This window comes from Mobula birostris, chromosome 8 (assembly GCF_030028105.1).
Source record: "Mobula birostris isolate sMobBir1 chromosome 8, sMobBir1.hap1, whole genome shotgun sequence".
In the NCBI taxonomy this organism is placed as follows: Eukaryota; Metazoa; Chordata; class Chondrichthyes; order Myliobatiformes; family Myliobatidae; genus Mobula; species Mobula birostris.
The window spans coordinates 143,650,784-143,794,962 of record NC_092377.1 but is presented as its reverse complement, the minus strand read 5'-3'; the positions used below and the strand labels follow the sequence as shown (position 1 = coordinate 143,794,962).

General features: G+C 42.5%; 1 protein-coding gene across 1 annotated transcript; it reads right to left on the bottom strand.

The window, feature by feature from the left end:
* Positions 1 to 71,679: 71,679 nt before the first annotated feature.
* LOC140202086 (scavenger receptor cysteine-rich type 1 protein M130-like) lies at positions 71,680 to 133,123 on the bottom strand. Its single transcript, XM_072266948.1, has 4 exons — positions 132,967 to 133,123; positions 83,081 to 83,112; positions 82,136 to 82,450; positions 71,680 to 72,008 (listed from the first exon to the last, which is right to left on the bottom strand). Exons 3-4 carry the CDS (start codon positions 82,428 to 82,430, stop codon positions 71,680 to 71,682), a joined length of 624 nt encoding a protein of 207 aa, XP_072123049.1. The 5' UTR covers positions 82,431 to 82,450; positions 83,081 to 83,112; positions 132,967 to 133,123.
* Between the last annotated feature and the right edge of the window lie 11,056 nt (positions 133,124 to 144,179).

The window sequence follows — 144,179 nt, the reverse complement described above, 5'->3', positions numbered from 1 at the left end:
CCAGAATCTAACGAGTTTTGAAAAATTATCACTAATGCATCCACTATTTTTTGGGCTACTTTCTTAAGCACTCTGGAATGCAGACCATCTGGCCCTGGGGATTTATCTGCCTACAATCCCTTCAATTTACCTAACACCACTTCCCTACTAACATGTATTTCCCTCAGTTCCTCCATCTCACTGGACCCTCTGTCCCCTACTATTTCTGGAAGATTATTTATGTCCTCCTTAGTGAAGACAGAACCAAAGTAATTATTCAATTGATCTGCCAAGTCCTTGCTCCCGATAATCAATCCACCCGTTTCTGTCTGCAGGGGACCTACATTTGTCTTTACCAGTCTTTTCCTTTTTACATATCTATAAAAGCTTTTACAGTCCGTTTTTATGTTCCCTGCCAGTTTTCTCTCATAATCTTTTTTCCCCTTCCTAATTAAGCCCTTTGTCCTCCTCTGCTGAACTCTGAGTTTCTCCAGGTCCTCAGGTGAGCCACTTTCTCCGGCTAATTTGTATGCTTCTTCTTTGGAATTGATACTATCCCTAATTTCTCTTGTCAGCCACGGGTGCACTACCTTCCTTGATTTATTCTTTTGCCAAAGTGGGATGAACAATTGTTGTAGTTCATCCATGCAACCTTTAAATGCTTGCCATTGCATATCCATCGTCAATCCTTTAAGTGTCATTTGCCAGTCTATCTTAGCTATTTAACGTCTCATACTTTCAAAGTTACCCCTCTTTAAGTTCAGAACCTTTGTTTCTGAATTAACTATGTCACTCTCCAACTTAATGAAGAATTCCACCATTATGGTCACTCTTACCCAAGGGGCCTCTCATGACAAGATTGCTAATTAACCCTTCCTCATTGCTCAAAACCCAGTCCAGAATAGCCTGCTCTCTAGTTGGTTCCTCGACATGTTGGTTCAAAAAACCATCCCGCATACATTCCAAGAAATCCTCTTCCTCAGCACCTTTACCAATTTGGTTCACCCAATCTACATGTAGATTGAAGTCACTCATTATAACTGCTGTTCCTTTATTGCACACATTTCTAATTTCCTGTTTAATACCATCTCCGACCTCACTACTACTGTTAGGTGGCCTGTACACAACACCCACCAGCGTCTTCTGCCCTTTAGTGTTACGCAGCTCTACCCATATCGATTCCACATCTTCCCGGCTTATGTCCTTCCTTTCTATTGCGTTAATCTCTTCTTTAACCAGCAACGCCACCCCACCTCCCCTTCCTTCATGTCTATCCATCCTGAATATTGAATATTCCTGAACGTTGAGCTCCCATCCCTGGTCGCCCTGGAGCCATGTCTCTCTGATCCCAACTGTATCATAATCATTAATAACAATCTGCACTTTCAATTCATCCACCTTATTACGAATGCTCCTTGCATTGACACACAAAGCCTTCAGGCGCTCTTTTACAACTCTCTTAGCCCTTATACAATTATGCTGAAAAGTGGCCCTTTTTAATGCTTGCCCTGGATTTGTCGGCCTGCCACTTTTACTTTTCTCCTTAGTACTTTTTGCTTCTACCCTCACTTTACACCCCTCTGTCTCTCTGCACTGGTTCCCATGCCCCTGTTGTGAACTAACCTCCTCACGCCTAGCCTCTTTAATTTGATTCCCATCCCCCAACCATTCTAGTTTAAAGTCACATCAGTAGCCCCTGCTAATCTCCCTGCCAGGATAATGGTCCCCCTAGGATTCAAGTGTAACCCGTCCTTTTTGTACAGGTCACGCCTGCGCCAAAAGAGGTCCCAATGATCCAAAAACTTGAATCCCTGCCCCCTGCTCCAATCCCTCAGCCTCGCATTTATCCTCCACCTCATCTCATTTCTACTCTCACTGTCGCGTGGCACAGGTAGTAATCCCGAGATTACTACCATTGCGGTCCTTTTTTCTCAACTCCCTTCCTAGCTCCCTATATTCTCCTTTCAGGACCTCATCCCTTTTCCTACCTATGTCATTGGTACCTACGTGTACCACGACCTCTTGTTCCTCACCCTCCCACTTCAGGATATCTTGGACACGATCAGAAATATCCCGGACCCTGGCACCAGGGAGGCAAACTACCATCCGGATCTCTGGACTGCGTCCACAGAATCGCCTATCTGACCCCCTTACTATCGAGTCCCCTATCACAACTGCCCTCCTCTTCCTTGCCCTACCCTTCTGAGCTACAGGGCCAGACTCTGTGCCGGAGGCACGGCCACTATCGCTTCCCCCGGGTAAGCTGTCCCCCCCAACATTACTCAAACAGGAGTACCTGTTGTTAAGGGGCACAGCCACCGGGGTACTCCCTATTACCTGACTTTTCCCCTTCCCCCTCCTAACCGTGACCCACTTGTCTGCCTCCCGTGGCCCGGGCGTGACCACCTGCCTGCAACTCCTCTCTATCACCTCCTCACTCTCCCTGACCAGACGAAGGTCATCGAGCTGCAGCTTCAGTTCTGTAACGTGGTCCCTTAGGAGCTGCATCTCGATGCACTTGGCCCAGATGTAGACGTCCGGGAGGCTTGGAGACTCCAGGACCTCCCGCATCCGACACCGAGAACAGCAAACTGCCCTCACACTCATACTGCCCCTCTCCTCAAATAACAACAGAAAATGAATGCCAAACCTTCCTCGCCTGTTTCCGCCTAAGCCTGTTGAGCCGAAGCCCTTAAGTCTTCACTCTGCTCCCGGCTCACTCCGCCGCCCGCAAACTACGCTGCCCGCTCTATGAGGCTCTGTTCCTTTTAAATCTGCCGCACTGACAGCTTTGTGAAAGCTTTTTCGATTGAAGGGAATGCGATAAAAGAAAATGATCCTCCTTGGAGGCCTAGTGAGTGGGAGAGTCTGGAAAAATTTGTGGGGGAAATAAAGTAGTACGCGCATAAGTAAGTACGTGTTTTCTGCATGGAGCTTCTGACAGAAGGAATCGGGTTTTGAATTATTTGACACCACGACTCTATTTTCTTTGACACGTCCATTAGTCTATCTGGACAGTCCCAAGCCCGGCTGTGAATGCAGGATGCTAGCAATCCCATCCCATCAGAAACACAGTACTGCATAAACGTGAAAAGAAAATTCAAAAACTTCATCCCTGGGAGAAGAAGGGTCTTCGAGTTTGGTTAGACCTCGGGACAACTGGAAAGATTGGCCCATGCTGGAGGAATAGTGCATGTTACTACCGGTGGTCTCTGCCCAGTAGGGGTCATGGGCTTAAAATGATGAATTATTCTGACCAGCATCTTAGAAATTCAAAAATGATTTGGTGGATATTGAAAATATTTCATCATCTGATCACAGAACTCCAACACTAGTGCTCTCGGTGAAAAAAAAAAAACACGATTTATCGGGAATCCCCCGCAGTTTCAGAGTTGCATCTCGTTTGCTTCACACTGAACATCATTCAAACGAATGGTGTGTCATACCGGGGACGTTGGAGTCGAACCCAAATGCAAGACACAGACCCTAACGTACTACGCACAGGAGAGGACAAGAAACTAGAGTTAGGGACGTGACTGAATGCAGACTAGGAGCTGGGACAAGAACACAGAATTGGGCTAGGACATTGGCTAGGCAAGCGGGACCAAGACTAGGAAATAGGAACTGGGATCCTGGGCTTGGACTCCGAGCCAGAGACTGGACAAGGACCCAGAACCAAGGTCTTGACTCGGGCTCTTTCCTGGAACTAGCCGAGGACATGACGTGGCTACAGGACTGGACATGGCATGGGTTCCTCGAGGCGTGGACATGACGAAGCATGAGTTCTTCGAGGCGAGGACATGACGAGGCTTGGGTTCCGCAGATTCGGGAAAGGCAAAGGGAGCAGCTGCATATTTTCTGATTACCTCCCATTGGTGCTCCTATGTGGTAGTTCAGTCCAACTTGAGTTCCCCGACTTGGAACACCTGACGGTCAAAACCCATCCATTCAATTTTCCTGAGGAATTCACCAGTGGCCGACGATAAGCAACTACTCACGACGCTGCATAATAGTGACTCCCGACAATAAAACTCCTGATACACTTGGTTGAAGCAAACCCCACCTAATTATTAAGAACATATCACCTGCAGCACCAGAGGTCCCAATACTAAACAACTGCTGCACTAAGATAAGGAATGCCTATCGTTCTTTGCACAGATCACATTTTGGTAAATCATTTCACTTGGCTGTCCTCTTCTCACCTACATAGAGTCAGAGCCTAACCGCAAGGTTCCAGAGATCAGGACCAGTAAGAGGTTGTCGTGGGAGGGTTTGAGTCAGTGAACTGGGTCATGTTGAAGCACTCTTCTAAAGATAGGAATAAATATAGCATTGTTGCAATAGACTTTATAATAAAAAACTGCTGTAAATGAGTGTGTCCATAAGACAGGAGCACAAATAGGCCATTTGGCCCATCGAGTTTGCTCCGCCGTTCAATCATGCCGGATTCAACTCTTCCAACCATCCCCACTCCCCTGCCTTCTCCCGATACCCTTTGATGCCCTGGCCTATCTATCTCTGCCTTAAATGCCTCCAGTGACTTGGCCTCCACAGGAACTCATTGCAACAAATTCCAGGTACTTATCACCCTCTGACCGAAGAAATTTCTGCGCATCTCTGTTCTAAATAGGATGTCCTTCAATCCTGAAGTCATGCTCTCTTGTCCTAGACTCCCTTACCAAGGGAGTCCCCACAAACTCACTCAGAGTGTTCCCCAATCAGGTGCCCTGGATAAAACATTAGACCAGAATTTGCTAAGGGGCAGATCAAAAGCATTCAATTCTACAGACCATGGAAGTGACAAGAGTGCAGGTATGATCTCCAGAATGCCATCTCACGGGCGAAGTGGAGATTCCAGACAAAGTTCAGTCAATGAGGGATGTTCGGCAGCTGTGGCAGGGATTGAATGATATCACCTCCTACGTAGTTAAATCAAGGATCATGGTAGAGAGAATGGCTCCGCTTGCAGATAAACTCAAAGTTTTGAGCATAAGAACATGGAAGAACAATCACGTAACTCCACATCTCCCAATGATCCCTGGATTCCAGTATCTGAAGCTGACGTGTCGGCTACTTTCAGGTTGGTGAATACATGGAAACCATCCATACCAGACGAGGCAGCTGGCGATGTACTCAGTACCCATGCTGACCCACTGGCTGCTGTATTCATGGAGATCCTTAACCTCTTGCTTCAGCAGTGTGTTCCCCATCTGCTTCAAGTGGCTTCAATAATAATCATGCTCAACAAGGGCATGGTGACCTGCCTCAATAACTATCGCCCTGTAGCAATTACATCCAAAGTGATGAAGTGTTTTGTGAGGCTGGTGAAAAAAACATATCAACTTCTGCCTGAGAGGTGACTTGGTTCTGCTCCACTTTGCCTACCGGAGCAACAGGATCACAACAGATGTCATCTCATTGGCTTTTCACTCAGAGCTGGAACATCTTGACAGCTGCAAAGATACATACATCAGGATGCTCTTTATCGATTACAGCTCAGCATTTAGCACCATCATCCCCTCAAAACTAATCAATAAGCTCCAAGATCTGCCTCAACCCCATCTTGTGCATTTGTGTCCTGGATTTCCTCTCTTGTCGACCCCAGTCAGTTATGATTGGTAACAACATCTCCTCCATGATCTGCATCAGCACAGGTGCACAAAAGGGCTGTGTGCTGACCCCTCCGCTCTACTATCTTTATATCCGTGCTTGTGTGGCTAAGTACAGCCCCAATACCATATTCAAGTTTGCTGATTACACTTCTGTTTTGGGCCAGATCAAGAGTGATGATGAATCAGCACACAGGACGGATATTAAAAATTACTCTGTGTGATGTCACAACAACAACCTTTCACTCAATGTCAGCAAGACCAAGGAACTGATTGCAGACTTGAAAGATGGAAGCCAGAGGTCCATGAGCCTGTCCTTACTGGTGCTTCAGAGGTGGAGAGGGTTAGGAACTTTTCAGATCCTGGGTGTTACTATTTCAGAGGATCTTTCCTAGACCCAGCACATAAGTACAATTGCAAAGAAAGCACAGGAGCACTTCTACCTCGGGTGTCTCTGGAGATTTGGCATGACATCTAAAACCTTGATAAACTTCTATAGATGTGTAGTAGATGGAATATTGTCTGAATGGTATCTTTGCCTTGTATGGAAACACCAATGCCTTTGAATGCAAAACCCCACAAAAGGTAATGGATTAAGCCCAGTACATCATGGGTAAAAATCATCCATCCATTTGCACATGCACATGAAATGCTCTCAGAAGAAAGCAGCATCTATCATGCGAGATCCCCAGAACTCATAACATGGTCTGTTGTCACTGCTGCAATCAGGTAGAAGGGGTAGTTACCTCAGGTTCAACAACAGTTTCTACTCCTCAACCCTCAGGCTTCTAAACTAAAGGGATAACTACACTCACATGCTCTATCACTGCAATGTCCCTACAACCAAAGATCTCACTTTAAGCTGTTTATCTCATTATATCATGTTCTTTTTTCCTCCAGTACATGGACGACTGCATTCGCACAGCCTCATGCACCCATGATGAGCTTGTCAACTTTGATCAACTTTGCCTCCAACTTCAATCCTGTCCTTAAATTCAATTGGTGGAACTCCTACAGACCCCACCTCTTTCTTGACCCTTCAGTCTCCATCTCTGGAGACAGATTGTGAACAGATATATTTTATAAAGCTTCTGCTTCCCATGGTTATCTTGACTATATGTTTTCCTGCGCTATCTACGATAAAAATAATATACCTTTTTGTCAGTTTCTTCACCAAATCTGTTCCTAGAAAGCAGATTTATCTTCCAGAGATGTCCTTCTTCTTTAAAGAATTGTTTTCCCTCCCTCCACTATTGATGCTGCCCCCACCCACATCCCCTCTATTTCCCGTGTGTCTGTGCTTACCTATCTTTCTACCGCCTTAATACTGAAAGAGGCCCTCTTTTCGTTCCCTATCACTCCATCAGCCCCAGCATCCTCTGCAATTTCCACCATCGACAAAGGGATCTTTCCACTAAACACACCTTTACCTTTCCCCCACCCCTCCAATTTCCACAGGGTTCATTGCCTCCATGATTCCCTTGTCAATTTGTCCCTCCGAACACTTATCTCTACAAGGCACTTAAGTGCTACACCTGCCCATACACCTCTTCCCGCACTTCCATTCAGTTCCCAAACTTCTCCTTTTCGGTGAGGCAAAACTTCGCCTGCGCGTCTACTGAAGTTGGCTGTTGGATCCAATGCTCCCTTTGGGGCCTACTATATACTGTTCGGATCCACTGTAAATTATGGGACCGCTTCGCCGAGCTCCTCCACTTCATCTGTCAGAAGCGGTATTACCAGTGACCCAATATGTTCATGTCAATATCCATTCCCATTATGACATCTCAATCCACGACCTCTTGTGCCAAGATCAGGGTATTATTCCCCGTGGGTACCCACCAACCTGATGTCATGAATATTAATTTCTCCTTCTGTAAACAAATTCATCCATCCCTTCCTCTATTCCATACTCTGACCTTTTTAATTATTCGCACTTGCCGATTATTTCCCGCTGGGTCCCCCCCGCCCCCCGCCTTCCGTTTCTCCAATAGTCCACTCTCTTCTCCTTTCAGAATCCTTCTTCTTTAGTCCTTTACTTGCCTACCCACTTGGGTTTCCCAATCACCTTCCAGCTAGCCTCTTTACCCTACCCCAACATTTTTATTCTGGAATCTGCCCACTTACTTCTCCTTCCTGAAGATAGGTCTGTTCCCAAAATTTCCACTATCTAGTAATTTCCATTGATGCTGCCTGACCTGCTGAGGTCCTTCGATATTTTGTGTATGATGCTTTGGATTTCCAACTACAATCAGTCTTCTGTTTACAAAGTTGGAGGTCCCTGAATTTGGCATTCTAGTTGGAAGAGGCTGGAGATTTGGAATGTCGCATTAAAGATGACTTGACATGTTTGTGCTTATGGTTGGTACTGACTGAGGACACGATATTCCAGTGGCAGAGGGAGTGGATGGATTCAATACCAATCAAGTGGGCTGTTGTGCGAGCTGCATTTGTCCAAGTATGCTGTTTTTTTCTGCTCAGCTCTCTGGAGTGAAGACTGGACCACAATTCTCTCAGATGGAAAATTTGGAACAAGTGAGCCACAGCAAAAGGAAAAAAAGTAAAAATCTCTAATTTTAAATAGACAATCAATGTGATTCCAAATAAATTACAACGGCCTGAATTTACAGAGGTAATCAAAAACTTTAATTTCATTCCTCTTTTGTGCACCTTCTGGAGGTAGTGCAATCACTAAAGAGGCACAAGATACAAAGTTCTCCTGCATGTCTGCACTCATGCAAATACTACTGTCTGCAGACTGATGCACAGCAACATTGCCAGTTCTATTCGCACACCCACCTTTACCAGCGATGTTCTTCCCCAAAACTTCAATTGGCTGCTAGTATAGAGATATGCAGTACATCATGCACTTTTCGTTGGGTCCTCCACTCTTCAGATACATGTTCACCAGGCATACACAGGCTACAACTATTCCCTCACTTGACATTATTCTACTCTACCTCACCACAGTGAGATCAAAAGTGAGGATACGAACAAACAGTCAGCAATTCAATCCAAAACTCTTCATCAGGGCTAAAAAGGGAAAGAGAAGAAGAAACCAGAATAAGAAGGTAATGGCGAGGGAGAGGGGGTTGACGAATTGTGCAGAGGAGTACAATCTGGTAAATAATAGGTGAAGAGTCAAGACTGAAGTTTATTTATCACGTGTACATCAGCGCATAGAGTGAAATATATTGCTTGTGTTAACAAACACCATAGCCACGGGTATCTGCGAGGAACCAACATGTTCGTCATACCAGGATACTTGGATGAAACGAGGAGGCAGTGAAGCTGATTGGCTGGGGAATGGTCTGAAGTGAGAGGTGTGAGGACATATGTGGAAGAGCGAAAGGATTTCAGAAGAAGGTATCTGGCGATCAGAACAGGGACATGACCATGGGAGAAAGTGAAGGACGAGGGGCTCCAGAGGGATGTGGTGAGCAGATGAAGAAGAAGAGATTAGAGGTGAGATGGTATGGAGAACGGAAAAAGAAAGAAGAGAAAACTGGAAGATATAATGCCTTCGAAAAAATGAAGTTTATGCTGTCAGGTTGGATGCCCCCAGATTGTGAGATTTTGCTCCTCCAACCTGAGAGTGACCTCATCATGCCAAAAGAAGATGGCATGCACCAAGATGTCAGAATGGGCGGCCAAATAGAAAGCTCGCTTTTTAAAGAGCTTGACTAGGTTGACGACAATCCTTATTGGGTCTCACCAATGAGAGATTTCACCTTCAAGGAGTGTTTGTGACCAGGGGTTGTCATGAGGGTGGAGGCATAGCGGCAGGTGTCACACTAGTCCCGCCTGTAAGACTCAGTTCAGGAGAGAGATCAAAGGGAAGGGAAAAGTGGAAAATGGAGTCATGCAGAGATCTATCCATGCGTAAAGTGAGGGGAGCTGGAGGGGAGGAAGAGATGTGTTCATGTGGTAGAATCCTGTTGCAGATGGTGGAAATAAGACCATAAGACCATAAGACAAAGGAGCAGAAGTCGGTCATTCGGCCCATCGAGTCTGCTCCACCATTTGATCATCAGCTGATCCATTCTCCCATTTACTCCCACTCGCCCGCCTTCTCACCATAACCTTTGATGCGCTGGCTACTCAGATACCTATCAATCTCTGCCTTAAATACACCCAATGACTTGGCCTCCACTGCTGCCCATGGCAACAAATTCCATAGATTCACAACCCTCTGACTAAAAAGAATTCTTCGCATTTCTGTTCTGAATGGGCGCCCTTCAATCCTTAAGTCATGCCCTCTCGTACGAGGCTCCGCCATCATGGGAAACCATTTTGCCACATCCACTCTGACCATGCCTTTCAACATTCGAAATGTTTCTATGAGGTCTCCCCTCATTCTTCTAAACTCCAAGGAATACAGCCCAAGAGCATCAAACGTTCCACATGTGTTAACCCTCTCGTTCCCGGAATCATTCTAGTGAAAATTCTCTGTACCCTCTCGGACGTCAGCACATCCTTTCTTAAATAACGAGACCAAAACTGCCCACAGTACTCCAAGTGAGGTCTCACCTGCGCCTTATAGAGCCTCAACATCACATCCCTGCTCCTTTGCTCTATTCCTCTAGAAATGAATGCCAACATTGCATTCGCCTTCTTCACTACCGACTCAACCTGGAGGTTAACCTTAAGGGTATCCTGTACGAGGACTCCCAAGTTCCGTTGCATCTCAGAACTTTGAATTCTTTCCCCATTTAAATAATAGTCTCCCCGTTTATTTTTTTTCTGCCAAAGTGCATAAGCATACACTTTCCAACATTGTATTTCATTTGCCACTTCTCTGCCCATTCTTCCAAACTATCCAAGTCTCTCTGCAGACTCTCTGTTTCCTCAGCACTACCGGCTGCTCCACCTATCTCCGTATCGTCAGCAAACTTAGCCACAAAGCCATCTATTCTATAATCCTAATCGTTGATGTACAATGTAAAAAGAAGCGGCCCCAACACGGACCCTTGTGGAACACCACTAGTAACCGGCAGCCAACCAGAATAGGATCCATTTATTCCCACTCTGTGTTTCCTGCCAATCAGCCAACGCTCTATCCACGTATGTAACTTTCCCATAATTCCATGGGTTCTTATCTTGTTAGAAATTGTCCCTCTTAATGACCTCCTTGGTTTCCTTTTGCAAAGTTTTAAAAACATCCTAGTCCTCTGTCTTCCAACTAGTTTTTGCTTCCTTGTATGCCCTCTCCTTTGCTTTAACTTTGGCTTTGACTTCTCTTGTCAACCACGGTTGCATCCTTTTTCCACTCGAAAATTTCTTCTTTTTTGCATCATGTGTGGAACCTTGTCAAAGGCCTTCTGAAAATCCAAATATATAACGTCCACTACATCTCCCTTGTCTAGCCTACCGGTGATTTCCTCAAAAAATTGTAATAGGTTTGTCAGGCAGGATTTTCCTTTAAGGAATCCATGCTGAGTTCTGCCTATCTTGTCATATGCCTCCAGGTACTCTGTAACATCATCCTTGACAATCGACTCCAACAACTTCCCAACCGCCGATGTCAAGCTAACAGGTCTATAATTTCCGTTTTGCTTCCTTGCCCCCTTCTTAAATAGCGGAGTGACATTTGCAATCTTCCAGTCTTCCGGAACCATGCCAGAATCTATCGACTTTTGAAAGATCATCGCTAATGCCTCTGCAATCTCCACAGCTACTTCCTTCAGAACACGGGGGTACATTCCATGTGATCCAGGAGATTTATCTACCTTTAGACTATTCAGCTTCCTGAGTACTTTCTCTGTCGTAATTGTGACTGCGCACACTTCTCTTCCTTGCCACCCTTGAGTGTCTGTTATACTGCTGATGTCTTCCTCAGTGAAGACTGATGGATAATACTCATTCAGTTCATCTACCATCTCCTTATCTCCCATTACAATTTCTCCAGCATCATTTTCTGTCGCTCCTATATCTACTCTCACCTGTCTTTTACTCTTTATATACTTGAAAAAGCTTTTAGTATCCTTTTTGATATTATTTGCTAGCTTCCTTTCATAGTTAATCTTTTCCCCCTTAATGACCTTCTTGGTTTCCTTTTATAAATTTTTAATAACATCCCAGTCCTCTGTCTTCCCACTAATTTTTGCTTCCTTGTATGCCCTCTCCTCTGCTTTAACTTTGGCTTTGACTTCTCTTGTCAACCACGGTTGCATCCTTTTTCCACTCGAAAATTTCTTCTTTTTTGGAATATACCTGTCTTGCACCTTCCTCACTTCTCGCATAATCTCCAGCCACTGCTGCTGTGATGTCTTTCCCGCCAGTGTGCCTTTCCAGTCAACTTTGGCCAGTTCCTCTGTCATGCCACTGTAATTTCCTTTACTCCACTGAAATACCGACACATCAGATTTCGGCTTCTCTTTTTCAAATTTTACAGTGAACTCAATCATGTCATGATCACTGCCTCCTAAGGGTTCCTTCACCTCAATCTCTCTAATCACCTCCTGTTCATTACACAATACCCAATCCAGTACAGCCGATCCCCTAACAACAACAAGCCGTTCTAAAAAGCCATCTCGCAGACATTCTACAAATTTTCTCTCTTGAGATCCAGTGCCGACCTAATTTTCCCAATCCACTCGCATGTTAAAATCCCCCACAATTATCATAACACTGCCCTTCTGACAAGTCTTTTCTATTTCCAGTTGTAATTTGTAGTCCGCATCCCTGCAGCTGTTTGGAGGCCTATAAATAACTGCCATCAGGGTCCTTTGACCCCTGCTTTTTTTTTTAGCTCAACCCATAAAGATTCTGCACCTTCCGATCCTATATCAGCTCTATCTAATGATTTAATATCATTTCTTACCAATAAAGCCACGCCTCTCCTTCTGCCTACCTTCCTATCCTTCCGATACACCGTGTATCCTTGGACGTTCTGCTCCCAGAGACATGTATCCTTTAGCCAGGTCTCAGTGATGGCCACAGCATCATACCTGCCAATCAGTAGCTGTACGACAAGATCATCCACCTCATTCCTAATGCTGCGTGCATTTAAGTACAACACCTTAAGACCAGTATTTGATACTTTTCGCTTTGATTTCACGGCAACTTTATTGCACTGCAACTCATCCCAATGGCTACAAAATTTGCCCCATCACCTGCCTGTCTTTCCTGACATCTTTGCTGCTCACTATCTTAGATTTATTTCTGTTTTCCCCTTCCTCTGCTCTGTCATTCCGGCTCCCATCCCCCTGCCAAATTAGTTTAAACCCTCCCTAACAGCTTTATTATATTTTCCCGCCAGCATATTGGTCCTCTTCGGGTTCAGGTGTAACCTGTCCTTTTTGAACAGGTCATACATCCCCCAGAAGAGATCTCAATTATCCAAGAATCTGAAGCCCTGCCCCCTACAACAGTCTCTCAGCCACGCATTCATCTGCCTGATCCTACTATTCTTGCACTCACTGGCACGTGGCACAGGTAGCAATCCCGAGATTACTACCCTGGAGGTCCTGTTTCTCAGCTTCCTTCCTAACTCCTGGAAATATCTCTTCAGGACCTCCTGCTTTCTCCTATCTATGGCATTGGTACCAACATGTACCAAGACAACTGGCTGCTCACACTCTCCCTTTAGAATATTCAGGACCCGTTCCGAGACATCCTGTACCCTGGTACCTGGGAGGCAACACACCATGCGGGTATCTCTATCAGGCTCACAGAATCTCCTGTCCGTTACCCTGACTATGGAATCCCCCACGACTACCGCATTTCTCTTCTCCCTCCTTCTCTCCTGCACAACAGCGCCAGGCTCAGTGCCAGAGACCCGGTCACCGTGGGCGGCCCCTGTCCGGTCATCTCCCTCAACAGCATCCAGAACAAGATATTTGTTGCTGAGGGGGACAGCCACAGCTGTGCTCTCCACTACTCGGACAATTACAGAGATTTATGTGCAAGATGTAGAGTACAGTGGGGTGGTAGGGAAGGACAAAGGCAATTCTATAACTACTAGGGTAGCAGAGAGATGGGGGGACAGCAACGTGCAGGATATGAAAGAGATGCTGGTGAAAGCAGGAACGATAGTCGAGGAAGGGAAACCCCATTCTTTGCAGGATGACATCCTTTAGAAGCGTTTTTCATTGAGCCAACTAGGGAATCAGCTTACCGGAATTGATGTCATGTAATGATCCGGAGGTGATTCGGGAACTTAAGTTAAAGGACCCTTCAGGAGGAGCTGATCACAATATGATTGAGATCACCTTAAATGCTGATAGGCAGAAAGTAAAGTCTAACAACAATATTTCAGTGGATTAAAGGAAATTAGAGTGTTATGAGAGAGGATTTGGCCAAAGTAAATTGAAAGGAGATGCTGGCAGGGATGATAACAGAGCAGCAATGGGTTGAGTTTCTGGGAAAAATGAGGAAGGTGCAGGATAGATGTTATCCACAAACAAAGAAATGCACTATGGCAAAATAGTACAACCGCGGTGGACAAGGGTAATCAAAGCTAATGTAAAAGCAAAAGAGACAGCATACAACTAAACAAAAATAGTGGGAAGATAGTGGATCAGGAAGAATTTTAAAACGTACAGAAAGCAACTGATAGAACTATTAGGAGGGAAAAGAGGAAATATGAAAGCAAGCTAGCAAATAACATCAAGGTGGAGAGAAAAAGCTTTTTATCCCCAAGTATTAAAACAAATATGAGAGATGAGATTAAATATAGGCTGCTAGAAATGAAGCTGGTGAAATAAAAACAGCGGACATAGAGATGGCAGATGAACTAAATCTGTACTTTGCATCAGTCTTCACTATGGAAGACACTAGCAATGCCTGGTGTTGAAGAGTGGGAGAGAAGAGAAATGAGTGCAGTTTCTATCACAAGGGAGAAAGTGCTAGAAAAGCTGAAAGTCCTAAAGGTATATAAGTCACCCGGACCAGATGAATTGCTCCCTAGGATTCTGAAAGAGACCGCTGCTGAGATTGAAGAGACATTAGTGATTCTGAGAAACACCATGCAGATGCGCTGTGACACATCAATAGTGATGTAACCTGGGGTGGTCGGGTGTTTCGTCTCTTTCAACAACATACACCCTCGCCCAGGCAACCCAGCCGGGGTTGATCAGACCCGCAGCTTATGTCCCAGGAACATTGGCCACGGATCACCCCTTCTGATCCATACCCATCTAGAGGCTCTCTCAGCGGCCGCTATGATGGTCTCTCTATCTCACATAGCAGGATTTCAGGTGTGGGCAAAGGTTTAACATCCACAACACTCTATAGCATCACAACAGTGTATCATATCTGATAATCCTGTCACTGAGATGATAAAGTGTGTATAAATTCTGTTCTAAAGGTAAAATTAATCTTTCTATCAGCTATATTTTTCATTGATTTCTAGACTCTGGTTCCATTGATTCCATGAATCAAATCGACTATTACACCAGCGACCCATTTACCGGCACCGTTCATGGACCAGAATGTACTGAAGGAAACCCCTGTGTTTGTGGTTGGTGCATGTATTGTGTTATGATTCTGTTTATATTTTTGACTTATAACTCATGCTGACCGTGAATATTAACTGTCCAAGGATGGTGTGCACACGCGTACGACGTGCACTGATCGGAGATATCATAATTTTTTGTCAGTGATTTATGTTATTTCAGGAATGCGCCAATATATTAAAAATCTGCATTCAGGCCTGTAATTTAACGAAATGCCATTTCTTTGTTCGTTGTGTTTTGCTCATTTCCATGTGGGTGCTTTGAAAGATAATTAGTGCGCAGTGTTCGCGCTCAATAAGCTGCTGATAGCCAGGGCACAGATCAACATTCATCTTTCATCGAAATGACCATCACACAAAGATCAAAGAGAATATCTCTCATGCAGCAGGGTGCGCTGTAGAATATATGTTTTTCAGGATATCGATTTCATTTATACTTTCTCCTAGATGTGGTTTCCAGCAAAAATGTCGGCGCCGAAAGAAAAACCATTCATTCCCCTGATGCTCCAGTCCCGATGACCGATGGTGCCGACAATCTTAGGATGCTTACAGTAGCCCAAGATGACAACTAAAATGAAGGTGAGTTCAAACAACAGGAATTCTGCAGATGCTGGAAATTCAAGCAACACACATCAAAGTTGCTGGTGAACGCAGCAGGCCAGGCAGCATCCCTAGGAAGAGGTGCAGTCGACGTTTCAGGCCGAGACCCTTCGTCAGGACTAACTGAAGGAAGAGTGAGTAAGAGATTTCAAAGTTGGAGGGGGAGGTGGAGATCCAAAATGATAGGAGAAGACAGGAGGGGGAGGGATGGAGCCAAAAGCTGGACAGGTGATTTGCAAAAGGGATACAAGAGGATCATGGGACAGGAGGTCCGGGAAGAAAGACATGATCCTCTCGTATCCCTTTTGCCTATCACCTGTCCAGCTCTTGGCTCCATCCCTCCCCCTCCTGTCTTCTCCTGTCATTTTGGATCTCCCCCTCCCCCTTCAACTTTCAAATTTCTTACTCACTCTTCCTTCAGTTAGTCCTGACGAAGGGTCTCGACCTGAAACGTCGACTGCACCTCTTCCTAGAGCTGCTGCCTGGCCTTCTGCATTCACCAGCAACTTTGATGCCTGTTGCTTGAAGGTGAGTTCAGTCTCCTTCATATGCGTAGTAACCGAAACTCTGGGTAACAAATCTTTAAGTAGTTTATGATTTCAACGAACGCAATCTTTAATTTGTATTTCTTAAACAAACGTGTACCGGGAAAGTGATTCACAACAGTTCTCCTTCACGCACACAAAGTTGTCATCCCGAATTCCTATCCCAACCATTTGACTGTACCACATTTCTCCTCACTTTCGTTTTATATACTTCATTTCCAGTGATTAAAACTACTTCCGACCGTCTGTCCCTAACAACCGGCCCTTCAACACAGATGAGATGCTATAAATCTGCACTGCTAATTAAATCGGCATTGTCCTCGCTGTTCGATTCTCTCACTCGCATATTAAATTTGATGTGTTTCATATTCAATGTCGTAAATCATGTTTTTAGTTTGAGGACACTAATACTTCCAATGAAAATACGTAATGCCCTACAATGTCATCAATGATATTAAAAAAAAAGCAGAGTAATATATAATTCCATGTCACACTTATCGGGAATAATATGTCTACTTCTTTCTATTTCTCGTGCAGATGACTTAAAGTCTACGGTCCCATCTTGCAGTGAGAGTCTTGAGGAGAATGGAGATGTTGTGATTTAGACGGAGAGGCTATCCTTTCATTTGTCAAGAAAGATGAACATGCAGATCTTTAGGCTGTTGTCTTTTCTCGCGAAATTACCCATAGAAAATATGTTGACTTATTCTGAGTCCATTTGGTGTGACCCTTGTCCGATGACTTGCAAGAAAACAGCTTTATTTTGTTGCATGTAAAGTGCTATGGAAAAATTAAAAAAAAAAACAAAAGCAGAATATCATGCAAGAAAAAAAAATCATGGCCATTTCTATGGAGTAACTATTTGTAGGAATTTGCATGCATTAGATTTTCCATTATCCCGTACAGTTGGTAACGATATCTTCGGGTGTTCGGATGCAGGATTTACGGCTTTATCGCGCTTTATTTTGTTATGTTTGTTGGTAGTCATTGATTTAATTTTCATTCTTCCGCGAAGTTTCATGCAAATTCAATAAATATATTATTTTATTAATGCGTTCCCATTTTGTCTGAAACGCAAGACAAACCAGGGACACTGAAGAAGGAAGAGGAGCTGGAGGGACGGAGGGGAGGAGTGGGGAGAAAGAGAAGGAGAAGGGGAGCTGTAGGAGAGGGAGAGGGGAAGAGAGGGAGACGGAGAAAGAATAAATGAATTCAAAATCACTAATAAGTGTATGAATTGACAATTATGTCAAAATCTGTTGAAGCGATGAATGAAAGAAAAATGGAAGAAAATAAATATCAGTTTCACTCACGTTAGCTGAATAAAAATGATATGGTGCAGCTGAAATAAATTTTCTGTGGTTCCGTTTTGTGCGGAAAGACATCCGGATCATTGAATATCTCAACAGGTGCTTTTTTTTTTTTTGATCTTTTAGCGGTTGATTGATTTGACAGGCAATTCACCTTACTGATGCTCTATATTCGAAAGCCGTTCATATCCCTTCATACACAGCCATTTAGTTTATCCAATGTAGGTTCAGATAATAAAGTGCAGGTCGTAAGATTAGGTGCATGTGCAAACAAAAATGCACTTCCATTCCTGGATATTTAACCATAAGACCAAAATATTTGGCACAATTAGGCCACTTGATCCGTCGAATCTGCTCTTCCATTTCTTCATGGATGATCTATTTTCCTCTATTTGTCTGCTTTCTCCGCATATCCCTTTATGTCCTGTCTAATCAAGTTCTATAACCTCTGCCTTAGTTCTCCTCAATAACTTGGACTCCAAGGCCGGCAGTGTTAAGAAATCACACAGATTCACTATCCTCCAGCTGATGAAATTCCTCCTCATCTACATAACAAATGGACACCCCTTATTTTTGAGATTGTGTTCTCTAGTCCTCGACTATCCCAGCATATGAAACATCCTCTAAACATCGACTCTGTCGAGCCTTTTCAACATTCAATGGGTTTCAAAGCACTCCCCTTCATTCTTCTGTATCTCATTGAGCACAGGCCCATATCCATCAAAAGCTTTTCATCTGATAAGCCGTTTAATCCTAGAATCAATTTTGTGAATCTCCTTTGAAACCTCTCCAAAATCGGCACATTCTTTCTCTGATAGGATCTCCAAAACGGCTTCATAATATTCTAAGTGAGGCTTCAGCAGTGCCTTCTCAAGTCTTAATATTACATCCTTGTTTTTCTATTCCAATCCTCTGTAAATGAGTGCCTTGATCATTACAAACTCACCCTGTAAAATGACCTTTCAGGAACCTTGCACGGTAACTCCAGAGTCCCTTTGTACCTCAGAATTTTGAGTTTACGTTTAGCAAATAGTCAAAACTTTTATTTCCTCCACCAAGTGGCGCGAACATACATTTCCTGACACTGACTCCCATCGGCCACTGTTTTGCCTGTTCTCCTTATCTGTAGACTCTCTATGTTCTCATCTCTACCTCGCGAAATGTTGATAACTAATCCATCAATACTTTCATGCAAATAATTGACTATAATATAGAAAATAACGATGCCAAACAGCCCCCCGGGGACCAACAGTAATCAATGGCAGCCAACTAGAAAAGCCTCCTTTTTTAACCACTTACCTACTGCCATTCAACCAATGCTCTGTCCATGCTAAGATCTGTCCTTAAAAACCATGGACACTTAACTTTGACAAGATGCCTCATGTCAAACATGTTCTGAAAACCCCTGTATACAGCATTCACGTCCTCTCCATTGTCAATCCTCAAGGATTTGAAGAGATTTATGAAGCATGGTTCTCCCTCAAGGGAAAAATGTTAACTTTGCCCTATTTTACCACGTGACTCCAAGTACATGAAATCACTTTGTTAACAGTGGGCTCCAACATTTTCCCAAACACTGAGATCTGACTAATTGGTCTATATTTTCCTTTCTTCTGCCTCTCTTCCTTCCTGAGGGGTGCCGGGACATCTGTAATTTTCATGTCCTCAGAACTGATGTTAGTATCTATTGATTCTTGAAAAATATTAAGAATGCTTTCGCAATCTCTTGACCCACCACTTTTAACACCATGGTGTTTAGACCAGCATTTACAGGTTGCTTATCTACCTTCAGAACTTTCAGCTTCTCAAGGACCTTCTTCCACGTAACGGCAACATCACTCACTTCTGCTGCCTCAAACTTTCCATCCTCTGTAATGCTGCTAGCACCTTCCACAGTAAGGACTGTTGGAAAATACGTACCCAGTTCATCCATCGTTTTCCTATTCCCCATTACAACCTCTCTAACATTATTTCTATCTAACCTCGCTTCTCTGTTACACTTTATATGCATGAACAAACGCTTGGTATCCTGTTTTAGATTATGGGCTGGTTTACCTTCGCATTGCGCCGTTTCCCTCTTTATGAACTTTTAGCTGCTTTCTGATGGTTTTACAAACCTTTCGAACCAGTCAACGTCCAATAAATTTTTGCTCCATTATATTCCCAATCTTTGGCTTTTATGTTGGTGTATTCTCTATTTTTAAACACGGTTGCATCATCGTGCCTTCCGTATACCCAGCTTTCTTTGGGATGTGTCCACCTTGCACCTTCCGAATTCCTCCCAGAAACTCCAGCAATTGCTGCTCTACTGTCACCCCAGCTATTGTTCCCTTCAAAATCAATTTTGGCCAGCTCCTAACTCATGACTCTGTCATCCCATTTACTCTACTGTGATACTGATTCAGCTGAAGTTAACATCTCCTTCTCCAATTTCAGTGTGAATTCTGTCACATACGATTACTGGCTCCTTTTGCTCAAACTCTCTAATCTTTACCGGTTCGTTGCACATCACCCAATCCAAAAAGCTAACCACTATTGTGCTTATCCGCAGACTGCTCCTCAAAGCCATCTCAGAGGCATTCTCCAAATTACCCCTCTTGGGAAACAATATCAACCGGATTTTCCCAAACTACCTGCGTATTAAAATCCCCCATGACTGTCGGGATATTGCCTTCCCGATACACTCTCTATCTCACGTTTCCTGCACTCCTTCAAACTGTTGGACATTCTTCTCGAAGGTAGGTGACGAAAACTGCACATAATACTCAAGTTAGGTCTCTACAACTTCTTGCACAGTTTAAATACAACATTCCAATTCCTGTGCTTGAGTACATTGATTTAAGAAGTCCAATTTGTCAGAAACTTTCTTAACGACCCGATCTACCTTTGACGCATCTATCAGGCAATAATGTATCTGATTTCCCATATCCCTCTGCTCTACTGCACGGTTCGGTGACCCTCTGCTCATGGTGTTAGTCAGACCATGAACAACACCTCACACGTGTCTGTATAGATTTCTATAACCCATTTACAGAGAATTTGTTCATCTGCTTCAGGAACTGCGACAAACTTTGACAGTGATCTTCGCTCTCGACTACATCAACAATCTTGGTGTAATACCAAAATCCAGTTGAGGACACGATTATTGAGATCGTTAATATCGATGACAAACAACGAAGGATCCAGCAACGACCCTTGCAGCACACCAATGGCCATTAGCATCCAGTCAAAGAAATAATCATCTGCTACCACTCGATGGCTTCTCCCATGAAGTCAATGTCTACTCAAATTTACCACCTCGTCTTGAATGCCGATGTATCTTTTGGAAGACCTCGTCAGTTCCTCGGAATTTATTGACTCTAATTTACCTGAAGGCAACAAGCATGTGCTCCTATGTAATGTATGACCACAAGTCTGATTTGTTGAAATTCTGCAGAATCTTTCCAGCTCTCCAGTAAACACTGATCCAAAGCAAAATCCATTGAAGGCCTCTGTCATGTCTTTCCGATCCATGCGACCACGCTTATCAACTAGAGCAGCGGTCGCCAACCACCGGGCTGCGGACCGGTACCGGGCCGCAATGCATGCGCTACCGGGCTGTGAGGAAACGATATGATTTGGCGATATGAGTCAGCTGCACCTTTCCTCATTCCCTGTCACGCACTGTTCAGCTTGAACGCACGCGAGGTCATTACCCGTACGTCATCCATGTCAGCGCAGGAAGGAGATCAGCTCCTCAAGCTTGCAAATGATGGCGGGCTTAAAAGAATGTTTGACATAATATTTCTGCCGGAATTCCGGATCAAAGTCAAGGCTTAATATCCTGAGATAGCCACAAAAACACTGAAAACGTTGCTTCCATTTCCAACGTATCTCTGCAATGAATGCAACGAAAACTAAATTGCGGAATAGACTGGACATACTCCCTTCACGCTTCCACAGGACTGTCTTGTTGCAGGAAAACAAGCCCTGGGCTCCCACTGATTCAATGATATTGGTGTGTTGCAATGATTTTATATGTTCATACGGGGGAAATATGTGCTGTGTGTTTAATTTCCAAACGTTACTTAAAATTTTATGATGCTATTGACTTACTTATATAACCATAGAACAATTACAGCATGGAAAGAGGCCATCTCTTCCCTTCTAGTCCGTGCCAAACGCTACTCTCACCTAGTCCCACCAAGCTGCACTCAGCCCATAACTCTCCATTCCTTTCCTGTCCATACACCGATCCAATTTTTCGTTAAATGATAATATCGAACCTGCCTCTACAACTTCTAATGGAAGTTCGTTGAACACTTACTTCAACCTCCCCTGTCCTCCCCTGATAATTGACTTATCACTATATTCATGCCAGGAAAATATGCGCTGTGTGTTTAATATTAAATTCGTTAGACAAACCCTTTTAGAAACGAAATTGAGTGTATTAGCAATTTATCACCTATATTCTGGTCGTGATTAACACCCCGCCTCCACGACAGAATCGCCAAAAACAATTTGTGGATTAAAGTCAGTATGTTACATGTACGCGCATGCGCACTGGTGCCCGTGCATGGCCTCATGGTCATTGTAGTCTTTCTTGGAGTGAACCCAACGTATTTGACTGCTACTGTTGCCCGTCGGCAACCCTACCACCCCCCCCCCCCCCGCGCCCCCCCCCCGGTCGGCCGTTCCACCAGTCCGCAAGAATATTGTGAATATTAAACCAGTCCGCAGTGCCAAAAAGGTTGGGGACCCGTGATCTATGTCAATGATCCGGAAGAAAATGTGTTTAAGTGGATCAACAAAATTGTGAATGACACCAAGTTTGGGGATGTAGTGAAGAGCAGGAAAGACTATCAGAAATTGTACAGAGACCTGGACCAACTGGAAAACTGTGCTAGAAAATGGCAGATTGAAATTAGAACTATATTTCTAAGTACTGAACTTCATTAGAAACAACCTGAACATGCATTACACAGTGAACTGTTGGGCACTGTGGACTGTGTTAGAAGAAAGATCAGAGAATGCAAATCTATAATTCACCTAAAGTGGTTTCACTGATAGATACAGTCGTAAAGATAACATTTGGCATATTGACCGTCATAAAACAAACTATTAAGTACTGTTGAAGTTTCACAGGATATTGGTTAGGCATAAATTGGAGTACATAGAAACATACATAGAAAATAGGTGCAGGAGTAGGCCATTCGGCCCTTCGAGCCTGCACCGCCATTTATTATGATCATGGTTGATCATCCAACTCTGAACCCCGCCCCAGCCTTCCCTCCATACCCCCTGACCCCCGTAGCCACAAGGGCCATATCTAACTCCCTCTTAAATATAGCCAATGAACTGGCCTCAACTGTTTCCCGTGGCAGAGAATTCCACAGATTCACCACTCTCTGTGTGAAGAAGTTTTTCCTAATCTCGGTCCTAAAAGGCTTCCCCTCTATCCTCAAACTGTGGTCCCTCGTTCTGGACTTCCCCAACATCGGGAACAATCTTCCTGCATCTAGCCTGTCCAATCCCTTTAGGATCTTATACGTTTCAATCAGATACCCCCTCAATCTTCTAAATTGCAACGAGTACAAGCCCAGTTCATCCAGTCTTTCTTCATATGAAAGTCCTGCCTTCTCAGGAATCAATCTGGTGAACCTTCTTTGTACTCCCTCTATGGCAAGGATGTCTTTCCTCAGATTAGGGGACCAAAACTGCACACAATACTCCAGGTGTGGTCTCACCAAGGCCTTGTACAACTGCAGTAGTACCTCCCTGCTCCTGTACTCGAATCCTCTCACTATAAATGCCAGCATACCATTCGCAGTGCAGTGCAGTACGGTGCAGTTGTGGTCACCTACGTACAGGAAAGAGGGACATAAGATTGAAAGGGGGTCGAGAAAATTTACAAGGATATTGCAGAGACTGGAGGTCCTGAATTATAAGGAAAGATTGAATAGGTTTGGACGTTTTACTTTGAAACGTAGAACACTGATGGGGTTATTAGATAGGCCAATAAAATATTATGAAGGGTATATAGAGGGTAAACGCAAGCTGGATTTTCCACGTAGGTTGGATGGGCCTACAACGAGAGGTCATGGGTTAACGGTGAAAGGGGAAATGTGTAAGAGATATATGAGGCGAAACGTATTCATTTAGAAGATCGTGAGAGCATGGGATGAGCTCAAGGCACGTGGTTCCTGTGTGGTCCAGTTCAATGTTTAAGAGGTTTGGATTTGAACATGGACATTATGGGTATGGAGAGTTATAGTCCGGTGCAGATCGACAGGAATAGACAGGGTAAATGGTTTGGTATGAACTAGATGGGCCGAATTGACAGACTGTAATTTTCTTTTCTTTGACGATGTCTCCTGTAACCACGTCTCACTAACCGATATAATGGCATAATCCCACGTGCTCACCAATGACCAAAGTTCATATGTGTTTCCGACACGATACTTGTTTTTAGGTATATACAACTGAGAATATTATTCACACCATGCCCGTACTTTCGATTCCTGACCTTTTATGTTGGCTTAACAAAACTGTTGCCACAAGTACTCCACGATCTGCTCTTGAGCCCTTTTTCACATTCCCCTGCAACAACAGTTTAAACCACAACTACCACCGGCTGCCCTCCCCAGCGTGCAGCACCAGTAAACCATCCAAGAAATATATTAGTCACCCTCTAGTTCAGTTTCAGACCGACTCTTCTGTGGAGGTCCCAGCTTACCGGAAAGAGAGTCTAATAATCCAAAAATCTGAGGTCCTCACTCCTGTACCTAGTCCTTTACCACATGTTCACCTGATTAACATTCCTGCTTCGGACCACAGTAGGACATGCCACGGGCAGTAATCATGCGATCAATGAGGCCGTGTTCTTCAACTTAGCTGGTAACATCCTAAACTGAATTTTTTGGACCTTATCACCCTTCCCGACAATATCATTGGTATTGACGTGAATCATGATGCTTGGCTGCTCAACCTCACACTTAAAAATGCTTTGGCTACGATCCGAGATATCCGTGATTCTGGTACCTGGGACATATCATACTATCCGGGAATTCCATTCTTGGAGACACGCCCTCTTGTCATTTCCACGAACCAATGAATCGCCTATCGTTACACCTCTTCCCTTCTCCTCCTGTCCATTCTGATTCAGCCAGTGAAGCAGACCTGATCAGTATGGCTGTCCTCTGCAAGGATATCCCCCAACCGTATCCAAAGCGTTAAAGCTGCTGCTAATGGAACAGCCACAGTGGTACTCTGTACTGTCTCCTCCTGATAGTCAGACTGTTAATTGTGTCCTGCACATTGGTGTAACAAACTCTTTGTAAGTACTGTCAATCAACCACTAAACCTTCCAAATAATCATCCATTTCCATCTGTAAGGTCTGAAGGAAGCTGAAGCTCTTACAGATGTAGTAATCGGGGACACTGAATGTCTGTCCGCCTTCTTACACCCCGCAACAGGAGCCGTGTGCTAGTTTTGCCGAGCCTCCCCACTACTCTAACTGTGCAGTAAGAAATAAAGGCTATTGTTTTAATGAAAAAACAAGATCTACGTGCACTATCCATCTCTCTTTGCAGCAAAATCTATGAGCTAAAGTTGATTTACTCGCACTAACACTGGCCCACTCACACATGTTCGCATGGGACTTCAATAACTATCTTTCTCTGAATTTTAATTTCAGCCTTGAAGTACGTTTTGTTATCCTTTCATGGTGTTTGTTAATCTTTAATACCTTACGCATGGAAGAAATGTTTATCGCCTGAAAAGTAAATGATAATTTGCAAACACACCTGAATCTCCTGTATAATCCAACTTCTTGATGCGGGGAGTATTTTCAATCTCTTCATATATTGCTTGGTAAAATATATCAGGTGAATATCCCGCTCTTAATAAGGCGCCTGTTGAAGTCAGAGTTGGGAATATCATGTTCACTGATGTTCCTAATAGAAGAGTTAACCCTTTGCTATTAAAACTAAGAATGGGAAATACATAAATAGGCTATTGTTGGTTAAAAAAAAAAGTAAGATTCTCTCAGTACTCTTCATATCTGCAAATATTGGATAATTACGGTGAAGTCAGAAAAAAAAACTGAATGTAGGTCATATCTGGATATACAAAAATAATTGTTCATTATCATTCCACTACATTGAGGCATTACATTGCAAACAATGACGAATTTATCATAACTAGATAGTGTGGACACCGTCCGTATGGCAATCGACAATAACTTAGACTCCTGGAAAAAAGAGCAGTCATTGTTCTGACCAATATATGAAATATTATTCTAAGCTATAATAAAGCATAATGTTTGAATCTTACCTTTTCTTGACGACTGCCTTCTTATTATCATCTTCAGTGTGAATAACTCAGCCACGAGGACGATTCCAAGAGTAATGCAGACAGTTACGAATACTTAAATGTAAATTTATTAGATAAATTTAAACGTGTGTACATTTTTAAGGTTCAGAGATTTACAACAATTAATAGTTAAATTTAAGTACTAAATATGCATAATCCCGAATTACCCATAAAATAGGATTTGTAGAATGATAACTACTATTTCATGAAAAAGCAGCAGCAGTGAATACAATGGGTTATTATGACGTTAGAAAGAATGTAAGTAGCTGCAAATTTTCACTGTAGTAAGAAATAATACGCACACAGAACGTCCTGAGAACAGCTTGAGAGAACAAACACATTATTTTAGCAAAAGAGGATATTATCCTGAAAAGAATGACGCTTGATTCAAGTTTGCTCGTGATATTCTAATATTCATAACTATTATAATCCCCCTCCACCCACCGCATCCGCCCTTTGTCGCAACTAGACATGTACTGAAAATATAGATATCAAAGTAATGGAATTGCAATATTAAACTACAAAGTATACCATTAGGACCAGAAGAGCTTCAGCTTTTTCCTCATCTGATTGACTGTCATCTACCCCCTTTTCAGATAATGGGATAGTTAATTTGCCGTTTTAAAAATGGGGTTATGGCAGCTTGAGCTGGCAAAGTGTATTGAACGTTTGTCTAAAATCGCTCCAGCATTCCCTGTCTGCGTTACCACGCCACACCTTGTTTGTCTCCTAATTATATTAAACAGTAAAAAGATGGAGGAGGAAAAGATGGCGGCGTGACGGTGTTGTGCGCGGCCTCTTCAGTGGTGATGTCTGCTATTTGTCAAGTAGGGGACTGTGCACAATCCTGATTCGATGGAGACAGGCGTGAGAGTACGGAGGAACATTTGGAAAACTTCTGAAATGCCCACTTCGCTGCCGCTGCTACTGTGTGGTAACCAGAATCTCCGGAGAAGAAGGCCCCGAAATCCTCGGTTTTGCATGTTTCAACGGCCGGGGCGAAGTCGACGGCGCTCGGCAGAGGATGGCGCTCGGTAGGCTGTATCGGATAGGCTGGTCGGAAGCACGGAAGTTTCGGATGGATGGACTCAAGTGTCGGCTGTGGTCGGCTGTTTACAAGGCATCGGCAAGTTGACGGTGCCTGGAGATTTATGGCAGGGAGTTTCTCCCATTTGCCGCCGCTATCGGGGACTCGGGACTCGATCAACTTCGGGACTTTTGAGACTTTATTTACCGTGCCCATGGTATGTACTCCATCATATTATGGTATTGTTTTGCACTGCTGTAACTATATGTCACAATTATGTGGTTCTGTCAGTGTTAGTCTTTGGTTTGTCCTGTTTTCTGTGATATCACTCCGGAGAAACATTGTATCACTTCTTAATGCATGTATGCATTTCTAAATGACAATAAAAGAGGACCAAGTGTTCTCATAATCTAAAAAAAAAGGCTTTCTCCATCAGATGTCCAATTTCATAATTATCTCTCAAAGCAGTCTGCATTCTTTCCTGGTCAAATGGCACCACAGTCGATCAGGATAAACAAACTTAAAATAAACTCATGGTGAATTCCACAGAACAATCTTGCGCAATTCTGGATTTGGAACGCTTCCTTCATCACAAATTTTTGGAAACATCCCGAGACCAGAAAGCTTTGCAAAAAGGCTCGGTGACTTCAATGATCACCAGCAACCCATTTGTCAATGCGACACCAGGTGTGAAGCACAGATAGATAGGAGGGCTCCTGTTATCAGGAGGAAAAGGATACACGGAACAGCACTAAACTTAATTTCTAACTGGTGCTATTTTCTTTGTTTCCCCATAGCTACTGCACAGCAGTTATGTGCGAAAAGATACTTTATTAAAACAGTGACTTCCTGGACCATGCTGCGTGAAATGGAGTCAAAAACAAGATACCTGTAAGCTCCAGATTCACTACCAATTACACCCGACAAGAAGCAGCACAAAACTGCACTTGTGGGTAATATGGGTACAACACTGACAGACACACACCATACTTGCCATGAATATTAAATTAGAGTAACTCATAGAGTGGAAGGACTTACATCAAAAATTCAATTCTTTCTGCAGCAGCGCACACTGGTGAAAAAATGAAAATTTTGGAATTCGAATGGGATTTGGTTTATTGTTGTCACATTTACCAAGATACAGTGCATTGAAATGTGTGTCTTACATATTGCCCATACAGCTCAAATCATTGGATGGTGTGGAGAAACAAGATACCACAATAACGGAATGCAGGATAAAGTGCAACAACTGCAGATAAAATGCAGTATAATAAACTACAGAGAGCAAGATCATAACCAATTAAAATGTTGTGTCAAAAGTCCACAGTGTTGTATTGGGGATCTTTTTAATAGTTTTATACAAGTGAAATAGAGGTTGTTTGTACGTGTTTTCAGTCTTTGGTATCTTCTGGCTGATGGGAGATGAATGATAAAATAATGTCTGGTTTGGTGGGGTCTTTCATTGTGCTGGCTACTATATGCAGCAGTGAGAAGGTACGGCAGAGACCACATAGATGAGTCTGGTTTCACTAACTTGATGAGCTGCGAACACATGTCTTCAGTTGCATGCAGTCCACAGAAGAGCACCTGTCACAGCAAGAACTTATACATCGAGATACGATACTTCCTGTAGTGCTTCGATGAAAATTGGTAAGGCTCGCACGGGCATGCAAATATAATTAGCTTTCTCAGGAAATAAAGGCATTGGTGATCTTTCTTGGCCGTGGGGTCCACATGGTAGGACCAGGATAACCGACTGGCGATGTTCACTCTTAGGAACCTGAAGCTCTCACACACTCATTCTCAATAATGTTGATGTAAACAGGTAGATGCGCACCGATGGAACGGACGTTTTAAAACACACCATGTTACTAAGCTTCTTTTATCCATCATGTCGTTCAACTTCTCAATATTCTGATATGGCCTGCTAAGCTGATATCATTTACAGACGTGTGGATGAATTGGAGAAGAATCTAGTTATGCAGACCTTGAATGTACAGGTGGCAGGATAGGGTCAGAAAACAGTACGTTGTGGAACATCGGAGGTTAGGTTGCAGTCTGTTGATCGGTAAGTCACGGATCTAGTCGCAGAGGGAGGTATTATCGCACAGGGTCTGGAATACGGTAATGGCTTTGCTTGGACTTAGCATACTGATGTACAAGATACATGATATGTGACAGATTAGTTACTAAAACAGCAATTGCCTACACATTGAAATACCAATGAACTAAAAGCCTGCACTTTTTTCTCCAAGTCAGAAATATTACTGGTTCCAGCGCAAGATATGAATAAGTTATTAGTACTCCGTCAAAGATCACAATCTGTCATCAAATATATATGGAAATTCTCCAAGGTTTCAATAAGAACACCTTGGCAAGGCCCTTTCTGGATGGTTATAATGAGACAACGACAACAGTGACCAAATCTGGTCATCTCATTAAATTGGACTGGATTTGGAAATACTATTGAAAAAAAAAATGCCACATCCTGGGTTAAATACTTGATTAACCAATAAAGATTACACTAAATATTTTAAACACTCGGGGTGACTTTTGTAATTGACAACAAGTAACAAATTGATATCAGTGTTATCAGCCTAGATAAGAACTCGAATAATTAACAATGTTTTAATCTCATATACCTGAATGGGTGGAAACAGCTGGACGTCTGGACATTTCTGTAAAGAAAATTATTGGACAAATTTCAGCAGCTGTTTTTTAGGATTTTATTTTTCAGTGGTTTATAATATCACATTCAACAAATCAGTTGAACAGAATAAAATTTGCACGAAGATACCTACCGGAACAAACGACAAAGACATCTTCCTTGTCATCGCAGTCATGTTGACCGAGTGGAGAGGAAGGACAGCTGGACAGAAGTGATTCACTTCCTTTGCATTTCACTTCATCCAGCCAGATATCATCGACGCCCTGATTAATTTTATCGCCCACTACTGTCCAAAGAGCAAAGCCTTAGCCCAATTGCCTGCAGACTACATTGGCATTGGCTAGGTTCCAGGGCTCATCACATACGGTGCCCCAGCTATTATTCAACAGAATCTCCAACCTTCCTGAACAATTGTGGTTGCAGCCAAAAAGTCGCAAACTTAATTCTGAAAGCAATCAGAAAACATTTACATAGTATTAATCATTCTTCAAATTTTAATTCATATTGATATTGAAAGTTGTGGAATAGTTCACCTGCTAACCGGGGAGCATCAGGTACATTTCGTGAATCGCAGATCGTTCTGCAGTAACCCTCCGGTAATTTGGTTTCTAGTCAGAAGAGATAAATTCTGCCGGTTTATATTGAACATGTATGTGTAAAATACACTTCGTCGCGTAATGGATATCTTTTGTTACCTTCACAAACAACTCCTGCATCCTCCTTGTTGTCACAGTTATGTTTCCCCCAACGTTCGGCATGACACTGCCAAAGGGTCGACTCGTACGAAAAACATTTTATCTCATCCAGCCATATTGGACCAGATCTCTTTCCATATGCATTGAAGTCATATTTAATGGATACCAGGGGTCCGCATTTCATTTGTTTACAGATCACGTTCGCAGACTTTTCATCCAGTGACTCGGAACAAATTGTTCCCCACATCCCATTGTACAGCACTTCCACTCTGCCTTCACATCGCCGATCTCCGTTCATCAGGCACATTTCTTTGTGTTCTGCAAACAAAGCAATGCAAAAGTCGTCGCAATCTTTCAATACATCAACAAAATTAAGTTGGTTTTGTAAAACTGAAAAATGCACGTGATAGATGTCTGCAATACATACGAAATATAAATCACCCGAAATACATAATGGGAGGTAACGTCTGGAAGGATAATCAAATCATTAATGAGATAGAGAGGTATTGTACCGAAATGCAGAATGTAGGGGAGGAGAAATTTCATTCTGTTGGTGAAATTGTGTTGGATTTCTTGAGAATTGTGAAGGATCATGCACTGAATCTGGGTATTGTTTTGCTGGAAGATGAAGGACAAGATTTTGTTCTAATTTAGTCTGAGCATGATCAGGAGAGTGTGGTGAGTTGATGGAAGTAAATGGATGGAAATAAACGATAAAGTTCCCATGGATGTTTCAGCTTTTCTTAGGAATGGCTCCCTTCCTGTATCAACTGTCCATTATTCAGAATCTGCCTGTTAAATCACAGGTTGCTTTCTGATGCAAGTTCCTTAGATGTGACTATTTTGTTCCCTCTATACCGGACTAAAACAGTCTTCAAAGTTTAGGGAAAGATTCTCTTGCACTTCCTCGATTCTCTACATCTTGCAGATATTATTGTCCGTGTTTACAATTTAGTCCACTTAGTGGCTTGATAGCTCTGATCAGCATCTGCATTCCATTGGCAAAACTGTTGCTCAGATGGGCTTCTGGTTCCTTACTAATTAATATTGCCGATCTGCTCCTAATCATTTCTTCTACCTCATCCCATCCTTTAGTTGAAAAAAAAAATCAAATGCAACAGAAGCTTGAGAAACAATGCTTTAATCTTCTTCGAAATTTAATTTATTCTTCAAGAATCGATATCGTATTATCCAGAGTTGGTATTTATCTGCAAAAGACTTATCTGTTTGTCATGTTTTTCTTCATGTTTCTTTCGGTTGCGCAGCCGTAAACAGCCAGACACCCAGATCAATATCGTCTTTGTCAGTAAGGCGTTCGATGCTCTGCTCGTAAACACTTTGTTTCTTCCGGCTGCGCCAGTTTGCTTCCACATTCCAGGACGTACTTTGGTGGCTAAGCACTTGCTTATTTTGTTGGGGCTGAAAGGTATAATACATCACTCAACCTCTAAATAAAAAAAAGAAAATACACTACCTGACTGCTCATAGCCCACAATCTCACTATAAACAGCATATCAGCAATGGAACATGGCATAATCCGATCTGGTTAATCCAACTATCATATTAATTAATACATTTTCATGCTATCAGTGGGGCTGTCATTATTCTACACATTCACCCCTCTATCTTCTTTTCTCTCAAAGCTGTATGTATTCCATCTTTTGGAGTCCTGACAAAGGTGCTCACTCCCAAAATGTTCAACGTTTTAGTTCAAACATTAAATAAACAATCCATTGCTAATGGTCCTACTGGGTGCCATAAATTGTTTCCCACATCTCGAAACTGAACACTCATATAAAGCACTGCAGAAGATCGTTAAAAAAAGAGGTACCCTCAGCAGAACACTTTACTTTCACATCTTCTTTATGGCTGCAGTCATGTTGGCCCCACGGAGCTGCAGGACATTTCCAGAGATGTGATTCAGTACCCGAACATCTCACTTCATCCAATCAAACTTCTCCAGTGCTTTTTCCACGGTAATGAAGATATTTTTCTTCCAAAGCATATCCACGGCCCACTTGCCTGCAGACAACATTAGCGTCATTTAGATCCCAGGAGTCATCACAGACTGTTCCCCAGGATCCGTTGTAATACAATTCCAGTCTTCCAGCACATGCATCATCGCTTCCGGACAGCCTTAACTGCAAGTGATCTGTTCAGCAGAAATATATGCGATTATTCATTCCATTACAAATTGAACTAGTCGCCTCGTTCGCATTTCAGCAAGTTTTAACACAATTGTACAATGAAACCACCCAATATTTGAATGAAGCTGAAGATACTTAAGTATAAAATCAAAAGAAAAAAAACAAAACAAAAAAGCCCGAGGAGTTCAGTATCTCACACAGCGCGGTTTTGAGTTTTTACCGCGAAAGTGGAAGCACTGTCACTGGTTTACATCTGAACAGCCATGGGTTCTCGGACGCCATATTCTAACCTAACAGAAAAACCCGGGAATTGGATTTGCCAGGTGCGATTTTCTTTGACCAAGGCACTGTATTCAGAACCAGACATCAATCACGCTGTCAAACATTGGCCACGCTGGTCTGCGGGAACTGCAGATCGTTTACCCGAATTTATTCACTGTCTGTAGCCCAGTTGTCTCTTCGATGCGATTCCCTGCAGTTTGCAGGGTGTTATCCCCTTCTCCGGCACTGGGTAGAAAAGTGGATCAGATCGCAGTGAAGTGAGTATCTAACCACTATCGCTTGAGTCGATAGCCTCCGGCTGTCCAATTACAATAACTTTCGGGACAACTTGTGACTATGGGACGATGCATTTGACCCTATTGCCAGCAATTACTAAGGAACGGATGTGAATGCACTTACACCACAGTGTACAGGTTAAATTCAGAGTCACACGAGTTTGAACTAAATCAGCTTGAAATTGCAACGATATTCTTTCGGAAATCGTGATGCGCCATGCATTTCTGTATTTTTATACCGATGAAGATAAGTGAGTTTTCCGATGATCGTACATATCGGATATTGGTTTAAAATCTACTAATATATGAAAACAAATTGGTGATATTTCCAATAAACGGAAATCACATCGAACAGCAGAGCAACAGCAACATGTGGATATTGGATGTTCCAAAATGCATGTAAGATTGTTATAAGCCACGCTGTTGTTCACACTTTTGGAGAAAAGGATTGGGAAATAATTGTCGCCCTTTGATGAATAGTTAAAGCGCTAACCACTTCGTCTGTCCTTTCTTCTGATTCAATATTTATTTGCAATGGGAACTGCGTTTAACCATAATTTTCTTTCCCAACTACTAGTGTTCATCTTCTATGGACATCTCGATCATCCAGGCAGTTACATTGAGATTTAACCAAGCTAGAGTTGAACACATCGTGCAGAATTAATCTTTATGGAATAGAAACATAGAAACATAGAAAAATATAGAAAATAGGTGCAGGAGTAGGCAATTCGGCCCTTCGATCCCGCCATTCAGTATGATCATAATTGATCATCCAACTCAGAACCCTGTACCTGCCTTCTCTCCATACCCTCTATCCCTTTAGCCACAAGGGTCATACCTAACTCCCTCTAAAATATAGCCAATGAATTAGCCTCAACTGTTTCCTGTGAAAGAGAATTCCGCAGATTCACCACTCTCTGTGTGAAGAAGCTTTTGCTCACCTTGGTCCTAAAAGGCTTCCCCTTTATCCTTAAACTGTGACCCCTCGTTCTGGACTTCCCCAACATCGGGAACAATCTTCCTGCATCTAGCCTGTCCAATCCCTTTAGGAGTTTATACGTTTCAATAAGATCCCCCCTTAATCTAAATTTCAGCGAGTATAAGCCTGGTCGATCCAGTCGTTCATCATATGAAAGTCCTGCCATCCCAGGAATCAATCTGGTGAACCTTCTTTGAACTCCCTCTATGGCAAGAATCCCTTTCCTCAGATTACGGGACCAAAACTGCACACAATACTCCAGGTGTGGTCTCACCAAGGCCTTGTACAACTGCAGCAGTACCTCCCTGCTGCTGTACTCAAATCCACTTGCTATGAGTGCGAGCATACCATTCACCTTTTTCACCGCCTGCTGTACCTGCATGCCCACATTCAATGACTGGTGTATAATGACACCAGGTCTCGTTGCACCTCCCCTTTTCCTAATCGGCTAGCATTCAGATAATAATCTGTTTTCCTTTTTTTTTTTTTTTGCCACCAAAGTGGATAACCACACATTTATCCACATTAAATTGCAGCTACCATGAATTTGCCCACTCACCTAACCTATACAAGTTACCCTGCATCCTCTAGCATCCTCCTCACGGCTAACACTGCCGCCCAACTTCGTGTCATCCGCAAACTTGGAGATGCTGCATTTAATTCCCTCATTAAGTGATTAATATATATTGTAAGCAACTGGAGTCCCAGCACTGCACCTTGCGGTACCTCGCTAGTCACTGCCTGCCATTCTGAAAAGGTCCCGTTTATTCCCACTCTTTGCTTCCTGTCTGCCAACCAATTCTCTATCCACGTCAATACCATACCCGCAATACCGCGTGATTTAAGTTTGCACACTGATCACCTGTGTGGGACCTTGTTAAAAGCCTTTTGAAAATCCAAATATACCACATCCACTGGTTCTCCCCTATCGACTCTACTAGTTACATCCTCAAAAAATTCTGTGAGATTCGACAGACATGATTTTCTTTCACAAATCCATGCTGACTTTGTCCGATGTCTTCACCGCTTTCCAAATGTGCTGTTATTACATCTTTGATAATTGCCTCTAGCATTTCCCCCACCACCGACGGTAGGCTAACCGGTCTATAATTCCCCGGTTTCTCTCTCCGTCCTTTTTTTTAAAAAAGCGAGGTTACATTAGCCACCCTCCATTCCTCAGGAACTAGTCCAGAATCTCTTTTAAAGAGTTTTGGAAAAATGATCACTAATGAATCCACTATTTCTTTGGCTACTTCCTTAAGCACTCTGGGATGCAGACCATCTGGCCCTGGGCATTTATTTGCCTTTAATCCCTTCAATTTACCTAACACCACTTCCCTACTAACATGTATTTTCTTCAGTTCCTCCATATCACCAAATTGAGGAACTGTTGAGAATGTGCTGGGAATACCTGTTTTAAATGTAAAGCTTACCCTCTGTTTTGTCGTCAGTTCAGTTCATATTTCGAATTCAAAATGTCATATTTTCATAAACTATTTGATGATCTTATTGTTGTTGCTTTGATGGTGTTGTTTTGATGTACCTAAATAACAATAACGTCTGAGTTCCCATAGATTCTTTCACCATGCACATAGTCTGCCCGTTGGCTCGTTTCCAAACACATTATCTGATTAATCGGAATGAACATCTGTAAAGGTATCAACTTCAGTACTTAATTAGCAGCTTGCCGACTGGGCTTGCACTAGGGAGCATTTATTCTCTCTGGTCTAACCTATGTTACTCAGCCATGGACGGTTCGAATTTTGCGAATGTAGGATTGTTCGCCACACCATGCCGTTAAAGTAAAACATCCTTACAGGTACGCCAATAGAAGCTCCATAGCATTCATGCATGGAGAGGAATGATGTTCGCTTAGAAGATACAGAGGCATGCAAAAGCTTGGGCACCCCGGTCAAAATTTCTGTTATTGTGAATAGTTAAGTGAGTAGAGGATGAACTGATCTCCGATAGTCATAAAGTTAAAGATGAAACGTATTTTTTTAACATTTTAAGCAAGATTAGTGTTTTATTTTTGTTTTGTACAATTACAGAGCGAGAAAAGGAAAGGAGAACCATGCAAAAGTTTGGGCACCCCAAGAGATTTGAGCTCTCAGATAACGTTTACCAAGGTTTCAGACCTTAATTAGCTTGTTAGGGCTATGGATTCTTCACAGTCATCGTTAGGAAAGACCAGGTGATGTAAATTTCAAAGCGTTATAAATACCCTGACTCCGCAAACCATGTCCCAACAATCAGCCGCCATGGTCTCCTCTAAGCAGCTGCCTAGCACTTTGAAAATTAAAATAAGTGATGCCTACAATGCACGCGAAGGCCATAGCAAGATAGCAAAGCGTTTTCAGGTAGCCGTTTCCTCAGTTCGTAATGTAATTTAGAAATGGTAGTTAACAGGAACGGTGGAGGTCAGGTTGAGGTCTGGAAGAGCAAGAAAACTTTCTGAGGGAACTGCTCTTAGGATTGCTAGAAAGTCAAATCAAAACCCCCGTTTGACTGCAAAATAACTTTGGGAACATTTAGCAGACTCTGGAGTAGTGGTGAACTGTTGTACCTGCAGAAATATGAGCTTCATGGAAGAGTCATCAGAAGAAAACCCTCCTGCTTCCTTACTACAAAATTCAGCGTAAGAAGTTTGCAAAGGATCAATTAAGCAAGCCTAATGCATTTTGAAACAAGTCCTCTGGACTGATAAAGTTAAAATAGAACTTTTTGGCCGCAATGAGCAAAGGTATGTTTGGAGAAAAAAAGGTGCAGATTTTATAAAAGGAACACCTCTCCAACTGTTAAGCACCGGGGTGGATCGATAATTCTATGGGCTTGTGTTGCAGCCAGTGGCACGGGGAACATTTCTCTGGTAGAGGGAAGAATGAATTGAATTAAGTACCAACAAATTCTGGAAGCAAACATCACACCGTCTGTAAAAAAGAAAAAGGCTGAAGATGAAAAGAGGATCACTTTAACAACAGAATCATGATCCGAAGCACACCTTAAAATCCACAATGGACTACCTCAAGAGGCGCAAGCTGAAGGTTTTGCCATGGCCCTCACAATCCCCCGACCTAAGCGTAATCAAAAATCTGTGGATAGACCTCAAAAGCGCAGAGCATGAAAAACGGCCCAGGAATCTCACAGAACGAGAAGCCTTTTGCAAGGAAGAATGTGCGGAAATCCTCCATACAAGAATTGAAAGACTCTTAGCTGCTAAAGAGAATGCTCACAAGCTGTGATACTTGCCAAAGGGGGTGTTTCTAAGTACTGACCATGCAGGGTGCCCAAACATTTGGTTCAAGCACTTTTCCTTTTTTTGTTATTTTGAAACAGTAAAGGATGGATATAAAAAATAATCTTGCTTAAAATATTAAAGAAATATATCATCTTTAATTTTATGTCTTTTGGAAATCAGGTCATCTTTTCTCGCTTAGCTGTTCACAGTAACAGAAATTTTGACTGGGGTGCCCAAACTTTTGCGTGCCACTGCATAAGAGCATCAGAACATATGAACATATGAAGTCATTTGGTGACAGACACAGGGAAGATGAATTGCTGATCATGCAGAACCACCAGTAGATTGGCCCAGTACCGAGGACACTAGCGAGATTCTATAAGCGGGGTATGCTCCATTAGGGATGAAAAGGCCCATTAGTTAAAGGGAAGAAGTCGAGCATGTAAAAATAAGATGGTCACATTCATCTCGCAAGGTTTACCAACATATCAAGCTGGACGCTGAATTATGAACACATTCAGTATTTGTCATGGTCTGGTCCATAAAGTCCGCATTCCAGTTCACAGTCCGGTTCGTGGACTCAGGACTCAGGGTCTTCCAGCTGTCCCTTGTTTGAGTTAATCATAAGCACCTGATTCCCATCTTCGGGCTTTGAATATAAGTAGCCTCGGGATTGAGTGGGGGCTGCTGGTTTGTCTCGTCAGTTTCCCTTGGAGCAACCTGCTGATGGAAGGCTAGAGAAACCATTTGTGATCTCATGGTCTGGTTGGAGGACCACTGGTTCATGAAGACTTGTTGCCACTCATTAGAATAGCCCTTGCGGTATGGATTCAGCTGTTTCCCGGGCCAGCTGAGTGGCTGCCAGCCACTCCGAGCTAGGGAGGGATCCGGCTGTTTCTGTAGCCAGCTGAGGTTGCTGGCCACACTGAGAGTTAGAGCTAGCCCGGAGCAGAGATGGAACTGTCTGTTGTTCTTTGGTGTTTGTCTCTTCTTGTCCTCGTCTCTGTGGGGTAAGCCAGGCCGCTTTGCCATTGTCCTGCGGGGCTGGAGGGGGGGGTCCTGTCTTATCTTGTCTTGTCCTCGCCTCCGTGAGGTAAGCCAGGCTGTTTTGCCGTTGGCCAGCGGGGGGTATGCCTTGTCTTGTCCTTGCCTCTGTTGGGTAAGTCCAGCCGTATTGCCGTTACCTGACGGAGAGACCTGTCCCACCTTGGTGTGGAGATGAAGTTGAGTCCAGGCTTGTCTTAGGATAAGTTCCAGCTCTATGTTTATGTTCTGTCCTGTCTCATGTTCGTGTCCTGTTAAAGATGAGTCCAGGCTTGTCGAAGGATAAGTCCTGGCTCTATGTTGATGTTCGGTTCCCAGTCTGTCTCCAAGCTCCAAGAACTCTAGCGTCGACGATCCCACAGCCAAGCTCCAAGAGCCCTAGCCTCGTGGATCCCGCAGCCAAGCACAAGACTCACGAACCCAAGCCTCGGGTATCCCGCAGCCAAGCACAAGACTCACAAACCCAAGCCTTGGGTATCCCGCAGCCAAACTCAAGACTCAAGAACCCAAGCCTCGAGGATCCCGCTGCCAATCTCAAGACCCAAGAACCCAAGCTTCGAGGATCCCAAGCCAAGCTCAAGATCCAAGACCCCAAGCCTCGAGGATCTCAAGCCAAGCTCAAGACCCAAGACCACAGCCTCAAACCTCAAGAGCTAAGACCCCAGCCTGTCCCCAAGCTCAGGCCTCTAGACCCCAGACACGTCCTGTCCTGAAGCCATGTCACCTCCTTGCCTGGATCCAGGGCCCGTGCCCGGGGCAAGACCCAGGTTCTGGGTCGTTGTCCAGTCTCGGGCTCGGAGTCCAAGCCTCGTCTCCTAGTCCATGGTTTCTAGTCCTGGTCCCGCTTTCCCTAACCTAAGTCAGCATTCTTGTCCCCGCTCCTTGACTGTATCCTGTCACGTCCCTACTCTAGTCAAGTCCTGTTCCTTGTACTTCAATGTCTGTGTCTCGCTTGTGGGTCCGTTCCCAGCACCCCATTGTGACAGTATTATGGTTTTCGGTTGTTTTTTTTTTTTTTCTCCACATCCTATCCCAATCTTCTTTCGCACAGAGATGAAACTGTGCTTGTGGGAAAGTGTGAAAACGGAAGTTGCACTTAGAATTCTATTTTGCCTTGATTTATTATTTTACTGCAAAGTATCATTCATTCAAAGTTCAGATTATCTTAATAGGATCTGCACATTATATACAGTATACGAATACGACATACTTCATTTGGTCTATAAGATTAACACTGTGTTTACCAGCAGGCAAACCTACTAACTCCCCATATTAACATTGCATAACTGGAAAATCACGTTGTTTTAAAAAATTGTAATACAAATTTATGATTGTGCAGCATAAATACGGCAAGTGTGAACTCGTTCCACCTTTGTAAATGAGAATACATCTCTATGAGCAAATTGTATTACAAATTATTTCATGTTAAAATATCAGTTCAGGAAAACAGAAACAATAAAAAAAAACGTCCCAGACCATTTCGCTAGTATATTCAATAGCATTTGTTGGTTAAACATTTAGCGTCACATTTGATCTATCTTTTGAGCCTCAAGGCACAAATCATTTGGGGTGAACGTACACCAAACTTCAATATCGCTGCTCATTTATGCTCTTTGACTTCCCTTTCCTTGGCCAAATTCGCATTTACTGCATCAGACTTTTATAGCCTAAAATTTGCATGTTTGCTTCCTGAACTGCATTCTTCTGCAACTTTACCGCCATCAGAATTTCGTATGCCACAATCTGGAATAATTACTTCTCAGTTGCGGTAATATTTACACCATGTCCATCCCATCCTCTCTTTCTCCATTCACCGTTCATCCCGATTCTCCTCCTCTGCCAATCATCATCATCATCATCAACAGGGTCACCTTCTCCTTCCACTTCTTCCATGGTGTATTGTCAGTAACTAGATTCGTATCAGATACATTTATCTTAAACTCTTTCTCGCTTTCAGCGACCATTTCCGAGAACTTACATCAGTTTCCACCCACCAACCCCCCCACAACTTCGAATAAAATAAGGTGATGGTTCTTTGCCCCCAAAATTCTGATGTTCTATTGCATGACTTTATACGATCATGTAGAACGCTGTGGCCCAAACAAAGGAGACTTCAGTTGAAGAAAAAAAAGTCATGTGATTCTGTGAAAGAAGTAAACTCGGAAACGCAGTATAAATGAGAATTGGACAGCGAATGTTAAAAGTTGCAGCTGGCAAAATAAACCACCACGAATTGTCTTCACTATTCGAGAAGTACTTTGGTATTGAATGCCATAGAAGGGGGGCATGGGAGCAGACCCAAATGCAAGACACAGACACTGAAGTACTCAGAACAGGACAGGACGTTTTAGGGACGTGACTGCATGCTGACTAGGAGCTGAGACAAGAACACAGACTTGGCCTAGGACATTGGTTAGGCAAGCCGGACCAGGACAAGGAACTGGGAACTAGGAACCTGGGCTTGGACTCCGAGCCAGAGCCTGGACAAGGACCCAGGACCTGGGTCTTGACTCCGGCTCAGACCCTGGAACCAGGCGAGGACATGACGTCGCTTCAGGACTGGACATGGGTTGGGTTCCTCGAGGCTTGGGTTCCTCGTGGCCTGGGTTCCTCGAGGCCTAGGTTCCTCGAGCGAGGACGTGACGAGCCTTGGGTTCCTCGAGCTGAGTACCTGCCGAGTCTTGAGTTCGGAATCCGAGCCAGAGACTGGACAAGGACCCAGAAACTGGGTCATGACTCGGGCTCGGACGCCGGAACTAGACGAAGACGTGACGTGGTCTTGGGAGACACGAACCTCGCAAGACAAAGCCGGAAGCCTTGACTTGGTCTTGGGAGAGGACAGGAACAGAGAGCCTTGGTTTAGAGCACAGAGACACGGAGCCTTGCACTTGAAAGTCAGGAATAGGGACAGGAACACAAAGCCGGGACCCCTCCTTGGGAACAGGACTTAGGGCTGGAACTCGTATACGGAACACAGAGCCTGGACCCCTCCTTGGGAAGAGGACTTGGGGCCGGGGCTCTACACAGAATGCTGAACACGACTAGACGGTTCCCAACGCTAGGTAGCGGCAAACGACCGGAACTGCCGAGCGAAGGAGTGGACATAGAGACAGTTTGAACTCAACGATAGGCAGTTCCTTTTCTTGACACAGGAAGGCTCCGGTCTCGCTCCAGTGGCAGAACTTGATAAGGTTGCATGCAAGGCTCTAGACTCTGGTTGCAGTCAAAGGTCCAGAAGGAAGGGCAAGGGAAGGGAACAGTCCAGCTTCAGGGTAACGGCAAACACGGCCTGGCTTACCCAATGGAAGCAAGGACAGGAAGGGACAGATCCAACCACAGTTTAACGGCAAAGACGGCCTGACTTATCCCACAGAGGCAAGGACGGGATACTTACGAGACGAACCAGCCCCTACACTAGAAATAAGGACCACTTATATTCCCAGCCTCAAGACAGGCATCAGGTACCTATGATTAAGCCCAACTGAAAAAAAAGGGACAGCTGGAAGACAAGGAGTCTGGAGTCCACGGGCCGGACCATGATCCGGAATGCAGACGTCATGGATCGGAACATGACATTGAATGATTCTCTTTAATGAATAGAGGAATCGGTGTATTTTCCTCTCATTCATTTCAGCTACATGCAAGCACATATCTGCTTATTGGGTTGATAAGCACTCAACTACTTCCGGTGGTGAGATGGACATACTTGTAGTTTCAAAGCCAAAGTAGTACAATTTCTGGACACTGTTGTACCATTACTGCGCTCCCACGTATTGATATATTTTCATATATTTTGGTTTGAATGTTGTAACGAGAATCCATTCAAAAACAAACTACAGATCCACAGTCAGTGAATGTTTTGTAAGCACAGAAAACGTGGTACGTCATTCTCATTGAAGACCAGAAATTGCGAGTTCCATGTGATAGGTTCAGATATATGGATTGTTTTTTGTTTATTCGTCCTGTCTTGATAAGGACTGTTAGGATACAGCGTACAAATGGCTTTTCACCTGCCATGTTTTATGATCACAAAAACGAATCTACCTGTACTCAATCTGCTCTCGCACATTTTCCATCTCACACTACCATTAACTTGGACATACCTCCATTCCACTCTTGCCCTTCTGCACGAGGGGCAGATTACAGACGTGAAATAATCTGTGTGCCAGGATAACCTTGATATGTCTGGGAGAGAAAAAGTAAGAGCAGTGCGCAGGAACGACACGGGGAAAAAACTGGAAACTCAACAAACCAAAGACTTTTTCAGTGTAGCTTTTTTTTCCCTCTTTCCTTGCCATCATCCTTCATATTTACGTTAAATAAATGGAGAATGCACTGCTATAATCTGCCCTCATGTCTTTGTTCTGTCGTCATTAAACTAGTCTATTAACAACAAAGGCACAATTAAAGAGGAGTAAAACTATTTCACTATTCCTCCACAAAACACTTTTCATTTTTAAAATCTTTTTTATTGATGCATAATCTTCTACAGCTTTAAAATGGTACAAGATTACAGGAAGTTAGTATATAGACAATTAATATAGCTGAAAAAGAACTTCAGAAAAGAATAACATGATAATGAAAAAAATATATAAAGAATAGTAAAAAGAGAACCCCAACTACTAAAACAGAAAAAAAAAAGCAGTAGCTACAAGAGAAAGAAAAGGAAAAAAAGGGGAAAAAAAAAGCATTATGAAGCAACTCCCGGAGCAATATGACTTACATTCATCTATATAAATAAGGAAGAAAAATTATCAACCGCCAATTCACATTTATATAAAATAAGATTGGAAAGAAACCATATAAATTAATTCAAATTCAATGATAATAATTGGCAAAAGAGCCCCATCTTCTCTCAAATCAATCGAGGATCAAAAGTTCTACTTCTAATTTTTTTCCAAGATAAGACATGACATTACTTGAGATAACCATTGAATTAATGTAGGGACAGAGGTATCTTTCCATTTTAATAAAATAGCCCTTCTTGCCAACAATGTGACAAATGCAATTACATGTTGGTCTGAAGATGAAATACCCTGCAGATCTATTCCAAAAAAGATAGGTTGTAAATTAATTTTCAGACTTTTATGCAGAAATATTATGCAGATCTATTCCAAAAAAGATAGGTTGTAAATTAATTTTCAGACTTTTAAAAATTGCAGAAAATAAAGATTTTAATGAAGAAAATGACCAGAACATATGTGACAAAGTAGCTACTTCAGTTAAGCACGTATCACAATAATTGTCTATGTCAGGAAATATTTTAGATAATCTCTCCTTAGTTAAATAATAACGGTGAACAATTTTAAATTGAATTGAACAGTGACTGGCACATGTCGAAGAACCATTAATCCTTTTCAAAACTAGCAACCAATCTTCGTTAACAAAGGTCATATTAAGTTCTCTCTCCCAATCTTGTTTAATCTTTAGTGAGAGGTAATCTTTTCGTAGTAAAAATAAATTATATATTCTACCAATGGAACCTCTCATTAAAGGATTTATATCTAAAATAGTATCCAACAAATCAGATTTTTGCTTATATGGAAACTTATATATGTATTTTTGTAAAAAAATGTCTAACCTGAAAATATTGTAGGAATTGTGGCTGAGAGAGAATATTTGCTAATTAACACTTCAAAAGTCATCAATCGGCCACTACAAAATAAATCTGCAAAAGAACAGATCCCGTTATTTCTGCATAAGAGAAAAATGGGATTGGTTATTGATGGTTCCAATAGAAAATTTCGATATAAAGAGCTAGACAATTTAAATTGTTTCAAATTAAAAGAGTTGCTAAACTGAAACCAAATCCATAAGGACTGTTTACTAACAGAGTAGAGATTTAAATCTGGAATTTTAGCAAGTTATAAAGGTAATGGAGCTTCTAATAATGAGCTTAAATGAAATTGTTTGATAGCTTTTAATTCCAAATTAATCCAAGCTGGTTTTTGGCTCTTATCGAGCCAATATAGCCAAAAACATAATTGTCGAATATTAACAGCCCAATAATACAATCTTACATTAGGTAGTGCAATTCCACCATCTTTTTTAGATATTTGTAAACGATACTCATTAATTCTTGTTTTTTTTTATTATTATTCCAAATAAAGAACAAAATAATAGAATCAATTTGATCAAAAAAATCAGTTGAAAAGATAGGTATATTTTGAAAATATATATAGAAATCTAGGTAAAATCATCACAGCATGAATACGACCTCTTAAAGAAAGTGTAAGTGGGTTCCATCTAGAAAATAATTGTTTCATAGAGTCCATTAAAGGAAATACATTAGCTTTATAAAGATCTTTATATTTTTTAGTAATGACAATACCTAAATATTTAAAATAATTCTCAATTCTAAATGGAATATCGTTATATATAAAAACAGGAGCATTTAATGGAAACAATTCACTTCTATTTAAGTTGAGTTTATATCCAGAAAATTTTCCAAATTCATTTAGTGTTTCCAAAAGATTAGGAATAGATTCTTCAGGGATTGAAATACAAACCAAAAAATCATCTGCGTAAAGAGAAATATTATGTATGGTTCCATTTATAGAGATACCATGAATATTTTTAGCTTCGCCGAGTGTGATAGCCAAAGGCTCCAGTACAGGATTAAATACTAAACGACTTCATGGACATCCCTGTCTAATACCTCGTGACAGTGAAAAAAATCTGAAATTATTAGTAATAACAGTAGCAATAGGATTCTTACAGATAATTTGAATACACTTATTAAAATTATTACCAGAGCCAAATTTTTGTAAACACATATGTCCATTCAGCTCTGTCAAATGCCTTTCATGCGTCAAGAGAAATAACATATTGGGGTATCTTGGATAGTGATGAGTATATAATGTTCATCAATCTCCGAACATTGGAGAAAGAGCAACAGCCTTTAATAAAGCCTGTTTGATCCGTAGAGATGATTTTAGTTAAAATAATTTCCAGATGGTTAGCCATAATCTTAGAAAGAATTTTACGTCCACATTTCATAGCGAAGTAGGTCTATATGATGAACATTCAGCAGGATATCTATCTTTAAGGATTAAGGAAACAGAAGCTTCAAAAAAAGGAGGTAAATTACCCTACTCAAAAATTCATAAAATATTTCCAAAATATATGGAGAAAGTAATTTTTCAATTCTTTTGTAAAATATTACCGAATAACCATTAAGTCCGGGGGATTTACCTGATTGCATTGACAACACAGCTTTCTGAATTTCATGCTCAGTAATTGGAGAATCAAGGATCTGTTGATCTCACACCGTAATTTAAGGAAATTTAATCTTATGTAAAATGCCTTCATTTTGGAGGAGTCTGCAAGGAATTGACATTTATAAAGATCGGAATAAAAGTCCTGAAAAATATTATTAATGTCTTCATGATTACTTACTATATCTCCATTATCTTTACAAAACTTTAAAATTTGTCTTTTAGCTCTAGCTGCCCTTAATTGGGAAGCTAAGAGCCCATTATTTTTTTTATCACCGAACGTATAAAACTGACTTTTCAATTTAAGCAAATATCCTTCAATAGGATAAGTTAATAATAAATTATATTGTGATTGTAATTCCACTCCTCTTTAATACAAATCAACATTTGGAGAAATTGCATTGGTGTTATCTAACTCTTTAATTTGTTTAGAAATTTTATCTAATTTCATTCTTGTCTGTTTCTTCAGCTTAGCTAACTACGAAATAATCTGACCACGTAAATAACCGATGTTCTGAAAAACGCCAAAGTGGTCTTGCAGAAGCAACATCTTTCAAATGAATTATTAAGTTTAAGGGAGCGTGATCAGAAATAACAATTGCAACATATTCACATTTCTAAACATTAAATAGAACTCAAGGGTTGACTATAAAATAGTCGATTCTCGAATATTTATTATGCACATGTGAGAAAAAAGGAATATTCTCTATCACTAGGATGCATATTTCTCCAAATTTCAATTAAGCCATAATCAATTAAAAAGGAATTAATCAGTCTTGCAGGGCGATTAGGAAGTTGATGTTTGGATGATGATTTAGCTATTAAAGGATTTAAACAAGTATTAAAATCAACACCCATTAATAACATATATTCATTTAGATCAGGTAATAGAGCAAAAACATCTTTAAAGAATGAGGGATCATCTGCTTTTGGTCTATATATATTAACCAAAATCATTTTCCTGTTGTAAATTGTTCCTTTAACAATCAAAAATCTACCATTGATATCAGATATAATATCCTCCTGATTGAAAGGAATATTGGGATCAATAACATGGAAATGCCTCTAATTTTACTTTGAGAATTTGCATGAAACAGAGGGCCCTTCCAAAATTTAAAAAAAACAATTATATCACATAACCTGATATGCGCCTCTGTTGCAAAAATTATATCAGGTTGGAAATGGTTAATAGTTTTAAAAGTTTTCTTACACTTAATAGGATGATTCCAACCACAGACATTCCAACTTAAAACATTTTACTGGTTAAATATCATCCTGAGACTCTATATCTAGAGAAAGTAATTAGACGCATGTCAGGATAAGGTAATCGAGAATGGCGGAAATAAACAACAATAATAATAATTTGTGTACACTCCAGATTTCCGTAATGGGCGTAGAAAATGAGAAAAAAAAAACAGGTGAAAACCCACCCAACATATAAAGCCCGGAAACAAGTCGATATCAATGGAAGCAAGCCCCAAAGAATGCATAAGAAGCAAATATAAACTCCACCTGCCTGAATAAACGGTAGTAGTGGAAAGAATAATCTCTGTCTCCCTCTTACGGATATACAACTCATTACAGTCGACATACAGCTCATTACAATTCCGTTGAAAAGAAGACTTATTAGAAACGACCTTCAGATTTGAAAGTAACCTTCATAATACTAGATAAGGAAAAAAAAAACACGTCCAAAAAATTCGTCAGATGTTTGCTCAAGAGAAAAAGCAATTGCCATCTTTAAATTATCAAATCTATCGTTAAAACGTAAAGAAACACAAATTACTTAACAATTCTTACAAAAAGCATACAAAACTAAAAAGCAATTAGTTCATTTAAATTCTGCAAACAGAAAAATATCCTAGATGGCTCAAAGTTATCTACAGTCTTTCAACAGTTCCCACATTAATCTTCTGAAGTTAAAACCATCTAAACCAGTCTATATCAGAGACAAAAGTACATTTTAAGGCAAAGACTTTCTATACCCATCAAATCTTCCGACCTCATTACTCCTTACGTCACAAGACAATCAAACAACTATAAATCATTTAAACTTCAGTCTTCGGACTCTTCAGGAAGAGAATTAATAAAACGCAATGCTTCGGCTGGGTCCTCAAAGATACGAACCCCAGAATTTTTGACGAAAATCCTTAATTTAGCTGGATGTTGTAGAGATGGATGCAACTGTCTTTGATAAGCTGTACGCATTACAACAGCGAATCCAAAACGTTTCTGAACAATTTCGCGTGGATAATCTTCGAAAAAAAAACAAAACTCAGAGCTTTGAAATTTAAACAACCTTTGTTTTCTTGCAAGCTTAATAATACGGTCTTTGTCTCTGAAACGAAGAAAGCGCACAACGACATGCCTGTTTTTACTTTGATCCGAGGATTTTAGAGCACCAATCCTATGAGCCATTTCAATCTCTAGCAGTTCCACACAAGCCTCTGGAAATAAAGATTGAAAAATCTTAGCAAAATAATCCAGTCTGTCGGCGGATTCCGATTTCTCTTTTAATCCAACAATTCGAATATTGTTCCGACGAGAGCGAGCCTCCAAATCCAGGATCCATTGTTGAGCCTTTTCCATACGGGAAAAAGTATCAGCCGCATTTCGACTCACCTCTTTAAGTTCAAGGCTCAAAGAGTGTTTTTTTTTTCCCCCTCCTAAGGGTGAAATATTTTAGTTCAGTTAATCCAGTAACGATATAGCTGATTTGAGACTCTGATCTATTTACCCAGGGTGGCTCCTCTGAAGTCTCGACAGTTTTTTAGGTATTGTTGGCTGCTTCAGGATTTCTTTTGGTGCTTCTTGTGTTAGACATAATTATAACCGTCACTCTACAAAATCAGACTGAATAAAGTTAAAATTTCAAAGTTTGAGTCGGAAAAGGGAGAAATTAAAGGTGGACCAAAAGAAACTGTGTCTTACATGTCCACAGGCGGAAGGCGGAGTCCCTCCACATAACACGACGATGACTCTACAATGAAGGCCACAACTCTGTTCCAGCACTGTATAACTCTTAAATCAAAGATTTAATTGCATCCACCTGAAACATTTATTTGTTTCCACGTTAAATATATCTAATCACACCAACTCCTTCACCCTGTGTGTCAGTTAAGTCCAGGCTCTCATCGTCTTGTTTGCGAGAACTTGGCATACGGCCCATTAATATTTCATTGTCCCCTTATCTTTTAAACAGGTCGATTGTTCTGTGATTCTTATTAGTGATGTTTGAACGAACTTCACCGTGCTTGGATCCGTTTGGATACTGTAAAATTGGAAAATTCATAGCCTCAGTCGGTCCTGTACAGATTATTATTGAACTAATCGGTAGAAGGGATACCATACAGAATTAGTCCACTGTTACGAGGAACAAGTTGAAGTATAAGTTTTACTCCATCGTAATTTCAGTCACCGGTTCCAACAGCCAAATTTTACAGAGTGAACATTACACACAAGGGTAGCTTTATTTGTCGCTGTTGTTGTTGCTGTTCCCCAAGAAACGAAAATGTCTGTGCCCTCAGTAATCTGACGTGATTTGCGTACTCTGCCCGATCAATAATACAGTCAAAAAGTCATGGCACAACAAAGATAGAGGCTGTTCAGACCATCTAATCCTTGCCTAGTTTTACTTTCCTTAGTGACATCTATCTGCATTCAGATTCTAGCCCTCCATATTTCTGACATCCTAGCACGTATCCAGATTTCCCTGCAATTTTATTTTCCACACTTCAAACACCTTTTGAATGAAGATGGTACCCCTCAGAGTCCGATTAAATACTTCACCGTTTAACTTCAATCTAAGACCTTTCGTTGCAGTTTCACCGAATTTCATTGGGGGGGTCGGAACTGCTTGTATTTACGCAAACTGTCCACCTAATAAATTTGTTTTAGTCTGTAACATCTCTCCGTATTCTCGTACGTTCTAGAGACTGAGGTCCGAACCTTTTCAACGTTTCTCTAAAACTCCTGAAGTCAGGGCAACATTACTTTACATTTTCCCTGCACTCTTCATGTCTGGTTCATGTATTTCCTCGAAGTAGGTCGCCAGTACTGGGCATAACACTGCAAATCAGGTATCATCAATGTCTAATCTCATCGATTGTCTGCCAGAGCCCGTCGATGCCCATGAGCTAAGATGAATATTGAGATCCCGCTCGGCTCACTGGCCTGTTGCTGGGTTGCATCGTGGAGGTGCAGAGGCACCCGCCCGCCGATATGTTCCAGTTCGCCATCCACTACGTCCTCCGACTGAAGGAGATGGAGGAGCAGGCCGAGGAGCGGTGGCACGCCGATGTCAATGAGATTCTCTGTAGATCAAGTCCAACGGCAATAATGGCGACACCGGAGCCCAGACTGAGTCGGACTATGAATAACCAGTTTTTAAGATATTAAACAGAAGATTTTCAGTTTGGGAGGAAGCATTAAATCACAACGTTGACTATGATAATGATATGAATTCCAGGGTGGTTTATCGAAAGTCAGTGATCAACGATCTATATTACAAAAACCTTGTAATGATATTAGCCTGTTTTCGGAATCGTGCTTCCTGCGGGAAGATGAATCTCTGATTTGTTTTCTCTATACACACACTGACAACAAATGCACTTTCAATCTCCCAAAATGTTTATCCAATTTCAAAATTACATGACAACTCCTGTGCTCAGAACTTCGATTCAGGAAAACCGATGTATCCAAATCTCTCTTTAAGACCCTTTTAACCTCCAACTCCACTTTCAAGAAATTACGGGTCCGTATTTCCAAATCATTCTGTTTTACCGCACCCTTCTTGCCCTGCTGTTCACTATGTAAGTCCTGTCACGGTTTGTCCTCCAAAATTGCAACATCTCAGACTAATCTACAATAACTTCTAATTGCCAGTTCAGCCCTTTTTTTCCAACTACTCAAGATTCTGCAATAAATTTGCAGAATGAGCTGCTGGATTATCATCAAAATCATTGATATAGATGATAAAGAACATCGGATCCAGCACTGATCCCTCCGACACTGCACTAATCCCAGGCCTTCAGATGGAGAAACAACGGCCCTCTGTCACACTCCAGCTTATCTCGAGAAACCAATGTCAAATCCAATCGACTATCTTGACGAACTCTCACGAGGACTTTGTCAAAAGCCTTGCTAAAGTCCATGTGGACAAGATTCACTGCGTTTTCTTCATCAACATTGCTGCTAACCTCGTGTATAAACTAGAAGATGCTGCACAAACTGAAACACTTTTGTTTCAAAGTCCGACTCAGTCCCAGTTTCGGTGACGTGGTTATTACTGTTAGACTTGCTCTGCATGGAATCGCATTTGCAACGCTGATCACAGATCCTCGGCCTGCTTCTCCTTCTCCATCAGATAGATGAAGTACTGAATGGCGAACTGGATTTGGTCGGTGGGCCGGTGACCCAGCACTCCCAAGCCGTAAACCAAAAACAGGTCGGTGAGGTCGGGCGCGATCTCGATATTCATCCTGACTTAAGAGCAGAGACGTTTCCTGTCAGGCAGGAGATGAGGTAAGACATTGATAAAACGTCATTTGCAGGAAGCGATGTTGACTCTCTCTCAGACGACCCTGCTTATTCAAAAACTAATCTATCCAGTCCCTTGCAAAGTGTTCTAGTAATGTACAGACGACTTATTTCATGCTCATCAGCGTATAATTTGCCGATTATTCCCATAGTCTCTCTTAAACAATGGATCAACACAGAATATTATTGACTTACTTCATGCTTTCACTTTAGTTGCATACAATTGACGTTTTCAATGCCATTGCTCAATTGGCAGTTTCCTTTCCACGTCGTTAATTGGTAAAATGCTGTATTTCTAGGCAAGGCAAATATCAGTAACAAAGTTGCATTCGGCAATAAGTCTGCACTAATATAAAAAGCCATTTAAACACCAACTGACGAATTGTAGCGATGTTGATTGTTTTATTATATTTCTGGTTGTTTTTTCATCAGCTCCCACACCCAGTCTACTGCACTGAAATAAAACTACTCTTGCGTGGATGCGGTGTACTACCTTCGGTAGCTGTGCAAAAAAAAACGACTGCATTTGGCAGCTGATTTTTCCTGCTAATTTAATATTCGTTTATAGATGACATATCTGAAAATACACTTTTAGATTCAGCACATTTATATTGGGAAGTGTATGGTCATGCCTTCTAGTAGAAGAAATGATAGGATTGACTATTTTTCTAAATGGAGACAATATACAAAGAGCTGAGGTGCAACGGGACTCGGGAGTACTTGGAGGATTCTCTGAAGTATAATCTACAGGTTGTGATGAGGAAGGCAAATGCAATATTAGCATTCATTTGAAGAGAACAAGAATGTCAAAGCAAGCATGCAAGTTAAAATCTTTATAAAGCACTGGTATGACCAGACTTGGCTTATTGTGAGAACTTTAGGAAACTTATATTCGAAAGGATGTGAGGAAACAGGAAAGGGTTCAACGATTTTTATAAAGCAATATTCCAGGATGGAATGGCTAGCCATAAGAAGCAAGTTTGAAAGCTCGGGGACTGTATTCACCAGAATTCAGAAGAATGGGGATGAACTCATTGAGATATCGAATGGTTAAAGGCCTTAAGAGACTGGATGTGGAGAGGATAATTCTTACGGTAGCAGAGATTAAGACTAGAGGATACAGCCTCAGAATAGAGGGGTGTCATTTTAGAACGGAGGTGAGGAGGGATTTATTTGACTACAGTGGTAAAACTGTAGATTTCTTTACCACAGCCAGCAGCGGAGGTCAAGTATGTATATTTATGTATATGTAAGGCGCAGGTTGACAGATTGTCGATGGGTCAGTCATTGAGATATACAGGGAGAAGGCAGGAGATTGAGGCTGAGAGCAAAATCAGATCAGCCATGATGAGATTGCGGAGCAGACTCGATGGGCAAACTGGCCTAATTCTTAGGTCCTATTGTCTTATGCTATCCAAGTATATTCCATTTCACTGAAAACAATAACACTGCATTCATCTGTATGCCATTCCCCTATCATATTCCGTGGAGGACATCAAGACTGGATTTTCAGAGACACCCCATCAAAATTAATCACATAAATCATTTTGTTTCAGGATTAATGCGACAATGCCAATGTGCCACAGTACTGTCACTGATAATCACTGATGCAAAAATAAAATAGTCCATACCAGATTTTTTTGCGCATACAGACACAAATAATCAAACCTCACCTGAGTAACAAGCTAGTAGATCCATTAACTTCAATATGCAGTGATAATGTATAGCGTCGCGTTTGACCCTTTACCTGTTAATCTAATCCACAATATTTCAGATTACAAGTAGCTCCTGCCTCACCGTACTATGGCATTCGTTTGCTCTTTGTTCGGATTATTGGATTTGAACCGTCCTTCGATTATTTAGCCCGATTTTAGTATCTGAAAATTCTGCCCTTTGTCTCCTATCATGCTACTTTTTCATTGAACATCCCCCTTTCCTCAGACTGGAATAGGTAACACGTCCTAGTACAGCTAACCTGTCAGAAATTTGCTGTGTTTCAATATTTAAATCCTTAGGCAAATTTTGACATGTACCAACGAACTGCAACATGGATTGATCTGACTCTGATATCTCAGCAGAGTTCAGTCGCAGCTAAAGTTAAATAGTCAGCAGTACTCCAAAGTTGACAATATTTTCTTCCTCCAACCACCTCCTTACAATCTCACCCTCACAGAATTCCTCGCTTCCTCAAATGCTCGACTTTCTCCTTCAATTTTAACGTGCCATTCCCATAATTGCGGCTTCACATAATAAGAAGCTGCTTGAAAGCTCTGCGACAGACACAATTTCTTAAAAGTGCATGTGCAGTAATTTTAGTCGTATGAAATTAGTAGAAATGCCACTGCAATGCCTGATTAGAGTAAAGCGAACGGATAAAAAAAAAAAAAAATCCCACATTTCCTCGCACTCCAGACACCCTCATTTGGCACACAACCCGATGTCAACGAGTGTGCAAGGTTCCCGAGTTCGAACCGAGTCGGGCCACTCCCGGAAACGCTTTCTATCCGTGCCGGGTTGAGTTTCCAGCTCGCAATTCGACCTTGTAAAATAAAAAATGCGCTGTGAGAATGACGTGGGGTCCACTCACAGAACCTTTTTCCTCCAAGACAACCACTTGACACACACACACACACACACACACACACACACACACACACACACACACACAATCCCTCTATTCTCCAGAGAATTTGTAGAGTCTGTGGGGCCGCGGACAGAGTTGTGTGCGTCTGTTGGGCGTGGGTTGTAGTTGAAAATGGACAACTTCAACAGGGAAGTTGACTGTCTGCGTCGAGGTTGTCAAATGGCCAGATGCCTCTCTGCTTGCGTCAGTTACTCAGAATTTCTCGATTTCTGATTAATGGTCACGCCAGTTTATAAATTCTCATTGCCAGTATTGTAAGAATATTCACCTGGACACAGTACACCGACGCCCGTAGTGATAGAGGAAGAGCGATTCAACATGGTCGTTCTGCAATTGCGGAGATGCGACTCACTTCCTTCACATTGAACTTCAGTCACCCACACAGGCCGTTCACTCACTGAGTACCTTGAAGAGTTGTAGGCGGATGCCGCACAGCCGCAACGCAGTTGTCTGCAGACAACGTTTGCTTCATTGATGCCCCAATATTTATCCTGCACTCTATGCCAAGTACCATTATCATACACCTCCACTCGGCCATCGCAGCGGCTTCCCCCATCGTTCAGTCTCAAAGACCACAGTTCATCTACTATATCAAAAAAGGGTAAAACGCAATACCAAGCCAAGGTATTAAATATATTTTCACCTTATATGTGCAAAGTTTGCTTTACACACTAATTTCCACGTGTTAAATAGGATGGGAACAATATCAGTGAACGTTATCGGTCCATTTAGGAGCAATAAAAAATTCTGTATTCATCTCAGAAAATTGAACTGGAAACATAAATCAGAGAAGTTAACCTTTGAATATACTGACAAATAATGAATGTATGACATATTCTGATACGTAAGCAACGCGAGCGGCATCTTTCAGAAATGTCTTTATTTTGTACCCGAACAAGTAGCCCAAGAACGATTTCCAAATTCTCCCCACGTAAAAGGGACCAGAAAAAAATAACACACACACACAGAAAAATACTATGTTTTTTTTTTTCTTTCCTTGGAGAGAAACAGACTAAGTTGTGAATTGATAGAGGTGTACAAGTTTGTAAGACCCTTGTGTACACTGGCTGTCAAAGAATTTTCCCAGGGGACTAAATAGTGAATACAAGCAGGAATAATTTCAGGTGTTTGACGGAAAATGTGGGGGGGGGGGGCGCACAGATCAGAGATACGTTCTTTACACAGAGAGTGAAGTGCGCGTAGGACGACCAGCTTCACAATCTGATAGAGGCAGATACAATAGAGCTATTTAAGAAATTCTGAAAATAGTACATGGATGATAGAAAAAGTTCTAGGATTGCACAGTAGGAAATGATCAGATTGAGGTGGAGGATCAATGCGTGGCTGATGGATTGGAACAGGGGGCAGTGATTCAGATTTCTGGATCATTGGGACCACTTTTGGGGCAGCTGTGACCTGTACAAAAAGGGCGGGTTGCACCTGAATCCCAGGGGGACCACTATCCTGGCGAGGTGGTTTGCTAAGGCTACCGGGGAGAGTTTAAACTAGAATTGTTGAGGCGTGGGAACCGAATTGAAGAGACTGTGGAACAGAAGGTTGGCTGACAAATAGAGAAAGCTTGTAGACAGTGCGAGAGGGAGGATAGGCAGGTGATGGAGAAGGGACGCGGTCGGACAGAAGGTTTGATATACGTCTATTGTAACACAAGGAGTGTTGTGAAAATCGCGGATGAGCTTAGAGCGTGGATCAGTCATTCGAAAAATGATGTAGTGGCCATTACAGAGACATGGATGGCTCCGGGATAGGAGCGGTTACTTCAAGTCCCGGGTTTTAGATGTTTCAGGAAGGACAGGGAGGGAGGCAAAAGAGGTGGGGGCATGGTACTGTTGATCAGAGATAATGTCACAGCTGCAGAAAAGGTGGACGCCATGGAGGCATTGTCTACGGAGTCTCTGTGGGTGGAGGTTAGGGGCAGGAAGGGGCCAATAACTTTACTGGTTGTTTTTTTTTTTAATAGGCCGCCAATTGTAACAGAGATACAGAGGAGCAGATAGGAAAACAGATCCTGGAAAGGTGTAATAATAAGAGTTGTCGTGATGGGAGATTTTCATTTCCCAAACATCGATGTGTATCTCCATCGAGCAAGGGGTTTGATGGGGTGGAGTTTGTTAGGTGTGTTCAGGAAGGTTCCTTGACACAATAGGCAGATACGCCTACAAGAGGAAAGGTTGTACTTGAATTGGTACTGGGAAATTAACCTAGTCAGGTGTCAGATCTCTCAGTGGGATAGCATTTTGGAGATAGTGATCATAATTGTATCTCCTTTACAATAGCATTGGAGAAAGATAGGAACAGACAAGTTAGATAAGCGTTTAATTGCAGTAAGGGGAATTGTGAGGCTATCAGGAAGGAAATTGGAAGTTTCATTGTAAAAAAGATGTTCTCAGGGAAAAGTAAGGAAAAAATGTGGCAATTATCAGGAAATATTTGTGTGGAATTCTGCACAGGTACATTCCATTGAGTCTGGGAAGTTATGGTAGGCTACAGGAACTGTGGTGTACAAGGGCTGTGATAAATCTAGTCAAGAAGGAAAGAAAAACTTACAAAAGGTTCAGCGAGCAAGGTAATATTAGAGATCTAGAAGATTATAAGGCTAATAGGAAGGAGCTTAAGAAGGAAATTAGTAGAGCCAGAATGGGCCATGAGAAGGCCTTGGCGGGCAGGATTAAGTCAAACCCCAAGCTATTCTACAAGTATGTGAAGAGCAAGAGGATAAGACGTGAAAGTATTGGACCTATGAAGTTTGACAGTGAGAAGGTATGTATGGAACCATAGGAAATAGCAGAGGTACTTAATGAATACTTTACTTCAGTATTCACTATGGAAAAGATCTTGGTGATTGTAGTGATGAATTGCAGCAGACTGAAAAGCTTGAGCATATAGATATTAAGAAAAAGGATGAGCTGAAGCCTTCGGAAAGCATTAAGTTGGATAAGTCACCGAGACCGGAAGAGATGTACCCCAGGCTATTGTGAGAGGCGAGGGAGGAGATTGCTGGAGCCTCTGGAGATGGCCTTTGCATCATCAATGCGGACGGGACATGTTCCAGAGTACTGGAGGGTTGCGGATGTTGTTCCTTTATTCAAGAAAGAGAGTCGAGATTGCCCAGGAAATTATAGACTTGTGAGTCTTACTTCAGTGGTTGGTGTTGATGGAGAAGGTCCTGAGCGGCAGGATTTATGAACATTTGGAGAGGTACAATATGATTAGGAATAGTTAGCATGGTTTTGTCACGGGCAGGTTGTGCTTTACGAGCCTGAATGAATTTTTTGAGGATGTGACTAAGCACATTGATGAAGGAAGAGCAGTAGATGTAGTGTATATGGATTTCAGCAAGGCATTTGATAAGGTAGCACATGCAAGACTTATTAAGAAAGTAAGGAGGCATCGGAACCAAGGGGACATTGATTTGTGGATCCAGAACTGGCTTGCTCACAGAAGGAACACTGGTTGTAGACGGGTCATATTCTGCATGGAGGTCGGTGACAAGTGGTTTGCCTCAAGGACCTGTCCTGGGACCCTTACTCTTCGTGACTTTTATAAGTGACTTGGATGAGGAAGTGGAGGGACGGGTTAGTAAGCTTGATGATGACACAGATGTTGTAGGTGTTGTGGATAGTGCGGAGGGCTGTCAGAGGTTACAGCGGGACATTGATAGGATGAAAAACTGGGCTGAGAAGTGGCAGATGGAGTTCAACACAGATAAGTGTAAAGTAGTTCATTCTGGTAGGTCAAATATGATGGCAGAATATAGTATGAATGGTAAGACTCTTGGCAGTGTGGATGATCAGAGGACTCTTGGGGTCCGAGTCCATAGGTCGCTCAAAGGAGATGCGCAGGTAGACTCTGTGGTTAAGAAGACATGCGGTGTATCGACCTTCATCGATCGTGGAATTAAATTTAGGAGCTGAGAGGTAATGATGCAGCTATATAGGATCCTTGTTCAGACCCCACTTGGAGTACTGTGCTCAGTTCTGGTCGCCTCACTACAGGAAGGATGTGAAAGCCATGAAAAGGTTGCAGAGGAGATTTACAAGGATGTTGCCTGGATTGGGGAGAATGACCCATGAGAATTGGTTGAGAAAACTCGGACTTCTCTCCTTGGAGCGATAGGCGATGAGAGGTGACCTGATAGAGGTGTATACGATGATGAGAGGCATTGATCCTGTGGATAGACAGGAGCTTTTTTCCCGGGGCTGAAATGGTTGCCACAAGAGGACCCAGGTGTAAGGTGCTGGGGAGTAGGTTCAGAGAAGATGTCAGGGGTATGTTTTTCACTCTGAGTATGGTGAGTGTGTGGAATGTGCTGCCAGCAGCGGTGATGGAGGCAGATACGATAGGGTCTTTTTTTTCCAGAGACTTTTGGATAGGTACATGGAACTTAGAGGGCTATAGTTAGCCTGGTAATTCCTAAGGTAGGTACATGTTCGGGAGAAATTTGTGGGCCGAAGATCCCGTATTGTGCTGTAGGTTTTCTATGCTTCTATGTTTCTATGATCTTAGAGTAGGATAAAATGTCGGTGCAAACATTGGTTGTTGGTCTTATCGAGCAGCCGGGTGTATGGGGTTGAGTGGGATCCGTGACGAAATGGTGGAGCAGTCTCGATGTTTGGAAAAACCTAATTCTGCTTCACTATCTTATGGTCTAAGCATCGTGGGCCGATCAGAGTGTGCCGTCTTCAGATGTTCTAAGCTCTATATAACAATACCGATTTACTCTATTCTCTCAATTTAAATGAGGACGTGCATTTCAGAATGTCTCTCAACAACTCGTCAATAAAATCTCTAATGCCACTAGTCTTTCGCCAAATGTTGTATCGCTATATTCGCAGGCCTTTACATGGCGGCAAAAGCTACTATTCAGCTACATCCTCCATCCCTGTATTGCATTATTCTCCAAAATTCCGATTTATTCACTCCATGCTCAAGTTCGGTCTATCTACGCTATCACGGAACAGTTGTCATGGCCTATTGCTGGGAAAGCAAGGAATGACACTATCTTCTTCTAAACTGCAGTAATGCATGGTCGCCACTTAACGGCCGATCAGTTCAATTGGTTAAAATGTGACAATTGTGAAAACTACGACCAAAGAGCCACTTGTTTCAAACCCACATTTTTCTGACTCACTAGTGCAGATGAGACCGGCCTCATTCCCACGTGAACATCTGCTCTGACCCCAGGCTGAGACCGGGCAATCAGTTAGTTTAGACTCGTTCCCCAGGCAACCATAATTATCCTTCCACATCGGCCCGTTTCCTTCACCAAACTAAAGACCTCTGTTAGATACATTTACTGCACCGCACTGTAGCTGCTTGCAGACGACGCCCGCAACTTCCAGATTGAAGTAAATCATCACAAATCGTCTCCGTGCAGGACTTCCACACGACCAGAGCATCTGTTCTCCCCATCAACCAGTCGTGGTCTATGTTTCCCTGTTTCAGTTATAATTGAGACAATTAATTCTTCAAAACAACAAATCAGGGGAAACGAATGATACGCGAATTTAGTTTCATGTTTCTTTTACGCGATTGGACAGCTTTCCAATTCTGTCTGTGAAGCATGGGTCAACGAAATGTAATACAGTCTATAGTACACTGCACCCTTGCTCTTTACCTGTTTGGATCGCGATCATCTGTTTCTAATTCATGATTCTTATTGTTCTCAAAATCTTCTTTGATCCCGTCTAGAATCTGGTCCATTTGAAGTTTATGAAAACGGCCATTGCTTCAAACATGAGGCCACACACATGACAAACATTTGGCCATGCAGGTGAGAAGAACGGCTCTTTACTTGCATTGCATACGTGCACTTCAACTCAATGTTTGTCCCTAATTTCAGGATGGTCATTAAATATATTATTTTCTGTTGAAGTATAAAATCTCTCTGATCAATACCGTATTCCATGGGCAATGTTTTTGACAACTCGGTTGCCGGCTTGTAGTGTTCAATACCCTCTTTGCATACCCATACTTGTCACTTTCCCACACTACAAAAGGTAGTGGATACAGCCCAGTCCATCATGGTTAAAGCATGCCCCACCATTGAGCACATCAACATGGACACTGCCAAAGGAAAGCAGTAGCCATCATTAAGGACCACACCTACAGGCTATGCTGTCTTCTCACTGCATCTACCAACAACGAGATACAGGAGATACAGAATCCAAATCAACATGATCAGGAACATTTATTACCCCTGAATCATCGGGCTTTTGAAACAAAGGGGATTACTTCACTTAACTTTACTCACCCAATCACTGAAGTGTTCACACAACATATGAATCCACTTTCAATAACTCTTCCTCTCATCTTGTCGATATTTATTGCTTACTTATTATTTTTTTTTCCTCAGCGCATGCTGGTGAAACTTGAGACAAGTACGCTCATTTTACAACTGCTAGGTACTTTAGGACAATTCTAATTGTGCTTAGTTTTGTGTCTTTCTGGAGATTTACATAAATATTGTTGTGTAGGTCTGATTGCTTAATGTTATTGAGTAGTGAACTTGGTATGATACCGATTTTCGATGTTACAATTGGGACAATCTACACCCTGTACATGTTACATCGTATTTCAATTTCCTCTTTTAATTCAGCATATTTCTGTTGTTTTCCGCTGAATGGCTTCTGGGTGTAATGCGTTTGGAATGGCTATATCTATTTAGTATCTTTTCACTTGCATGTTCACCTTGTAAAATTATATCCAGACGATTACAGAATGTAATATCTGTAATAATGCATAGCTCGTAATATAATTTGTGGGCCCTGCCTCAAAAACTGGATCCGGCATTTATTTATGCTGAAAGTTGTATTTAAAAAAAAATATTGTCCATGACTGATTTTGGTCACTTGATTGCGCCTGTGTAAGTAATCTGGTAGACTTCAATTGCTGCTGCATCCTGTAATGTCCAGATTACTACCTAGGCTTACCCACAGCCCTCTATTTTTTAAGCTCCATGTACCAATCTAGGAGTCTGTTAAAAGACCCGATTGTTTCCGCCTCCACCACCACTGCTGGCGGCCCATTCCAGGCACTCGGCGCTCACTGAAAAAAAAAAAAACAACTAACTTACCCCTGACATTTCCTCGATACCTACTTCTAAGCATCTTAAAGCTATGCCCTCGCATGCTAGCTGCTTCAGCCCTGGGAAAAAGCCTCTGACTATCTACACAATCAATGCCTCTCATTATCTTCTACATCTCTATCAGGTCACCTCTCATCCTCCGTCGTTCCAAGGAGAAAAGTCCGAGTTCACTCAACTTATTCTCATAAGGCATGCTTCCCAATCCAGGCAATATCCTTGTAAATCTCCTCTGCACCCTTTCTATGGTCTCCTCTTCCTTCTTGTAGTGAGATGACCAGAACTGAGCACAGTGCTCCAAGTGAGATCTGACCAGGGTCATATATAGCTGCAATATTACCTCTCGGCTCTCAAACACAATCCCACCGTTGATGCAGGCCAATGTACCATATGCCTTCTTAACCAGAGTGTCAACCTGCATCGCAGCTTTGAGTGTCCAATGGACTCGGACTCCAGATCCCTCTGATACTCCACACTGTCAAGAGACTTACCATTAATGCTATATTCTGCCATGATATTTGACCTGCCAAAATGAACAACCTTATACTTATCAGGGTTGAACTCCATCTGTCACTTCTCAGCCCAATTTTTGCATCCTACCCATACCCAGCTGTAACATCTGACAGCCGTCATCAGCACATTTACTAACCCATCCCTCCGCTTCCTCATCCAGGTCATTTATAAAATCACAAAGAGTAGGGGTCCCAGACCAGATCCCTGAGGCACACCTCTGGTCACTGGCCTCCATGCAGGATATGACCCATCTGCAACCACTCTTTGCCTTCTATGGGCAAGCCAGTTCTGGATTCACAAAGCAATGTCCCCTTAGATCCGATGTCTCCTTACTTTATCAATAATCATTGCATGGGGTACCTTATCAAATGTCTTGCTAAAATCCATGTACACTACATCTACAGCACTACCTTCATCAAGTTGTTTAATCACATCCTCAAAAAATCCAATCAAGTTCAAAAGGTACGACCTGCCTTTGACAAAGCCATGCTGAATATTCATAATCATATCATGCTTGTCCAATTGTTCACAAATCTTGCCTCTCTCGGTCTTGTCCATCAACTTACCAACCACTGAAGACTCACTGGTCTATAATTTCCTGGGCAATCTCTACTCCCTTCCTCGAATAAGTGAACGACATCCGCATCTCTCCAATCTTCCAGAAACTCTCCCATTCCCATTGATGATGCAAAGATGATTGCCAGAGGCTCAACAATCTCCTCCTTTGCTTCACACTGTAGCCTGGGGTACATCTCGTCCGGTCCCCATGACTTATTCAACTTGATGCTTTCCAAATGCTCTAGCACATCCTCTTCCTTAATATCTACATGCTCAAGCTTTTCAGTTGCTGTAAGTTATCCCTACAATTGCCAAGATCCTTTTCCGTAGTGAATACTGAAGCAAAGTATTCATTAAGTACATCAACTATCTCCTCTGGTTCAATACACACTTTTCCACAGTCACACTTGATTGGTCTTATTCTCTCACATCTTATCCTCTTGCTCTTCACATACTTGTAGAATGCCTTGGGGTTTTCCTTAACCCTGCCCGCCAAAGCCTTCTCATGGCCCCTTCTGACATTCCTAATTTCATTCTCAAGCTCCCCCTGCTAGCCTTATGATCTTCTAGATCTCTACCATTACCTAGTTTTTGGAACCTTTCGTAAGATCTTCTTTTCTTCTTGATTACACTTACAACCGCCTTTATACACAATGGTTCCTGTACCCTACCATTCTTTCCATGTATCATTGGAACGTACTTACGCAGAGCTCCACGCAAATATTCCCTGAATATTTGCCACATTTCTTCCGTACGTTTCCCTGAGAACACCCGTTTCCCATTTATGCTTCCAAGTTCCTGCCTGGTAGCCTCATATTTCCCCTTATTCCAATTAAACGTTTCCCTTACTTGCCTGTTCTTGTCCCTCTCCAATGCTACAGTAAAGGAGATAGAATTGTGATCACTATCTCCATAAGGCTCTTCCACTGAGAGACCTGACACCTGCCCAGGTTCATTTCCCAATACCAGATCTAGTACAGCCTCTCCTCTTGTAGGCGCATCTGCATATTGTGTCAAGAAACCTTCCTGAAAACACTTAATGAACACGACACCATTATACCCCTCACTCTAGGGAGATTTCAATCAATATTTGGGAAACTAAAATCTCCCACCACAACAACCCTGTTATTATTACTCCTTTCGAGAATCTGTTTCCATCTATGCACCTCGAATTCCCTGTTTCTATTGGGTGGTCTATAATAAAAAAAACAGTCGTGTTATTGACCCCATCCTGTCATACGGGGGCTATGATGGCGGATCCAAATGCAAGACACAGACACTGAAGTACTGGGAACTGGACTGGATTATAGCTAGGGACGGGACTGGATACGGACTAGGAGCTAGGATAGGAACACAGACTTAGGCTAGGACATTGGTTGGGAAAGCGCGACCAGGACAAGGAACCGGGAACTGGGAGACAGGGTTTGGACTCCGAGCCAGAGACTGGACAAGGACCCAGAACCTGGGTCTTGACTCCGGCTCGGACCCTGGAACTAGGTGAGGACATGATGTGGCTACAGGACTGGACGAGGCTTGGCTACAGGACTAGACGAGGCTTGGATTCGTCGAGGCTTGGTGACGGGACTCGACGAGGCCTGGGCTCTTCGAGGCTAGGCTACGGGACTCGACGAGGCCTGGGCTCTTCGAGGCTAGGCTACGGGACTCGACGAGGCCTGGGCTCTTCGAGGCTAGGCTACGGGACTCGACGAGGCCTGGGCTCTTCGAGGCTAGGCTACGGGACTCGACGAGGCCTGGGCTCTTCGAGGCTAGGCTACGGGACTCGACGAGGCCTGGGCTCTTCGAGGCTAGGCTACGGGACTCGACGAGGCCTGGGCTCTTCGAGGCTAGGCTACGGGACTCGACGAGGCCTGGGCTCTTCGAGGCTAGGCTACGGGACTCGACGAGGCCTGGGCTCTTCGAGGCTAGGCTACGGGACTCGACGAGGCCTGGGCTCTTCGAGGCTAGGCTACGGGACTCGACGAGGCCTGGGCTCTTCGAGGCTAGGCTACGGGACTCGACGAGGCCTGGGCTCTTCGAGGCTAGGCTACGGGACTCGACGAGGCCTGGGCTCTTCGAGGCTAGGCTACGGGACTCGACGAGGCCTGGGCTCTTCGAGGCTAGGCTACGGGACTCGACGAGGCCTGGGCTCTTCGAGGCTAGGCTACGGGACTCGACGAGGCCTGGGCTCTTCGAGGCTAGGCTACGGGACTCGACGAGGCCTGGGCTCTTCGAGGCTAGGCTACGGGACTCGACGAGGCCTGGGCTCTTCGAGGCTAGGCTACGGGACTCGACGAGGCCTGGGCTCTTCGAGGCTTGGCTACGGGACTCGACGAGGCCTGGGCTCTTCGAGGCTTGGCTACGGGACTCGACGAGGCCTGGGCTCTTCGAGGCTTGGCTACGGGACTCGACGAGGCCTGGGCTCTTCGAGGCTTGGCTACGGGACTCGACGAGGCCTGGGCTCTTCGAGGCTTGGCTACGGGACTCGACGAGGCCTGGGCTCTTCGAGGCTTGGCTACGGGACTAGACGAGACCTCAGTTCTTTGAGGCTTGGGTATGGACTCCGTGCCAGAGACTGGGCAAGGAGCCAGAACCTGGGACTTGACTCGGGCTCGGATCTCGGAAGTAGGCGAAGACATGACGTGGCTACAGGACTGGACAAGGCTTGGATTCTTCGAGGCGCTCCTTCTTCGGACGCAGGACCGGGACCCTTGCTGGCACCTAGGCCCGGGATGCCTTCGCAGAGTCGGCCCCTTCCTTGGACGCCGGGCCAGGACTATAACTAGGATGCGGGATCGGGATGACTGCCAAGGTAAACCACCTAGGAAATTGTCAGGGATTCAGATGGAGAGCGGCAGGGAACAGTCCAGCCTCAGGGTTACGGCAAAGACGGCCTGACTTACCCAACGAAGGCGAGGACGGGTACAGACAGATCCAACCGCAGGGTAACGGCAAGCATGGCATGACTTACCCCACGGAGTCAAGGACAGAAATGGAGCTCAATCCGGGGTGGCTCCGAGTCTCGGGGGTAGCCAACAACCTTGGCTGGCCCCGGAAACGGCCGAATCCATACCACGATGACTGCCCTCAACTAGAGACAACGAGGTTCCATGAAGCGGTGGTCTTCCAACCAGGCCTAGAGATCACGAATGGCTGGTCTACCCTTCCATCGAAGGGTTGCTCCAGAGGGATACTGACGAGACGAACCAGCAACCACACTCGATTCCAGGGCCTCTTGTATTCCCAGACCAAGACGAGCATCAGGTGCCTATGATTAAGCCCAACTGAAACAAGGGACATCCAGAAGACCCGGAGTCCATAGTCCACGGACTGGACCATGAACTGGATTGCGGAGTTAATGGACCGGACCATGACACATCCGTTTCCTAACTTCCACCCACAGAGACTCCGTAGTCAACCCCTCCATGATTTCATCCTTTTCTGCTGCCATGACACTATCTCTGATCAACAATGCCACTCCCCCACCTCTTTTGCCTCCTTACCTGTCCTTTCTGAAACATCTAAAGCCTGGTACTTGAAGTAACCATCCCTGCCCCTGCACCAGCCAAGTCTCTATAATGGCCGCAACATCTAAGCCCCAAGTGCTGATCTACGCGTTAAGTTCATCCACATTTTTCATAATACTCCTCGTATATAAATAGGTACATATTATTCCAAACGAACACATAAACACGTGTGTAGCGGAAGTTTTACTGGCTTTCATATATGTTACTGTTGAGCTTTGTTTAGAAGATTTTCTTAAGTTTGAAGTAAATTCTTTCGAACCTTTTCCCTTTATGAAACTATGATCCATTTAATTTGTTCTATCGCACCCTTCTTTACATTGAATGTTCTGCAGTTATGTCACCCAAAGTTCATGTTAGTCTCTTTACAAATCGCTCTACTTTTCAATTAAGTGTTTTAGCTTTACTAATTAAATATTGTATAATTTCAAATTATCCATGCAGAGAAGGATGTATATTATCATTTTTTCGCTGCTCAAGATGGTATGACCTGAGATTCGGACTTAAACAAGTGCACTCATTTCTCTACTGCTAGGATCTTTTGGACTATTCTAGTGTTGTTTCTTGGTTTAGCCTTTTGAAGGCTTACTTACATACTGTTGTGCAGAATGAATTGTTTAATCCTGCTGTGTTGCGACTTTGGAATGATAACACTCGTAGATTTTATTATTGTGAAAGAGTCTACCTTGGTTATGTTCCATAGTCTTTCCATTTCCTTTTCTAATTCGGAATATTTCTGGGATTTTACATTGATATGACCATATAACAATGGCAGCACGGAAACCGGCCATCTTGGCCCTTGTAGTCAGTGCTGAACTCTTACTCTCACCTAGTCCCACCAAACTGCACTCAGAGCATAACCCTCCATTCTTTTCCTGTCCATATACCTATCCAATTCTACTTTAAACGACAACATCGAACCTGCCTGAACCACTTCTGCTGGAAGCTCGTTCCACACAACTACCACACTCTGAGTAAAGAAGTCCCCCCTCATGTTACCCCTAAACTTTTGTCCTTTAACTCTCAACTCATGTCCTCTTTTTTTCAATCTTCTCCACTCTCAATGGAAAAAGCCCAACCATGTCAACTCCATCAATTCCCCTCATAATTTTAAACACCCCTCTCAAGTCCCGCCTCAACCTTCTACGCTCCAAAGAAAAAAAACCTAACTTGTTCAACTCTTCGCAGTAACTTAGGAGATGAAACCCTGGCAACATTTTAGTAAACCTCCTCTGTATTCTCTCAATTTTATTGACATCTTCCCCATAATTCGGTGACCAGAACTGTACACAATACTCCAAATTTGGCATTACCAATGCCTATTCAATTTCAACATTGCATCCCAACTCCTATACTCAATGTTCTGATAAATAAAGGGCAGCAAACCGAAAGCTGTCTTCACCACCCTATCCACATGAGATTCCACCTTCAGGGAACTATGCACCATTATTCCTAGATCCCTCTGCTCTACAGCATTCTTTAATGCCCTACCATTTACCATGTATGTCCTATTTTGATTAGTTCTACCAAAATGTATCACCTCACATTTTTCAGCATTAAACTCCATCTGCCATCTTCAGCCCACTCTTCTAACTGTCCTAAATCTCTCTGCAAGCTTTGAAAACCTACCTCATCATCCACAACTCCACCTATCTTAGTATCATCTGCATACTTACTAATCCAATTTACCACCCTATCATCCAGATCGTTAATATATATGACAAACAACATTGGACCCAGTACAGATCCCTGAGGCACACCGTTACACACCGTGCTCCAATCTGACACACAGTTATCCACCACTACTCCGCGGCGTCTCCCATCTAGCCACTGCTGAATCCATTTTACTACTTCCATATTAATGCCTAACGATTGGACCTTCCTAATTAACCTTCCGTGTGGAACCCTGTCAAAGGCCTTACTGAAGTCCATATAGACAACATCCACCGCTTTACCCTCGTCAACTTTCCTAGTAACCTCTTCAAAAAAATTCAAGAAGATTTGTCAAAAATGACCTTCCACGCACAAATCCATGTTGACTGTTCCTAATCAGACCCTGCCTATCCAGATAATTGTATATACCACCACTAAGAATACTTTCCATCAATTTACCCACCACTGACGTCAAACTCACAGGCCGATAATTGCCAGGTTTACTCTTAGAACCCTTTTTAATCAATGGAACCACATGAGCAACACGCCAATCCTCCGGCACCATCCCCGTTTCTAATGACATTTGAAATACTTCTGTCCGAGCCCCTGCTATTTCTACACTAACTTCCCTCAAGGTCCTAGGGAATATCTTGTCTGGACCTGGAGACTTACCCACTTTTATATTCCTTAAAAGCTCCAGTACTTCCTCTTCTTTAATTTTCATACTTTCCATAACTACCCTTCATGTTTCCTTTACCTTACACAATTCAATATCCTTTCCTTAGTGAATACCGAAGAAAAGAAATTGTTCAAAATCTCCCCCATCTCTTTTGGCTCCACACATAGCCGTCTACTTTGATTCTCCAAGGGACCAATTTTATCCCTCACTATCCTTTTGCCACTAACATAACTGCAGAAACCATTTGGATTTATTTTCACTTTACTTGCCAAAACAGCCTCATATCTTCTTTTAGCTTTTCTAATTTCTTTCTTAAGATTATTTTTACATTCTTTATGTTCCTCGAGTACCTCATTAACTCCAAGCTGCCTATATTTATTGAAGATCCCTCTCTTTTCCCGAACTAAGTTTCCAATATCCCTTGAAAACCATGGCTCCCTCAAACTTTTAACCTTTCCTTTCAACCTAACAGGAACATAAAGAAGCTGTACCCTCAAAATTTCACCCTTAAATGACCTCCATTTCTCTGTTACATCCTTCCCATAAAACAAATTGTTCAAATCCACTCCTTCTAAATCCTTTCGCCTCTCTTCAAAGTTAGCCTTTCTCCAATCAAAAATCTCAATCCTACGTCCAGTCCTATCCTTCTCCATAATTACACTGAAACTAATGGTATTGTGATCACTGGACCCGAAGTGCTCCCCAACACATACCTCCGTCATCTGCCCTGTCTCATTCCTTAACAGGAGATCCAACACTGCCCTTTCTCCAGTTGGTACCTCTATATACTGCTCTAAAAAACTATCTTGCACACATTTGAGAAACTCAAAACCATCCAGCCCTTTTATAGAATGGGCGTCCCAGTCTATGTGTGGAAAATTAAAATCTCCCACAATCACAACCTTTTGCTTACTACAAATATCTGCTATCTCCTTACAAATTTGCTCCTCCAGTTCTCTGTCCCCATTAGGTGGTCTATAATACACCCCTATAAGCGTCAGAACACCTTTCCTATTCCTCAATTCCACCCAAATAGCCTCCCTAGACGAGTCCACTGATCTATCCTGCCAGAGTACCACTGTTACATATTCTCTGACAAGCAATGCAACACTTCTCCATCTTGTCCCTCTTATTCTATCACACCTGAAGCAACGAAATCCTGGAATATATAGTTGCCAATCACATCCCTCCTGAAACCCCGTTTCACTAATAGCTACAACATCATATTTCCAGGTATCAACCCATGCTCTAAGCTCATGCACCTTTCTTACAATGCTTCTAGCATTAAAATAGATGCATTTAAGAATCTCTCCACCTCCACTCTGTTTATCCTTAATGGAGCAATCAACTCTGTTATCTTTTTCTTCCTTTTCCCCTACATCAACCTCCCCTCTCCTAGTCTCCTTAATTTGATTCCCTCCCCCCAACCATTCCAGTTTAAAGTCACCTCAGTAGCCATCGCAAATCTGCCTGCCAGGATATTGGTCCCCCTAGGATTCAAGTGCAAACCGTCCCCTTTGTACAGGTCACGCCTGCGCCAATAGTGGTCCCAATGATCCAAAAACCCAAATCCCTGCCCCCTGCTCCAATCCCTCAGCCACGCATTTATCCTACATCTCATTGCATTCCTACTCCCACTGTTGCGTAGCACAAGCAGTAATCCCGAAATTACTACCTTTGCGGTCCTTTTTCTCAACTCCCTTCCTAACTCCCTATATTCTTCTTCCAGGGCCTCTCCCCTTTTCCAACTTATGTCATTGGTACCTATATGTACCACAACCTCTGGCTCCTTTCCCTCCCACTTCAGGATCTCTTGGGCGTGATCAGAAACATCCTGGACCCTGGCACCAGGGAGGCAAACTGCCAGCTGGGTCTCACAACTTCGTCCACAGAATCGTCTATCTGATCCCCTAACTACTGAGTCCCCTATTACTACTGCCGTCCTCTTCCGTTCCCTACTCTTCTTAGCTCTAGGGCCGGACTCTGTGCCAGAGGCACGGCCAGTGTTGCTTCCCCCCGGTATGCTCCCCGCCCCCAACAGTACTCAAACAGGAGTACTTATTGTCTGGGGCCACAGTCACAGCCACAGGGGTACTCTCTATTACCTGATTCTTCCTATTCCCCCTCCTAACATTGACCCATTTGTCTGCCTCCTGTGGTCCCAGTGTGACCACGTGCTTGTAACTCCTCTCTATCAACTCCTCACTCTCTCTGTCAAGACAAAGGTCATTGATCTGCAGTTCCAGTTCTCTAACACGGTCTCTTAGGAGCTGCATCTCGACGCACCTGGCGCAAATGTGGATATCCGGGAGGCTGGGTGACTCCACGACCTCCGACATCCGGCACTGGGAGCAACAAGCTGCCCTCACACTCATACCTCCCCCTCTCTTCAAATAACAGGAAAAAATGAAAAAACAAACTCCCTTCGCCTCGCCCGTTTCCGCCTAAGCCCTTAATCCTTCACCCTGCTCCAGGCTCACTCCGCAGCCCACAGACTACGCTGCCCGCTGTGCAAGGCTGTGTTCCTTTTAAATCGTCTTCGTTTCACTGACTTTAATATGCTGTGTGTGACTGGAATGACTACATCGACTAACAAAGTTCTGTTCTGCTTGTTAATCCTGTATTTTTATAGTCGGATGGGCATTATGGAAAATCCTCTCTGTTGGATCTACTTAAATATAATGGATCTGATTAAATATAATTTGTTGGAGCCTGACTTTAACACAGGATCAGGCATGAATTTATATTAAGATATGGTGTATTTATAAGTTTGCATATTAATGTATGATTTGGTGACTTTGGTGAATGATATTTGCCACTTGATCTTGCCTGTGTAAATCAGATTGTGAAACAGCAGCAGAATCCTGTTGTGGTTGGATTGTTTCTGTATTCCCTTGCCATTTTCTGCATTTACCGTCCTGAATTTGTTGGTGTTTTGATATCTATTCTTGACTTCTTTTTCGGTTAATCACCTGATCCTGTATTGCCGCAATGAAACTGTCTGTTTCTCGGAAAAGGTCTCCAACTCGGAGACTTAGTGACATCTCCAATCACCGTTCGACACTTCCTTGTTGAGATTAGCCTGCTCAGATTTACTGGGATAATACGAGGAGTGGTCCCTTCCGGCCCCTCGATGTGCACCGCCCATGTTGTGTGTCACCTAGGATTTCCAGCATCTGTAGATTTTCTCTTGTCCACGATCTATTCGTGGCCTTATCACTGACCAATTAACTGACAGACCGGTGAGTGTTCTGGCTGTGGGAAGAACCCAGAGCAGCTGGAGGAAACCCATGCATTCAGGGGGAGCACTTACAAAATCTTTTCTGGTCACAGCAGGAACTGAACCCGAGTCGCCTGTACTGCAAAGCATTGTGCTAACCTCCACACCTTATTTCTCTAGTCGGCTACTAAAGTTTCATTATTTGGCAGCTCAGTCTCCTGTGATTCAGGAAACTTTGTCCTTCAAATCCGAAAAAAGGTTAATATACCGACTCTGGGCTGCTTATTATTCCTCTGCATGCCAACTTGGCTGAGCAGAGGAGCACTTTTATTAATAGAGGTAGACAACTTCCCTGCTCCTAACAGCGCTATATGAGGTCATTCTTACACTCGGCCATTTGGCTCTAAGTTAGTCTATAGCCGGAGAAGGGATGACCCTTCCTGCTTGACTGTTTGAGGAGCTTACTGGTTTATACTTTCTTACTTCTCTTTTAATATTTGCAAATCTGTACACTTGTTATGCTACTGTGATACAGTAATTTCCTTTGGGATCAGTAAAGTATCTATCTATTTACTCTGTCTACTGTAATAGCAAATTAGTTAGGTTTAGATGAGTGATGCATCAAAGTTTCCAAATACAAGCATTCCTCAATTCCTCCTTCAGACCTCACATTAAATTCGATCATTAATGTTAACTGACAAAAAATTCTTAAGGTTCCTGTCCCCCAAAATGTTGGATAAGATTACTGCAATTTTAAGCACTTAATGGGAAGAACTGTTCATAAATGACTTTTGATTTCCAAGCACCATCAAGGCTTAATATAGATTTACTCTGAAACTTGGTGCTCACCAGAACAGATCAGAATGACATCATTTGTGTGGTTGCAATGACGCCTTGTTGAAGGAATTGAACAGTCCAAGAGGGTCAATTCATTACCCTGACATTCAACGCTCCGTGAAAGTCCATCTCCCTCTTCAAAATGAGCTCCACCCAGCACAGAAACAGCAACTCCGCATTGAAGCTGACTGCACACAACATTGGCATCTTCCATATCCCAGTGCAGGTCACACACCGTTTCCCAGGTTTTACCAAATTCCACCTCCAGTCTTCCCGAACATTCGTCAGGTCCATACACCAACCTTGGAGCTCTGTCAGCTGGAAAAAATAAGATATAAACGCATTCATCAAAATGACCTTGATAACGTTTGCAGTCAAAGAAGAAGAAGAAAATAATTGTCGGTTCCGAAATCAGCGGGATTCAAATTTGGTCTCAGACGGGGGGCATGCTTTTCCTCCTCCCTTCTGCATCCTACTTACTGGCTGCTGGTGCAATCATTTTGGCACCAGACCAAACAGTTTTCGCGCACATGTTGCAATTTAATGCTGCATACGCACGAACCACTCGCTGCAGTCCGGATCGAGAATACATTACTATCAGAATTAAACAATCTCTGTAACACAAGTGCATACTGTCGGTTTGCCCTGTCACCGACTTTACCGATTTTCACATCAGGCTATTAGTACTCCATAGATAGCTTCCTGTCTCTATTTCCACATTAATTAAGACTAGATAGTGATACGTTCTTTAACGTTCGTCATGCACGCTGCTGCCCAGCTACTGGAGTCTCTGGAAAAATCAGTATGCGTGTATCTGATTAGCCTTCAATGAAGCCCTGCCCGATATTCAAACCGCTCTGTAATGACATGACGATGATATTCCCAGCCTTGCTGCACTAAGGTTGCTCAAGTTCACTATTGTTTTATTTGTTTCACAAGCATTTAATTTCCCCTCAACGCCTATGATTCAACCTATTTGCCATGATTCAACCTATCTTCCATCGCCTATCTACACGATGGAAAACACTTTTAAGCTGCATTCAGGTTGAAATAATGGTGTGGAGAATTATTGATGTCAGGACTCCTGTTTGACCTTACCTGCAACGCTTTTATCTGTTTGTTTCACCTTCCTTGATTGTTGAAGTTTGAGAGTCTACAGCATGGACACAAGCTTTTCAAGTGGTCTTCTCTGTATCCACCAAGAAGCCTATCTGAGCTAACCCATTCGTATGTGTTTTTCTCCAGATTCCGCTAAACACTTCTTTAACAGGCACATTCTTGATTGACTTGCACCTGTCTTTATCATTTCCACAGACAGCTGGCACCAGTTGTACAGCAAGCCCCGTGTAAAAAGCTTGGCTCCTAGCACCTTAACTATTCCCACTTTCTCCTGATAAATGTACACTATATTTGTAGACTCCCGTATCTTTAGGAAAAATACTCTGATGATATGTCCTAACTATACTGCTAACGGTTTCACAACTGTTGTATGCTAACCTCTCCGCAATCCTCAGTAAAATATTCACACCTCAGCCAATGTTTCTTATAACTCATACTGTAAGTCCCTGTCAAAATCCTTCTGATTCTGCTCAGCATCCTATCCAGCTTAAGACCGTTTTTTTTTTTTCCAGTAACGTGCAGATCAGAACTGCACACAACGTTAAATGTCACCGGGTGACCTACCCGAGAAACACTGAAGCGGTTCGATAGCTCATGAACGTTTAATGCGAACAGTGTCAAAGAAAAAAAAAACGATAAACGTTTGTCTAAACAGGAGCATTAACTAAAACTCTCAAATGGAAAATGAAGCCAACACTGCGGCTGAAAAGTACATCTAAATATTGAACAATACTGCTATTCTTCAGAGGGCACGACAGTTCAAATTCTCAGGCTAGGCCCAATGCAAATAGGCAGCGAAGCCTTGCTGTGCTGTGTCCAAGTTTCCATCAATACTACGACGGAATGAATGGAGCTAAATACTATCACAATGAAATAATAATTAGCTGACACGTGCCTATTCACGAGCGCAATTTCAGAAACTGCTGCGCTGCCGAATCCGTGGTTGTGACACTAAAAGTGCATTCGGGCTGATATTGCGGACATCAGTAACCTTACAACCCGCAACTGTGCTCAAATTCCTGACCGATGAAGGAAAGTATACCAGATAGGTTCTTCACAACCCTATTTGTGTTGTCACTTTCAGTGAATCAATTATTTGCGCTTTGGCTCTCTATCTGCAATAACACCCCTCAAAATCTACCGATTCACTATATATGTTTAACGCTGCTTTAAATTCTAAATAGATTTATATCATCTCACACCGATCTGAGTTAAATTTCAACTACCAGTCCCGTGCACACCTTTGTGTTTAAAGCAGATCCTGATTTATCGATGGACAACTTCCTTAATAATTCACCGTACAGCAATTTTGATGTCATCCACAAAGATCTGGATCATTCTACCCAGATTGTTGTCCAAGTCTTTAATATACTGTGTATAACAGACACAAGGAAAATACTGTTCTTGGTCTCAACGTTGAATGAAAAACCTGTCATCATCACCCGGTCTGTCCACTCACTAATAAGAGTTTATATCCAAATAGCTATCTCATTTTAACCTCTTGGATTGACATGCCATGCTGCTTCTCGTCAAACACTTATGCAAAGTCCTTGAAGAAAATACTTACCGCCCTGCACTTGTCAATCAACTTGAATAGCTTTTCAAGAAAAAAAAAACTCAAGCAAATTCATGGCACATGGGTTTCCCCCAGAGAAAGACAATCCAAGTGCACAGAGCAATCGTCTCAGAATCCTTTCCTGGAAACGTACATTACGCTGGTGTAAGGTTTATGAGTACTTCGTCCGTGGCTTATTCCTGCGACCTTTGCAATAACCAAACATTATTGGCCAGCCTGCAATCTTCTGCTGCTTCACACATGACTGACAAATATGCACAAGTATTTGCAGTTTCTTCACGTTACCTACAGCGGGCAAGGATAGCGTTCAAGAACTTATAGAACGTGTTTTTAACAGCGAACCAGATCAGGTGGTGGAAAATCAGCTTCCTTAGCAGTGAAGCGGGTTCCTAATGCGGTAAGCAGAAATGTCGTTGGATTGCAGTCGGATTACAACTTTTAATAACAGAGTTCACCGGAGGGAGATATGAACAGTGGAACGTTCAGGTCAGGTCAGGGCAGCTTTATCCTCGTATCTATTTTAACTTAATTACTTGTATTCTCTTAGGTTCTTGATTGAATTTTGAAAATCTAGCCATCTTTCCCTCACATTCCTGTGCACTTCTATTTGGTCTATTTCCCCCTTGTTCATTTTGTGGTAAGCAAATTTAGTCTATCCAGTCTTCTCTACATAAACAAAAACCTCTTTTTCCAGCAAAGTTCCTGTTCATCTCTTCTGCGGCTCCTAAAGCAAAATCGTACCCAAAGTTTCTTATAAAATGGCTGCAGAGCTGCAGTTAGTGTTCCAAGTGACACTGAAATAGAGCTTTACAATATTTTATCACGATGGCCCAACTCTTTTACGCTTTATGTTGGCCTTTGATGGCAAAGGTGCTATAAATCCGCTCTGGCCTCCTCTGTTGCAACTTTTATCAATCTATGAAGCTAAGAAACGCAAGATTTTTCTCTGTATAAAAATTCTTCAACATTCCTTCTGACCCTCCTTACTGTACCCCATGTGCGCACTTTACGAGATTAATATGCCAATATTCCACCCAGTGTTCAATTTGATCGATGTGCCACGGCAGATTAAGGTAATATCCTTCTGGCTATCCACATGTTTCGTACCTTCTACTTCATTAAAATCTGTGTGGACGACTATGCGCCAACAAGAACGTAGTGTGCATACACGAATCAAAAGGAGGTTCGTAGACTACTGATAGACAGGATAGTGGCATTTAATTCTGCTGACCCAGGACTATACAAGAAGCCCATGTTCGACTTACAGAGGGCTATCCCACTTATTGGCTGTTCATGCTGCCTTGAATCACTTGGATAATACTAATATTTATATCAGGATGCTGTTAATTGACCAGCGTTCAGTGCTTAACGCAGACATTCTAACTGTTCTGATCAAAAGGCGCTTTTAAGGAATATGGAAGTTAGTAAGTCTCCAGGTCGCGACAGGATATTCCCCAGGACCTTGAGGGAAGTTAGCGTGGAAATCGCAGGGGCTCTGATAGAAATATTTCAAGTGTCATTAGAAACAGGGATAGTGCCGGAGGATTGGTGTATTACTCATGTTGTTCCATTGTTTAAAAAGGGTTCTAAGAGTAAACCTAGCAAGTATTGGCCTGTGAGTTTGACGTCAATGGTGGGTAAATCGATGGAAAGTATTCTTAGAGATGGTATGTATAATTATCTGGATAGTCAGGGTCTGATTAGGAACAGTCTAATGCAGTTGTGCGTGGAAGGTCATGTTTGACAGATCTTATTGAATTTTTTGAAGAGGTTACTAGGAAAGTTGACGAGGGTAAAGCAGTGGATGTTGTCTATATGGACTTCAGTAAGGCCTTTGACAGGGTTCCACACGGAAGGTTAGTAAGGAATGTTCAATTGTTGGGTATTAATATTGAAGTAGTAAAATGGATTCAGCAGTGACTGTATGGGAGACTCCAGAGAATAGTGGTGGATAACTGTTTGTCATATTGGAGACCGGTGACTAGTGGTGTGCCTCAGGGATCTGTACTGGGTCCAATGTTGTTTGTCATATACATTAATGATCTGGATGATGGGGTGGTAAATTGGATGAGTAACTATGCAGATGATACTATGTTATGGAAAGTTCCAAACAAAGGCGTCTTGTACCAACCCCTGCAACTGTATCATTGTCGGAATATCACAGTGTGTGTTGATCAGAAATGCCATCTCCACCTCGCTGATTATCAACACTGGCGCACCTCAAAGATGTGTGCTCGCACCCACTATTTTACGCTCTCTGCACCCATGACTGTGTGTTTAGGCACAGAAATCCCATCTGTAAATTCCGTGACGACACAACAATTGTTGGCAGAATTTTAGATGGTAACGAGAAAGCGTACAGGAACGAGAGAAATCAGGCAGTTGAGTGGTGTCGGAGCAACATATTTTACTGAAACAAAGAACTGATTGTGAACTTCAGAAAGTTTAAGAAGAGAGCACAGACACCAGTCCACATGCGGGGATCAGAACTGGAAAGAGTAATCAATTTCAAGTTCTTGGATGACATTTCCTCGACTATATCTTGGGTCCAATGATATCGATGAAGTTAGAAATCATGGACGACGGCAAATGTATTTTATTTGAGTTTGAAGAGATTTGGTATGGCATAAAGACACTCGCAAATTTCTACTTCTGTATCGTGGAGCACTTATAACTGCCTGTATTGCAGTCTAGTATGGGGGAGTGGTGTGGGGGAGAAGCACACCACAGGATTTAAAGAAGCTACAAAAAGTTGTGGACTGAGCCAGCCTCATCATCAGCACCAGCCAACGTAGCATTTTCTCTATATCTCACAGGCAGATTCACTAAAATATATGTTTTTTTTCTTTACATCTGCCCTCATTTCCTGAGCAGGTAATGCAAAGCCTAAATATTTATCAAGTATCAGCTCATACCTGGTGCACTGCGTTCATATTGGACAAATGTCAGGAATACAAGTGAAGCTTACATCATCTCTCCTCGACATTATGAAATTGGACATCACATCATCTGTAACGTAGGAGTCAAGTATGAACAGAACCTGAACTCGACGGGACCACAGATGATACGGCGACAACACTTATGCAATCTTTAGTTATCAGGCAGCAAATATCTCATTTGATTCTGCCCAATATCATATTATTATTGATAACTCAAACCTCAGGAATTTCAGGCAATGCTAACATGGATCAGTTCCCATAACACTCAAGATGTTTGAGATCATTCAGAACAAAGCAACTCATCTAAGTCCATTTCCAACATCTTAACCATCCATTCTACCACGATGGGCACACATTTTCTCCATTACCGGCACACAACAGTATTCAATCTCGACCAAGTGCATTGCACTTAACTTACATGTTATTGAAGATATAGTCATTGGCCTCACAAATAAGTGGACCACAAGGAAATTGGTTCACGGGATGTGCGGATCTGCCATTAAGTCTCATGCTACACTAACAGTCACACAGTGTCATGTCAGAATTCAACGACACCCAACCTGTGTCATATTAAAATAAAAAACGCAAATGCAATAAATCTGATCTTAAACCAAAATCTCTGGAAATACATCTCAGGTCAGGCAGCATTTGTAGGAGTTACTGTGTTGATCCATTTCAACCTGACCTTATGTTGCAGCAGGAAATGGATGAGCATAGGGAAAGAAAAATACTTTGTAAAGACTGCGTTGCAAAGAAGGCGTTAACTCTACTTTCCGTTACACAGTTGCTGCATGAGATTGCATTGATTGCAACATCAAATTGTAATTCTATATTCCCAGATGCAGCCTGTCTGGCTGCACTATAATTGTAGAGACACGAGGACTTAAATGTTTATTGAGGTGCATATATCATTCCCTCATACAGTGCTTTCTCCCAAGGACAGACAACTCCACGACTAAATCAATGCGAATGCATGAAAATGGAACAACTAAAAACATACCAGGTAGGAATTCAGCGAATTGTGCATTATTGTTCGTATAAAATTTCTCGCTGATTCAGATCCTTAGTAGTGTCAGTCCTGACAACATCTTATCTTGCACCATAGATGCTGCTTGACCGCTGAGTCCTTTCAAATGCTGTTTTGTGTCCACTACTCTGTACTAAATCTACGTGTTTAATTAATATTGGTGTAAATTTTCAGTATCACAAATTGCGATCAGAATGACAGGAATAATTTCGACACAGCCCAGGTTTGGTTTCACATCACTGGTGGCAGGCTATTAGCCCGCAGTATTTTACAGTCCGGACATCATAGAGTCATCAATCTGGCGGGATGGAAGGAACAAAATTCTGATTTTTACCTGAGCAGATGACACTAGCATCATCGGAGTTAGACCACGCAAAATGACCCCAAGAGTAATACGTACATTGCCGCAGTTTTGCTTCGTTTCCGTTTTACTGAATATTTTGGACCACAACAGGTCCGGAACCTTCTCCAATGTGAGGCCACCCCGGGTCATCCACCGCTTTGCCGCAACCCAGCTCCAGGCACAACACATTGGCGTCTTGCAGGTCTCAATTACAACATTATACCTATAGCCATTATAACTTAATAACTTATTTCTATGTTCTTGATTGATTTCTGAAAATCGAACCATCTTTCCCTCACATTTCTGCACAAATCTATCAGGTCACATGTCGGCCTTGTTCATTTGTCGAAAACGAATCCAGTCTTTCCAGTCTTTTCTCCATAAATAAAATCCTCTGTTTCAAGAAAAAATCCTTGTTCATCTCTTCTGCGACTCATCAAGTAAAATCATTCCCAAAGTTTCTGATAAAATGGCTGCAGAGCTGCAGTTAGTTTTCCAAGTGAAACTTAATTAGGGGTTTTACAAAGTTTTATTACGATGACCCAACCCTTTTATGCTTTATTTGGACCTCTGAGAGAAAAGATGTTATGTGATCTCTGATCCACTCCGCCCTCTGTTGCTACTTTTTTTCGATCTATAAAGCTATGAATCGCAAGATCTTTCTATTTATCAAAATTCTTCAACATTCCTTCTTCCCCTCCTCCTTATTGTATTTCCTGTCATCATTTGCTAACTAAGCCGCATTCCCTCACACTTATCGAGATAAATCTATCAATATTCCAAGCATTGTTCAATTTGATCTTTATACGGCTGCAGATTAAGATAATATTGTTCTGCCTATCCCAATTTCTCATATCTTCTACTTCTTGTGGATGACTATGTGCCACCGAGATCATACTGTACATACCCTAGTCATAAGCCAGAAGGTTCGTAGACAACTAATAGCTAGATTAGTGGCATTTAAAAGACAAAAAAAAAAAAAAAAAACAGGTCGATTTACGGAGGGCTATCCCACTTATTGGCTCTTCATGCTACCTTAGAGCACTTGGAAAATATCATAATTTACACAAGAATGCTGTTTATTGACCACGATTCAGTGCTTAAAACAAACATTCCAACCATTCTGACCGAACATTCCAGACCTGGGTCTTTTGTACCGTCCTGTGCAACTGGATCCTTGATTTCCTTAGCAGAAAAGTGCTGTCTGCTATGATCGGAAATAGCATCTCCACGTCGCTGATTAGCAACACCGGCGCACTTCAAGGATGTGTGCTTTGCCACTGTTTCACGCTCTCTACACATATGACTGTGTGTTTAGGCACAGTTCAAATCCCATCTGTAAATTTGCTGGCGATACAATAATTGTTGGCAGAATTTTAGATAGTATTGAGAATCGTACAGAACGGGATATAAAAAAGCAATTGCGTGGTATTGCAGCAACAAACTTCACTGAACCAAATAATTGATTGTGAACTTCAGAAAGATTGAGAAGAAGGTACAGATACCTGTCCACATAGGGGGATCAGAAGTGGAATGAGTTAACACTTTCAAATTCCTGGGTGGCAACATTTCCTAGTCTATATCTTGGGTCCAATATATCCATGAAGTTACAAATAAGACAAGATGATGAATGTATTTTATTCGCACTTGCAGAGATTTGGTATGAGACCAAAGACACTCGCAATTTTTTTTTACATTTGTACCGTGGAGAGCATTATAACTGGCAGCATCGCATTCTGGTACGGGGTGTGTGGGCATGGAGGTGGGAGGGCTACCGCGCAGGATTTAAAGAAGCTGCGGTAAGTTTTGGACTGAGTCAGCTTCATCTTGGGCACCAGCCTACATAGCATTTTCCCTATATCTTGCAAGCAGATGAATTTCTCTAATGCTTTTTAACATTTGCCCTCATTTCCAGATCAGGTAGTGCAGAGCCTAAATATTAATCAAGTATGTGCTCATACGTGATGTACTGCGTTGATACTGGCCAAGTGTCAGGAATACAAGTGAAGCTCACATCATCTCTCCTCGACATTCTGAGATTGTACATCACATCATCTGTAACTTAGCAGTCAAACATTAACAGGACCTGAACGAGGTGGGACGCACTAAGGCTACGGCGACAACACTTAAGCAACCTTTAAATATCAGGCAGGAAATGGCTCTTAAAAAAATCAATAGATTATGCATTCAGTTCTCAGATGCATATTAATCTTCTGATTCTTCCCAATACCATGTTATTGTTGATGAGTCAACGTTAAGGAATGTCTGACAATGCTAACATGGATCAGCTCCCATAATGCTCAAGATGTTTGAGATCATTCAGAACAAAGTAACTCATCTCAGTCCATTTCCAGCATCTTAACCATCCTTTCTACCACGATAGGCACTCATTTCCTCCATTACCGGCACACAACAGTATTCAGTCTCGACCAAGTGCATTGCACTGAATTTAGATGTTATTTAAGGTAACAACACGAATGAAAGTACCACGAGGGAACTGGTTTACGTGACGCGCAGATCCGCCATTGAGTCTCACACTACTCTAACACTTACGCAGTGTCATGTCAGTATTCAACGTCGTGACCAGTGCCGTGTCAACATAAAATAAATGCAAATGCAATAAATCTGATCTTAAACCAAAAACTCTGGAAATATATATAGGTCAGGCAGCATTTGTCAGGAGGGAGTAGAAGTTACTATTTTGTTTCTTTTTAATCGAGACCTTATTTTGCATGAGGAACTACATGGACATACGGAAGGAAAATATGTTGCAAAGACGGTGATACAAAGTGTGTTAACTCTAATTTCCACACTATAGTTGCTATACGAGATTGCATTGATTGCAACATCTGTTGACGTTATTTCACGTTTCCAGCATCTGACTTTTTTTAGAAATTGTTATTCTATATTGACAGATGCTATCTGTCTGGCTGCACTATAATTGTGGAGAAACCAGGACTTAAATCTTTATTGAGGTGCGTAAATCATGAGGGGAATACGCAAAGCTTCCCCCCAAAGGCAGACAACTCCATGACTCTATCGATGCAAATGCTGGAAAGTGGAATAACTAAAAACATACTATGAAGGAGCGCAGCGAAATATGTATTATTTTTGGTATAAATTTTCTCGCTGATTCAGATCCGGATCAGTGTCAGCCCTGACAGCATTTTATCTTGCTCCATAGATGCTATTTGACTGCTGAGCTCTTTCAAATGCTGTGTCGTGTCCAGTACTCTGTACTAAATGTACGTGTCTAATTAATATCGGTGAAAACGTTCGGTAACACAAATTGCGATCACAACATGACGTGAATAATTTCGACATAACCCAATTTAGCTTCACTTCACTGGCGGCGGGCTATCAGCCTGCGCTATTTTACAGTTCGGAGATTGTGGAGCTATCAATCCGGCAGGATGGAAGGGGCAAAATGTTGATTTTTACCTGAGCAGATGACACCAGCATCATTGGAGTGAGGCCACGCATAATGATTCCAAGTGCTAGATTTACACTCCCGCAGGGTTGCTTCGTTTCCGTTGCACTGAACATCTTGGGTCACAACGAATCCGGAACCTGCTCCAAAGTGAGCCTTGCTAGGGGCATCCACCGCTTTGCCACAACCCAGCTCCCGGCACACCACAGTCGCGTCATCCAGGTCCCATTTACGACCATACACAGTCCCCCAGAATCCCACGTCGTGAACCTCCAGTCTCCCGGCGCATCGACTGCCTCCGTTCATCAACCTCAACTTCACGCTTTCTGAAAAATATCAGTTAATGAGAGATCAATCTTTAACGTTAGTTTAAGTTTGCGGCTACTCGATGCTCAGTAAACTGCTCCCTCTGCCCACCCACCCCAAGCATTTAAACTCCGCAGGTCCATGTTATGATCAAAGGAACAATCAGGCTGTTGCAGACAACGCACGAACTGCTAAACGTGACAAGCACAGACAGTAAGCTCGTGATCATCCGGTGAACCGGGAGTCATCCGGTAGTTCCGGAGTACAAAGCGTTTCCCAGAGAAAAGAAAGGATGAGCTGAGGGATCGTTTTCTCTTTTCGGAGAACAGCTGTTAGACTGCTCGGGTCATTGTCCCGCTGCACTCAGTCGTCATCAATTCAGTGATAGAACCCAAACTTGTTTGGACGGGAGGAGACATTCCTCTAACTGGGCCCAAAGGAGACAGAATTAAATTCAGCCTTAACGTGAATTCAGCCTCAACATTCAAAAATGAAAGAAACTGTGTGAACTCCTTTAAGCTTTTGGACAATGTCAGCAGAGTCATTTCTTTGCCGAATCACTAAACGTGATTTCAGCTGTCACCTCTCAGCTTGATTTTCAGTGACAATCAGACCCAGCCCTACGCGTAATGACAATTAAGAAAGATTACCTGCCGGTCAGGCTGACAATCCCCTGGACGCCCTAAAACATAAAGAAATACATAATTAGATTTACTTGTGAAGCTGTCGCGCTGGGACGTAGAAACGGAGGTGTTCATGGGAGGCGGGTTTAGAGTAATCAAACTTATAAAGCCATCAGCGGGAAATGTCTTAATGATGTGAGGCGGTGGAAACCGAACTGTTTCAGAAGAGTGGTTTCACTTTCTCATATCTTTGTCTTTCATGACAGCGTAATACCGAGTCGACAGCTGTTATTTCACACCGTGTTTTTGCGTTGAAAATTACTTTCGGTGTTCTGACATCTGGACACATCTTCACATTGTGAGGTTAGAGGTCACATCTGTTTAGTTCTCCTCCATAACACCTGCAGGCGATTGGTCTGCCTCTACGAGTGTAAGGCAAATGAGACACTTAAGACTAGTTTTTTAGGACCCCAGTAATTACCCTTCCCAACTCGCGACATCTTAAATTAGCTCAAATTAACAGGTTTAGCGAAAAAAAAATCATAGAGCACTACAGCAAAGAAGCAGGCCATTCAGCCCATTGCTCCATGCCTACCTAGTACTTTGCCTAGTGCCATCTACCAGCACCCAAACCATAGCCCTTCGTAGCCCTCCGACCTATGTACCTATTGAAGCGTCTTTCAGTGTAGCAATTGACACCGAATCCACCAATAGAATTTACGGTTCTTTACGCTCGCGCCATTTTCTGAGTGTAGAAGTCTCCCTCTGATTCCCCGTAAATATTTCATCTTTTACCCCAACCCATCACCAAATCTGAGGGAAAAGTCCTGCATATATTTACTCTACCTATACACGACATAATTTTGTATGTCTCTAAAAGCTCTTCCCCAAATATGATCTGGGGAATGAACTGCAAATCTATTCAACCTTCCTCTGTAACTCAAATCCGCCAGTCCTGGCAACATCCTTAGCAGTGGTGCGAGAAAGTTTGTGAACCCTGTTGAAAATGTGACCAGACCTTTGCATGTGCTAAAACGAGATAAAGAGAACCCAATTAGATAAATAACACAAAAACACAATACTTGTTCATTTCTTTATTCAGAAAAAATGATCCAATATTACATGTATTTGTTAGAAAAAAATATGTGAACCTTTGTTTTCAGCAACTGGTATGACACACTTGTACAGCAATAACTGTGGGATGTTGGTGAGCTTCCCAGAATGAACTGCTGGCTTCATGTGCTTCCACAATATTTCTATAGGATTAAGATTAGGACGTTGACTCGATCATTCCAAACTCGAATTAACATCTTTTTAACCCATTCTGGTGTTGATTTACTCTTGTCTTTTGGCTTATTGCCTTGTTGCATTATTCAATTTCTCGCAAGCTTCAGGTGACGGACTGTTACCCTGCCATTCTCCTGTAAAATGTCTTGATAGGATTTCTAATTCATATTCACTGCATGATTGCAAACTGCCTAGGCCCTGCGGCAGCAGAGCAGCCCCAAACTATGATGTTCTTTCTATCATGCTTCACAGTTTGGATCAGGATTTGGTGTTGCTGTGCAGTGCGTCTTTTCCTGCAAACATAGCAATGTGCATTTCTGCCAAAAAGTTTAATTGTTGTCTCATCTGTCAACAGAACACTGTCCCAGGAGTGCTAGCGAACAACCAGGTGGTCTTTTGCAAACTTGAGAATGGCAGGAATGTTTTTTTTTGGAGAGCAGCGGTTTCCTCCATGGTGGATATATGAAGAGGTCATTGCAGGTCTTTTGCTGTTACCCTGCGGTTCTTCTTCACCTCATTCAGCATTACACGTTGTGTTCTCGGTGTGACATTTGCAGGGTAACACTTCTAGGAAGACTATCAACAGTATTGCGTTTCATCCATTTGTAAAAGTTCCTCTTACTGTGGATTAGATAGATATATAGATAGATAGATATACTTTATTGATCCCGAGGGAAATTGGGTTTCATTGCAGCCGCACCAACCAAGAATAGAGCATAAATATAGCAATACAACACTCAGGTGAGTGATGAACACTCAGGTGTTTAGAAATGTTTTTGTAGCCTTCTCCAGCTTCATGCATTTCTACAATTCCTCTAAGGACATCTGAACATTTTGATCGGGGCAGGGTGTACACAAGGAGATCTTTCTTCAGAAGAGCTGACCTTGTCTGTATTTTTACAGGGCAGGGCACATGTACAACACACACTCCAATATAATCTCATTGATTGGAACACCTGACTCTGCATAGCTTTTGTGGAAGGCATTACCCCAGAGGTTTACATACTTTTTCCAACACATGCATGCTATATTTGACCATTTTTCTCAATAAATAAATGAACAAGTACAAGGTTTTGTGTTATTTATTTGATTGAGTTCCCTCTATCTAGTCTAAGGACATATGTAAAGATCTGATATCACATTTTAGATCATATATATGCAGAAATAGAGAATATTCTACAGGGTTCACAAACATTCTGGCACCACTGTATTTTTCCTCTGCATTCTTTCAAGTTTATTAATATGGTTCCTGTAGGTAGATGAGCAGTACTGCAACCAACACTTCAAACTCAGCCTCACCAAGGTCGTAATACAGCTTCGATATGACACTTGTACTCAAAGCTCTCAATTATAACAGCCAATGTGCCAAAAAGCTTTCTTTATGATGCTATCTACCTGTGATATCATATTCGTCCAAGTATAAATCTGTATTCCTAGATTCAGTTGTATTTACGCGCACCTCAGCCCGACCATTCGTTACCCCAGTTTCTTCTTCTGAACTGCACATCTAATATTCGTTTCCATTAAATTACATTTGCCATTTCTAGGCCTATTCTCATAGCTAGTCCAGATCACTCTGCAAGATTTGACAGCCTTCCTCGCTGTACACTATGCCGTCAATACTGATGTTATCAACAAATTTCCTGATCCATTTCACCTTATTACTAACAATGGACCCAGCGCTGCTCCTTGCGGCACATTAGTTACATGGTTCTGGTCAGAGCGTTCTAGCCCTGGATATTGGTTGTGATGACACGCTAATTATTTATTCCTGACCAAAGGTGCTTTGTGCAAGCCATGCGAGTGCATCAGCCAATCCTCCGCTCTTAGTTCCCATGCACTGCTTGTATTTTTGGTGCTTCGTCTGGCATAAGCACCGATTTTCATGATGTTTGTCTTCAAAGGCAGAAACACCGTTAAATAACCTGTTTGCCATATTTGTTCATCTTAATACCCTGATCGCTGCAAATTATTTGTATCTTTTTATTGAGATGACTAGATGATATTGCTCACGCTATATCAGCATAACACTTCTCTTTAGCAACATTTGCTACTGCATAAAAGACAATTGATCTGCTCTAAGACTCTGCTTCAAAATAACATGCTTTTCATTATCTCCTCTTAGGCACTGCAAAGATTACTTACATATTCATATTTTATGTGTATAATGCGAGATGATATTGCAACGTTTACAGGTTGCTTCATCCTTATTTTGGGTAATCTGGCAACAACAGATTATGAAAGGCCCCCACGTCCGAGTGCTAGAACAACTTGCTCCCGTGACAGGAACAATCACACACATTGCCATTTGCCTGTATCTTATTTCTACAAACTGAGAAATGTTTGGTTATGTTCATAAACTTCAAGGGCACTGATAAACTGCGTGGACCATGTTGATGCTTTAATTTACTATTTAGTGAATGTGGACAAGGAAGCAGTAAATAACATGATAAATATTTTAACGTCAAATTTCAATCAATGGAATATTTATCGGTCAAGTCCGTCAATGGGAGGGAATTGATGGGACATTTTTATTATTTGTTAATGTTTCATAAAGGTCCTTCCATTGTTTAGTGAATGTTGCAGCAATGTCAGTCCCACTCCCACTGTTGTTTAACTCTACAATCTGTATAATGGAAAATCAAACTTTTAATTCTTGTCTTCTCTAATGATAAAAAGGAATTAATTGAATGCTTCCGTCCATTATTCAGTTCAGAATAACAATATCATTATTCTCATTACCCTATTTTCCTTGGGCCCCCAACACCTTATATCTCACGAATCAACTGTCCTTTGGCTGCATTTATCACTGCACTAAGAAAATTAACTTAGCAAGTGAAAGGTCATTTGTCTCTGTGTGGAAACCAAAGCACCAGGGAGACTCACTGCGATATAACAAAGTGAACATAGAAATTTCACATTTTGAGCGTCACAGTCCCGAGGAGCTATCCGATTGGTTTAAGGTGATGGGCGGTGGAAGAGTTTAAAAGAAGTAGAAGAAAAAGTCGGCACATTTTGCACTGGACGGTTCCAGAGAAGACAATGGATTGCACTTAGCAAGGACCAATAAAAATAAGCTAAGTTTAAGTCGCCATTTTGTGACTGGCCAGTCCTGGAGTGAAGAGTTGAGGCTTGGCTCATTGAGGCTTCCAAAAGGAAAAGTTGTGTTTTTAATGCATTATTTCTGTTACAGCATATTTGGAACAGTGTGGTGCTACATTTGCTGCTGAAATAGACAATAGATAATAGGTGGCAGGAGTAGGCCTTCAGTCCTTCGAGACAGCACCGCCATTCACTGTGACCGTGGCTGATCATCCACAGTCAGTATCCAGTTCCTGCCTTATCCCCATAACCTTTGATTCCGCTATCTTTAAGAGCTCTATCCAGCTCTTTCTTGAAAGCATCCAGAGACTTGGCCTCCACATCCGTCTGGGGCAGAGCATTCCATATATCCACCACTCTCTGGGTGAAAAGTTTTTCCTCTACTCCGTTCTAAATGGCTTACCCCTTATTCTCAAACTGTTGCCTCTGGTTCTGGACTCACCCTTCAGCGGGTACATGCTTCCTGCTTGCAGCGTGTCCAATCCCTTAATAATCTTACATGTTTCAATAAGGTCCCCTGTCAGCCTTCAAAATTCCAGAGTATACAAGCCCAGTCGCTCCAATCTTTCGACATATGACAGTCCCGCCATCCCGGGAATTAACCTTGTGAACCTACGCTGCACTCCCTCAATAGCAAGAATGTCCTTCCTCAAATTTGGAGACGAAAACTGCACACAGTACACCAGGTGTGGTCTCACCAGGGCCCGCTACAACTGCAGAAGGACCTCTTTGCTCTTATACTCAATTCCCCTTGTTATGAAGGCCAGCATGCCATTAGCTTTCTTCACAGCCTGCTGTACTTGTATGCTTGCTTTCAGTGACTGATGTACAAGAACAACCCGATCTCATTGTGCTTCCCCTTTTCCTAACTTGACTCCATTTAGATAATAATCTGCCCTCCCGTTCTTACCACCAAAGTGGATAACCTCACATTTATCCACATTAAACTGCATCTGCCATGCATCTGCCCACTCACCCAGCCTGTCCAAGACACCCTGTATTCTCATAACATCTTCCTCACATTTCACACGGCCACCCAGCTTTGTGTCATCGGCAAATTTGCTAATGTTACATTTAATTTCCTTATATAAATCGTTAATATATATTGTAAACAGCTGCGGTCCCAGCATGGAACCCTGGGGTACCCCACTGGTCACCGCCTGCCATTCCAAAAGGGACCCATTAATCACTACTCTTTGTTTACTGCCTGCCAGCCAATTTTCAACCCATGTCAGTACTCTGCCCCCAATACCATGAGCCCTAATTTTCCCCACTAATCTTCTAAGTGGGACCTTATCAAAGGCTTGCTGAAAGTCCACGTACACTACATCCACTGGCTCTTCCCTTGTCCATTTTCATAGTTACATTCTCAAAAAATCCGGAAGATTAGTCAAGCACGATTTCCCCTTCGTAAATCCAAGCAGACTCGGACCAATCCTGTTACTGCTATCCAGATGTGCCGTAATTTCATCTTTTGTAACTGACTACAGCATCTTTCCCACTACGGACGTCAGGTGAACCGGTCTATAATTCCCTGTTTTTTTTTTCTTTTCCTCCCTTCTTGAAGAGAGAGACAACATTAGCCACCCTCCAATCTACAGGAACTAATCCTGAATCTACAGAACATTGGAAAGTGATTACCAATGCGTCCAGGATTTCTAAATCACCTTCTTAAGTACCCTGGGATGCAGACCATCAGGTCCCGGGGACTTATTAGTCTTCAGACCCAACAGCCTATCCAACACCATTTCCTGCCTAATATAAATTCCCTTCAATTCATCCATTACCCAAGGTCCTTTGGCCACTATTACATCTGGGAGATTGTTTGTGTCTTCCCTAGTGAAGACAGATCCAAAGTACCTGTTCAACTCGCCTGCCATTTCCCTGTTCCCCATAATAAATTCACCCGCTTCTGCCTTCAAGGGCACAATTTTGGTCTAAACTTTTTTTTTTTCCTTTTCACCTACCTAAAGAAGCTTTTACTATCCTCCTTTATATTCTTGGCTAGTTCACCTTCGTACCTCATTTTTTTTTCTCCGCATATCGCCTTCTTTGTTACCTTCTATTGTTCTTTAAGAGTTTCCCACTCGTCTTTGCTATGCTATACTTCTTCTCTTTTACCTTTATGCTGTCCATTACTTCCCTTGTCAGCCACGGCCTTGCCCTTGTTCCCCTTGCCGGATGTGGAAATGTGGAGAGACCTCTTGTGTCCATGACGACCACACCTGCATGAAGTTCATCCAGCTGCAGCTTCTACGAGACAGTGTTTAAGAGTTGGAGTTGGAACTGGATGAACTGTGGATCAATCGAGTGGATTAGGGTTGTTAGGTTGGACATACAGAAATGTATTAGCACCCACAGTACAGAACATATGTATCTGGCTGGCCATCAGGAGGGGAAAAGTGGATTGGCAACTAGTGCAGAATACCTCTGTGACTGTTTCCTCAACAACAGGTATAAAGTTTTGCATACTGTGGAGAGGGATGACTTAACAGAAGAAAGCCGGATCAGACAGGTCTCCGACGCCGAATCCGACTCTGTGGTTCAAAAAGGAAGGAGGAGAAGAGGCGAGCTGTAATGATCGGCGATTCAATGGTTATGGGTACAGAAATGAGTTTCTCGGTTCAAGAACAAGATTCCCGAATGGATTCATGCCTGCCGGATGCCAGGGTCAGAGATATCTCTTGTCAATTCCACAGCATTCGTAATTGGCAGAATGAACAGTCAGAGCTCTTGGTCCATGTTGGTAATAATGTCATGAGTGGGATGGGTGACCAGGTCGTGCAATGTGAGTTCAGGGAGTTAGGTACTAAGTTAAATGGCAGATATACTGTAGTGAGAGCTTCACCTTTTGTTGGATAATTGAGCAGTCTTTCAGGGAAATAGGAATCTGTACAAGAGGGATGGTTTCCACCTGAATTGGAGGGAGATTAATATCCTTGTGGGAAGGTTAGCTAGTGATGCATAGGGCAGAGGGGTCGTGGAATTGGTGGAATTTAAACTGTAGTTGCAATAAGATGGGAACCATAGTGTCAGAAGATCACGAAGGTCGTGGATTGGTTCTGGAGAACGATTGTTGCCAACTGAAAAGGTCAAGAATGAATAAACTGAGAAGGGAGGAACTGTTGTTCGAGGTTCTGGATAGAATATTTCAACGCAAGGACTGATGTTGGAAATGCTGAGAAGTTTTGGTCATGCATGAGCAGGCAGAATTATGACATTATACCCATTAGTGAGACTTGGTTGCGGGAGGGCTGGCACTCATTCTTCCAAGGCTTCGTTGTTTTAGACGTGATACGGCGGGAGGGACTAAAGCAGGAGTGATCGCATTCCTATTCAGGAAAATGTCACGGGAGTGCTCTGTTAGAACCGTTTGGATATCTCGCCTAGTGAGGTTTGCTGAGTCGAACTGAGGAATATGAAAGTAATACCATCTTAATGGGAATATATTATTGGTCACCCAAGCGTCCACGTGTTTAGAGAAGAAAATATTTAGGGAGATCACAGAGGAAGCATAAGGTCTTGATCGAAGGTGATTTTAACGTTCTTCATATTGATTCATCCTCCTATTTTGTTAATGGATTAAGGTTGCCAAATGTATTCAGAGAAGTTTCCTAAACCAGTACATAGAAGTTCCAACTAGAGAGACTGCAATACCAGATCACATGATAGGAAAGGAGACAGGACAGATGACAGCCGTTAATGCAGGGCAAAACTTGGCATCTAATTATCATAATGAAATTAGTTTCAAGGTAATTATGAAAATGGTTAGGTGCAGTTTTAAATTGGAGAAAGGCCAACTTCCATTGCATCCGGAAGGATCTGGCAAGTGTAGGCCGAGACACATTGTTTTTCTGGCAAAGCTGTAAAAAAGTAAGAATGAGGTATTCAAAAGTGAAAATTTGAAAATATAGGTTGTATGTTTCTGCCTGAGCAAAAGACAAGATATACAGGTTCAATATACTTTAGTTTTTGAGAGGTATTGAGTCACTGGTTAAGGAAAAGAAGGAGTTGCAACGCAGGTATAGGCGGACTGGAACAAATAAGGTACTTGACAAGTGTAAGGGATGCGGGACAAGGGAAACAGGAACGCTAAAACAAGGCTTAAGTTTTATTTTCTTGCAGAGAAGGTTAGAGAGAATCTTAAGAGCATCTAAAGATATGTTAAGAGCAAATGGATAACAATGAATAAAATTTGACCTCGGCAAATCAGAGAACTAATCTATGAGAGGAACAATTAGAGATCGGCAGTGATCTTAAATTCTTTGTTTTTTCATCTGTATTTACTCAGGGCAGTTAAAGATTTAGTAGATTTGAACCAATGCAGCAGCGAGGTCTTGGACCGGATACAATGTACAGAGCAGGCACTGTTTGTTCTCTTGGGGCAAAATAGATTCGATAAATCCCCGGGTCCTGACAAGGTATTCCCGCAAAACCTGAACAAGGCTAATGCACAGACTGCAGGGGCCTTGGTAGAGATGTTCAAAATATTTTTATCCAGGCATGAGATTCCGCAGGATATGAGGATAGGTGACGTTGTTCTGTTGTTCAAGAAAAGCTGTAGGAACACGCCAGAAAATCGTAGGCCAGTGAGGCTGACATCAGAAGTCGAAAGCTATTGCAAAATATACTACAAGACCATCTATATAGGTATTTGGCGAGACAGCGATTGATTAGGGATAGTCAACATGAGTTTGCCCATGGTACGTTGTACCTACCCAATCTTACAGAACTTTTCGATTATGTTCGATGGAAAGACGATGAAGGCAACGCAGTGGATGTTGTCCACACTGACGTTGCAAGACCTTTAACAAGGTCCCGCATGAAAGATTGGTCAAGATAGTTCAGTCGCTCGGCATTCAAGGAGAAGTAGTAAATTGGATTAGACATTGGTATAACAGAAGGATCCATAATGAGGACGTATATGATTGCCTGTCACACTGGAGACCTGTGACTTGTGGCATGCCATAGCGATTGGTTAGGTGAGAGATAGCGCACAAAGGAGTGCTTCAGATGAGAGGGCTGTAGTACTACAGATCCAACATTGCCTTTGAGTCGGGTCACGAGCAGATAGAGTCGTAAAGAAAACCTTCACAAAACAATATATTGAGTACAGGAGTTGTGTTGTTATGTTGACATTCTATAAAACATTGGTGAGGCTCAAACTGGAAAATTGTGTGCAATTTTGGACCATAAGAAATAGTAGCAGGATAAGGCCATTCAGCCCATCAAGTTTGCTCCGCCATTGCATCTTTACTTTTCTCGGATCCTCTTCAACCCCATAAACACACACAAAATGCTGGAGGAACTCAGCAGGCCGGTCAGCATCTATGGAAAGGGAACACTCCAGGTTTCTGGCAGCGACCTTACTGCAGGACGTCTGCAGTACACTTGTCAATAGATGCTGCCTTGCCTGCTGTCTTCCTCCAGCATTCTCTGCGTTCTGGTTAGATTTACACCATCTGCAGATGTTCTCCTGTTTCACACTCAACTCCATACACCTGCCTTCTCGCCATATCGTTTGATACCCTGACCGATAATAAAACAATCACCTTCCGCCTTAAATATATGCACGGCCGGGCTTCATGATAAGTTGAATCACCACTGTAAATTATCTATTTTATGTGGGTGAATGGTACAATCACGCCAGTAGATTGAGAAAGAAGGAAGTTGGAAAAGAGATAACTTATAAAGGGGTTGTTGCTGATTAGCGCAGACTCAGTGAGTGGACGCGGATCTTTGCATGCTGCTTCTTTGCAAGACGATATAACTCTGTTTTCGGAAGGTGAATTTAAGTTATCTTTATTTGCAACGGGAAATATAACGAAACAAAATGTTGCTATTTAAAGTTCCGCAGGTGTACGTATATTTAAATGCTACCGTATAATAAAAATTAACTTGTAAGTTTCTTAGATGTTCACTTAATGAGAAGTTCTGAACAATAATTGCAGCGCGAAATACTGTCTGTCAGGGTCCAATTTCTACGGATGTCTTATGGATGAAATAGCCATGTTTTTGTATTCTGACTAGCTTTAGTTATCCTTAAATACACAGAATTTGTATCCCCTCGGATATCACAATCCCAAGGAAGAAGCATTCATAGTCAGAAACTTTATAATTTGTATACTCTTATTCCTTGGAGTGAAAGGTTTGTGAAATACATCTGTGATTAAAAGCTTACAGATGCCATATTCTATTTTAAAAGCAGCAGCCAACGACAGAAAAAATGCAACAGAGAAGCTAAAAGTAAACAATATATATAGTAACACTCGATAAATTAGTTTGTATCTGCCTGTAACTCAATTTCCTATTTATTTGATGGTGCTGTCCTCCAGATTGTTCCCGCTATTTGACAGTCAAGCAATAAACGGTTTGAATAAAATATTCGGAAGGAAATAAAGAATATAGTCGCGTGTTTATTTTACTAAATTCTGCCCCATCATATAACTTGGACAGAGGAAACGGAATGTGGAATAAAGTTCAACAGCTCAGGAAATGCGATTCCACGCGTGCATATAATGGAACACGGGAAAGTGCATTGTCAAAAAGATTGTCTGCTTTTCTCAGGGCGCATAAGCGTACAGCATTTATCTTTTAAAATCAGTTTGAAATATAATCACACATAAATGAAGGTATTTGATAACTAATTGAATTGCAACACATTATCATCTGTATGGACGTTTCAGTGTTAGCATCCTTCAAATAATTTAAGAACAATAACAACATTAATAAAGAAATTGCTGGAGGAACATGCATCTGGCAGCATCTGTGGAGAAACGTAAACAGACGACGTTTCGAACCGAGTCCCTTCATCAGGACATTTTTCTGTATATTGCTTTAATTTCCAGCAATTGCCGATTTTCTCTTGTTTTCAATATTGTGCTCTCAGCAGAACAGAATGATTTTATTAATGTAAAACGTGTCCAAAACCTGACCGAAAATACATTATTCAAGCTCGTTCGCTTCACTGCGCCGCGCGGTGGTAGAAAGAGCAGTAACTGATAATTACCAGTGATAGGAATGGGTGCGAGCGTTCAACCAGGAACAGTTCCAGTGTTGGCTGCTGCTTCCGTTCACTGAGTTAAACACACTACACTCCGGCGTGTTGTTTCGCAACAGTGACTACTCTTCAGTTCTGAAAAACTCCGACGAGTATTCCGTTTGTAATATCGGTTCAGATTACTCGTTAGTTTGTGAATGGGGATTTTATGAGACGAACAAATACTGTACTGTAAGGAGATAAAGAATACAGTCGCCATTTTTACAAAATTCTGCACGGTAACTTTAATCCAGACAGAGAGACAACGAAAGTGGAAGAAAGTTCAAAATCATAACATCGGCGATTCTTCACATCTGTAGATTAGAACTCGGGAAAATACACTAAGAAAAGGCATGTGTTTGTTTTCCACGGGAGCGTACAAAAGTGCTGATTTAAAATGCAGAATTAAATAATATCGTATTTTTGAAGACACGAAATTTGAAGAATAATTAATCTGCAGCACTGTCTGGAAGTTCCACTGTTACCAGTTTTCAAATGTATTTAAGAATAATACCAACAGTGTTAAGTTTAACAGTGTTCGCTGTATACCATGATAAATGCGAAAAGCCTTTTCAAAATCTGAAATAACTGCATTTTTAAAAAAAATTGTTCACTTCACGGGTTCACATGTTACGAGAGAGTGGTGTAATTCATAAGTTCCAGTGATAAGAATGTGTGCGAGCGTTGAGGCTCTAACGGCTACAGTTTTGGCGTCTGTTCAAGCTCAGTAAGTTATACACACCAAATTCTGGTGCACTGTGCCCCAACAGTTCTTGCTCACCATGTCTGATAAACTCAAATTAATAACCAATTTAGCATGACAATTCACAGATGACTGCGGATGTGGTGTTCATGAGAAACATCGCCATGGACGGTCCCAAACCGGACAGCGAAAAGAGGAGAGTTGGGCACGGGTCTAGCAACCCAATCCCAAAGAAATCTAGTGCGACAGAAACAACAACAGAAGCTCTAAAAACCTCATTTCTGGCTCAGGGGTCTAGCGAGCTACTCGAGCATGTCGGCGGCCTACGCCTCAGTAGGTCTGATGGGCTTTAGTAAGTGTTTGTATCGTTAAGATACACAACCACGTTGCTTAGGTACAACTTCACTGTTTACTGTTTGATAGAAATCTCAATGATAAGTTCAAAATCTGAAGTCCATGATTGAATGGAAACACTTATAATGGGCCAAACGATATGAAACCGTACTAACAAAAGAGAAAGAGGGGGGGGGGGGGAAATTCAAAATACGTATTCAATTCAACTACAACGTTAATATAAAATTTCAGTGTTCCAGTTCTATCATCTCAAATCAGAGATAAATCAGATGGTTTTCTGATCTCTTTTTGCATTTGTCTCTGATAATGAAATCACATTAAGATTTGATTTGGATAGGCGAGTAATTCGCAGTAGAAAGACTTTTTTCCACTGTTCAAACATATCCACATTTTTTTCATCACAATGTCAAACTTCAGAGAGAATCACATTTGTTTCTGTATTCCACACTCCACATATATTGCTAACAGACCGATAACATTACACGAAAGTACTGTGGACATTAATAACAAACAACACGCCAGTAGCAGAATAATCTCAATAAACTCACATTTCCAGATCTGCAACATAAGCAGTGCCGACAATGGCCACAGCATTCTCGTAGTAGTCAGTGACAGCGGTGGCTCTAGAGTTAAAACCTTCTGAAACTTTCAAACATTCCGATTGATCTGAAAGCTAACTCTTTGACGCCCACTTTTTATGGTAAAAAAAATCTAGCCATAGATTTTCACAACATATAGGCGTGAACGACAGTTTACTGAAATGCGCCAATGAGAAAGGACATGTCCTTTCATGGACTTCTCGGATTCATTTTCACCCCCTCCTAAGAACCTAATGAACTGAGTAAAGTCATTGACCCAATATTTGCACTCTAAAGCATTTGGTCATATACATTTACCGGCACCGAGAAGATTATTGAGCCCATTGCAAAGACTATTTTAGTGTAAGTGGTCGTTGTATGTGATCATGTCACCTCAGCCCGACCATTCGTTACCCGTTTCTTTTTCTGAACTGCACACCGAATACTTGTTTGCATTACATTGCCATTTCCTAGCCTATTCTCATAGTTAGTCCAGATTACTCTGCAAGATTTGACAGCCTTCTTCGCTGTACACTATGCCGCCAATACTGATGTTAGCAACACATTTGCTAATCCATTTTACCTCATTACTAACAATGGACCCAGCATTGATCCTTGCGGCTCACCGCTGGTTACAAGGTTGCAGTCAGAGAGTTTTAGACCCGGGCATTGGTTGTGATGACACACTAATTATTTATTCCGGACCAAAGGTGCTTTGTGCAAGCCATGCGAGTGCATCAACCCAATCCTCCGCTCTTAGTTCCCACGCACTGCTGGTATTTTTGGTGCTTCGTCTGGCGTAAGCACCGATTTTCATGATGTTTGTCTTCAAATGCAGAAACACCATTAAATGACCCGTTTGCCGTATTTGCTCATCTCAACACCCTGACTGCTGCGAATTTTTGATATATTTTTATTTGAAATGACTAGATGATATTGCTCACGCTGTATCAGCAGAAACTTTTCTTTCCCAGCATTACTACTGCATAAAAGGCAATTGATCTGATCCAAGACTCTGCTTCAAAATAACATGCTTTCCATTATCTCCTCTTTGGCACTGCAACATTACTTACATATTCATATTTTATGTGTATAATCTGAGATGATATCGAACCGTTTACAAGTTGCTTCATCCTTATTTTGGGTAATCTGGCAACAACAGGTTATGAAAGGCCTCCACGTCTGAATGCTCGGAACAACTTGATCCCGTGACACCATAGTGTTAGAAGATCACAAAGATCGTGAAGTGGTTCTGGAGGATGATTGTTGCCTACTCAAAAGGTCAGGAATGACTAAAAGGAGGGACTGTTTTTGTAGGTTGCGGATAGTATAATTCAATGCAAGGACTGTTGTTGGAAATGCTGAGAAGTTTCGGTCATGCATCAGCAGGCAGAATTATGACATTATACCCATTAGTGAGACTTAGTTGCGGGAGGACTGGCAGCTCATTATTCCAAGGTTTCGTTGCTTTAAACGTGAAAAGGTGGGAGGGATTAAAGGAGGAGTGAGCGCATTTCTATTCAGGAAAACGTCACGGGAGTGCTCAGTTAGTACCGTTTGGGTATCTCGCCGAGTGAGGTTTGCTGAGTCGAACTGAGGAATATGAAAGTAATACCATCTTAATGGGAATATATTATTTATCACCCAAGCGTCCACGTGATTTAAAGGAGAAAATATTGAAGGAGATCACAGAGGAAGCATAAGGTTGTGATCAAAGGTGGTTTTAACTTTCATCATATTGATTTATCCTCCTATTTTGTTAATGGGCTGGAAAGGATTGAGGTTGCCAAATGTGTTCAGAGAAGTTTACTAAAACAGTGCATCGAAGTCCCAACTGGAGAGACTGCAATACCAGATCACATGATAGGAAAGGAGACAGGACAGGTGACAGCCGTTACTGTAGGGCAACACTTTGCATCTAATTATCACAATGCAATTAGATTCAAGGTAATTATGAAAAAGGTTAGGTCTGGTCCTCCAGGTGTGGTTTTAATTTGGAGAAAGGCCAATTTCCATCGCATCAGAAAGGATCCAGCTGTGTAGGCTCAGACACGTTGTTATTCTGGCAAAGTAAGAATGAGGTATTCAAAAGTCAAAATTTGAAAATACAGGTTGTATGTTTCTGCCTGAGTAAAAGGCAAGATTAACAGTTCCAATATACTTTAGATTTTGAGAGGTATTGAGCCCCTGGTTAAGGAAAATAAGGAGTTGCACAGCAAGTATAGGCAGACTGGAACAAATGAGGTCCTTGAGCAGTATAAAGAATGCAGGACAAGGAAATCAGGAACGGTAAAACAAGACTTGAGTGTTATTTTCTGCAGAGAAGGTGAGGGAGAATCTTAAGAGCTTCTGAAGATATGTTAAGAGCAAACGGATAGCAATGGACAAAATTTGTCCTCGGTAAATCAGAGTACTAATTTATGCGAGGAGCAATTAGAGATCGGCAGTGATCTTAAACTGGTTTTTTTTGCATCTGTATTTACTCGGGGCAGTTAAAGATTTTATATATTTGAACCAATGCAGCAGCGAGGTCTTGGACCCGACGCAATGTACAGAGCAGGCAGTGTTTGCTGTCTTGGGGCAAATTAGATTGGATAAATCCCCGGGTTCTGTCAAGGTATTCCCTCGAAACCTGAACGAGGCTAATGCAGAGACTGCAGGGGCCTTGGTAGAGATGTTCAAAAGATTTCTATCCACGCATGAGATACCGCAGGATGTGAGGATAGGTGATGTTGTTCTGTTGTTCAATAAAAGCTGTAAGAACACGCCAGAAAATCGTAGGCCGGTGAGGTTGACATCAGAAGTGGAAGGTGATTGCAAAGTACACTACGAGACCGTGTATATAGGAATTTGGCTAGACAGCGATTGATCAGGGATAGTCAACATGAGTTTGCCCGTGGAACGTCGTATGGAAACAATTTTACAGAACTTTTCAATTATATTCCGTGGAAAGGCGACGAAGGCAAAGCAGTTGATGTTGTCTACATTGACGTTGCAAGATCTTTGACAAGGTCCCTCATGAAAGATTGGTCAAGATAGTTAAATCGCTTGGCATTCAAGGAGAAGGAGTAAATTGGATTAGACATTGGTTTTTCAGAAGAATCCACAGTGAGGATGCATATGATTGCCCCCCACACTGGAGACCTGTGACTTGTGGCATGCCATTGCGATTGGTTAGGTGAGCGATAGCGCACAAAGGCGTGCTGTAGACGAGAGGGATCTAGTAATACAAATCCATCGTTCGGTGAAAGTGGCGTCACAGGTGGATAGGGTCGTAAAGAAAACCTTCACAAAACGATATATTGAGTACAGGAGTTGGGCTGTTATGTTGAAATTCTATAAAACATTGGTGAGGCTCAAATTGGAAAATTATGTGCAGTTTTGGACCATAAGACATAGAAGCCGGATAAGGCCATTCAGCCCATCAAGTCTGTTCCGCCATTGCATCTTTACTGTTCTGGGATCCTACTCAACCCCATAAACACACACGAAATGCTGGAGGAACTCAGCAGGCCGGTCAGCATCTATGGAAAGGGAACACTCGAGGTTTCGGGCAGCGACCCTTCGACAGGACGTCTGCTGTACACTTGTCCATAGATGCTGCCTTGCCTGCTGACTTCCTCCAGCATTCTCTGCATTTTGCTTGGATTAACACCATCTGCAGATTTTCTCCTGTTTGACACTGAACTCTATACACCTGCCTTCTCGCCATATCTTTTGATACCCTGACCGATAATAAAACGATCACCTTCCGCCTTAAATATACGCACGGACCGGCTTCATGGTAAGCTGAATCACCGCTATAAATTATCTCTTTTATGTGGGTGAATGGTAAAATCACGCCAGTAGATTGAGAAAGAAGGAAATTGAAAGAAGAAAAACTTATAAAGGGGTTGTTGCTGATCAGAGCAGACTCAGTGAGTGGACGCGGATCTTTGCATGCTGCTTGTTTGCATGACGATATAACTCTGTTTTCGGACGGTGAATTTAAGTTATCTTTATTTGCAACGGCAAATATAACGAAACAAAATGTTGCTATTTGAAGTTCCGCAGGTGTACGTATATTTAAATGCTACCGTATATTACAAGTTCACTTTGGAGTTTCTTAGATGTTCACTTAATGAGAAGTTCTGAACAATAATTGCAGGGTGAAATAGTGTCTGTCAGGGTCCAATTTCTACGTATGTCTTATGGATAAAATAGCTATGTTTTTTTGTATTCTGACTAGCTTTAGTTATCCTTAAATACACAGAATTATTATCCCCTTGGATATCACAATCCCGAGGAAGAAGTCAAAAACTTTATAATTTGTGTACCCCTATTCCTTGGAGTGAAACGTTTGTGAAATACATCTGCGATTAAAAGTTTACAGATGCCATATTCTATTTTAAAAGCAGCAGCCAACGACAGAAAAATGCAACAGAGAAGCTAAAAGTAAGCAATATACATAGTAACACTGGATAAATTAGTTTGTGTCTGCCGAATAAGAGGGAAATATTTTATTCCTTTTTTTTCCATCAATTCGAAGCAGGCAACTTAATGTTAACTCAATTTCTCATTTATTTGATGGTGCGGTCTTCCAAAAGGTTCCCGCTATTTGACAGTCAAGCAATAGAAGTTTTGAATAAAATATTCGGAAGAAAATAAAGAATATAGTCGCGTGTTTATTTTACTAAAATCTGCCCCATCGTTTAAGTTGGACAGAAGAAAACGGAATGTGGAATAAAGTTCAACGGCTCAAGAAATGCGATTCCACGCGTGCATATAATGGAACATGGGAAAGTGCACTGTCAAAATGATTGGTTGCTCTTCTCAGGACGCATAAACGTACAGCATTTACCTTTTAAAATCAGTTTGATATATAATCACACATAAACGAAGATATTTGATAACTAATTGAATTCCAACACATAATCATTTGTATGCAAGTTTCAGTGTTAGCATCCTTCAAATAATTTACGAACAATAACAAAAATAGTGTTCTGCGTACTCACAAAATGCTGGAGGAACATGCATCTGGCAGCATCTGTTGAAAAACGTAAACAGTCGACGTTTCGGGCCGAGGCCGTTCATCAGGGCATTTTTGTGTATATTGCTTTAATTTCCAGCAATTGCGGATTTTCTCTTGTTCTCAATATTAAGTGTTCTCAGCATAACAGAATGATTTTATTAATGAAAAACTTGTCCAATACCTGATCTAAAATACATTGTTCAAGCTCGTTTCCTTCACTGTGCCGCGCGGTGGTAGAAAGAGCGGTAACTGATAATTACCAGTGATAGGAACGGGTGCGAGCGTTCAACCAGGGACAGCTCCAGCGTTGGCTGCTGCCCACGTTCACTGAGTTATACACACTGCACTCCGCTGTGTTGTTTCGCAACAGTGACTACTCTTCAGTTCTGAAAAACTCCGATGAGTATTCCGTTTGTAATATCGGTTCAGATTACTCGTTAGTTTGTACATGGGGATTTTAAGAGACGAAGAAATACTGTATTGTAAGGAGATAAAGAATACAGTCGCCATTTTCACAAAACACCACGAAAGTGGAAGAAAGTTCAAAATCATAACATCTGCGACTCTTCACATCTATAGATTAGAACTCGGGAAAATACACTAAGAAAAGCATGTGTTTGTTTTCCCCGGGGCGTACAAAAATGCTGAAATAAAATGCAGAATTAAATAATATCGCATATTTGAAGATACGAAATTTGAAGAATAATTAATCTGCAGCACTGTCTGGAAGTTCCACTGTTACCAGCTTTCAACTGTTGTATAAAAGAATAATACCAACAGTGTTAAGTTTAACAGTGTTCGCTGTACACCATGATAAAGTTGAAAAGGCTTTTCAAAATCTGAAATAACTGCATTTTTAAAAATTTTATTCACTTCACGGGTTCACATGTTGGGGAGAGTGGTGTAATGCATAATTTCCAGTGATAAGAATGTGTGCGAGCGTTGAGGCTCTTAACGGCTACAGTTTCGGCGTCTGTTCAAGCTCAGTGAGTTATATACACCGAATTCTAATGCGCTGCGTCCCAACAGTTCTTGCTCACCAGGTCTGATAAACTCAAACTGATAACGAATTTAGCATGTCAATTCACAGATCCTGCGGATGTGGTGTTTATAAGAAACATCCCCATGGACGGTCCCAAGCCAGGGAGCGAAAAGAGGAGGGTTCGGCACGGGGCGAGCAACTCAATCCCAAAGAAATCCAGTGTGACAGAAACGACAACAGAAGCTATAAAAACCTCATTTCTGGCTCAGGGGTCTAACGAGCTACTCGAGCATGTCGGCAGACTACACCTCAGTAGGTCTGATGGGTTTTAGTAAGTGTTTATAACATTAAGATACACGACGACGTTGTTTAGGTGCAATTTCGCTATGGACTGTTTGATTGACATCTCAATGATAAGTTCAAAATCTGAAGCGCATGATTTAATGGAAACACTTATAATGGGCCAGAAAGATATGAAATCATACTAACAAAAGAGAAAGAGAGGCGAAAAACTTTCAAAATGTGTATTCAATTTAACTGCAACGTCAATACAAAATTTTAGTGCTCCATTTCTATCATCTCGATTTAGAAATAAATCAGACCGTTTTCTGATCTCTTTTGCCATTTGTCTCTGATAATGAAGTCACATTAAGATTTGATTTGGATAGGTGAGCAATTCACAGGAGAAAGACGTTTTCCACTGTTTAAAATATCCACATTTCTTTCCATCAGAATATCAAACTTGAGAGAGAATCACATTTGTTTATGTATTCCACACTCCACATCTATTGGTAACAGAGCGATAACATTACACGAAAGTACTCTGGACATTAATAACAAACAACACGCTAGTAACAGAATAATCTCAATAAACTCACATTTCCAGATCTGCAACATAAGCAGTGCCGACAACCACCACAGCATTCTCGTAGTAGTCAGTGACAGCGGTGGCTCTTGAGTTAAACTTTCTAAAATGTTTTAACATTCCGATTGATCTGAAAGCTAACTCTTTGACAGCAACTCTTTATGGTAAAACAAATCTACCAATAGATTTTCACAATATGTAGGCATGAACGACAGTTTACTGAAATGCGCCAATGAGAAAGGAGATGTCCTTTCATGGACGTCTCGGATTCATTTTCACCTCCTCCCAAGAAACCAATGAACTGAGTAAAGTCATTGACCCAATATTTGCACTCTAAAAGCATTTTGGCATATACATTTACTGGCGCCGTGAGGATTGTTGAGTCCATTGCAAAGACTGTGTTTTCGTGTAAGTGGTCGTTGTCTGTGATCATGTTTCTCATTTGTCACCTACCCACGGCACAGTTTACCACTTTAACAAATGATTCCGAGATCCCGTCCCGACGCACACTATCAGCAAACGCTAGAAAACGCCTCTCCGTGCTGAATGCCCTTTAATTATTTTTCCTGTGTGACCAATATTCATGGAACCAAAGAACAAAAAAAAAATCTTATTATACATCTTTATTCATCTCCGTCTCTCGATGTCACACCAGATATTCTATGTTATTTCCACATGAAATGACTAAAGAAAAAACGATGTCATTTTCCCGGGCAATAAAAGTCACTTTGTAGAAATTTCTCAATCCCCTAGAAGGGAATAATATTCCCCAGCACCCATGATCATTTTCATGGGTCTTAAAATGTATTTTAAGTTATTATTTTGAGCTTTCAGCATCTCTCCATATATTTCGCTGGGATCGTCACCTCCTTGACTGTAATGTATTTTTCTTTCACCGATACGATTTCTCCCCCACACTGTCGCAAACCCTGCTTTAAAGATTCTGATGTGCCCCACTTCACAAAGACCTTCCTTCTTCTTGTTTTTACGTGAGTGACAAAATTCTACTACAGTCAAGTTTTCATTACAAAATATATTAATGTTCATGGATAGAAATCCAGCTGCAAGGAGTCAGATTCTCCAAAGCGATGTATAGCGATGAGTGACAGAACAATCTGCAGCTGAGACGAGGAGACAGACACATTTGAAAGTTTGCAGGTAAGTTCTTGTTTGGAGAGAACACAAGGTAGTGATATTATGGTGAAAGATCCCGTGTACTGCTGGTTCATTTTTGACTACAAGGCTTCCTTAAAAGCAACCAACAGCAAAGTAAGCACAAGCTAAGTTTGCTTTTCCTTAACTCTACTCCATTTGTTTCATTGGACGGGTAGTAATGGCAGTAATGGAGTGAAATGCACCTGCCATCAGATGAAGGAGATCAGCGGTCAGGAGTCCCTGCAGACTATGTTTGGTGAGGTTTTTCCTGTTTCACCTCATCTCAGACATCGTGATTCAGTTGAAGCAGCAGTTGCACATGCTAACGTGCAGACAGAAGGCAGAGATGGTTTTAAGTAGCAGTTTCAGGGAGATGGTCGCACCAAACTCTTGTGCCTATGCACCTCTCAAATATACAACTTTGTGTGTTTGAGATGTGGGTTCCTCTCCAGAGGGTAAATGGTAGAGCTTGCCAGAACACTGCAACAACTGCTGGCAGAGTATATGTATTTCAGTTGAGTAAAAATGATATGAGATTCTAAAATCAGAGATACAGAGAGGTAATTCTGTGGTTCAAAATTAATTCTGGGATGATAAACTGGTTCCATGGTGCCAAGGTCAACAAAGTCTCTGGGTGGTCATGTAACATTACAAAAGGGAGGGTGAATCTCCAGAGATCGTAGTGGAAGTAGTATGAAAATAAATCTGATATCAGAAGTTGTGGAGATTGAAGGTAGAGTTCACAAAATTTATATCTAAAAGACAAAAAAAGAGAGGTTAAGGCATATTCTGTTTCGGACAGACTGAAGTGTGTCCATTCCAAAACAAGGTATATTAGATGTAAAGCTGGTGAACAGAGCCCGGATCAATTCATTATCTGTGATGTTGTCTCCATGATAGAAATATGGTTGTCAGAGGGAATGGACTAACAGCTCAACTTTCTGGGATTTCAATATTGCAAAAGTGATAGAAAAAGGAGTAAAAAAGGAGGAGGACTTCCATTACTAATGAGAGAGAATGCAATAGCTGACATCACAGGGGGCCAAACTGGAGGGCTAATCCACTGAGGTAATATGGGTAGATTGAAGAACGACAAAAGCTGCAGTCACTCTAGAGGAGTGTATAATTGGCCTGTCAATAATCAGTGGGACCTCTGAACAGATACAAAGGCAGAACCATAGAACCAAAGAAACTACAGGACAGAAACAGGCCCTTTGGCCCTTCTTGGCTGTGCCGAACCAGTTTCTGCCTAGTCCCGCTGACCTGCACACGGGCCATATCCCTCCATACACCTTCCATCCATGTATCTGTCCAATTTATTCTTAAATGTTAAAAAAGAACCCGCATTTACCACCTCGTCTGGCAGCTCATTCCACAATCCCACCACTCTCTGTGTGAAGAAGCCCCCCCCAATGTTCCCTTTGAACTTTCCCCCCCTCACCCTTAACCCATGTCCTCTGGTTTTTTTTCTCTCCTTGCCTCAGTGGAAAAAGCCTGCTTGCATTCACTCTATCTATACCCATCATAATTTTATATACCTCTATCAAATCGCCCCTCATTCTTCTACGCTCCAGGGAATAAAGTCCTAACCTATTCAACCTTTCTCTGTAACTGAGTTTCTCAAGTCCCGGCAACATCCTTGTAAACCTTCTCTGCACTCTTTCAACCTTATTTATATCCTTCCTGTAATTTAGTGACCAAAACTGAACACAATACTCCAGATTCGGCCTCACCAATGCCTTATACAACCTCATCATAACATTCCAGCTCTTATACTCAATACTTCGATTAATAAATGCCAATGTATCAAAAGCTCTCTTTACGACCCTATCTACCTGTGATGACACTTCCAGGGAATTTTGTATCTGTATTCCCAGATCCCTCTGTTCCACTGCACTCCTCAGTGCTTTACCATTAATCCTGTATGTTCTATGTTGGTTTGTCCTTCCAATGTGCAATACCTCACACTTGCAAGTATTAAACTCCATCTGCCATTTTTCAGCCCATTTTTCCAGCCGGTCCAAGTCCCTCTGCAGGCTCTGAAAACCTTCCTCACTGTCTACTACACCTCCAATCTTTGTATCATCAGCAAACTTGCTGATCCAATTTACCACATTATCATCCAGATCATTGATATTGATGACAAATAATAATGGACCCAGCACTGATCCCTGTGGCACACCACTATCACAGGCCTCCACTCAGAGAAGCAATTCTCTACCACCACTCTCTGGCTTCTTCCATCGAGCCAATGTCTAATCCAATTTACCACCTCTCCATGTATACCGAGCAACTGAATTTTCCTAACTAACCTCCCATGCGGGACCTTGTCAAAGGCCTTACTCAAGTCCATGTAGACAATATCCACTGCCTTCCCCTCATCCACTTTCCTGGTAACCTCCTCGAAAAACTCCAACAGATCGGTCAAACATGACCTACCACACACAAAGCCGTGTTGACTCTCCATAATAAGCCCCTGTCTATCCAAATGCTTGTAGATTCTGTCTCTTAGTACTCCCTCCAATAACTTACCTACTACTGACGTTAAACTCACCGGCCTATAATTTCCCGGATTACTTTTTGATCCTTTTTTAAACAACGGAACAACATGAGCCACTCTCCAATCCTCCGGCACTTCACCCGTAGACAGCGACATTTTAAATATTTCTGCCAGGGCCCCCGCAATTTCAACACTAGTCTCCTTCAAGGTCCGAGGGAACACCCTGTCAGGTCCCAGGGATTTATCCACTTTAATTTTCCTCAAGACAGCAAGCACCTCCTCCTTTTCAATCTGTACAGTTTCCATGATCTCACTACTTGATTCCCTCAATTGCATAGATTTCATGCCAGCTTCCTTAGTAAATACAGACGCAAAAAACCTAGTTAAGGTCTCCCCCATTTCCTTTGGTTCCGCACAAAGCCGACCACTCTGATCTTCAAGAGGACCAATTTTATCCCTTACAATCCATTTGCTCTTAATAGACTTGTAAAAGCTCTTTGGATTATCCTTCACTTTGACTGCCAAGGCAACCTCATGTCTTCTTTTTGGCCTCCTGATTTCTTTCTTAAGTATTTTCTTGCACTTCTTATACTCAAGCACCTGATTTACCCCCTGTTTCCTATACATTTCATACAACTCCCTCTTCTTCTTTATCAGAGTTGCAATATCCCTTGAGAACCAAGGTTCCTTATTCCTATTCAATTTGCCTTTAATCCTGACTGGAACATACAAACTCTGCACTCTCAAAATTTCCCCTTTGAAGGCTTCTCACCTACCAATCACATCTTTGCCAGAGAACAATTTGTCCCAATCCACGCTTTTTAGATCCTTTCTCATTTCTTCAAATTTGGCCTTCTTCCAGTTCAGAACCTCAATCCTAGGACCAGATCTATCCTTGTCCATGATCAAATTGAAACTAATGGTGTTATGATCACTGGAAGCAAAGTGCTCCCCTACACAGACTTCCGTCACTTGCCCTAATTCGTTTCCTAACAAGAGATCCAATATTGCATCCCCTCTAGCTGGTCCCTCTATATACTGATTTAGAAAACTTTCCTAAACACATTTTACAAACTCTAAACCATCTAGACCCCTAACAGTATGGGAGTCCCAATCAATATATGGAAAATTAAAATCCCCATGGAAAGATCTATATGATCCAATATTGCTACAGTGAATGTCTTGAATGTACCAATATTGACAGGCAATCAGTAAGGGAGGATCCTTATCTGGGTCAGAATCATCAAATCAGATCAAGAGGGTGACTCAGGAGACAACTGGTATTTTGCATCTCTATTCACAAATGAGGAATTCATAGAGGAACATAGGATCAGTATGAGTAACTCCAATACAAATGGACATTTTTAGTTCAAGAAGTGGATAATGTTGAGTATTTTTGAAGAGCATTCATGTGAATAAATCTCCAGAGATTGATGTGATTTATCCCAGTTTAGGGAGAGAGGCAAAGGTGAAGATTGTTGGGACTTTGATGAAGATCTTGTCTACCCAAAAACAAGCAAATAGATTAATCAAAGAAACTCGAGGTTGGTGAGCCTTACATCTGTGGTAGAGATTTTTTTCTTCACTTTCGAAGGGTTAGGATTAATATGATGGAATTAAAAATCAAAATAATATGGTAAGGACAGACTACATGGTTTTCTGCAGGACAAGTTATCTTTCACCAACGGCACATAGCTGTTCCGAATGTGACCAAAGTTGTTGATAACAGTAGAACAGTGGATGTTGTACACATGGACTTTAGTAACCTGTTTAATAATGTCCCTCTGGTGGGTTGGTCAGGATTGGATTCAGAACTGACTTGCCCCTAAATGACAGAGGGTTGTGATTGAAAGGTAATAGTCCCACAGGAAGAGTATTCTGTGGTGTTCCACAGTGATTGGTGCTGAGAGCTCAGTTGTATGTGATATAACACATGGGTTCTCTTGTAAGTTTGTTCATGTCACAGTTACTGAGGAAGCATGAAGAATGGAGAAGGACATCAAAGGATAGCGCTTGGCACCCATGACTTCCATGATACAGGAATTAATGATGAGGTTGTACAGAACATTTGCTTGGTATCTGGAGCACTAGGTTCCATTATGAAGATGTGGGCATTTTATACAGGGTACAGAATAGATTCACCAGTTTGCTGTCTTTGTTAGATCGGATTACCTCCAAATTGTGATGAATCGACATACAGGGCAGAGCGTGAAAAGTTGGCTGAGTAGTTTAATAGCAACAACCTCTAGCTCAATTTCAGTAAGTCCACTACTTTAGAGGAGCTCTCCTGGACAAATCATGTAAATATAATTGCAAAGAAAGCATGGCAGTAACTCCCTTCTCAGGAGCCTGCGGAGGTTCGACATGGCATCAAATCTCCAGAAAACATATGTAGATTTGTGGTGGAAAGGCTTCAATATGGCCTGTATGAGAATACCAATATGTTTGCGTGGAAAATCCGACAAAAGGTAATCGTACATTACGGGCAAACACCTTCCAACCATTGAGCTCATTGACATGAAAATCAGAATCATAATCAGGTTTATTATCACCAGCATGTGACGTAGAATTTGTGAACTTAGCAGCAGCAGTTCAATACAACACATAATCTAGCAGAGAGAAAAAAAATAAAATAAAACAAACCTTAATAAATATGTAAATGAATTACAGTATACGTATATTGAATAGATTTTTTAAGAAGTGCAAAAACAGAAATACTGTATATGAAAAAAAAGTGACACAGTGTCCAAAGATTCAATATCCATTTAGGAATCAGATGGCAGAGGGGATGAAGCTGTTCCTGAATTGCTGAGTCTGTCCCTTCAGGCTTCTGTACCTCCTATCTGATGAGAAAATTAGAAAAGTGTGAAAATGGCATGACCTGGGTGCTGGAGATCCTTAATAATGGACACTGCCTTTCTGAGAGACCGCTCCCTGAAGAAGTCCTGGGTACTTTTTATGCAAGTATCCAAAATGCAGCTGACTGGATTTACAACCTTCTGAAGCTTCTTTCAGTCCTGTGCAGTAGCCCCTCCATACCAAACAGTGATGCAGTAGATCAGAATGCTTGCCACGGGGACAACTGTAGAAGTTTTTGAGTGTATTTGTTGACATGACAAATCCCTTCAAACACCAAATAAAGTAGAGCTGCTGTCTTGCCTTCTTTATAACTGTTGGGAGCAGGTTAGATCCTCAGAGATCTAGACACCAAGGATCTTGAAACTGCTCAGTCTCTCCACTTCTGATCTCTCTGTGAGGATTGGGATGTGTTCTTTCATCTTTCCCTTCAGTAGTTGGCATATCTCACTCCTGTAAGCCCTAGAGTCACCACCTGAGATTCTACCAACAATTGTTGTATCGTCAGCAAATGTACAGATGGTATTTGAGCTATGCCAAGCCACACAGTCATGTGTATAAAGAGAATAGAGTAGTGGGCTAAGCGTACACCCCTGAGGTGTGACAGTGTTGATCGTCAGCGAGGAGAACATGTTATCACCAATCTGCAGATTGTGGTCTTCCTGTTAGGAAGTTAAGGATCCAATTGCAGAGGGAGGTACAGAGGGCCAGGTTCTGCAACTTCTCAATCAGGATTGTGGGTATGATGGTATTAAATGCTGAGCTATAATCGATGAACAGCATACTGACGTAAGTGTTTGTGTTGTCCAGGTGGTGTAAAGCCGTATGGAGAATCATTGAGGTTACATCTGCCGTTGACCTATTGTGGCGACAGGCAAGTTGCAATGGGTCCCGGTCCTTGATGAGGTGGGAGTTCATTCTGGTCATGACCAACGTCTCAAAGCATTTTATCACTGTCGATGTGAGTACCACCAGGCAACAGTCATTAAGGTTGCCCACATTATTCTTCTCAGGCACTGGCATCATCAAAGGTACTTACCAACCAGGCTAGGCTCTTTTCTCACTGCTGCCATCAGGTAGAAGGTATAAGTGCCTCAGGACTCGCTCCACCAGGTTCTAGAACAAAACATCTGTGTCTGGTGTTTTCACAACCAAATATCTCACATGAAGGACTCTTCATCTTGTTAATTCCTGCTGCAGGGATGGGGTATAAAACAATATTATAGACATTACCATTTCTCTGGAAATTAGAATTGGGTAATATAGAGTCACAGTGCTAGCTGCAAAGTCAAATCCAAAAATTGAAAAGAGAGATGTGTGGAGCCTAACTGAAAGTCATTCCAATATAAAAGGAAACCGCATCACCTGACAAGTACTAGAAGCACTCAATAGGCCATATCGCAGTTGTTGGCTCAGAACTAATGTTGCATTTGTCCGATGACCTTCTGCTTCCACCACAAAAAAATGACCAATGTGAAAAGGTTCTAAATAAGTGCTAACATAAAGAAAATGGAAAATGAAAAGTGAAGAGTAAACATAAGTTCAGGAATGGGCAAACAAAGACAGATCAGAACCTATAGAATTATGAACATCATCTTTTATCTGAAAAGTTGAGCTGCATTTGCAAACTGACATTTGTAAATTTGATTTTGATTTACATATTAAACTGCAACGAGCCAAACAAATAGATCAGGCGCTTATCCTGACGTTTCTCTTTTTGGAGACTTCCCCACCTCATGTCCCAGATCTCAGCATGCCTCTTATACACACTTTCCACATCACCGCTGTTCATTATGAAAATTATCACACAACTCCATTTCTGAAACACCTGTTATAATTATATTTACAACTTCTGGATATCATAGCTTTTCTTTTCTACACCATATACTTGTTAATTGCACATAAATGGAACGTCTGGATATATTTCACACAGCAACAGATGACAAGAGTATCAGCACAAAACATCAACTGTCTGTTTATTTCCATCCATGTTGCCTGATCTGCTGAGTACATCGAGCATTTTGTGTGTGTTGCTCAAAATTCAAATAATGCTACCAGCTTTTATGATATCAATAACACTTCAAGAAGAAACAGGTTTTTTCTGTTGATGAAATATAACAACTCAGACAGTTGAGCTGCAAGTATTCATTTGGAGAGAGCTCTTCGTTTACTGTCGGATTTTATACTCGAGTACACACGGGAGGGGTAGCTGAGGGTACTTTGGGGTTCTCACGTTTAACTGTTCTTCATTCTTTGGGGTTGTTTTCGTAGGTGTTTGCAAAAAAAAGCACTTCAGGATATATATTGTTTACATTTCTCTGACATTAAATTTGACCTTGGGACCTTTGAACCTTTGAGTGCCGTGTGCTCTGGCTGTTTGCCAATATTGTATGAATTATACAATTTGACATTGCAATAGATTTTGCCCAGTTGTCAACACCTTCAACTGTTACAGAGCAACAAACCAATCATGTTCTTTTTGAGTATTCAGGGTGACTTGCCACAGATTTTAGAGAATATAAACTCACACTCAATGCAAGTGAGCTGCATCTTGTTTTTCTTACAAACAATTAGAAAGGGGATTTTGAGACAGTGACCATTAAATGCTTTGAATATTTTCTTCCATGTATATGAAAATCTCTTGCCACATTCTGCATTGATACAAGAAGGTCTCTGCAAACATTGTTTATCTGTTGAGCTGGCAGGAAACACCTGCTATCATGGCGTATGCTGAAAAATATCATCCATTTTATCATTTCCTCTGCTGTATTGATATGCCAACTCTATCCTTCGCAGCTGGCTGTGTTCTGTCTAAGAAATTTATGGGTCTAATTTCTAATCCAGACACTAAATCCAAAAAGCCAATGTTGGAAATTTAAGTTTGTTGTGAAAAGAATGGTGGAGTGTAAATTGTGACAAGCTTCAAATGCTGAACTGAAAGAAAGATCTGCCCATCCCAGTTCTGCATTCTTTAATAATGATGTAACCCCTACCCCCCCACCCCCATATGATTTCATATTTGAAAAGAATAGTTACTCAGCTGTCGAAGCTAAAGTTGAAACTTGGTCAACATAATAAAATTATATTGGGTGATTTCAAGTATCTCGTGCAGTACTTCCTCAGCTGGCATTGATGCTTCGTAGCAGATATGTTTAGTCCAGACTCTGGAATCTTTCCATCCTTGGAAAATAAGTTTTGCCCAGCCTTACTCTTTGATTCGTTAAATCGTGTGGCTGCTGTCCACATGCCTAGAATGTTGTTTTATATGGTATTCCTGCATTTGTGCTATTGTAGTTCAAGAAAACAAATAAACATGGAATAAAATCCTGGGCACAGCAATAAGAATCTTGAATCTACAAAGTTACTGTTCTATACATTTCTCTAAATATGCCTGCAAAAGAAGTTTTATATGTGGTGGCATGTACGCACTCCGATGATAATTTTTACTTTGAATTTTGAACTTCCCAGTGTTTGAACCTTTGACCATCTACTCTGTTCAAGTCGCTCATGATGTTCCATTAGGTCACCCCTCAGCCTCACAGGCTGCAATGAAAACAATTTATTTTTCCCCTACTTTTCACCAGAAGATATAGTGCACAATACAGGCAATATCCTGCTGTACCTCTTCTGACACCCCGTTCAGTGCCTCCATATACATCTTGCAATCCACCAAGCATGAACACACAGAGTATTCCACATGTGGCGTCTTACATATACAGCCGCAATATGAATTCCCAATTATTATACTCATTGTGCCCTCTGTGACAGGAAGGCATGCCACTTTCCTTGTTCACCACCTTACTCCAACATTGACTCAAAATCCACTTGTATTGCCACTTTTAAGTCCAAGAGATAAACCATTGAGCATAACTATTATATTCAATGGAACTATTGCTGCTGGAAAGAAATGCAAAGCTGAATTGCTTTTAATGCCAGTGAATTGATGGGTAACTCCCTCATAGAAGCAAGGAATAGAATGTTCTGAAACATATTACCACTCGTTCGCATAAAATGCCATTCATGTACTTGAAGGAAAGACAGTACAGTTACTTTTGTTTGAGGTCTAATTACTGTTTTCTCTGTGAATTTTAGAACTTTACATATCTGACAACAAACGCCAATACAGCTACTTAAGTTGAAAACAAGTCTGAACAAGTTAGAAACACCAAAAAGAGAAAATTTGCAGATATTGGAAATCCAAGCAACACATACAATATACTGGAGGAATTCAGCAAACCTGACAGCATCAGTGAAAAAGGTTCTGTCAACATTTGGGGCCGAAACCCGTTCAGCAGGACCGGAGAAGAATAGCTGAAGAGTGGATTTAAGAGGTGGGGAGAGGGGTAGGAGTACCACCAGGCGATAGATGAAACCTGGATAGGAATTATGGAGTAATGAACTGGAAAGCAGATTGGTGAAAGAGACAGAGGGCCATGGAAGAAGGAAAAAGGGAGAAGGAGCCCCAGAGGGAGACAAAAGGCAGGCAAGGGGATGAGATGAAAGAGGGAAAAGGGGATAGGAAATGGAGTGTTGGGGTGGGGATGTAGTGGGGGGCATTACCAGAAGTTTGAGAAGTATTTTTCATGCCATCATGTTGGAGGCCAACCAAATGAAATATAAGGTATTGCTCTTCCGACCTAAGTGTTGCCTCATCGCAACAGTGGACGAGGAGATGAGTGGACATATCGGAACAGGAATGGGAAGTGGAATTAAAATGGGTGGCCACTGGGAGATCTCACTTGTTGTGGGATGCTCGGCAAAGCTGGCTCTGACTCTACATTGCGTCTCACCGATGAAGATGAGACCACACCTGGAGCACCGAACACAGTAAGTCACCTCAACAGAATTACAGATGAAGGGTCACCTCACCTGGACGGACTGTTTAGGGCTCTGGATGACGGTGAAGGTGTATGTGTCGGGGCAGGTGTAGCACTTCTTCCACTTGCAAGAATAACCGCCAGTAGGTAGGTCAGTGGGAGTGATGATGGACAAGGGTGTCGTGCAGGGAGCAATCACTGCAAAAAGCAGAAAATGCGGATGCTAAAAAGACAAAAGACATGCTTGATGGTGGGATCCCATTGAAGGTGGTAGAAGTTTCAGAGAATTATCTGCTGGGTGCAGAGGCTGGTGGGGTGGTAAGTGAGCCCAAGAAAATCCCTATCCCTGGTAAGTTGGGAGGATGGGGTAGGAGCAAACAGCAAACATGCGTGAAATGGAAGAGATTCAGTTGAGGACAGTTGATAGTGGAGGAAGGGAAACACCTTACTTTGAAAAAGGACAAAATATTTGTGTTTGCATCCAGTAGGTTATGATGCATATTGCAAAAACATATGGAGTACATTCATTCACAATGTCCAATAAGTGCCGACTTCAGCATTTAATCATTTCTAGTAGATCAGCCACGTCAGAAAAGTAGTGGATATTGTTTAATCATCACACTTTTCCCAACACAGGATTATAATTAACATTAATTTAACTGCAATGGAAAGAACCATATCAATCATTCGGCAATGCACACAAAATGCTGGATGAACTCAGAAGGCCAGGCAGCGTTAACTAAACTGAGATGCAAATATAAACTAATTGGTTCTGTCATAACTACAGATTCTCTAGGTTTCAAGTTTTATGGTGTCAATGTTTCCCAAGGACTTTTCTATATGTCCCAGGGTATTTATTTTTCTGATTGTTTCCAAGGCTTATTCAATGTGTTTAGGGTACTTCAATGTCCTCCCCATCTCGGACTTCCAAGTCTCCCTCCTGGACCTGTCTGAGGTTTCTTGATATCAGTGTTGGGGTTCACAGGTCTCAACCTCTCTGGATCCCCAAGTCTCCATCCCTCTCAAGTTCTCCTTCCCTCCCTCTTAAGTTCCCATGTGTCTCAAGTCTTCCCTGGATCTCGAGATTTCAGGTCTTCCAGGGCCATCTAGTGTCAGAGAGGGATGGTCCTGCAGTGACTCCTTCAGGGCTGTGCAGGGCTTCAGGCAGCTTTTGGGCTCTGAGGTTTTTAGAGCAGCTGAAATGGTTAATTTTTGATTAATTGTTATTAATGGTTTTAGAGTTTCTTGTAATTTTCTTGAGCGATTCGCTCTATGTAAAGTGGTTTGCTGGTGCTTTCAGTTTACTTTAATAAATTCAGATTCTGTGTCCATTTTCTTCTTGAAGGAGATGCCGGATTATCCCCAATCAGAGGATCCTCATTTTCAGAATGATTTGTCTCATGGTGTCAGTTGGTCGAGCTACCTCTGTCTGTGCTCTTGTCTCTACATGGAAGTCTTTGGCTCTGATATTGGCAGGGCACGCCATGGCACTTACCTACCAGCACCACTGAAGGACATCTTGGACAGGTCCCTCATTCGGGACTTCCAGAGGACACAGATCTGTGGTGCCTCAGGGGCTGGGAGGGGGTTGTTGTCACAACCACGGATTCGGCAGCGCAGCAGGTACGGCAACTGTGCTTGTGAATATGCACGTGTCAACTGATTATTACTTCATTCTGATAGCATTTAACTCCATTCATTTTGTCGTATTGTGTCGAGACTTGGACACAGACAGAGTAACACTTTGATGCCTGCATTCCGCATTGCCTGAGAGACTGGATAGTTAGGTCAACTGACTCTGAAGGCGAGTGGTATTTGTTTTATTCTCAGTTGTTCTTTTCAGCACAGTTTAGGCTTCGTTCACCATTTGAGACTTTTAGGTAGTGGTCCTGTTTGGCCTAGAGTTTATTGTTTTCTTTTTCCTTTTACACTGTTTGCATTCAAGTCTGTGAATTATCGATGTGCTTCATTCTCTCACTCACACCTGGGCTATGCCTGCACCTGGTGACAACTCGGTGGAGTGCAAGATGATATTTGCTCCATTTATGTTGATGCACACTCTACTAGCTGTGTCACAGATGCATAGATATGTGGCCTGTTAGGAGCCCCATAACTCAAGAATATGAGAGAGCACAGTATTCCTTCTCTGGGTAACACTAGAACAGTTTAGCTGTACGGATAACAGCCAAGAAAATCTTGGTGCCTTCCATGTGTTTTTTTTTAATCTAAAGGTTGATTGTGTGTTGTATTTAAGATCATCATCATCATCTTCATCAGGCACTGTGCCTAGTTTGAGCTATGACTGCCATGGCCCCCACACTCCTGTTTTGGGTCAGGTGGATCAATTCAATGGTATTCATTTCCAGTTTTCTGGCTGCTGTCTCCAACATCATTGGTCTTTGCCTTCCTCTTGCTTTCTTCCCTCCAATCTTTCCAATATTTACCGTGCATTATAACTCCTCTTTCCCAATCACACATCCAATGAAGCTACGTTGCCTTTTCATGATCTCATATATATTTCTCTTTTTGTGTTTCCTCTGTTCATGACATCCTCGTTAGATATTCGTTTCATCCATGATATTCTTTGCATCCTCCTCAAAAACTATATCTCTGGTGCTTCAATTTGTTTCCTCCTGTTACTAGATATTGTCCAACATTCTGAGCCATATAACATAACAGGATAAACGTAACATTTCAGTACTCTGTGGCGGGTTGTCATGCCTAGTTTAGAATTGGTCAGTATACTCTTAATTCTCATAAAGGTGTTTTTTGCCATCCCTATTCTTCTTTTGATGTTCATGTCGCACTTGCCATCTGATGTTACCCAGCTTCCTAAGTAGCAAAAGTTCTGTACTTGTTTTATGTCATCCCTGTTTATTCTCAGCCTGCAGATAGGAATCTCCTTCCTTTTGGATATCATCATGCATTCTATCTTTTTTTGCAATTGATAGATAGACCCATTTTTCCACTTTCTTCGACAACTATATCAATTAAGTTTTGTAGTTCATCCCCCGTACTTGCGATTAACACAGACTCATCCGCATATCTGAAATTATTGATGTTTTCACCGCCAGCTTTGATTCCCAAGATGTCTCTTATTTTTTTTTATAAAATTGTTTCACTGTACACATAAAATAAATCAGGGGAGAAAATACACCCTTGTCTAAAGTTCTCTTGATTTTCTTAACATGACTCACTTCTCCATCTATTCTTACAGCCGCAGTTTGTTCCCAGTACAGATTTCTGATTAGGCAGAGGTCCTTCGAATCTAGATCTGGAGTTTTCTGTAATATTTCAAATAACTTATTGTGCTTCACTTTATCAAATGCGTCAAGACAATTCTGAAGATGCTTCGCTCAGTAGGGTTGATTCTGGTCAGCAGGAGATCCCCGACCATTATCAAGCTACTGCTCATAAAATTCAACTAACACAAAAGAAAATTATTGCCACATGGAATGTAAGAACCCTATATCAAGCAGGAAGATTGGATAATATGATAAATGAAATGGAAAGACTAAAGATCAACATCATGGGAATTAGCAAAGTTCATTGGATAGCTGCTTGAACATGTCAGAATAGAAATAAAACACTAATTTATTCTTGTGGAACATCCTATACTAATGGAGCAGGAATTCTTATGGATGAAAACATGGCAAAAAGTGTTTTAGGACATTGGGTAATATCAGATAGAGTGCTCCTTGTTAGATTCACAGGACAACTATTTGATTTAGCAATTATACAGGTATATGCACCAACGACAGATAGAACAAATAAGGATATAGATAAATTCTATGAAGAGCTTGAACAAGCAAAGAATGGATGCAAATCTCAAGATATTGTTATTGTCATGGGAGATCTAAATGCTAAAGTATTTTAGATCACCACTGTCAATTGAAGCCCCTTCATCAGTAAAGCTAAAGTAATAAATTCAAATAGTGGAACTATTTTCAAAAGATGCAAACATGATCTTTGGTCTGGATAAATGCTGAATACTAACATTTATTTAGGAGCAAAAGAGCTAATAGAACAAAAAGAACAGCAGCAGAATACAGTACAACCGAGAAATGAATTTGAAACTTATGATATCTGGGATATCAAGAAGCAATGAAAATAAATCAGAGTGTGATAAAGGAAAAAAACTTTGACAGAATTTATTTAAAGACTTAATTAAATCAGCTAAGGAGAGCTCAACAGTAATGATATTACAAAGACAATAAATACTTTCCCTATACCTACTCTATATTACCATATTCTTTGGGCATAATATCTTGGTCTGAAACTGATTTGGAACATTTGCAAAGAAAAATGAGAACTGAAATGATGAATTTCAGGAAACATTATGTACACTCGAATGCTCATAGATTAACACTACCTAGGAGCAGAAGAGGAATTGTAGAAATTAAAAATCTACAAAACAGTCATATTAAACTTCTAAGGCTATTTTAATCAATGAAAAGTGAGCAAATGCACTCCATGTGAGCAAATGCAATTCTGATAAGTGTACAGTTCTAAAGTTAAATGAGAACACCACCCAGAAAAATGAAGAAGCTATCACTATTGAAGGAAACATTCAGCAATGGAAGAGCATGACACTCCACGGAAGACATCCCCACAATCTGAGCAGACTCGATGTTGACAAGGAAGCATAGAATACCTGGCTCAGAGTTGGAGACCTCTTCCCAGGGACAGGAGGTTCCTTGTGGCAATGCAGGACCAGTTAGCATAAAAAATTCAAAAATACAGAATAAAAGACCAACAAATTCAAGATAATCAAATTAGAAAATTACCTTTGCCTGATTGATTATTACAGATAGGACAAATTATACTAACTGTCTGGAAATAAAAAATCAGGATAAACTAGAAAACACAACTTATTTAATAGAAATAGCCACTACAAGCATACATTACTTATAGAAATCAGTAAGTGAAAAACACGAGAAATATGCTGAATTAAAAGATGAATTTGAAAGCCTTTGAAAAATCAGCAGGGTATGCATTGTCAAAAATGTAATATTACAACTGCTATCATCCCAAAGGCACTACACAACAGTATTAAGCAATTAGGGTGACACAGGAATTCTCTGTAAATCTTCAGAAACCACAATCCTAAACACCACTAGAATACTGCAAAATGTACCTGCAATTAAAAAATGAGTGTGCTTGGTTATGTCTGCAATTCAGGTTTTATCAGATTAAGCTGAGAAAAAATATATAACAATAATAGTTGTTAATAGTAATAGATATCAACAGGGAAGCACTGAACACCTGTTGGATACTGCTTCCCAGAAACAAGAGTAGGTCAGTGTAGCAATACAGGACCAGGTAGTTAACACAAAAACATATCAAAAATACATACTGAAAGAACAACAAATCAAGATGATGAATGCAGAAAATACCAAGAGAAAACAGGAACAATCCTACACATTACAGGATCCTGCAGCAGTTACATGGGGACAATCGAGAGGTAAAAATCATTTACCAGAATCTTGCTTTAAAATACTAACTCAGAAAAGGCACCCTACCTTACTATAAATACAAACTCAGGAAACGACAACCTACCTTACTATAAATACAAACCTGACCCAGTTTTAGAGGCAGAGTCCTACAAACTATATTACGAACAATCCATTACTACAGATTAAATAATAACCATCCAGATAAACTATCACAAGATAAACAAGTAAAAGCAACTTACTTCATAGATATAGCCATTCCAAATTTACAACATATAGAAACCAGCAGGTGAAAAACAGCAGAAATAGGCTGAATTATAAGAGAAAATTGAAGGACTTTGGAACGTGAACAGGGTAAACATTGTCCCGCTAGTATTATATAGAACTGGCATCATCGCAAAGGCACTGCACAATAGCATTAAACAATTAAGTCCAGGCAGGAATATTTATATAAACCTTTAGAAAGCCACAAAACTAAACACCACTACAATAGACCAGAAGTTCCTCACAATTGGGAAATGAGTGCTTTTCATTCTGCCCGTACCTCAGGTTTTACCAGCCTGAGGAGAAAATAAAGAAAGAGAAAAAGAAATAAAAATAATTATGCAAATAAATAGATAACTTAGCAATACATATTGAGAACATGAGATGAAGCGATGAAGAAACATCAAATTTAACTCCACAGGTTTTGGAAACTATTCATAGAAAACATAGAGCCTGCACCGCCATTTATTATGATCATGGCTGATCATCCAACTCAGAACCCTGCACCAGCCTTCCCTCCATACCCTCTGATCCCCCGAGCCACAAGGGCCATATCTTACTCCCTCTTAAATATAGCCAATGAACTGGCCTCAACTGTTTCCTGTGGCAGAGAATTCCACAGATTCACCACTCTCTGTGTGAAGAAGTTTTTCTTAATCTCAATCCTAAAAGGCTTCGCCTTTATCCTCAAACCGTGACCCCTCATTCTGGACTTCCCCAACATCGGGAACAATCTTCCTGCATCTAGCCTGTCCAATTCCTTTAGGATTTTATCCGTTTCAATCAGATCCCCCCTCAATCTTCTAAATTCCAACGAGTACAAGCCTAGTTCATCCAGTCTTTCTTCATATGAAAGTCCTGCCATCCCAGGAATCAATCTGGTGAACCTTCTTTGTACTCCCTCTATGGCAAGGATGTCTTTCCTCAGATTAGGGGACCAAAACTGCACACAATACTCCAGGTGTGGTCTCACCAAGGCCTTGTACAACTGCAGTAGTACCTCCCTGCTCCTGTACTCGAATCCTCTTGCTATAAATGCCAGCATACCATTCGCCTTTTTCACCGCCTGCTGTACCTGCATGCCCACTTTCAATGACTGGTGTATAATGACACCCAGGTCTCGTTGCACCTTCCCTTTTCCTAATCGGCCACCATTCAGATAATAATCTGTTTTCCTATTTTTGCCACCAAAGTGGATAACTTCACATTTATCCACATTAAAGTGCATCTGCCATGAATTTGCCCACTCACCCAACCTATCCAAGTCACACTGCATCCTCTTAGCATCCTCCTCACAGCTAACATTGCCACCCAGCTTAGTGTCATCCGCAATCTTGGAGATGCTGCATTTAATCCCTCATCCAAGTCATTAATATATATTGTAAACAACTGGGGTCCCAGCACTGAGCCTTGCGGTACCCCACTAGTCACTGCCTGCCATTTTGAAAAGGTCCCGTTTATTCCCACTCTTTGCTTCCTGTCTGCGAACCAATTCTCTATCCACATCAATACCATACCCACAATACCGTGTGCTTTAAGTTTGCACACTAATCTCCTGTGTGGGACCTTGTCAAAAGCCTTTTGAAAATCCAAATATACCACATCCACTGGTTCTCCCCTATCCACTCTACAAGTTACATCCTCAAAAAACTCTATGAGATTCGTCAGACATGATTTTCCTTTCACAAATCCATGCTGACTTTGTCCGATGATTTCACCGCTTTCCAAATGTGCTGTTATCACATCTTTGATAACTGACTCCAGCAGTTTCCCCACCACCGACATTAGGCTAACCGGTCTATAATTCCCCGGTTTCTCTCTCCCTCCTTTTTTAAAAAGTGGGGTTACATTAGCCACCCTCCAATCCTCAGGAACTAGTCCAGAATCTAACGAGTTTTGAAACATTATCACTAATACATCCACTATTTCTTGGGCTGCTTCCTTAAGCACTCTGGGATGCAGACCATCTGGCCCTGGGGATTTATCTGCCTTTAATCCCTTCGATTTACCTAACACCACTTCCGTACTAACATGTATTTCGCTCAGTTCCTCCATCTCACTGGACCCTCTGTCCCCTACTATTTCCGGAAGATTATTTATGTCCTCCTTAGTGAAGACAGAACCAAAGTAATTATTCAATTGGTCTGCCATGTCCTTGCTCCTCATAATCAATTCACCTGTTTCTGTCTGTAGGGGACCTACATTTGTCTTTACCAGTCTTTTCCTTTTTACATATCTATAAACGCTTTTACAGTCAGTGTTTATGTTCCCTGCCAGTTTTCTCTCATAATCTTTTTTCCCCTTCCTAATTAAGCCCTTTGTCCTCCTCTGCTGAACTCTGAATTTCTCCCAGTCCTCAGGTGAGCCACTTTTTCTGGCTAATTTGCATGCTTCTTCTTTGGAATTGATACTATTCCTAATTTCTCTTGTCAGCCACGGGTGCACTACCTTCCTTGATTTATTCTTTTGCCAAACTCGGATGAACAATTGTTGTAGTTCACCCATGCATTCTTTAAATGCTTGCCATTGCATATCCACCGTCAATCCTTTAAGTGTTATTTACCAGTCTATCTTAGCTAATTCACGTCTCATACCTTCAAAGTTACCCCTCTTCAAGTTCAGAACCTTTGTTTCTGAATTAACTGTGTCACTCTCCATCTTAATGAAGAATTCCACCATATTATGGTCACTCTTACCCAAGGGGCCTCTCACGACAAGATTGCTAATTAACCCTTCCTCATTGCTCAAAACCCAGTCTAGAATAGCCCGTTCTCTAGTTGGTTCCTCGACATGTTGGTTCAAAAAACCATCCCGCATACATTCCAAGAAATCCTCTTCCTCAGCACCTTTACCAATTTGGTTCACCCAATCTACATGTAGATTGAAGTCACCCATTATAACTGCTGTTCCTTTATTGCACACATTTCTAATTTCCTGTTTAATACCATCCCCGACCTCACTACTACTGTTAGGTGGCCTGTACACAACTCCCACCAGCGTTTTCTGCCCCTTAGTGTTACGCAGCTCTACCCATATCGATTCCACATCTTCCCGGTTTATGTCCTCCCTTTCTATTGTGTTAATCTCCTCTTTAACCACCTAAGCCACCCCACCTCCTTTTCTTTCATGTCTCTCCCTCCTGAATATTGAATACCCCTGAACGTTGAGCTCCCAACCTTGGTCACCCTGGAGCCATGTCTCTGTGATCCCAACTATATCATAATCAATACTAACAATCTGCACTTTCAATTCATACACCTTGTTACGAATGCTCCTGGCATTGACACACAAAGCCTTCAGGCGCTCTTTTACAACTCTCTTAGCCCTTATGCAACTATGTTGAAATGTGGCCCTTTTTGATGCTTGCCCTGGATTTGTCGGCCTGCCACTTTTACTTTTCTCCTTACTACTTTTTGCTTCTACCCTCACTTTACACCCCTCTGTCTCTCTGCACTGGTTCCCATCCCCCTGTTGTGAACTAACCTCCTTTCGCCTAGCCTCTTTAATTTGATACCCACCCCACAACCATTCTAGTTTAAAGTCACCTCAGTAGCCCTCGCTAATCTCCCTGCCAGGATATTGGTCCTCCTAGGATTCAAGTGTAAGCCGTCCTTTTTGTACTGGTCACGCCTGCGCCAAAAGAGGTCCCAATGATCCAAAAACTTGAATCCCTGCCTCCTGCTCCAATCCCTCAGCCACGCATTTATCCTCCACCTCATCGCATTCCTACTCTCACTGTCACGTGGCACAGGCAGTAATCCCGAGATTACTACCTTTGCGGTCCTTTTTCTCAACTCCCTTCCTAGCTCCCTATATTCTCCTTTCAGAACCTCTTCCCTTTTCCTACATATGTCATTGGCACCTATATGTACCACGACCTCTGGCTCCTCACCCTCCCACTTCAGGATATTTTGGACACGATCAGAGATATCCCGGACCCTGGCACCAGGGAGGCAAACTACCATCTGGGTCTCTGGACTGTGTCCACAGAATCGCCTATCTGACCCCCTTACTATCGAGTCCCCTATCACAACTGCCCTCCTCTTCCTTTCCCCACCCTTCTGAGCTACAGGGCCGGACTCTGTGCCTGAGGCACGGCCACTGTCGCTTCCCCCGGGTAAGCTGTCCCCCCCAACAGTACTCAAACAGGAGTACCTATTGTTAAGGGGCACAGCCACCAGGGTACTCTCTATTACCTGACACCTCCCCTTCCCCCTCCTAACCGCGACCAACTGGTCTGACTTCCATGGCCCCGGTGTGACCACCTGCCTATAACTCCTCTCTGTCAACTCCTCACTCTCCCTGACCAGACGAAGGTCCTCGAGCTGCAGCTGCAGTTCCGTAACGCGGTCCCTTAGGAGCTGCATCTCGATGCACTTGGCGCAAATGTGGACGTCCGGGAGGCTTGGAGACTCCAGGGCCTCCCACATCCGACACCGAGAACAACAAACTGCCCTCACACTCATACTGCCCCTCTCCTCAAATAACAACATAAAATGAATGACAAACCTTCCTCGCCTCTCCCGTTTCCGCCTAAGCCCGGTGAGCTGAAGCCCTTAAGCCTTCACTCTGCTCCCGGCTCACTCCGCTGCCCGCTGTATGAGGCTCTGTTCCTTTTAAATCTGCCGCGCTGCACTGCCCGACGTCACACGCCTGTGCAGTCCCGCCTCTCTGAACGCCGATGGAGAAAAGAAAACGACAATTTCAAAAATGTCTTCCTCCGCACTCCCGCTCCGACTCTCAGACTTCCTTCTTCGAATCAAACCCGAAGCAGGATTTCTGCCCTTTTTAAATCTGGAATTTTTAATTCAGTGACTTGGTGAGTGAACTTCAATGAAGTTATCCCCTCTGGTTCAAGAGCCTTATGGTTGAGGGGTAATAACTATTCCTGAACCTGGTCTTTCAGGTTCTGAGGCTCCTGTACCTTCTTCCTGGTGGCATCAGTGTGAAGGCTGCAGGGCCTAGATGGTGGCAGTCCTTGATGATGGATGCTGCTTTCCTGCGATGGTGATACATACAGATATGTTGAATGGTGATGAGGGCTTTACCCTTGATGGAAAGGGTCATACCGACTACATTTCATAGGTTTTTCAATACGTGCATTGATGTTTCCATACCAGACCATGATGTTACCAGTCAGTGTACTCTCCACCACACATCTGTGGAAGTTCATCAAAGTTTTAGTTGACATGTCAAACTTTCATAAACTACGAAGAAAGTAGAGGCACTGCCTTGCTTCCTTGGCAATTGCACTTATGTGCTAGACCCGCAACAGATCTCTGAAATGATAACACCGAGGAATTTAAAGTCACTGACCCTCTCCACCTCAATCTAGCTCACATTGAGTAATAAGTTGTTGCCGTGGTGCCTCGCAGTCACATTTACAATTTCCCTCCTATATAGCGATTCGTCTCAACGTTTGATTCTGCCAATAAGGGTAGAGTCATAGGCAAACTTAAGTATGGCATCGGAGCTGTAGTCAGCTTCATTGTCAAAAGCATACAGCAACCAGAACAGGATCTAAGCACCCAGCCTTGTGGTTCCCCTGTGTTGAAGGGTATTGTGGAGGAAACATTCTTTCCATTCTGACTGCCTGGTGCCTGCAAATGAAGAAATCAAGACTCCATTTGCAGAAGTAAACACAGATGTCGAGGACTTATTAATTAGTTTGAGAGGATCATAGTACGTTGAGCTGCAGTAAATGAAGAGCATCATGATGTATGTATCTTCGTTGTCCAGATGTTCGAGGTTGTGTGAAGAGCCAATTAAATGGCATCTGCTGCTTACCTGTTGTGATGACAGGCAAATTGGAGTAGTCAAAGTCAGTTTTCAGGAAGGATTTGATACTGTGTAATTCATCTCCAGCCTCACAAAGCACTTCATCACAGTGGATAATAGACAGACTGGACAATATTCGTTGATGTAGATTACTACATTCTTCTTACGCACCCGTATAACTGAAGGCTGCTTGAAACAGATGGGTACTTCAGGCCAAAGCAAGAGGTTAAAGATATCGAAGAATACACCCGCCAGTTTATCAGCACAGGTCTTTAGCAGTCTGCCAAGTACAACACCTAGGCCAGATGCTTTCCATGGATTCACCCTCCTGAAGGATGCTCTAATGTCAGCCTTGGAGACTCAATCCACTGAGTCATTCAGGGCTCTGTGAGTGCATGAAAGTGCCTCCATTTTCTGACGGGCAAAGCAAGCATAGAAGGTATTAAGTTCATCTAGGGGTGCAGCCTCATTGTGACCTACAGTATGTCACTTGGTTTCACTTTGTCGGAAGTGACAGCATTCAAGCCCTGTCACAAATTCCATGGCAGTATTCAATAGATACACAGCAGAACGTTAGTCCCACTTGCCTCCATTTCCTCTCACCCTACAGTGAATCATGTACATGCAGCTTGTGTAAGAGGAAAGATACATTGTTAATGTTTTGAGGATATTCCGAAATGCTTGGTGTTGTTGAAATTGTAGAGTCTAATCTTTGCTTACAGAAAGGTATAAGTCACCTGGTAATTTTGGCAGAAAATTGTTCGGACTGACTGATACATGTTGTGAGGTTCAATGACATTGAAACACATTAATTGTCAGGCAATGGGAAGTATGGAGGAACAAAGGGACCTTGGTTTGAATGTCCAATGTCTTGAAATTCGCAGTAGAGCTGGAAGTTTGTTTACAGCCTGGTACCACACAGTGGGAAGAATATAAATGCACTGGAGGGGATGAAGATGAGCCTCGCCATGATGTTACATGGGTTAGAGTATTTCTGTTGTAACAGAGGGTATACAGGTGGTACTTATCTTCCTTGTAGCACAGTAGTGCCAGAGGGAACATGACAGAATTGTCATTAATATGAGTCTTATTGATGAGATCTTCTATCCATGGCAAACGGAGCTTCCGCAAATTCTGTTAAGAGTCTGCAACCATGAAACGTATGATCAATGCGAGAACTCCTGAGGAACAGTTGTATCATCTGGAACACATGGATTGAACATGTACAATGTGGGGCTGGGGAGGCTGTGCCATCAAAGCATATATTGTAGTTTAATATAACATCTTCTGTAAGAATCAATCTTTGCTTCAGACCATGTTATCAGCATTGCATTCATGGCTCACATCTGCCCTCCAGTCGTCAGCATTGGAATAGCAGTTGGATTCCCAAAGGTATAATTACCGTGCATTCTAACTCCTCTTTCCAAATCACATGTCTAATGAAGTTACGTTGCATTTTCCTGATCTGATACATTATTTTTCTTTTTGTGTTTGCTCTGTTCATGACATCCTCATTCGACATTTGTTTTGTCCATAATATTCTTTCCTTCGTCCTCTAAAAACACATCTCTGCTGCTGCAATTCATTTCCTCGTGTTACTTATTATTGTCCAACATTCTAAGCCATATAACATAACTGGATAAACATAACATTTCAGTACTGAGGCAGGTTATCATGCCTAGCTTAGTATTGGTCAGAAAACTCTTCATTCTCATAAAGTTATCTTTTGCAATCCCTGTTCTTCTTTTGATGTCCATGTTGCACCTGCCATCTGATGTCACCCAGCCCCTTAAGTAGCAAAAGTTCTGTACTTGTTTTATGTCCTCCTTGTTTATTCTCAGCCTGCAGATAGGATTTTCATTCCTTTTGGATATCACCATACATTCTGACTTTTTGCAATTGATAGATAGACTAATTTTTGCATTTTCTTCAACAATTGTATCTATTAAATTTTGCAGTTCTTGCTGTGCACTTGGAATTAACACAGTGCCATCTGCATATCTGAAATTATTGATGTTTTCACCGCCAACTTTGATTCCCAAGATGTCTCTTATTTTTTGTCATATTTTTTCACTGTACACACTAAATAAATCAGGGGAGAAAACACACCCTTGTCTAATGCCTCTCTTGATTTTCGTAAACTGACTCACTTCTCCATCTATTCCTACAGCGGCAGGTTGTTCCCAGTACAGAGGCCTTCTGAAAATCCAAGTACTCTGGATTGCTCTGATGAATAAAGGCCAGCATACCAAAAGCTTTCTTCACCACCCTATCCACATGAGATTCCACCTGCAGGGAACTATGCACCATTATTCTTAGATCCATCTGTTCTACTGCATTCTTCAATGCCCTACCATTTACCATGTATGTCCTATTTTGATTAGTCCGACCAAAGTGTAGCACCTCATATTTATCAGCATTAAACTCCCTCTGCTATCTTTCAGCCCACTCTTCTCAGTGGTCTAAATCTCTCTGCAAGCTTTGAAAACCTACTTCATTATCCACAACTCCACCTATCTTAGTATCATCTGCATACTTACTAATCAAATTTACCAGACCATCACCCAGATCATTAATATATATGACAAACAAAACTGGACCCAGTACAGATCCCTGAGGCACACCACTAGACACTATCCTCTAATATGACACACAGTTATCAACCACTACTCTCTGGCGTCTCCCATCCAGCCACTGCTGAATCCATTTTACTACTTTGATATTAATATCTAACGATTGAACCTTCCAAACTAACATTCCGTGTGGAACCTTGTCAAAGGCCTTAGTGAAGTCCATATAAACAACATCCACCGCTTTACCCCCGTCAACTTTCCTAGTAACCGCATCAAAAAATTCAGTAACATTTGTCAAACATGATCTTCCATGCAAAAATTCATGTTTACTGTTCCTGATCACACCCTGTCTATACAGATTATATACCATCTCTAATAATACTTTCCATCAATTTACCCATCACTGACATCAAACTCACAGGCTGATAATTGCTAGGTTTACTCTTAGAACCCTTTTTAAAGCAGTGTAGTGTAGTGGAGAGATTATTGTCAGATGGTACCTTTGCCTGGTATGGAAACACCATTGCCTTTGAATGCAAAACAACACAAAAGGTAATGGATTCAGCCCAGTACATCATGGGTAAAAATCATCCATCCATTTGCACATGTACACGAAATGCTGTCAGAAGAATGCAGCATCTATCATCCGAAATCCCCAGAACTCATATCATGGTCTGTTGTCACTGCTGCAATCAGGTAGAAGGGGTACCTACCTCAGTTTCAACAACCATTTCTACCCCTCAACCATCAGGCACTTAAAGTAAAGGGGGTATCCTCACTCACGTGCCCCATCATTGCGATGTCCCTACAACCAAAGATCTCACTTGAAGGCTGTTTATCTCATTATATCATGTTCTTTTTCCTCCGCTACATTGACGACTGCATTCGCACAGCCTCATGCACCCATGCTGAGCTTGACAATTTGAACAACTTTGTCTCCAACTTCAATCCTGTCCTTAAGTTCAATTGGTGCACCTGGGTAAGTTTTTCTTCAATGTTAAAAGTGAGCCCACATTCACCACTTCTTCTGGCAGCTCATTCCACACTCCCACCACTCTCTGTGTGAAGAAGCCCCCACCTAACGTTCACTTAAACGTTCCCCCCTTCAACCTTAACCCATGTGCTCTGTTTTTTTTCTTTCTCCCCCACCCTCAGTGGAAAAAGCATGCTTGCATTCACTCCATCTATACCCATCATAATTTTATATACCTCTATCAAATCTCCCCTCATTCTGCTAAGCTGCAGAGAATAAAGTACTAACCTATTCAACCTTTCTCTGTAACTCAGTTTCTGAAGTCCCGGCAACATCAGTGTAAACTTTCTCTGCGCTCTTTAAATCTTATTAATATCCTTCCTGTAATTTGTTGATGAAAACCACACACAATACTGCAAATTCAGCCTCACCAATGTCTTATACAACCTCATCGTAACATTCCAACTCTTATACTCAATACTTTGACTTATGAAGACCAATGTACCAAAAGCTCTCTTTACGACCCTATCTACCTGTGACGCCACTTTTAGGGAATTTTGTATCTGTATTCCCAGATCCCTCTGTTCTACTGCACTCCTCAGTGCCCTACCATTTACCTTCTATGTTCTAATTTGGTTTGTCCTTCCAAAGTGCAATACCTCACACTTGTCTGTATTAAATTCCATCTGCCATTTTTCAGCCCATTTTCCCAACTTGTCCAAATCCATCTGCAAGCTTTGAAAACCTTTCTCACTGTACACTAAACCTACAATCTTTGTATCATCAGCAAATTTGCTGATCTAATTTGGATGATTTGAATTGATATGCCCCATCAGTTGAGTTAAAGCAATTAATTCAAATACTAAAACTATTTTCAAAAGAGAAAGATGAACTTTGGACAGGATGAATGCAGAACATTCAACACAAAGAAAGATGCAATTAAGCTAATAGAATTAAAGTAAAAACGAATAGCACGATACAATGGAACTGATGGATGAATATGAAATAAAGGTATCTGGGATATCAAGAAGAAATTATATCACAGCGTAGCATGATAAAGGAAAATCTTTTGACAGAATTCACTTCAAGGTAAGAAAATCTGCCAAGCAGAGCTCAACAATAAAATTATTGCAAAGGCAATAAACACTTTCACTGTAATTATATTAATGTGTCTTCTCTGTGGATTGTCACCTTATCATGGTGGAGAAGCTTGTGTGGTCCTACGATCCCGAGAGCAATGCAGGCTGGAGCTATACTCCTGGGAGGCTCACCCATGGCGGAAAGGTCGAGGGTGAGGTCCCTGACAAAGAACAATCCAACCAGGACCTTAACGGTGGAACAGGCGAACGAAGTTACTTCGAACTCAATGGCTGTGAAGGCGGATGAAGGCTGCAACAAATGCATCAACTCCAATCGTCGTGGTTTCCATGCCATTGGAATCAGTTGGTTGATTTGTGAAGTATCGTGTGGTTCTTGGAGTGCAACATCAAGTACACGTTAAACAAATACATGCACAGGCGTCTTCACTCTGTGGGCCATTTCTTCAGAATGAAGACCATCATCCTCGACCTCGAGGGATAGCCTGGACGACGATAGCTAGTTGGCGGAACTGGTTCTCACACTTAATAACTTCTCTTTTGCCTCTTCCCACTTTCTTTAGATAAGGGTGCAGCTATGGGAACTCGCATGGTTCCCAGCTATGCCTGCCTCTTCGTTGGTTATGTGGAACAATCTGTGCTCCAACCCTATTCTCGTACTGCTCCCCAACTTTTCCTTCGGGACATTGACGACCACATTGGTGCTGCTTCCTGCACCCATGCTGAGCTCGTCAATTTCATCGACTTTACTTCAAACTTCCACCCAGCCCTCAAATTTACTTGGTCTATCTCGGACACTTCCCTCCTCTTTCTCGATCTCTCGGTCTCCATCTCTGGAGACAGACTGTCCACTGACATCTTCTACAAGACCACTGACTCTTATAACTGCTTCGACTATACCTCTTCCCACCCCGCTACATGCAAAAATGCCTTTTCCTATTCCCAGTTCCTAAGTCTCCGCAGCATCTGCTCCCAGGATGAGGTTTTCCGTTCCAGGACGTCTCAAATGTTCTCTTTCTTTAAGGATCGTGGTTTTCCTTCTGCCGTCACCAATGATGCCATCACCCGCATCTTCTCCATTTCCCACACTTCAGCCTTCGCCCCATCCCTCCGCCACCACAACAGGGACAGAGTTCTCCTTGTCCTCACCTACCAGCCCACCAGCCTCCGGATCCAGCACATTATCCTCCGCAACTTCCGCCACCTTCAACAGGGCCCCACCACTAAGCACATCTTTCTCTCCCCACCCCTCACCACTTTCCGCAGGGAACGGTCCCTCCGCCACTCCCTGATCCACACGTCCCTCCCCACGGATCTCCCACCCCGCACTTATCCCTGTAAGCGTACGTGCTACACCTGCTCTCCTGCCATCATTCACGGCCTCAAAGAATCGCTCCTGGTGAAGCAACACTTCACTTGTGAGTCTATTGGGGTCATCGACTGCATCTGGTGGTCCCGTTGCAGCCTCCTCTACATCGGTGAAACCCGACGCAGATTGGGGGACCGCTTCGTCGAGCACCTCCACTCCGTCCGCCGCAACAGACAGGATCTCCCAGTAGCCATCCACTTCAACTCTGCTTCCCATTCCCATTCCGATATGTCCATACATGGCCTCCTCTACTGCCATGATGAGACGAAACTCAAGTTGGAGGTGCAACACCTCATATACCATCTAGGTAGTCTCCAGCCCGATGGTATGAACATTGAATTCTCCAACTTCCAGTAATTCCCTCCCCCTCCCTTCCTCTATCCCTATTTCACTCTGCCCCCTCCCCCAGCTGCCCATCACCTCCTTCATGGTTTCGCCTCCTTCTACTACCCATTGTGTTTTCCACTATGCCTTCTTCACCTTTCCTGCCAATCCCCTCCTTGCTTCCCCTCCCCCATCCCTTTACCTTTCCCATTGCTGGTTTTTCACCTGGAACCTACCAGCCTTCTCCTTCCCACCCCCCCCACTTTCTTTATAGGGCCTCTGCCCCTTCCCTCTTCAGTCCTGACGAAGGGTCTCGGCCCGAAACGTCGACTCATCGTTTCCACGGATTCTGCCCGACCTGCTGAGTTCCTCCATCGTGTTGCTTTGACCCCAGTATCTGCAGCGTATTTTGTGTTTACGATCTTTAGGCGACACTGTGGCTTTGAGGCCCAGTCCACGCCCTGACACCCGCCAGGTGAATCCGTAGCTTTAAGGCCCAGTCCTCGCATACACAAGCACAGAATTTTAGTAAATTCACATACAGAATTTTAGTAAAAACACAACCAGACTACAGTCCAGTCCTTTCAGTCCATTTTAAACCTTCAGTCGCTTCAACAGCGCCCCACCGCTCCTTGACGCCTCACCTTCGGTAGCTGAAAGCAAGCGACATCGCAGCTTGAGGCCCGTGTCGATTGAATGTCTGTAAAATATCTGCAGTTGGCCACAACAGAGATTGCCTTCTGCCAAACGATACCCGAGGACGGCAACGGCTTCACCCCTCACTCCCGGTGGCTGTAAACAGGCAACACCGTGGTTTCAGGCCTAATCCTTACCTCGACCGAGGACAAGGCCCCTCCATCCGCCCCTGATCGCATCCAATAAATCAGCGAATCGAACTTGCGGCGGACCAGATGAACAATGTTCAAATGGTTCTTGCGATCACAAGAAAAGCGAACGAGTCGGCCACTCGCTGTCTAACAGTGAGCCTCCATCGACTGAGGCGGCAGCACGTTACGCAGCCCCGTCGTTATCTCCGGCAGCGAACAACTCGCTGATGGTGGAGACCTGCAGTCCTTTGTGTTCCTCATGTACAGCAGGGTCTTGCGATCGTTACACGTATTTTTTTACGTACTACGGCAGCTCTTCTTCTGACCCCGTAGAAGCTGCTGCGACGAGTTGTGCCGCCCTCATGTCGGAAGGAAGAAAATAATGCCGAAAAAACACAGAAACAAACCAACTCATTTCAGTATATTTACACGGGCGCAATGAACTGTCAAATATTAGTCATCAAATCTTGCTTTAAAATACAAATTTATGATTGAAGTCATAGCTTACTACAATTACAAATACAGTTTTAGAGTCAGAATATCACATATTAAATTATCACTGTTCGGTTATTACCAGGAGGACAATCCTCACTGACGGACCGAATATAATAATACCGGACAAACAAGCGGGAGCATCTTAGTTAATAGATATAACCATTCCAAACGCACGTAACCGAGATATAAATCAATTATAAGCATGAGAAATGTGCTGAATAAAAGAGGAAATCGATATACTTTGGAACATGACCAAGATATACGTTGGCCGATAGTAATATCTGCAACTGGTGTCACACCAAAGGCTCTCCACAACAGCATTAAATAATTATGGCAACACAGTGATATTTGTGTCAATGTTCTGAAAGCTACAATACTAAACACCAAATGAAAGGTCAAAAGTTCCTAGCAATTGACAAATGAGTGTGCTTGACTATACCTGTCACTCAGGTTTTACCAGCTTGTGCTGAGAAAGAGTAACAAGAGAGAAACCAGAAGCAATCCAACGCATTGCAGGAACCTGTAGCAGTTTAACACAATGTGATTACCTGTACTTACACAGACACCATCAAGTGTCAAACATCATTCAACAAAATCTTGCTTTATAATACAAATTCATAAATGGAACCACACCTTACTCGAAACACACAGGATAACCAAGCATGGACAATTTATTTAATAGATATCACCATTCTAACAAACACAAGTTACAGAAATCAATAAATGAGAACACGGCAGAAATATGCTGAATTAAAAGAGGAAAATTATTCACTTTGTAACATGAACAATGTACATATTGTCTAGACAGCAATATCTACAGCTGTTGTCATCCAAAAGGCACTACATAATAGCATTAAACAATTTGGGCTATAAACTAATGTCTTTGTAAATCCTCAGAAAGCCACAATACTAAACACGACTGGAATGGTCCGAAAATTCCTAGCAATTGACAAATGTCTGCTTGGTTATACTAGTATCTCAGGTTTTATCAGCTTAAACGTAGAGGGGGAAAAAATAAAGTTAACCAAAAGAAACGCGTATGCCCTCCATGAAAGATATCCCCACAATCTGGGCAGACTAGATTTTGACATGGAAGCGTTGTTCACCTGGGTTGGAATTGGAGAATTCTTCCTAAAGATGGAAGGGTTCCTTCTGGTAATACAGGACCAGGAAGTTAACACAAAAATAACAAAAATCGTAATAAAAGTCCAACACATTCAAGATGATAAATGTAGAAAATGTCAAGGGGTGATAAACGATCCAACATATTGTAGATACTGCATAGTGCGATTGCAGTTTAACACAATCTGGTTACTTACATGGGCACATTCAACTGGCAAATATTATTCATCAAAATCTTGCTTCAAAATACAAGCTCATAAAATAAATCATCTGGTCCTATAAATACAAGTCTGATCCACTTTTAGAGTCAGAATACCACAGATTATATTTCCTCAAATCCAATGTAACAGATATTAGAAAATAAAACAAACATCCGGAGATAATAACATGGGATAAGCAAACAAGAAAAACTTACTTATTGGATTTAGCCATTCCAAACACATGTAACAAAATCAATAACTAAAAAGGTATTGTTTCTTTTGGTTAACTTTTTTTTTTCTCTCCGCTTATGCCGATAAAACCTGAGGTACGTGCATAACCAAGCAGACATATTTGTCAATTGCTAGGAATTTTCGGAATATTCCAGTCATGTTTAGTATTTGGCTTTCTGTAGATTTACAAAGATATTAGTTTATAGACCAAATTGTTTGATGCTATTGTGCAGTCCCTTTGGGATGATAACAGCTGTAGATATTACTCTGTAGACAATGTATACATTGTCCATGTTACAAGGTGTATCATTTTCCTCTTTGAGTTCAGCATTTTTCTGCTGTGTTCTCATTCATTGATTTCTGTAAGTTGTGTGTGTTTTTAATGGTGATATCTATTAAGTAAATTATCCATGCTTGGTTGTCCTGTGTATTTCGAGTAAGGTGTGATTCCATTTATGAATTTGTATTGCACAGCAAGATTTTGTTGAATGATATTTGCCACTTGATGGTGTCTGTATAAGTACAGGTAATCACATTGTGTTAAACTGCTACAGGATCCTGCAATGCGTTGGATTGCCTCCTGTTTCTCTCGTTATTTTTTCTCAGCTCAAGCTGGTAAAACCTGAGTGACGGGTATAGCCAAGTACGCTCATTTGTCAATTGCTAGGAACTTTTGACTATTCAATTGATGTTTAGTATTGTAGCTTTCAGAACATTGACACGGATATCACTGTGTTGCCCTAATTATTTAATGCTGTTGTGGAGAGCCTTTGGCGTGACACCAGTCGCAGATATTACTATCGGGCCAAGGTATACCTTGTTCATGTTCCAAAGTATATCAATTTCCTCTTTTAATTCAGCACGTTTATCGTGCTTTACATTGATTTATATCTCAGTTATGTGCGTTTGGAATGATTATATCTATTAACAAAGATGGTCTCGCTTGTTTATCCGGTATCATTATATTCGGTCGGCCATTAAGGATTGTCCTATCCATTATAACTGAACAGTCACTGTGTACATACATCTATTGATGCTTCTGGACACATCTTCACTGATGTTCCTGGAATCATCGGGTCTTTTGGGTTTATCAATATCATACAACCTCCTCCAGGTGACCCAGCCGGGGCTGATCAGACCCCAGCTTGTGTCCAGATGGTTAGCTACTTATGACTCCATGGCTCCCCTCTTTTGAGCCACAGCCATCTTGAGGCCCCCTCTGCCGCATCGATGGTCTTGCGGATGGCTTTCCTCTTCCTCTGTCCCTTGATGCCCAAAATGCTGAAGGCTCTAACTGAAGATTGGGCTACGAATCCCCTACAACCAACCTCCACTGAGAGACACCTCTCTCTCCATCCAGACTGCTGACAGTTGCTGACCAGTTCTGTGTATTTGGAGAGCTTCCTTTCAAAGGTCTCTTCCAAGCTATCTTCCCATGGGACTGTCAGCTCTTTGGTTCATTGAGTAAGATGTTTTGGAGCCTTCCTTCTCCTCTTCTCCGAACCGTTCAGCTGTGATACTGACAGTAATTGTTGTCATGGCTTGCAGCTTCCTATAAACCCATCCTTTTGCCGTTGCCTCCAGAATCTGGTTAACATCTACATTAAACTGCTTCCACAGTGAAGACATGTGAGCTGCAGGCCATTTGATCCACCTCCTGTTAGACTTCATGTTAGAGAGATTAGTTTGCAACACTTGGAGGTTCCTGGAACTATGGGGTGACTCCGGGCCTGGCCCCTCCTTCATCTCACCAGGTTGGACACTTGCGCGTTGTGCTGCTCCTGCTCCCGCCAAACACTTCATCCTCGCTTAGTGGATTTTCAAGCCTCGATCGTTCTTGCAGATTTTGCCACATGCACACTGCTTCCTCATCGTCGTTTGTTCATTGCCTGGGTCTGATGTCGTTGTGTCCATCCGACAGGGGTGCTCATCCTCCCTCGCCCCTCTCGGGCACCCCTGGGGGTATCTTTCCCTTAGATTCATCGTAGCTTTTGTCGGGGTCCTCCTCTCAGAGGACGCAGATTGGGTTGCCAGCCCGTTCTGCCCCGGTTGCCGTCTCTCCGGGCTGTCACTAGCTCTCCGGTCATCACCACTCTTTTCGTGGTTGTCACCCAGTCTTTCCTGGTTGTCACTGATGAACTCAGGGTGTAAGCTGTGTACATACATCTATTGATGACACCTTACTCGAAATACAAATGATAACCAAGGATTTACTATTTATTTAATAGATATCACCATTCCAAACACACACACAACTTAAAGAAATCAATAAATGAGAACACAGCAGAAATATGCTGAATTAAAAGAGGAAAATGATACACTTTGTAACATTAACAATGTATATATTGTCTATATAGTGATAACTACAGCCGTTGTCATCCCAAAGGCACTGCACAATAGCATTAAATAATTTGGGCTATAAACTAATGTCTTTGTAAATCTGCAGAAAGCCACAATACTAAACACGACTGGAATAGTCCGAAAATTCCTAGCATTTGACAAATGTGTCTGCTTGGTTATGCATCTATCTCAGGTTTTATCAGTTTAAGCGGAGAGAAAAAAAAAAGTTAACCAAAAGAAACGAGTATGCCCTCCATGAAAGATATCCCGACAATCTGAGCAGACTAGATATTGACATGGAAGTGTTGTTCACCTGGGTAGGAGTTGGAGACTTCTTCCCAAAGACGGAAGGGTTCCTTGTGGCAATACAGGACCAGGAGGTTAACACAAAAATTACAAAAATCGTAATAAAAGTCCAACAATTCAATATGATAAATGTAGTAAATGTCAAGGGAAATGATTAACAATCCAACATATTGCAGTTTATACAATCTGTTTTTTTTTACATGGGCACAATCAACTGGCAATCATTATTCACCAAAATCTTGCTTCAAAGTACAAGCTCATAAAATAAATCATCTAGTCCTATAAATACAAGTCTGATCCACTTTTAGAGTCAGAACACCACAGATTATATTTCCTCAAATCCAATATAACAGATATTAGAAAATAAAACAAACATCCGGAGATAATAACATGGGATAAGCAAACAAGAAAAACTTACTTAATGGATGTAGCCATTCCAAACACACATAACTTTCAAAATTAACAAGTGAAAAACACCACCAATATGCTGAATTAAAAAAAAAAAGAAATTGAAAGGCTTTGGAACATGAACAGGCTATACATTTTCCCGAAAGTAATATCTACAGCTGGTCAAATTTCAAGTCATAGCATTAAACATTAGGTTGAACAAGTTAGGTCTTTATTCTTTGGAGCGTAGAAGGTTGAGAGGGGACTTGAGAGAGGTGTTTAAAGTTATGAGGGGGATTGATACAGTTGACGTGGATAGGCTTTTTCCATAGAGAGTGGGTGAGATTTAAACAAGAGGACATGAGTTGAGAGTTAAAGGGCAAAAGTTTAGGGGTAACATGAGGGGGAACTTTTTTACTCAGAGAGTGGTAGCTGTGTGGAACCAATTTCCAGCAGCAGTGGTTGAGGCAGGTTCGATGTTGACGTTTAAAGTTAAATTGGATAGATATATGGACAGGAATGGAATGGAGGGTTATGGACCGAGTGCAGGTCGGTGGGACTAGGTGAGTTAGGAGTTCGGCACAGACTAGAAGGGCCGAGATGGCCTGTTTCCGTGCGGTAATTGTTATATGGTTATATGGTTATTAGAGCTACACAACAATGTCTATAAGCTTATATTAGAAAACTGCAATAATAATCACCACTAGATTAGTCTGAAGATTTCCAGAAGCTGGGAAATGGGGTTGGCGATGCGCATACTTCAGGTTTCACAAGCTTGGGCTGAGAACAAAAATAAATTGCAATAATAGTAAAGTAACAATGGAAAAATACTGAGAACATGAGATAAAGTGTCCTTGAAACTCTCCTGCTCCAATATGAAGACACAAAAAATACTGCAGAGAATATTCATCAGAATGACATAAACAAGAGAAAAACCGCAGAGGCTGGAAATTCAAGCAACACACACAAAATGCTGGAGGAACTCAGCAGGCCAGGCAGCATCGATGAAAAGAGTACATTCGACGTTTTGGGCCTTGACTGTTCAGCAAGACTGGAGAGAAAAGATGAGGAGTCAGGGTCAGAAGGGAGGAAGAAACACAAGATGATTTGTGAATTCGGGAGGGCGGCATAATCGTGAAGTAATGAGTTGGGAATTTGTTTGGTGAAAGAGTAAATGGCTGGAGAAGGGGGAATCTAATATAAGAGGAAAGAAGGAAGAACGAAAAGGGGAGGAGCACCAGAGGAGGCGATGGGCAGGCAAGGAGATCGGGTGAGAGGGCAAAAGGATATGGGACATTGTGAAAGAGGGACACGAGCGGAAGTTCGAGAAACCAGTGTTCATGTTACCAGGTTGGAGGCTACCCTACGGAATATAAGATGTTGCACCTCCAACCGGAGTGTGACCTCAATGCAACAGTAGAGGATCCCCTGGATGGATATGTCAGAATGGGAACTGTTCGGTTTTGAGTACCATAATCCAAGGTATAATTAACCCGCAAGATCATTCGTAGAATGAAAATGGGACGTTATTCCTACAGCAAGAGACCATTTAGTGTCGGATGGAGACTAAAATAATTAGCAGAAACACAATAAGGAGGTGAGATTATGTGTACACTTTGAAAGATGTGGTGATTTTACAGGTGTATTACATACCGTGAGCCATTAAAATTTGGATTGACTGAAGCCTCCAGATCTGCTGGGTGACTTCAGCGTCTTGTGTGTTTCTTAGTGAACATGTCTTCTGTTGTGAAGCAAGATGCTCTTCATGCCCTGTGTTCTGCACATTAGGACTGCAGGGTGAAAGAAGTCACTTGCCACTCACACTTCATAAATATGCAGAATTGCTTGAAATCGTAAATCCAGGCATTTGTACTCAATACAAATAATTCAACTCATGTTTCATTTTGCTATTCGGTTGTCCTGGACACTTCAATTCCTTATCCAAATTACGTAGTCTGGTAGGTGGATGGTAATCAGTGTTAAACCCCAGCATCTGATCTTGACCCACAAGAACACAAATGCCATTTAATTCTTCGCAAAATGAGGATAGATGTGGACTTTCAACACAGACCTCAACAGCTGTTGCTAATCAAGTTTGGAAAAATATGAATATTAGTGAAAATAAGTTAGTCTGCACCATAATCTTGAACTCAGTGAAGGTGCCAGTGGTGCATCTCCTTGTAAAACTGAAAAATTATGAATATATAAGCTTTTATATGTTCAGATGGCGCTTCCGAAGATGGGTGACAGCAGGCCGGTAAAACATAAAGCAAGAGATTCGACTAAAACATTACTAAAAACATCATTCCTGAAGCAAATTGTGGTGAACTATCGTCGCAAGTGGCGAGTTGGCAGGTTCGGGCGATGAGCTGTGCTGGGGAATTGCGAGTTTGAGCAACGTTCCGAAGCCGCCGGGGGTGGCAGACACAGATCGTATCGCGCCGGAGATGGATTGAGCGATTTGGAAAGGAGTCGATCCGGGAGAGTTTCGATACCCGGACATCGAACCTGGGTGGGTGGTTGGATCGCTCCAAGTGCAGAGCCGACCCCATGAGATGCAGAACGTCTCCCGGCTGCGCGGCGTGAACGTATCGGGAAGCCGGGATCCATGTACTCCAACGTGGCACTACTCGGAGTTTGGACAATTGAAACACGCACAACACACAAAAGGAACTCAGCAGGTCGGGCAGCATCCGTGGAAACGAACAATCAACGTTTCGGGCCGAGACTCTTCGTCAAGACTGAAGAGGGAGGGGGCAGGCGCCCTATAAAGAAGGCGGGGGCCAAACTCAGGTTGGAGGAGCAACACCTCATATACCGTCTGGGTATTCTCCAGCCCCTTGGCATGAACATTGTATTCTCCAACTTCTTTTAATTCCCTCCCACTCTCTTCCCCCATCCCAGTTTCACTCTGCCCCCTCCTCCAGCTGCCTATTACCTCCCTCATGGTTCCGCCTCCTTCTCCTACCAATTGTGTTTTCCCTTATTTCTTCTTCACTTTTCCTGCCTATCGCCTTCCTGATTCCCCTCCCCCACCCCTGGATCTTTCCCCTTACTGGTTTTTCACCTGGAACCTACCAGCTTTCTCCTTCCCACGCTCCCCACACCTTCTTTATAGGGCACCTGCCCCCTCCCACTTCAGGCCTGACGAAGGGTCTCGGCCCGAAACGTGGACTGTTCGTTTCCACAGATGCTGCCTGAGCCGCTGAGTTACTCCAACGTGTATTGCGTGTTGCTTTGACCTCAGGATCTGCAGATTATTTTGTGTGGACAATTGAAACAACGGCCTAGATTGACTGGAACCCCGACGGTCAAGTACGCAGTCAAGGGTAGGGATGATTTCGCTTGCTTTCCTGCGCGTTTTGCCCACTTTTCCGATGACAGGGGATCGAAGCTTCTCCCTGCTCCAACTGCTCTGGGAGCAGACCTGGGACTCAATCTGGTGCGGGATGCCGTTCACTTGCGTCTATTATCTGCATGATGCATGTTCCCACACCACCTCCACCCTCCCCCACCACTACTATCTCTTTCTCTTTTTCTGCGTAGTGATGTTTGGTCTATTTATTTTTAAAAAAAATGCTTATTCGGGTTTCTTACTTTGTGGACAACTGTAAGCAGAGTAATTTCAAGGTATATAATTTATACATGCTTTGATTATGAATGTGATTTGAATATAAAGGCACAATAGGAAATTCTGCCTAACTTCCAGTTTCCCCATTTTACAAAAAGCAACAGAAGATATTGCTACAATAGTCTGGCCCACTTGATATCTAATTATGTAACTGCATTCACTTCAAAGAGTCAAGAGACAGTGTAAACTTTGCTCAATGACATTCAAATACTATTGATGATTGTCTTCTCTTTCATAGCAGATCAGTTGTAATATAATTTGTTGGACTCTTGCTGAAAAACAGTACCAGGTTTGTATTTATAGTAACGTATGACTTCTGTTTAGAGTTTGAATATCAAAGCATATTTCGGTGAATAATGTTTGCCACCTGTTTGTGCCTGTGTAACTAATAAGAATAAACTAAATTGTTGTAGAATCCTGCAATGTGCGGCATTTTTTTCTGGATTCTCTTGATATTTTCTTGTCATACGGGCGGTGGCTGGGAACGGACCCAAGTGCAAGACACAGATGCTGAAGTACTAGGGACAAGACTTGGATACAGGGCGATGGCAAGGACATGGTCAAGAAAACCAGGAACCTGGAGCAGGACTGGACAAGAGAGCTAGGAGCCCGGGCTTGGACTCCGAGCCAGAGACTGGACAACAGCCCAGTACCTGGGTCTTGCCTCTGGCTCGGACCCCAGAACTAGGCAAGGACGAGGCTTGGCAGGCAGGCAGGACGAGGCTGGAATCTTCGGGCTTGAGGCTAGAGACTAGAGACTTGCCTTAGCAGGAGGCAGGAGGCTATAAACTTGGCTTGACTTGGCAAGAGGGTAGAGGATAGAGGCTGGCGACTTCAGGCTAGAGGCTTGGCAGGAGGCTGGGGTCTTCAGGCTAGAGGCTAGGCAGGAGGCTGGGGTCTTCAGGCTAGAGGCCAGGCAGGAGGCTGCGGTCTTCAGGCTAGAGGCCAGGCAGGAGGCTGGGGTCTTCAGGCTAGAGGCCAGGCAGGAGGCTGCGGTCTTCAGGCTAGAGGCCAGGCAGGAGGCTGCGGTCTTCAGGCTAGAGGCCAGGCAGGAGGCTGCGGTCTTCAGGCTAGAGGCCAGGCAGGAGGCTGGGGTCTTCAGGCTAGAGGCCAGGCAGGAGGCTGGGGTCTTCAGGCTAGAGGCCAGGCAGGAGGCTGGGGTCTTCAGGCTAGAGGCCAGGCAGGAGGCTGGGGTCTTCAGGCTAGAGGCCAGGCAGGAGGCTGGGGTCTTCAGGCTAGAGGCCAGGCAGGAGGCTGGGGTCTTCAGGCTAGAGGCCAGGCAGGAGGCTGGGGTCTTCAGGCTAGAGGCCAGGCAGGAGGCTGGGGTCTTCAGGCTAGAGGCCAGGCAGGAGGCTGGGGTCTTCAGGCTAGAGGCCAGGCAGGAGGCTGGGGTCTTCAGGCTAGAGGCCAGGCAGGAGGCTGGGGTCTTCAGGCTAGAGGCCAGGCAGGAGGCTGGGGTCTTCAGGCTAGAGGCCAGGCAGGAGGCTGGGGTCTTCAGGCTAGAGGCCAGGCAGGAGGCTGGGGTCTTCAGGCTAGAGGCCAGGCAGGAGGCTGGGGTCTTCAGGCTAGAGGCCAGGCAGGAGGCTGGGGTCTTCAGGCTAGAGGCCAGGCAGGAGGCTGGGGTCTTCAGGCTAGAGGCCAGGCAGGAGGCTGGGGTCTTCAGGCTAGAGGCCAGGCAGGAGGCTGGGGTCTTCAGGCTAGAGGCCAGGCAGGAGGCTGGGGTCTTCAGGCTAGAGGCCAGGCAGGAGGCTGGGGTCTTCAGGCTAGAGGCCAGGCAGGAGGCTGGGGTCTTCAGGCTAGAGGACAGGCAGGAGGCTGGGGTCTTCAGGCTAGAGGCCAGGCAGGAGGCTGGGGTCTTCAGGCTAGAGGCCAGGCAGGAGGCTGGGGTCTTCAGGCTAGAGGCCAGGCAGGAGGCTGGGGTCTTCAGGCTAGAGGCCAGGCAGGAGGCTGGGGTCTTCAGGCTAGAGGCCAGGCAGGAGGCTGGGGTCTTCAGGCTAGAGGCCAGGCAGGAGGCTGGGGTCTTCAGGCTAGAGGCCAGGCAGGAGGCTGGGGTCTTCAGGCTAGAGGCCAGGCAGGAGGCTGGGGTCTTCAGGCTAGAGGCCAGGCAGGAGGCTGGGGTCTTCAGGCTAGAGGCCAGGCAGGAGGCTGGGGTCTTCAGGCTAGAGGCCAGGCAGGAGGCTGGGGTCTTCAGGCTAGAGGCCAGGCAGGAGGCTGGGGTCTTCAGGCTAGAGGCCAGGCAGGAGGCTGGGGTCTTCAGGCTAGAGGCCAGGCAGGAGGCTGGGGTCTTCAGGCTAGAGGCCAGGCAGAAGGCTGGGGTCTTCAGGCTAGAGGCTAAGCAGGAAGCTGGAGTCTTCAGGCTAGAGGCCAGGCAGGAGGCTGGAGTCTTCAGGCTAGAGGCCAGGCAGGAGGCGGGAGTCTTCAGGCTAGAGGCTAGGCAGGAGGCGGGAGTCTTCAGGCTAGAGGCTAGGCAGGAGGCGGGAGTCTTCAGGCTAGAGGCTAGGCTGGAG

Excerpts from the sequence above, each read along its gene's own strand:
- LOC140202086 (XM_072266948.1), bottom strand. The coding sequence starts at position 82,430 with ATGAACGGAGGCAGTCGATGCGCCGGGAGACTGGAGGTTCACGACGTG. Across the intron at positions 72,009-82,135 it reads TGCTGGTGTCATCTGCTCAG|CTGACAGAGCTCCAAGGTTG; the intron begins GTAAAAATCAAC and ends TATTTTTTCCAG.